Source organism: Apis florea, unplaced genomic scaffold (genome assembly GCF_048593485.1).
Source record: "Apis florea isolate Af1SG1 unplaced genomic scaffold, ASM4859348v1 contig_24_pilon, whole genome shotgun sequence".
Classification (NCBI taxonomy): Eukaryota; Metazoa; Arthropoda; class Insecta; order Hymenoptera; family Apidae; genus Apis; species Apis florea.
Window position 1 is genome coordinate 186,275 of NW_028256597.1, and position 144,179 is coordinate 330,453.

Sequence of the window (144,179 nt, forward strand, 5' to 3'; positions counted from 1 at the left end):
GGGGTAAAATGAAAATTTTTAAGGAGATTATTAATTTTGTATCGATCGAACGGATTAATTGCATCAAGGAAGAAGGTTAGAATCTCGTATTTCGAGAATCCAGTAATGATGGAAACTTTGCTCGAATCGAAAGATCAATCCCGTTAGTTTTTCGATAAGTGGGTGTTGCAAAAAGAACGTAAACTCGACGCTGCTCGACTTCGGCTCCCATATTTATCGATACACATCCATGCTGCGAGTGAGTGTTCCGTTCGAATGGAACGCTCATATTATAACGCTCGATATTCGATTCGTCCGAACCGACGATTCACATTCATCTCGAAACGGAGGCATCGAATCTTACGGAATGAGTAACTGTTGCTCGTTAGTCGCTCCTCCCCGAGTTATCGACGTTTCGTCGAAATCGCATTATCCGAACACAACAACCGGACGAGCATTCTTAACCGTGCACGTATCATCCCCGTCATCCCTTCGTTAATTGCTCGATCGAGATTCGCTCTCTCCACCAATTTCTCCTCCGCCTTCTCTTTCGTCGTCCACGAATTATCGACAATCGGGCATGTTTTTAAATTGACGCGCGACCAATCGCCATTTTTTTGCTCGTGTTTCGTTCCAAGGGAATTACTTTGAACGTCTGCCCCCCTCCCCCCTTTTCTCCACGCCAATCACGCCAAATTGTTCCCCTTTCCTTTATTCTTCTCCCCTCTTCTTCCTCTTCCTCTTCTTCTTCTTTTTTTTTCGACGATGATTCAACTTTGTGCAATTTTTTAACGGGATCGATTTTATTTCTTACGAACGAAATTTCGAATCTGGAAATTTATACGTCTTCCATTTTAAGGAAGGTATAAAGAATCGTCTGGAAGAATATATATATATTAAGAGAGGAATAAGAAACGTATTATATACAGCACAAGGAATATCGTTATACGGAAGAGATTACGCGGGTAACAGGTACTATAATATATCACGCTTATATGGTAAAGCAAGTGGGTACGGTTTAAAAGCTTCTTCCCAGAAGCACGGTGAACTTGAAACACAAGCTACGACATAGAGTGGGTAGGTAAGTAAAAGCAATGGGTCACGTTCTCCGAAAGATAATCCCTGGTTTTAGTTAACTACTTTGTCTACGCTTCGATAATACATCACGAAATCGTTTCGCAAAAATCAATCATCGTCGAACAAGCAAGGCTTCGAGCAACTCTTATCTACATCCTCGATATTCGATCCCTTTCTCTACACTTGTAGATTTCAATCGTACCCTAATTTTCGACAAGGCTTCGATTTCCGTTTTACGAAAAGTGATCGGCCATTGCAAACCATTCGAATCATCCCATTCTGGCCACGCATTTCTCACACCAATAACAAAACACTCGATCTCCGTAAAATCATCTCTTCGAAACGTCTCGAGGGCAAGGCAAAAGCTGGACCGTTGCCGAGATGCCAGACTTCCCCTGCCCCTCCCATTTTGCCCACCAATGAAATTCAAAATCTCCGGTCCCATTTGGATTACAACTGGCCTGAGATAAGGCTACTTTATTGGAGCTGGCAATGCTCCTCTCTAGCCGGTAGGCAGATGGCAGGCCCGGCCAAAAGATGCCGCGGACGGTGACGTAATTGTGAAAACCCCTCTCCCGCTATCCGATCCTTCCCCCCCCACCCTTAATTACGACGCTTGTGTGTGCATTGTTGACCCGGTAAAAGCCACCGTTTCCCCGCCGCGATGGAAGGAGGAAGGGACAAGGCGGAGGAAGAGATGCGGCAATTTTCAGAAAGGACGAGCAAGGAGGAGGGGGGGGGGGGAGGTGAAGGAATTTTTACGAGGGCGAGATTACGAGGGGTATTTGTGAAAGGACCAGGAGGACGAGGGGAAAGTATTAATTTTTGGGAAAATGAGACTGCGGGGAGGAAGGTTGGATTTTTCTTATATGTATGTATGGGAGGAAGAATATTTCGAATGGTAGAAGAAAATGGTACGAGGAGATAAAATATCTATTATTTAAAAAAAAAAGGAAAAAAAGAGATGCTTTGATCACGGTGAAAATCCTAGCCAGATTGCTGTTAATACGTTAACTTTATAGAAGGAGAAAATTAGCGAGAGATTCGGCAACTCTAGCGATTCTAAAATTAAATGGAGGGAGGAAGAATTTTTCGAATGGTAGGAGAAAATGGTACGAGCGAGTGGAGATAAAATATCTTTAAAAAGAAATGAAAGTTTGAAATCATATTTATAAGAAATGCTTTAATTACATGCTGAAAATCCTAGATAGATTGCTGTTAATACCGCAAGATTCGACAAGTAGACAAATGATTCTAAAGTTAAATGGGAGGAAGAATTTTTCGAACAAAGGTAGAAGAAAAGTATAAGCGAGTGGAGATAAAATATTTAAAAAAAAAAAAAAAAAAATGGCAGTTCGAATTTATCTCTAAGAAATGCTTTAATTATGCACTGAAAATTCTAGATAGATCGCTGTTAACACCGGAAGACATTAACTCTCGAATAGGTGGAGAAAATTAACGGAAGATTCGACAACTTCGACAAGTGATTCTAAAGTTTTAGCTGGTAGTAAACGTGCTCGAGCGCGCGCGCGCGTATGTGTACGTGTATAAGTCGAAGCTACTTATGCATAGAAGACGTTTTAATGGAGCCTTGATTCCCCCCGTAAGAGAACAGAGTTATTCAACTTTCCAACCGGAAGAAAACCACCCGCTGTTTACATATATATTTGTACACGCATCAAACGAATCTCTTTGTCTCTCTCTCTCTCTCTCTCTCTCTCTCTCTCTCTGTTAATTTCGATAAATTATTTGTTATTCGGTTTGTGCGGAGGAAAAGATCGGCTTTGAAAAAGAAGGAAAAGCTTGGTGGAAGGATAAGCGGTTGCAAGGAAGAAGCGTTTAAAACCGAAAAGCTTGGGTGGATGTGGCTCGCCCCGAGCGGGTCACGTTAAAACGAAACGCGACGTTTCGCCCCGCTGCACGATCTCGTATTGCACCCATGAGTTCTTTAATGACCCCGGGACTACGTGTGCAATCGTTATTTTTACGAGCAACCCCCCGGATCTCCCAGACCCTTTCCTCGGTTTCCACGGCTAATCGAGATCGCTGATCGATCGCTGATCTCGAGGATGGTTATCTCCTGCGTGTCTCCAGACGAGGATTCACCTCGATGGAAAATAATAATTTCTTACTCGAACCTTTTTACGAGAAAATTTGTCGTTCGTCCCCTCCTTTTTTTTTTTTTTTTTTTACGATTCGATTTTCGATATTTTTTTCTTTTCTTTTTGGGAGAATTTTCCTCAAAGTTTTATGCACATTAAAGATGAATTTTTAAATGTGCGTAATTAATACGCCGCGTGGCCGGGTCAAATATACATTTTTAAGGGAGAAAGCTATCCTGGCCGGCCAACCAAATGGTTAATACTACTTACTTTAATAGACTCGACGTTATATATTATTAAACCGAATATCAAAATACGCGATCGAAATATCTTTAGCAGACGAATATGTTGAATCTTCGAGCGTCCACGATGATTAATCAACACGATGCGTTTTGCCAAATTTGTGGAGGAAAGCTTGTAGACAAAAGACAATTTAAAGCATTAACATATTTTAACAACGTGAAAAACAATTAGCCCAAGTTCGAGAGAACTTGTGCAATAAATTTTCGAATATCCACGGATACAGCAATCGTAACAGAGCGTATTTAACAACGTGAAAAATTGAATCAAAGTTCGAGGGATTGTATAACGGAATGGAAAAGATCGATCAAACGACTCGAGCAAGCGTTGCTCGAAATCGATTCGTGATCTCGAAGGAGAACGAGTGGCAATCGAGAGAGTTGCGGTTGGAAGCTCGTCAAGGCGTGGAAGCGACACCCTAAGGTTTCCTCGATGGAGCGCCTGCATGGCGAGCGTGCATAGGGGAACAAACGCGAAACGGAAGCCAGCGCCTTGCGGTCTCGACAATTTTGGCAGCTTCTGCACGGACAGCGCAGTTGGACGCACCTGCCGCTGCAACTTGACTTGCAGGCGCCGGATGTAGAATTCGTTCGATATTATATCGCGTCCTTCTCTATCGAGTTGTTATTAGTCGAGCCTAAACCTTTCCCTATTTCGCCTTTCGACGATTCATCGAAATTTCAACGTTTCTTTATCTTAATCTTCCTTTGCATCAACGATTCGAGACGATTTTGTTGTACGTTCGATGAATTTCTTAACTATCCGGCTAACTCAAAATGATTTCGATTATTGTATATTCTAAAGAAGTAAAGAAGAAAATTTGTCGAGTAATGTTAAACTTTATATCGTGATATTTTTTATAAAGCATCCTCAGCGTTGTAGTAAAAGAGCAAACCTTATAATCCTTTTTAACTCCTGTTAACGTGCACTCACATTCACTCATTATTCCTATTTTTCGCCTTTTTACTTCATCCCTTTATCTCCATCACTTTTTCCTTTCCTCCTCTCTATCGTCAATTCCTTTGCGAATAAAAATAATTTCAAAATCAAGATTGTCCAACTGCGATCGAATTTGAGATAAAAAAAATCTATTCGACGATATATGTTATTCTATACATTTCCCAAGATTACACGTAATAAGAACTTAAGAAATCCATTCACGAAGCGAATTTCCTGATATTCTAAAAAAGGATCAAACATAAATAAATATCGTCGCTCTGTCCAAATAACGGTTGAGAGTAAAACAAAAAATTTAAAAAATCTTTCCGAAATTTCCGATATTTTCGTTTCTCGAAATTATATACCCGATTTCTTTGGACAAGATATTAATTAGAACGGGCGAACCGAGAGAGAGAAAGAGAGAGAAAGAGAGAGAGGGAGGGAGCAGTCCTTTTCGTTTTAATTAGGGAATTTAGTTAACTGGGGGAGTTAACAAGAGTGGCAAAGCGGTACACGTGGAAAATCGCATTCATTCGACGTAAACTCGAATGACGAATACGGGAGGAGGGGGTGGGGAGGGAGAGGGGACAATGATGGACCCGTAACGAGCTTAGCGGCTTTCGCGGCTCGCACATTAAGTCCCCAAGTTCTTCGCTATGTTTACACAGCTATGTATAACCGAATTACGTTAGGCAACTTGTCGACCTGTTATTACAGAAGTTGGCGGACCGAATCGAATAGCGAAAGCGGGGCGGTACAAAGCTCTCCGGAGATGGCTCAACTATCGCCTCGGTTAAAGTAACTAATGCAACAAGCCGCATTTACAATCGCTAATTATCAATCGACTAATCCCTCTCGGTACGTGCATTGTCGGCAATGGAAATGGAAAACTCTTCGACAATCGTAATTTATCGATAATTTATCTTACTTACGTATCATGATTTATTATCATATTATGTTCGAAATATTTTCAATGCTCCTCGAGCAGGAAAGAAAGATTCTTCTGGGGAAGAGTCTAACTACGGACTTTAATTTAATCTTTCCTTTTTCTTAAAAGTACTCAAAGCTGCATATCCATCTTACTGTATATAATATTCCATCTACGATTTTGAAATATTCGTTAAGGGAAAGCAAAGATATAATTTTTCATCTAAAGCTTTTCCCTATGAAGAAATATCGTTTAACGTCATACAATTAAAATTTCCAATATACTTTTCGTATACGTGATATGAAGTGTAAAAAAGAAATTCCTTCTCGTCTGTCAATTAAATACAACAATTTTGAATATTGAATACAGAATCTTAACAATTGAAGGAAAGCAAAGATATAATTTTTCATCTAAAGCCTTTCCCTATGAAGAAATATCGTTTAAAATATCGTCATAAAATTAAAATTTCCAATATACTTTTCGTATACGTGATATGAAGTGTAAAAATAAATTCCTTCTCGTCTATCAATTAAATACAACAATTTTGAATATTGAATACAGAATCTTAACAATTGAAGTAAAGCAAAGATATAATTTTTTACCTTAAAGTAACGCTAAAGTAACGAAGAAATATCATAATCAAAATTAAAATTTCCTTCCATCCAATATACCTTTCGTATACGTGATATGAAGTGTAAAAAAATTCATACTCCTCATATCAACAATTTTCAAATATAGATCACTTCGTTAAGGGAAAGCAAAGATATAACTTTCGCTCGTCCAACTTTTCGTATCGTCGTCGTCTGTCAACAATAGAGATTCAAATATAGAGAATCACTTAAGGGAAAAAGAAAAATAATTTTCTATCTTAAAATAAGGCTTTTCCCTGTATCTAATCGAAATTAAACTTTCGCTGCATACTTTTCGTATGAAGTGTAAAAAAAATTCGTCGTCATCTATCATCATCGTCTCATCGTCGCGGTAAGCACGGAAGGGAGGGGGACAAAGGCGAGCCTCTCCCCTCCCTGGAAACGATATTACGAATAAACGAATAAAACTCGAAGAAACTGCGCGCGATTTGAAGCCGGCTAATCCGCGAATTCGTTCATCGCATCGTTGCGATCGAACTTGGAAAAGGAGTCGGATTCGACGATCAAAGCCCTCGAAACGCGGGTGAGCGAACGGCGGGTGAAATTTAATTTTGAAAAAGAAGAAAAGAGAAAGAAAAAGGGAGGGAGAAAGATATACAGCCACGTCCAATCTCACGGTGTAGCTCATACATCAGCAAATCGTTGAAATAGCCGAAACAATAGGGATAATCCGCTGTGTGTAAGCGACTTTTTACGGGCGAGAAAGATTAGAGCGGGCGAAAAAGAAGGGCAGGGAAGGAACTGTGACTCGGACAGAGAATGAGCGTGTCACCGATGCTATCTCAAAAGAATCATCACTTTTGCAATATTTAATATACCTTGCCTTGTACATTTCGAAGTGATCTCACGAGCCGCTCACAGAGAGAACTATGTTAATTATCACTGTGTTATTTTCTTTCATCCTGATCTCCTCTTTCTCCCTCATCTCCCCTCCCTCCCCCTCGCCCGTGCAAAAGGGAAATCATACGATCTCCAAGCGCTTTCTTTGTAACGCTTTCCCTCTCTCTCTCTCTCTCTCGCTCTTGCTCTCTCTTTCGTTCCTGAGGCTCGTGTTGTTTACGTAGAAAACTGAATCGGGAATGGAGGGATCGATCGAAAAAATGGAGGCGCGCGGATTCCGCACGCAAATTGTCCAAATTGTATGACACCACGGTTTCCAAGGACTGCAAACTCCTCTTCGCTCCATCGTTTCCATGATTCGTTGCGTTTACATTACGGCGTCACAAACTCGGTTTACACGATTTACGATTGATATTACGAACGACCGATCGATCGATCGTTATAATTGGGACCAGCCACTTTTAGCTTATTGTCCAGTCGCGTTGTTGTTTTTCAACGTGTGTATATAAAAGAGACCACGACGATCGATATGGGATATTTGGAGCAATCGAAATAGCCGAGACTCGATCCTATTCGACTCGATACGATAGAGGACGCGAAAAAAACGAGAGCAACTGCGTGCTAATAAGAATGAAAAACACGGATGGATATAAATATAATGATATTTATTCATGGGAAGCATTGTCGAAAATATGATATATCGTTGATTAAAACACACTGGTTGCAAGATGTCGAGAGTTAAATTAAGCAAAATGATTTTTTCGCTGGATGGTGGTCGTATCAGCGGTGGTCGTTGAACGAGGGGTATGGTTACGGCCGAGCTCGCATTTTCCCGGGAAAACTCTCAAAGCACGCGAAATTATACTAAAAGAATTTTATTGTTACGCGAGGGGAGGCAAAGAGAGGCGGGCAAAGTGTCTATCTAAATGGAAAGAACACGTGTAACGTACACAATTAAACCCGGAGAATAATTCTTTTTTTCTTTTCCACCCTCCGAGGATGGGCTTGCATCCCTCGTAACCCGATGAAACCGGCGACCGGCCATCCTCCACGTTTAATTAACTCCAAGAAACATCTTTTAATTATAAAACTATTTCGGCCAAATATACACCGTTCACGTTCCAACGTTATAATTGCTCGCGAAAATTTACATTTTCTCTCCTTTCGTTCCCTTTTTCCATTCTTCTTCGCGAGAAGGAGAAGAAGGAAAAAATCGAGTATCGTATAATCTCGATATATCGAGTCGTATTAGCGAAAATTTTCCCCACCCACTCACTCAACAGAGGGAAAAATTCCGTCCAGATCCTTGAAAGGATCTTCTGGATAACGTGATAATGAAACGATAATTCGAACTGAGAATCAACTCTTAAAAGCGATCCAATTCCTTCCCCTCCGACGGTTTCACGTACGCCTCGTTCTACGTATAGAAATTAGTTCGTTTATTCTTTCGATGGTCGCGACTCGATTAACGTGACGCGTTTTGTTGAGATACAATGGAATTAAAAGCACTTAACGAGTGAAAAAGGAACGAAAAAATGAAAAAAAAAAAGGAGAGGAAGAGAACGAGAAACAATTTAACGCTTCCACTCTGTTAAAGGGAAGAAGAAGAAGAAAAAGAAGAAGAAAGAGGGTAAGGGAGGGGGAAAAAAATAAAAAAAAAAAAAAAAAAGAAAAGGAAACGAAAGGAAGAAGTCTATTACAATCGTTCTCTCGCCTCCCTCGCCTCCTTTCCTCCTCCTAAAGCTTTCGCCTTGTTACAATTTTCTGGCTGCTATGACACTGCTTATTCCCTTACCCCCTCCTCTTTTTTTTCTTTCACCGTTGTGCAATAAACACGTAAAAAAAGACCGTTCGCCTTTATGCACCGACTAACAAGCTTGCGCGACGAGCGCCGACGACGAGCGTTTCCCCTTTATGGAAAATTTAAAAATTTAAAGAATCTCTCCCTCCCTCCACACCCGCCTATATTTTCTTTTCAATTATGTCACTTGCCCGACTTGCCATAATAGGTCAGCCCCCCCCCCCCCTCCCATTCATGCGTCCGAATTAAACGAAAAAATTTCCTTCTCCTTTTCCTTTCGTTTTCCTTTTCCTTTTCCTTTTTTTTTTCTTCTTGTCATCCTCGCTTTATGAAATTAATTCTGTCAGTTCTGCGGAATTCTATAGAAGAAAATAAAGATCGTTAAAGTTTAATTTCTTTTTAATTTGTTTCCCTTCCCTCTGTCCACACTTTCAATCTGGATCTTTATTTTCGCAAGAAAATCCCCGAGCTTTTCCTTTTTTGCCTGGAATGAAAACTCGAATGTAATAGGATGTAACGAGTTTTCTTCTTCTTTTTTTTTTTTTTTTTTGCACCCCCTGCTAACAGTCCCCGGGATGAAATAAAATTTTTATAATACACTCGTGGTGGTGTCTTTTCCATCCGAAAAGATTTTCCACCCGAAGGGGAGGAATATCGATCTCTGCTTTTTCTTAAAGATAAAAGAAAGAAAGAAAAAAAAAATATCCCTTTCTCTGCTCAAGGGGAGAAGGAAATACCGTATCGTTACATTTTGGGAAACAAGCACGTCGCTCGATTCCCTCGAATAAATGGTATAACGGAAGTAACGGAAGCGCATTCCGTTATATTCATAGCCGAATTTCCTTCCTTATACGCGTGTGTGCGGCACACAATATGGTGGAATATCGTCGGAAACCTATGAAAGTCTCGATGACAAATTTCATGCTCCGACGATTGCCAGTTCTAGCGAATTTCACGGTTCATCGAAACTGCCGTTCCCATCGAAAAGTTCGCTTGCTCTATTTAATAGAGAATTAAGTTTGACAGATGTACATACATCGTTCGTAGATCTGGTTAAATTTTCCGGGGAAAAATTCCGCGTCTCGCGGAAATTCTATATATACGTATTTTCTTCCTCCCCCCCCCCTCCCCTCCCCTTTCTAATTACTATCCGTCGTCGACAAATGGGGGGAGGGAACGAACGTCGAATATAATTTTTCCAATATAATTCCTCGGGGAGAGATTTTACCGATTTTATCGCGGACCGTGAATTATACGATCGAATCGAAATATGCCGAGCTACGCAATTTGCGAGATTATAATACGCACGGCTGCTATACGTGGATTCAGCGTACCACGTGGCGGGCGCTAATTGCCGGCCACGCACGTGCGGACCCGGTCGGTAAGGATGCGTTAAAAGACCCTCGCCGTTTAACGAGCAGCACGCGTGCAGCGTGCCTCGTCTTCGAGTCACAATTGCGGCACACATCTGGCGCACATGCGCCCCTTCGTTAAAAAATTATTATTATTATTACTCTTCCGATCAAATTGTCGAATCGGCACAAATTGACCGGGCAAATAACAATTAATCTCGAGCTACGACTTAAGTAAACGAAGATACGATTATTGTATCGGGTGACAATCATTCGATTATCATTGATCGATGATTCTACGAAAAAAAAAAAATAAATAAATAAGGTTTCCCCTAAAATCGTGATTGAAAAAGCGATTGATAAAAATCGTATAATAAGGGGTACAGAGAATTGTTAAATTACTATTGCAAGCCCGTTGGATGATAAATTTAAAACACACGCCTCGTTAAGACGATGCGAAAACATGCTACGTCAAAATCGAGAAAGGAAGATGCCCATGGAATATCGAGATAAAACTCGAAGGATCGAATAAACGTAACGGTAATCTCGCCTAAATACAGAGAGAGAGAGAGAGAGAGAGAGAGGTAGACGAAGCGGGAACAGAAATCTCTCTCGTAACAGCCGGTTACCGAAATACCAGTTCAATATTTCGATGCACGGTAACCGTTGCGAGTCCTAGGGTGGGGGAAGAGGAGGGGGGGGGGCAACGGGGTATCGGTGTGCACGGTTGACATAGTGTACGTGACTGGTCGGAGCTGGTAGCAGGGGAAGGGGGAGGAGGAGGCGAAGGAAGGGCGCAAGAAGTGGAACGCGAGAATGCAGTCGGTGTATGCATAGCGCAATGTACACAGGGTACACATTACCTTTCCAAAGTCGACATTACGGCTTTATACCACGCGAGAATTCGGGAATGCAGAGCGGGGAGGTCGGTTGGGGAGGCCGTGGTCGGGCGCTTAAATCGAGCCAACCGTCGATCTGCTGGAAATTAGTGGCCGATTCTCGGCTACCTCGAAAAATTAAACTCCATTTTTCCACGCGCGCCAATTTACCACCCCTCGCCAACCTTTTTACTCCGGCGAGCACTGAGCAGGAGGGAGGAGGAGGAGGACGAAAACGATATCGCTCGTTGAATGAAAATACTCGTTGGTCGAGCTTCGTCTTAAAAAAAAAAAAAAAAAAAAGGACTATCGAATGGACGAGATCGTATAGGGATAATGTGGAAAATTGTATTCGAATTTTTGTCTTTTTTTCTCTCTCTTCTTATGTTTGTTTCGAATATTTTTTCTATCGAGATAGAAATTAGAATTTTCAGGGGAATCTTTTTGCGCGGAATTTCTCTATCTCTGATCTTTATCTTTAAAAAAAAAAAGAAAGCGTAAAAAATTCAAAACTTATTTAGAGAATTATTTTTTAATTGTACACGTTGTGGATATTTTTGGTTAATACGATAATTCGATAATTCTTTTCTATCCGATAAAAATATTTTTTAAAAAAGTCGAAATCTCGTCGAATTTAGAATTTCAGAACTGTACGGATTGTTTCGATCGTGTTGATTCGATGAATAAATTCGAGGCGTACGTAATAATAATAATAATAATAATAATAATAATCGCGCGATAAAACGATCGATAACATTGAAAATACATCGAAATCTGGTGTTCTTCGTTTCGTAATTAGTTAGCGGGCATTAGTTATCTAGATTCGCCTGATAAAGAGAAGTTTGAAATACAAATGGAAATGTTGCAGGACGTGACTGCAGATATGCAAATGAATATATACGGTTTGTGTAATTCCACACGCAAATATATTCATTCAATTACATCTTGTTACGTATTTCCATTCATCTTTTCCCCACTTTTCACCCTGCACACCTCATTTTTCCCCTCATTTTTGAACGACAGATACGATATTTTCAAAGATCCCTAATAAATGTAAATCGTCGCAGGGGGGAAAAAAAAAAGAAAAGAAAAGAAAAGAAAAAGAAAAAAAGAACGTGTTGTTATTCATCATTTATCCTTAATTTATCTTACAATTTATAACACAAGTTTCGATAACGTTTTAAAATTATTATACCGATTTTATTGTAACGATGTTGAAATATGATAATGTTAATAATATTTCATTCGATTACCAACGTTTGAACACTCCCCTCTTCCTCTCCTTTGTAATTTATTTTCCTTACAAATTGAATATCAGACGATTGACAATTGTATCGATAATCGAGCCTTCGTTAAAGATAAAAAATATTGACGAACATTTGCAGGATAAACTCTCTCTTTCCACGATAATACCTTTACAAAATCTGTGACGAGCGAAGCGACGTAATTTTTTATAAAATATTTCTAAAGACTATATTATAAAGATTAGATATAGAAAAGGTTCCTTTGCTCCTCTCCTTCTTATATCTCTTTCTTATATACGAATACAAGTCTGACAACTTGTTTCCTTCGAACGAAATTATAAAAACTTATCTTAAAATTATTCGCGCGACGACGATTTAAAATCTGTATGAAATCTTGGTTGAAAATTATTGATCCAAGTTGAAAAAAAAAAAAAAAATATTAAGTTTGTTCGACCAAACGCTCTCAAAATTTTCTACTTCTCCCTCGATTAACGTTTACGATTTTTACATTATTTCTCTTCGAAATATTGTCTGGAAAAAAAGGAATTAAAAAATTAATCCTTTTAAACGATATAAAGTTATTTCACCGATGTGCTTTATTTAATAATGCAACACACTTTAGATAATTAATTCAAACACAAATTAAATTAAATTTCAGACAGAAACTGTCCACTTAATCTTTTGTACTTTTGCTGATTTAATTACACGAATTACTCCACTCACGAATATTAAAGGGGGCGCAAATAATCATAAATTGGACTCTTAACTCGAGCCGGAAAATTCTTTCGGTGTATTCTTACATTTACATAATACCGTTATAACAATATCACTCTAATTTCCAATTTCTGTCGAAAAATATTCCATTTATATAAAATCCATCCATAAATTATCACTTCACTGCCGAGATGTATATTCCGTATATTTAAATAAATTTACTCGTTCTAATTCTCATCGAAAAAACATTCCACCCATATTACGAAAAAAAAGAAAAAAAGAAAAAAAAAAAGGAGAAAAACTATTTCAAATCCATCAAACTATCTCCATTGAACCGCAATATTTTACTCTAATAGGGAACAAAAAATGGGAGGAGGGGAGGGGAAAAGGTGAAAAAAAAAAAAAATTGGTAAAAAAAAGAAATTTTTTTTTTTTTTTTTTTAACAAATACCAAACCTATTAACGAGAATATTTTTTACAGAATCGGCCCTTCACGTGAAAAGAATTAACCTACTGACGTTGAAAAATTGAAAATGACTAAAAACCAATCTCCCCTTCCCTCCACCCCCATTCACAATTCAACGCCAATGCCATTCAAGCACAAATCAACCGATGCGCGTATATGCGCGGGTACACGTGCGCATAAATATATATACACACACGTTTTTTGGAAATTTTTGAATCGAGTGTAACTCGCCTTCGTGTTGATTGAAAACGGTAAATTCGTGGCCGCGGCCGGGCATTTATAATATTACGCGAGTATCGAGGCGAGGTATGGGCGTTTATTTTCATTCCATCTTTTCATAATGTATTCTTGTCGTATAATCGACGGTTCAAATGTCAATTATCGTGTTGCCGGGACACGCGCGTGGTGAAATTATTTTCCGAATTGCTAACCTCCGCTCGCAAAAGCGATATCGGGAACGAAGGATGGGGTGTGCAGAGGGCAAAAGTGATGGTGGTGGAATGATTTATCGATTCATCTTCGGCTCCCTCGCGCAAATCAAATAAAACTGTGGATAACAATTATGCCATAATTGTGTAAATAGTCGATCCAATTGGAAATCAATCCCTCCCCCCACCGGGCAACGAGATAAGGATAAAATTGATGTTAGCTTTTTCCATCGGATTTCCTGGCTACCTTTAATAATTTGCTTTGCGGAAATTTCGGCCGCGGACGAATATTTAACGCAAACCTCGACGTTCGAATGTTATTTAAATAGGGTTAATCGTCGATTGTTAATTCACAGCGGATAGATCATATATCACTGTTTGTTTTTAGTTCGGAAAGAAGGAAGGAAGGAAGGAAGGAAGGAGGATTGATTGTACGTGATGATAATTTGGAATATAATTTGAGAAATTTTTGAAAAGGTGAGTGAATTTTACTCTTGAACTAACTCAAAGCGATTGGAATTACGGTTTATAAATACTTTGAATAAATCATACTCGTATTCGATAAATAATATCGGTTTGGTTAAATACTTTTATCTTTTCGAATATTTCATTCACTGGGTTTTTATTTATTGAAAAAGTGATCTTTTTAATTTTCATATCGAATAAAACGATTCAACGATAAAAATAACCAAATATGTTGAAAAGTTCACTTTTTTCTTCTTTTTTTTTTTTTTTTTTTTTTTCCAATTGAATCTTTCATATGACGATCATATATCAATTTCGTTTCTTTTGCAACAAGGATCGATAAAATATTTCTAAAAAAAAAAAGAAAAAAAACCCACTCTACTGAAATACCATTAATAATAAAAAAAAAAAAAGGAAAAAAAGAAAAAAAGAAATCGACTAACGAGGAGAAAAAGATAAAATTTCGAAAATAAATATCATTCAACTAATTATATCCGAATCTGAATCGAATTTAAGAAAATAATTCAAACTTTCAGCGGCGGGGTATAAAAAATACAGAGAGAAAGAGAAGGAGGAATAATTTTTTCCATATCGTTTTCTTTCATCTTCGCCCCCGTGGAAGAGGAAGAATTGCGATTTGTCGCGCGCCATTTGTCAAAATCGTCCCGCGGACGATTGGGCATCCTGGTACGCACACCATTAATATTTACCACGGAGATTAATGTCGCGTGTTTCGATGTCGACGTGTTTCTCCAATTCCGCGTATATTAACGTACTAATTGAATTCGATTCCGGGGAGTCGACGAGTGAAAAGATTTTCTCCCCGTGAGAAAAATCCGCGACAATAGTTTTCAGCCAGGTGAACATCAGTCCGGGCTTTAAAACCCGCAAATCTGACGTTCTCGCGTCGCGACTATTTTTTTTTTTTTTTTCTTCCTCTCCTCTTCCTCTTCTTCTTTTTCCCTAGCAAACTAGTTATTTTTCTTTCCACTTTTTCCTTGCTCTCCTCCTTTATTTATATTCCCTTCTTTTCATCCGTGGTGCCTCCTTGGAATTATGATACACGTACACCTCTGGCAAGGACTTAAGCCACCGCCACGGTGGTGGTTAAAAATTTCCAGGTTAATGGCCCTTCTTCGCCCCGCGAGGGGAATCGGCGAGGGGAGGAAATTTTTCGAGGTTACGATTTGTCGAGCCAACTCTTAAGATGCGCACACGCACTACGAGTGACGCACGACGTTTATTACACTTGTTTTAATACGTTTTAATGGGACAAAAGGTTAACACAGCGGTGCAATTAATTTCGTTGCGTGTTTTAAATAATCTATACTGTGGCGGTTGTGCAAGTAGGTTGTACAGTAAATAAGTACGGTATTGTTAGATTTGCATACAGGTTGTGAGCGAAAATACGTGGAAAATTGTCGAGTTGCGGAAAACTGTTTTTACTCGTGATTTTCTTATTATTCCTTTCTCCTCTCCTTCTCTCTATTTCCTTTATCCCGTTGAAAGTGAATATATGGAATCTTCTTCAAATTTTATTTGCCTAGCTCGTTAACAATTCAATTCGGTTTCTGACCTGAAACCGAAGGGAAAGATTGGAATCGTTCACCGCTTGAATCTTTTATCGTTCTTCGCGTCTATTTGTAACTAAGGGTGGTGCAAGTTTATTCGAAAAGTAAGTGAAAAGTAATTTCCCAATTTGGATAATCGAATAATGATCCAAACGCCGGATCAATTATTTCGAAAACGCGGAGGTAAACGGAAAGGAAAGGAAGAAATGAAATAACAATGTGTCCGGACCGAAACGTGTCACGATAACGAAAATCGAGTAATAGAGATTATATTTTATAATTCAGCAAGCGATTCATCGTAACATATAACTTTTTAACAGTAATAGTAAAAATTCGCACACCGATATAAATCTTTCCAACGGAATATTATTCTCATCGTCGTATCGAGCGACTACCTCCCAGAAAACTTCAAAATGGCAGCCGAGCCACGGCTCTCCACCACTCTCATTGATTTTGATTACTTACTGTCTGTTAGCTTGACATTGATGCCCACAAGAGTGGCTCGAGTATCACCAACAATCGATGGTATTCAATAATTTCTATTCCGGTTTCGGTGAACAATATCTAAAACACACCGAGTCACGGTATTTTCCGGGAATGAAAGAGCTATGGGGGCTGGGGGGGAGGAAGATCTGGGGAAATAATATCGCTGATGGAAGCGAATCCGTGCAGTCCAATCGAGATTGGACAAAGCAAACGAGCAAAATTGAATGAAAGACTACTCTAACATTTTCGTGGTTTCGAGTACTTATTGTGTTCGTTCATCCTTGTCCCCTCTCTTTCACCGCACATACATATTCAACGCGTATTTTGCAAATTGAATAAAACATCGAGTTAAATAAACTTCGGTTGTAAACCATCCATTCAACCTTTCAATATCGACCTCCTTTTAAACCTCTTCAACTTTCAAGCGTGTTTCCTTTTTTTCTTCTTTTTTTTTTTTTTTTTCGTTTTTTCCTTTCTCTTTCCATCCATCTTGGTCAATAAAAGGAAACATAATCTAATAACTCGAGGAGAGGGTGAGAGAGAGAGAGAGAGGGTGAGGGAGAAAAAAAATGAAAGATTAAGTTTAAACAAGAGAAAGAGAGAGAGAGAGAAAAAGAAGAAAGTTAATACACTCGAGAAGTTTTATTTTCAAAGAATTTTTTTTTTTTTTTCCTTTTTTTTTTCTCAACTACTCCCTTCGACGTGCGCTCATTTTAGCAAAGAGATAGAGAAGAATGAATATTCCGGCGGAACTTGACAATGTCCCTGTGACCACGAATTTCCCTGGCTGGAACTTTTCGAAAACACGATTCGTCATTACTACTGATTAAGACAAACTAAAAGAAGAAGAAGAAGAAGAAGAAGATGAAGAAGAACGAGATACAAGTATTGGGCAACTTCTCGATCGTTGAAATTGAATCTGACGAAGAAGATAGCCGGAAGAGAATCCATCCTTAGGTATATCCCTAGGGGCTATTTCGAATCTAAAATACCGGAGTGAATCATCCGTGAGTAACGAAGGGAAAATAAGAAAAGAAGGAAACAGCCTCTCCTCCCTGACGATACGAGTCGAATACGTATATGAAATGATTTAATAAACGAAACGAAAGTGAAAAGAAGAGAGGAGAGACGTTTAAACGTGCAAATCGATCTCCGCGTTCTCTCTCTCTCTCTCTCTTGCGAGAAAAAAGAATGGAATGGAAGAAACGTTGGAGGATCAGAACATTTTGTTTATCCCAGGAGAGTTCGTAAAAACTGGATCCAATCGTCCAGCCTCGCGATATATCCAGCGGGTAAAGCGAAGAGATGAACTAGCTGCGAATCTTTTCTGACCTCCTCCTTGTACACGGATCAACAGATACACGGCTCTGTATATGTATATATATACATACTTCACCCCTCGAAGGAGATAACCCACGAAATCACCGTGGAGGAGAGTTTCCAGCCGCAAGTTTCCGCCATATGCAAATTCGCGCGGTCACCACTGGCCTCCTCCCTCTGGCGGACTCTTGCGTGATATTTAACCGACGTGCGGGCGGATAATAAATAATCGTCCATCTTTATTAAATTCACGACACTTTTTCTTCCTCTTCGACGTCTCGCGTGCGCGTCCATCAAAAATTGGAGGAAGGGGGAGGGGAAATTAATTCGCGATTTCTTGTTAGGGAATAAATTGGTGGAAAAGGGAACGAAATAAATTGTGTAAATGTACATGCGCGATTGTTGCAATTCTTCTTCACAGGATCCTCGCTGATATATTTAACGCTAATAAACGGATGGGGAGGAGCAACGGCTCCTCTCCCATTTATCATCCTTTGATCGAATTCTTGGAAAATTTATTTAGTAACAAACAGCCTGGTAACGCTCGGTTTATTATTTGTAATTAATAAACGGCGGGCAAAAATGCAATACGTGATGTATATATTATCCGATAAAGGCGATATATCTATCTGTCATTTCCAATTTTAATGAAAATATTCCATGCAATATGGATTCCATGAAGTTTTTTCCATGATATTGTTGAATTCCGCTCCCCTATCTCATTATTTCATTAATCAGTTTTCAACTGTCGTGCGATCCAGATTCGGCCGGTTAATCGATATTTCCCGAACCGTGACGAGAAACCTATCGTCTCGCGATTTTTAAACAAAATTTTTTTCAGAAAGATCGCAGCGATAAAAAAAAAAATTATCTTCAATTTCATTTTTCAAACGAGTTCCGACGTTCTGTCAAAAATGTCAAAGGGAAGCTTGAACATTCCATTTCCAGTTTTAAATGGAAAAAAGAAAAAGAAGAAGCAAAGAGGAAGGAATTGGGCTTCGTATCATCGAAGTGGTATCATCGCCTGTTCATCGTTCGTTTTCATCGGGGACGAAACCTCCGCCCTTGCATAGACATGAGCCGCAATCTCTCTGATTCGCGAGCAGAGAGTATCGTTTAAGAGCGGGGAAGAGTCGCGAAGAAAGGCAGTAATAAAACTAGAAGGAAGCGTTCGTTCGCCCTTTGAAAGGTGCATCTCATTTTGGTAGGAGAGCAAACATAATCAAGCCACTTTCACCCGGGCTTTGCCAGCCACAATAAATGATACAAGATTATATTTATCACGAGATATGAAGGATTCACGACGACGAGGTCTCTCTTTCTCTCTCTGTCTCGAGTCCCTCCCCGTTTCACAGTAAGCAACGTCTCGACTCCACCGGCTTCAAACTTAAGTATTTATACTGTCGTATAACCGACGGTGCACCGACGCCGACGTACCAATTTTCAAAACAGCTTCTTCATTAACTTGTTCCTTGTTTATTGTCGCAGCGAGACACGACTTTGTCGCAAACTAATCAAAAGCGTTCTCGTTCCATGCTGCCAAAAGGGAACATGATATTGTTTGCCACTGCTATTAATCGTAATTATTATCGTGGAAATATTTCTCTTCGATTAAATTTCCCTCCTCTTTCTTTCTTTTTTTTTTTTTTTTTTTTTTAGAAAAGCAGAAGCAAGATATCGTTCGAATTTAATATAGAAATCTCTTTTCAATTAATCCTCGTTAGGCAGGACAAATTGGGGGAAATTGATTTTTCTCGGATTTGGAACGATATCAAATCTCGTATAATTGATGCTATCAATTAAATTCGATCGTTCTATAATTTTAATTGGAATTATTTAATTTTATCGTGGTTTATTCTTCCTGCCTATTCCACGAATTTATACATACATATATATATATAAAATTTCACGCTCGATAAATCTATTAGAACCGCGGTGAGAAGATGGAGGCGTGGAAAGAAAAATAATTCCGCGAGATGGCGACACAAGCTGGCATAATCCCCATAGAATAATCCCTAGGGACTTTGAAGACGTTCCAGCCCGGTTGGTAATCTTTTTAAAGCTCAAAAAAATTATCGCTCCAAGGAAAATGATTAGAGGCGGTGGTTACGTGATTGCTCCACCTTCCAGTTATGTTATCAGAGCGGACAGTATAGATTAGCGGAATCGCTTAGTCGATGCCGCCGCTGCTCGTTGTATTAGCAGATGCGGTTTGGCACGATTACCTCCCTTAGCTCCTGCCCCCGCAACTTCTATCACGGTATGCCTCCTTCGCTATCGGAACGGGGCTCGAAAGCAGAAACTGCAAAAGTTCGTTAATGGAGGGGGGCGAAACGCTCGCTATCGAGTTGGATTTCTTGTTCTAACGTTCGATCGTCAGAGAGCGATGAACGACAAGATTAAGGTGTATAAAATATTTTGCAACTTGTCGATCGTTTCGATCGAGTAAAGTATTTTTTTTTTTTAATTTCTTCTTTATAGACTTTGATCCTTCGCCAAAAATTGCAAATATTAAAGTATGAAAGAGTTCTTTTTCAACTCGTTTTCAACACTTTAATGCTTATTCCATTCCAGGGTTTTTATACAGCTCTTTTTTTTATTTCTTTATCATTTGTAAAATTTTGTAAAAACGACGAACAAATTTCACTTGGGACAGGATTATAACGAGTGCACCAATACGCGGGATCGTCTTAGCCCCCCTCTACCCGTTCTTATTCGCCGTTATCAAAGTTGCTAAGCAGAATGCATGAAACTTTGTAAGCGAAAAGTAAAACAATAGCCGTGGAAGTTGTAACTTGTAGAAATTCGGGATTGCCACCGAGAAGCGATTTTCTAAACTCGAATTCCGGAATGCGCGCCACTTCATTTTGGGGACATTTTTGTCACGGATTTTGTCATTGTTGTTTCGCGCGCAAAATTTTTCCCCATTTTTCCTTTTCAACGCAGCGCCTGTCTCGTTACGTAAACGTTAATCTCGCGAAAATTACGGAATAAAGTGGATTTAATTTTTTTTTTTTTTTTTTTCCTTTTTTTTTAGTCGAGTATCGAAAAGAAAAATTTCATTGCCAAACGATGTTCGAGGAATTAATTATTACTGGAGGAGGAAGTTCAGTTGCAGCCAACTTTTCGATCAAACAATTCCTCCATCCCCTAAAAGTTAAAGATCAATTAACCGACGATATATTACGAGATGATAGTACGAAAGATTTACAGAAATAAAGCTCGGATAAAAACGAGAGATTTTGAAAATATTCCTGGGTATATCCTTCTTTCTCCTCGTTCAATTACGAGGTGGATCCCGAAGTAAATCAAAATTTTTCTGAAAAGTTCATAAAAATTTATCGTTAAGACGTTCCAGCCCAGGTTGGACTCGGCCTCCTCATGCAAATTCACCGACAAATTTATGCTCATCTTGTTTTATCGCGCATAGAATATCACTTTATCCAGCGTAAGTTTTTCATCTCGGATACTTTCTTTCTTTTCTTTTCCCCCAGCTCTGTGGCAATTTCTTGCCACACCACATCGTTTAGAGCCTCCTGAGAAACTTGTTCGAGGAAAATTTCATGAAAAATATTACTTTTGACAAGTCAGCTTTACCCAAACCGACCAACCACGCGGAGCGATTTTTGATCTAACAAAGATTTAACCCTTTGCACTTCTTCCAAATATTGTGCTTGCCACAAGAACGATGAAAACTTTCGAAGCCACGCGTTGTGCAGAAATATAAACGTTATTTACCACTTTATTCCACTTAAAACCTCGATATCTCGTGAATAAAAACAAAAGTATCGCGAAACAAAATAATTTGGAAAAATAATTTTACAATTTTTGTAAAAAAGAAAACCTTATCGACGAACCTTTGTTCCAAATTTTCTGTATAAAAATCACTTAGCTTTACACATCGCTTCTGAAACGCAGCAAAAGATTAAAAGTAAAATAAAATAAAATAAAATAAAATATAAAAACGAGAAGCCAAAGAATTATTGCTCTGATAAGAATTACCATAATTCATCGTATCCTAGAGCAGATCCGCCTCGATTCGACGTCCCCACGATTATATACGAGATAAAGATTTCTCCAAACAATCTGTCACCCACCGATCCAAAGGAATTGTCCGTCATCTGTCGTCTGTTTAGCAGCACAATAAAATTTTATACTTCTTCCTACTTCCCTTCCTTTCCTCTCTCCCTTTCTTTCCTCGTCCCGATCGAACCCCACAACAGTATACTTCGTGTCGTGTAAACCCGCCACGTATACGTCATACGACGAGGAAAGGCCACGCGTGTTTCACGCGTATGAATTATTCCCTCGTTGAAATCACTCGACTACGCGAATTACACCCTCGTTTCTTCCATTCTCCTTTCTCTCACACGTGTCATTACGGCGAAACATCCATCTCGGATATATAAAGCGGAATGTCGATAATACCCCCCGATTTATCCCCTATTATTCATCGACTCTTTTCACCGCTTCTTCTTTCCCCGAGGGAAACGATTATTATCTTCGATTAATCGTGAATTGTAGACAATTTAGAAAAAGGACGAAGGGGAGGAAATTCGAAAATTCCAAGATTCTCTCACACTTTAACGAAAAATTTGAAACACGTAAGATATATATATTTACACGCGTTCTTCTTCCCTCGTTCGTTGAATAATATTTCCTGCGGGTGTCAAGTGGCGCGTTTATAATATTTACGCGATAATAAAACGCACGAACGAATGAAAATTCTGATGAGCGCGCGAATAAAATATCGAGGAAGAGAGGGAGAGGAACCGGAAGCGGTCGCTTCCCTTCCGCGAGATATAATTAACTCGATCAGGCGGGAAAAATGCGATAAACCGTCCCGCGCCGATAAGAATGATTAATTCTCCGTTTTCTGCATATCCACATTCGATTCTATCGATGCTTTCGAAGGATCAACAATAACCAAACGTCATTAATTATAATTGACGCGCCTTGTTTTAATTCGCTTTTGTATCTCGTATTCGAATTTCGTTTTAATTTCCACTCTCTCTCTCTCTCTCTCTCTCTCTTTCTCTTTCTCTCTGCGAATGAAAATGAAGTTTGAAACAGCCGTGAAATACAAACGTACGATTCGCTCGTGTCAAAATTTCATCGGGCAAACGAGAGAGAGAGAGAGAGAGAGAGAGAGAGAGAGAGAGAGAGAGAGGAAGAGGGAGAGAGGGAGAGCAAGTTTAAAATATTTCGAATATTCGATCCGAGAAGAAGAGGGAAAAAAGGAGGGAAAAAGAAAATGAAAATTGAAGAACAACGCGAAGAATTTAATTAATGGAATATCTCTTACTCGAGTACGCGTAAATGCCGATCCGATATTTGGTTGAAAGTTAAAATGTTTCGAATAAAGGCAAAACTTGTAAGCCGGAATTTCTACTTTGACGAGTTGCATTCGAACTTGAATACACCCCTCCTCCCCTCCCTACGCCAACGTCAACCCACTTGTGATTTATATCTCGTCTCGTTTCTATTGCCCGCGTTTCTTCGTATCATCGTCCTATCCGTTAAAACTATTTTCCCCGGATGTGTTCTATATTTCTGGACAGACGCGGGCAAATATCTTTCTCTCTTCGAGAATTAATTTATTCTTATTTCGAATAATAAACATTCTAATTCGATCGAGTACACTCGTCGGGTGTACTCGCGTGTTATAACAGGTGTAATTTTAATTTGTTTTTCTTTTTTTTTTTTTTTTTCAATTTAAATCCTTTCTCTGCTCGGAAAAAAACAAGAGAATTCATCTCCTCGCCTCGTATCACGTAGCGAGCCCCCCTTACGTGGGATCACGCGCCGGTTTTAACATTTCCTAACGTTTTAAACTAACGCGCGAATAAAACTATAAATCCTCTCTCCCTCTCTCTCAGAGCACAGGTAAATTATAACACACGCGACAGCTTGTTTAATTTTAATATAGGCACGCGTTTCAACCTTCTCGGCTCCCGCCACTTCACCCAGAGAATTGCGTTGAAGTTAGCGAAATAATTTCAACCGAGTTAAAAAAAAAAAAAAAAAAAAAAAAAAAAAGAATTAAACCGCCGCGATGAAAATTCCCGTAAAATTCGTCTCGTTTCGATGCTAATTAATGCTCTTTTCTCCCTCCCTCCCCCTCCCCCCTCCTCCTCCCCTCCCCTCCCGCCTTTCGAATATTATAATTGCGCGATTACACGCGGTGAATCGATGCAATCGATCGCGAAAATATGCGCGCGGACATCGTACGGTGGACAGACGCTTAACTTTGTCCGACCCAACTGTTGATAATCGTCTGAAATTTCAGAAGTGACGTCTTTCTCCTGCTGACATACTTCTGAATATCGACAGCAGCCAAATGCCAAGCACAAACAGGTGTTTATTAAAATATTTCGAAACGTTTGTTTAACGTTTGTAAAACGATAAAAAAAAAAGTCTCGAGTTAGTTTTAGCTAAAAACCCGAAATTTCTAGAAAGAGATAATTATGCACGCGGTATTAATTCATCGCGTGCAATTTAATACAATAAATATTTATATTTGAAATTTAATGACGAAATTCAGTTTGCCCGTTCGATTTACGTTGAACTTCGATAAATGATTAAATCTCGTAAATTGGTATTTTCGCTTCTCCCTCCCCTCCCCCTGGAAAAATAGAAATGGACACTTTTCCTCGAGAAAAAGAGTGCTTTTTCGCAAGCACTCTACCACTTTCGGATGTTTTTATTTATTTTTCCTTTTTTTCCCCTCCCTAGATTTTTTTTAAGAGGTAAACGAAGCGAATAGACCTCTGTCCTGCACAAAGTCACCAGGCATCGATTTTCAGGTCACTCATCTTGGTAGAAATTATACGGCGAACCGGAAGGAAACGCGATGCGCGTAATGGGGAGGGGGGAAGGAAAAAAAAAAGAAAAAAAAGAAGGGAAATAACGCGTGGAAAAATTTTCACGACGAAACGAAAAAAGGAAGAGAAAAAAAATCCGCACGTTTCATTACCCGCGCTTAAACGGATTCTTGGAAAGTAATTCGAATACCTACTCAACGTTTATTTCGCGAGAGTTTATTAACGCGATCTTGTTTACTCTGTTTATATGGATAGTTTCTGGGAAACGCACGAATACAAAGAGAGGCGAGCTCGTATCTATCATCGCAGGTGTGCATCATGCGATCCAACGTTCCGGAACGAAAAATAAGTTGCAATAAAACAAATGACGAAGCAATGAAGTTCTATTATCATTTTCGAATCACGTGGATGCATTTCGACGCAACTACATGCAGCCAAAGGAAACTATTCCTTTGGAGGAAGGATAATTATCCATCGTGTCATGGATTAATCAACGCGTAAATCCAAGTGAAGATGAAACGCGAAATAAATAACAATTTCGAGGAAAACTGCCCAGTCATCCAATATGACTCCGCGATATGTTTGACTTTCACGTTAATTTACAATTTGAATGAATTATAGCGGGCACAAATTGATAGAAGGAAGAGAGACGGAGGGAGGGAGAGCGGGTTTGACAGCGAATCGCGTTACAGAATTCGATCGCGTGCACAACGGGTCTCTTAACCTCGGGATCGATATCACTGCCGGTTACTGCGAACTTGCGGATATTCAGATCTTACGGGGCCATAGCTCCCCGTATTATCCCTCGCGAAATTGCAATCAGGCCACTGAGTCCAAGTGCATAACAATTCGCGGAGTAACACGAGTAATTAATGTCTCGTATTAATTGCGAAAGAATGGAAAATTAAAATAAAATTTTTTCTTGTCGCGAGAGAAATTTGAAAACTTTTCCAAGTATATAAATTCGTAACGCGATTGATCGTTTTAAAGACGATCGATCGAATTGAAATAAGGAATTATTTTGAAACTGATCTTTCTAATTCTAAGAAAAATTATTCCATTTGATGAGATCATTGATCCAATCGACGATTAATTGAATTTCAACGAGTCGAGGTATTGATAAGATTAAAAAAATGTTAAATGTTTACACCGACGAACGTTATGATAAATTGAATTTCTTAACTCACTTTACATTCGATAATAAACCAGTGATCAGAGATGAACAAGTCATTGAAGTAATACTGTTCCTATTGATGAAACACGATGGAAATGGCCAACAACGTATCACGAAGAATAATATCGTGAATAGTAAAATGAAACAGAAATATTTAAATTTAACCCTTTGCACTGCTTTTTCGCTCGGACGAACCAACAACTTCACACGATTTCCCGTTCCCATTTTCGGTTCCCATCTCTCACCTAACCTGAAATGATTTCACACACAAATTAACGTATAAAACTTTTATACTTTGATATTTTTTATCTATCTTTACATACAAACGAAGATAAGGATTATTGAATATTACGTTGTGTGATATTTTAATAATAAAGTAATTACTGAGAAGTATCGTAACCTTGCAATAACATTTTCATCTTTTTTTCTATTATAATCTCAATTTTTATCATTTATTTTCCTTCACTCAGAAATAATTTCATTATTTAATTAAAACTCATCTCATGAACTGTCTATTATTTTTATTTTCCATCTTTTTATCACTATTATCGCCAATTTCTTAACGAATAGAAATAATTTCGTTATTCCATAACGAAACTCGTCTCTAATTGAACTAATTTCAGAAACTTTGAAAATAATATTTCTATCCACGGATCAAATCTCGGAATAATATATAATTTCACGTAAAAAAGAATCTAACCATTTGATAGTATGTTATTCTACACGCTTTACGATTATTTATATTTAAAGGGTTCAAGAATCTATTCACGATATTTTAAAAAAGTCAAGCATAAATAAATATTGTCGCAGTTCGAATTGCTGCACGAATCCAAGCGATGCCTGAGACTCGCCTCTCGAGTTATCGCTTTACTCCGAGTGATAAGTCACTATTGGAGCGCAAAGGATTAATTTTGCTCCATGATAGGCAGCCAATCATGCGAAAACTCCTTTAATTCCCGTTGGGAACAGCAATAATTATCGTTATCTAAAATGAAATAAGCTCGCGTATCGACGTCCAAATAATCCAAATATACACGAATGAATAAATGGGCAGATCACTTGGAAACAACTTTCCAACTAATGGGATTGCCGGTGATAGGCGTAGGTCGGGGATAAACGCTCGAAGGGCGACCGTGTTGCCGCAGTTTCGATGGAAATCTTGATAAATCGTTTTTACAACCCCCCGCTTTTTCCTTTAAATCACTTTTCCCCGGCGAGCGAAACAATACCGTCGAATTTAATGTGTTCGGCGGAGTCTTCGATCCGACCAGACCCATTTAACTTGCGTTGCTCAATCAAAAACGCGCCGAGTAGAACGCCTCGACGAGAGAACGCCTTCGATGAGTTCGTTCAAGGGAAAAATAAAGTCGATTCGGTAATTAACGAAGAGAAGAAAATTTGTTTTCGAGGATAAAAAGGAGCGAGAGAAGAGGCAAATATTTGATAAATTAATTTTGATTTCATTATCGATCGATCCTCGGGATATTCGTGAAAGAAAATTGACAGGTTTTTCAAAGTAATGGAATGATTAACACGGGGGGATAAAATAATTAACATAGAGATTGAGGTATCGTTTAATAATTTATCCGGTTTATTGTCGGTCAAAAACCCACAATTACGGGACTTCGTTATCCGACCAATTGCGCGTTAATATCGCCTTTCTTCCCCCGAATATCCACGAATATATCCCGACATCTTTCTCAACAACAAAGATAATACAATTCACCACCATGGAATATTCCCTCTACGATCTCGATTCCCTTTCGCGCCCGATTCCAGAGTGCGTCCATTTTTTATTTATTTATGTATCTGCTCTTCTCCCATCCCTCTCCCCCCCCCCCTTCGTGCAAATGAGATGAATTCGTAACACGTGACATTTTTACACGGCGGATCGAATATTCTCCGCGTTGCAACGCGCGTGCAATTTTCGAAAAAAAACATCTCTCCAAAAACGGAAACGATCGACAGAAGATCTCTTTTTAATTTAACTTTGCTTCTCGAGAATGGAATAAGATTAACGAAAAAAAAAAAAAAAAGAGAGATCTTTTATTCGATCTCGAAGGAGGTTAATGTCACGACCGTGTTACTCCCTCCGTGGTTAATGAAAACAAGGTGGAACAAAGCGGCGCTGTGTTTATACGTGAAAAGAAAAGACGCCGCGATGAGAGGCACGCGAAATCGGGAGGAGGGGAGGCGGGTTAAAGGCGAGCGAGTTGAAAGGATGAGGAATGGTGGAGGAAGGAAGAGAGACAAGAGGAGACAAGAAAGCGGGAAAAAATGGGGTGCGAGAAGGAAGGCGGGACGTTTTCCTCCTCGTCGCCCTCCTCCCTGGAATTCAATCACACCGTGTTTACAGCTCAGTACACTTAATCCTCTTTATTGGATTCAAACCGTTTGCCGGTGTGTCTCAGAATTTGATCAATTTTATGGGCAAAGGGTCTCGATGATACTTGCGGCCCATCCGTCTATTGACCCTCGATGAAATTATACCGTCATCGCGAGGTGGCCAGTTATTAACTGCGACCCTTGCTTCTTGACCTATCCCCGGTTTAATCCCGAAATAGCTGAAAGGCTTGTTCACTTCTCACACCGACATGTTTTAACCGAATGGACTTTTAATTGAGCCAGGTTCGAGATCGAGAAGGTATATTTGGACAGTGGGATAATTAATTGAACTTCTTTCCGATTTTTAACATTTCTTTTCTTGGTAACGGAACTCGGTAGAAAATTGGGTGGGACTCGACGATAAAAGGGAAAAATAAAAGGAAAAAGTCGTTTATCGAGTGATTATTTTTTCTTTCTTTCTTTCTTTCTTTCTTTCTCTCTTTTTCCTTTTATTCCTTTCCACCTGTTCCTGTCGAAACATTTATTATTCGATTCGTATCGATTCTTTTTCTTTTTTTTTTTTTTTTTTTTTCTTTTTCGAAACGTACATATACATTTCGAAAAAATTCTCCGTATAGAATTTAATTGAGTAGAGTGAATTTTATGAACAGCTCGATAAAAAAAAATGTTTGAAATATGTCGGCATATCGTTCCCAACTTTTCTCTTTCTCTCTCGTGGAAATCCGACTTGAGACCCGATACAAAAGTGAAGCCTGTACGATAAATATTCGACGAAACGGGATTTGGCGCGTCGTCCATTTCTGTGTAATTAAAATTTGCAAAGGGTGAAGGGTAAAATCGTAAACAAGATTACGCGATTGTCCAAACATTTGAACAAATGATGTTTATCGTCACTTTTGCACTTTTGGCCGAATTTGCTCTGTGTCCCCACCGCCCACATGTAGGCTTTATACGATAATTCTATTCTATTCACCAATTATGCGGCCAGTTTTCCACGAGTAAAGAGTAAAAAAAAACTGGATGGAAAATTTACAGGTGCATAATATAAAATCGAAAAAAAATTTTTTTTAAGACCTCGATATTTTCGATATTTCGCGTCACATCCCCCTCGATATATTGAATTCGCGAAATTACGAATATTTTACCATCCTATATAATTCCGTTTTAAAATAATGTTATTCGGGATAAATATTGTTGTTGAAATATTAAAATATTTGATTTACACGAATGTAATGATTGAAAGTGATCGAACGAACGTTGGCGCGTTGATACATTTACATTAGAAGCGGAGACGAGATGATTGAAAAGCGGAAAATACAATGATAAAAAAAATAAACGGGGGAAAAAAAAAAAAAGAGCGAGCGCGATCGCGCGCAAATTTACATTATGGAAATTTATAATTTTTTCCGATAATATTCGCGAATTATCGCGAGAACGATCGTCCTTGCTTTAACTTCGCATAATCGCGCTGATAATAAAAAAAAAAAAGAAAATGTCTAATTAAAAAATTCTCCTCTTCTATCCCTCCCTGTATTATACACTTCGTATTTCTGTCATACAAAAATTTACAGAATCTTCGCGTATTCTAACAACTTTCTTCAATTACAATTGAAACTAAAAATTGCATCGTTTCTTGCGATATCGCATTCTATTCACCCCTGTCGCGCGGATATATAGATTCCACCATCACAGAAATAAATGTCTTTAAAATATGCACCGACTTTAAACATCTTCTCATTCCTATAACGTATTCACGATTCATAGCGAAGATTTTTATCCCGAATTATCGACATCCTCCAATCTAATAAAGTTAAGGTTGACACGCTTTGTGTCTATCTTTAAACATCGGAAATATTTAATCCAGGGAATCCATTATTAGTATCTTTAAAAATTCTAATTTATCTTTCTCTTTACCAACAGATATTTCATTTTAAAAAAAACTTTGCTCTAAGTTTACTTTTAACAGTCGAGCGACGTAATTTTTTTTTTTTTTAATATTTAAAAATAAACGAAATCCTTCGTATCCCGTTATTCTATTCTATTCACGCGTGTGTATTTATATATATATACATATAATATAATTTAAATATATTTAAAATTCAAATTCCTTTCCCGCTCGCATCATAGGAATTAGAAAATTAAAAAAAAAAAAAGAAAGAAAAAAGATAGAATCGGATCAAAAATTCGAATTGTTATCCATTGTTCGAAAAAAAAAATAAATAAATAAAAATCGTAAAGCATTTCACGCTTTTTCGAATTAATTCTAAAGAGTCTTTGAGAGAGATTGTATTTGAGATGAGCACCGGCCCTTAACCATAGATAGTAATTAATCCAGCTGGTAATTATAAAAGGCCATGTGTTTCGTCCGCGTAATAAATGTGTGTTCGATCAAACACTGATCCTGAACAAACAAATTGGTTTTCCGACCTCGCTTCGAGCCCATTCGCATCAAGTAATTTTCAATCGTACGAAACAAATCCGCGCCGCCGCTAAATCGCGAAAATTCATTTCCGAATTCTCTCCTTCCCCCTCTCCGCTCCCTAATTTTCACTTTTCGTCCTTTTTTCCTCGACCACTTTAACCGCATCAATTTTTAATCAAAAATTGTTCAAGAAGAAGAATCGTATAAAATTATCATTCCGATTTTCTCGAGTTAGAATTTTTCATCGAAAATATTCTTTTCCTTTTGGCGGAGAGTTGGGGATCGATAGAATTACGGCAACGATTATCACGTGAAATCCGAAAACAAAATGGAGAGAAGAAAAGTATACTCGCGAGAGTATATCGTCTTTTTTTAAACGTTAAAGAAATAAACGAGACGATTTCGAAAGGAAGCGGCGACACGATGACGACACTTTATCTTTATCTCGCCAATAATTTTTACAAATTCGGTTGAAGCGGTTTTGTCGACGGAAACGCGACACGTACAAATTGACCTGCTCGATATTTCGACATTATACCGCCACGTGGTTTCGTATTTTATCCGATGTAACCGAACCGAGTATCTCTACGTGACACGGCAATATTTGCGAAATCGCGACTTTACCTGTATGCAAACGTATCTGTCAAACTTTCCAATGTATTGTGCGCGGGGAGGAGCCGGAACGATGGACGTCGTGAACCGTATAAAATTTCAAACGAATCCAAGTTTTACGGTTTATACCAGAGTTTCCCACAGTCGTTCCTCGTCGAGGAAAGGAGATCGTTCACGATCGATAAAATAAAAATCAGCGATACGCGCCGTTCTTCTTATTGCCTCCTCGTCTCTCTTTTCCCTTCTCCTCTTTTTTTTATTTTTTCGCCCGATTCGTACGTGTTACATATACACGCACGCTCGCTTTTCTATTCGTCTTCTCTTACGAGTTTAAAATAATATCGAAGAGAGAGAGAGAGAGAGAGAGAGAGAGAGAAAGGTCTCTCCTTCTTCTCTCTCTCTCTCTCTCTCTCTTTTTATCTCGTTAAAATAAAACTGCGATACGAGCGAATATTGAAATGTCGGAATTTTGATTCGTATCTGGTGACGTTACGAAGTTAAGATTCAATTTTGTAGATAATTGAGAAATACGCGAGACGCATCATCGAGATTGAAACGCGTGTCTCTATCGCGAGAAGGGGAGAAAAATTGGAGTATAATTTTTACATTGGGGAGAGAGAAAGAGAGAGGAGAGAGACACACACGGGAAAACGAATTTATGGAAGGATTTTTTTGCCCCCCTCTTTTATCCCGCCTATTTGCCAAGCAATTTCTGTTCTCGGAACTCAGATTTCCGGATAATGTTTGTTTTGTTTTGAAACGATGGTCGGAGAAAACTATAAACGATATTAATCCATTAAACGTTGATTAGACGCGCAATATACGCGCCCGTGGTAAATAAAGTTACGAGGAAAGAAATGTAAACAAATGTATTTGCGTTGGAATCGTAAATGCGAAATGTTTTCAAAAAATTTCTAAATGAAGGAGGATACGAGAATCGAAAAAGAATCTCGTATTTTCTACTTTTCGCGGAATAATAATCTAAAGTGGGAAAAACTATAGAATAAGAATTACATATTCTTTTTATATATTTTTGAATGGAAAAATTTATACCTATCTTTGGATCCGTTTCGCGATTCAAATTGTTCGAAAGTTTTCACTAAAATTGTCGAAAAGTTGTCCCGTTTTTCCTCTGTTCTCGTTGTTTTTAAAAAAAAGAGCGCTAATGCCGCCGTAAATATAACGCGAAATGTATCGAACTTGCAATTAAAAAGTAACGCGTATACACTATTTAAAAAAAAAAGAAAGCAAAATTGGAAACAAAAATCACCGACAGAAACAAGCGCACGTTTATCACGATCGTTTTCACCTCAACGATACAACGGTTTATTAAGCGACGAGTCACACGATTTCGAGCGCAATTAATCATATTTCGATCAATCCGCGACGCTCGATGATGTACATTCCTATCTTTATAACAAAATCAAAAAATTAAAATCTACCTATCTCAAAAGATCATTTACTTACCCGTTCAAATATTTACCCTTCCGCCGATTTTATCGCGATATATTAACTTGTACTCACCGACTAATTCCGGCCGCACGCCAACTAACAACGTAGTCACTACCAGAAGAGGCACCTGTCGTTTACCCGTGCACATACCACGTTTCTCACACATGATACACTTACGCGGGATATAAACACGCGCGAACGAACGCGCCGCTTGTCGCGTACAGACTGAACTTCCGAGTTCGCGGAACGCTCTGTATATCGTAAGCGCACGAGGATCCCCCACTCCTCGGCCGCCGCTCCAGCCGGAGTCGAGCGAGACGAGGGGCGACGCGCATCCCCACTCCAATCGCTCACTCGCGATTCCTTTTCCGCCCAAGAAACCGCTGTCAATCGGCCCTTTGTTTACACGTCGCTTTTTGCAAATCACGCTTTTTTTTAATTGCTTTACGCCCATTGAACCGAGGTGCGGAAGTACGACCGATTTTTACGCATTTTTTGGAAATTTTAATCTTAATTCAAGCGAAGAAATTTTCGTGTGAATTATTATTATTATTTTTTTTTTTCTTGGAGAAAATAATTGTACGAAATAAGCGTAATAACTTTAGAACGAATTTTTAGAAATTTTGTTCAACGTATAATTGTTAATTTGTGTAAATTATTGATTATAGAAATTTGTTTTTTTTTTTTTTTTTTTGATATACGAAATTTATAATATTTTTATATTAATTTGAACGGTAAAAATGTTTGATTATTATTACAACATTTGATGAATCTATTCGTTTCTCTGTTGTACTCGTGTAACAAAGAAGAATCGTTATTATTATTATTATTATTATGGTTTAAATGTAGACAGTAATTAAAATGTTATCGGATTAGTGCGTCATTATTAGTATTTTGATGATACTAACAATACATAATGAGCGCCAAATAATAATATACATATTATTTGGAATGACTATGCGTTATTAAGCAAAAGCTAATTAAAATTTCTATATAACTGTATTCATTTACACGTAATTCTACGCAATAGAACGTATTGTTATTGCACTATAATAAATTACAACAACGAATATGTTGTGTTTCGTAAAACTTATTAACCGTGTAATTTATTTGATATCTGTTTTGAAATTTTAGATTTTCTACAAAACTGAAGTATATAGAAAAAGTGACTGACAAATGTGGAACGATTATTTAACTGCAAAAACAATTAAATTTAATACAACTTTGACATAACTAAAGAACTTATTTCAGACTTTCTCACTGAAAGTATAATGCTAATCCAAAAATCGCAATCTCCAATTAGATCTTTTTAAATAATTTTCCAATTACATCATTCTTGTGAATCCAATTGTAGAAGGAAATTGAAATAATTTACACGATTCATGCCTGGTTCGTGATACTTTAAAGAAGTTGAAAATAAAATAAAACGTAAATAATATATAAAATGTTTCGTAAGATTCGTTTCTTAATCGACGAGGTATTATTACACTTTGTATTCCAATCATTATTTTTCCTTTAAAAGAATTACAGTGTATAACAGTGTCTTGTTGTTGAAATTAGAAATTTGAAACGCGATAACGTAACATCAACTATATTAGCAACAATCAACGCACGTAATAATGTGCACTTAAAACTTTACATTACATTTCACCGACACTACTAATATTAACTTAATTAAATCGTATTCGTTAACTAAAATTTTCTTTTAGCCACACAATGATCAATGGTTTGATCGAAAATTAAATTATTTTCATAGATGTTAGAAATTGTGTAATTAATTCGATTGAAATTTCGATCAATTTAAAATTCAAGGTCGATCGAGAAAGTGCGCAAGTTGTTGGCAGATATTGAAAATCTATCGAAAAATTAAATTAAAAGAGCAAATAATGATTTCCAGTTCCTTTCTTTGTTTTGCTGCCCTATTCATTCGGGATTTCATTTGAAATTTAATAAATATCGCATTATATTTGCCCGTAACTTTTCGCGTTACATTTTTGCTATAAAAGTTGCTCGAAACGTGCGGACAGCAGACAAAAGCATAATATTTTATTCGAAAAATTGATCAAACAGTATCGACCGTATTGCAAATAACGCGTCAAATATTACAATTACAATAAAAAAAAAAATAACCTTTATGCAACTAATATATATTTTACTACGAAATCGATTGGATTTCATCCAATAATCTTTCCTTTTTAATCGATAAGAAAAATTATATATCATTTAAACAAGTGTCAAATGATTGAATAATTTCGAAATTTCTCCTTTTTGAAAATTTTGACAATTTATTTGAATGTTCCCGTTTCCACATAACACCTATAATTTTAAAAGGGGTGAGATGTCAGTTCCAACCAATTTTTCAAGTAGAAATTTCAGATAGATCATGCATGAGGTATCAAAATTTGATATTACACGTAGTAATTAAATAGAAAGTACAAGTTGCTTGACCTCATTACTTAACATTTTATCCCTCTTTGACGGATCCAACATTGATAGAGAGAATCCTGGCAACGAGCCCATTCACCACGCCGCTAACCACGCATACACGCAAACCTCTACTTTCAGATTATTCTCTGATACAACGTGCGATGTACAACGCGCGCGCAGTTGGCATCTCTGCACTTAAAATTAATAAAATTGCACGCCCCCTACACGCGAATAATTTCAATATTTAATATCGCGAATTCATCGATATTTTTCCACCGGAAACAATTAATCCTAATCCTAATCTAACGATTTCAAATTAATTTGGAAGAATAATGGTCTCTAAAATAATTTCGCGTTCGATTTCAATTAAGAAAGAGTAAGACTCGACTCGAGCAATCGAGCGTGCCAATTAAAATCGTATTATTAAAAAGTAGAAATTAAAAATCGATCGTCATTAACCCACTTTGTTACACAATTATTATTCTTCGTGAGATTCTTTTCCTTTTCCCTCCCTCTCTCTCTCTCTCTCTCTCTCTCTCTCTCTCGTGTAAAACAATAATATACACCCAACCACCATTGAAACGGAAACGATATACGTGAAAATTGGGAAGGAGGAAAAAAAAAAATAAAGAAGAGGCGACACAAAAGACCCAGTAACCTGAATTTATGCGAGGCTTAATTCAAATTAAGGAAACGGCGACCCTCGTCGAAATAATTGTGACGGAAAGTACGAGCTGCTAATCTTCTCCAAGAGACGACGCACATCCCCCTTTGACGTTGCAACACTATGATCAAAGGGAGTTCCATACACACGTGCACGGATTATACCCGACCACGCAGTTTCCGATTCGCCTCGGCGTTTTCTATAACAGGGGAGGGGGAGTAAGTGCGTAGCCTCGTTATATTTACTCGATATTTCGATTATTAAACGAACAACAAGCACAAATGTATCGTAATTTGGAAATCGCAACGAATTATGTTTTGTTTAAAAATTAGAATTTGAGTTATTCGAAAAGGAGGGAAGAAAAAGGGGGGGGGGCGCGATATAGCTTGAAACAATTCAAACAGAAAATTCCAATGGTGCACGAGCGTTCTACATACGGGACGTTAAAAAAAAAAAAAGAAGAAAAAAAGTATAGCCAGATGCAACGAGGCGATAAATTAAGCGAAATGCATCTGTTTCCAGTGGTGGTGGTGTACATACTCTTTCCCTTGAATATGCACACACATATCAATGAAGAGATTGTTGTCAATTGTCACACGTCGCATGCAATTGTGGTTAACCACGCACGTCCCCCGGTTTGCCGGTGATTAGCTTCGACCAAGTTAGGTGAGAATTTAACTTGGCCGGCAGTGGCGAAGAAGATTTTCACTTGACATGCGACACCCAACTATATTTCTATTCATCGTGGAAAATGGCCGCAGATATAATAAAACGTCAAAATACGAACGAATAAATAATGAAACGTACGCAATTGTTGTACGCAAAGTATCCGCGAAATAAAACAGGCGCGAATTGAGTGAATTTCGTTTCGAGCGAAACCTTTCAAATTTCGTTCGTCCTTTCTTTCTTTTTTTCTTTTTTCTTATTCGCTTATTGATAATCAAATATCGATCTCGACGATATTTCTCGACGAGTCGTCACGCGGTGAAAAAAACACCAAGTGTTTGACTTGACGGAGTGGCCCAGGCGAAGGTTTATCGCGGAAAATTGGAGTGCCGCGAAATAATTGGTCGATTAGGAACGATCGAAATTCTTGATAAAGGAACCGAACGATAGCGCCACGCGATAGAAATCGTTCAAAGGTTATTGCGTGCCACCCTGAACCACTGTTATATATATATATATGTTATGTGAGAGTAAAAGAACTCACGAAACTACAACCGAGCTAATGATTTCAATACCATTGCGGCTCACGTGTTTTATCCCACTTTCCGCTCGGAGGGAAGGAAAGGAGGAGGGAAAGATGGGAAATTAGCGGAGCAAAAATTGCATACCGTGCGTACGTGTTCAACGTGTTAATCATCGATGGATGTATTTTTCAAAAGATCTACGAAATCGAGCAAGCGAAGGAATATATCACGACTCGTACAACTTTCTTCTCGATCTCTCGACGAGAAAATATATTCACGCGTATATCTATTGTTCGAATGGATGGATATACTAAACAGAAGCAAAACTACGATCAAACTTGCCCCTCCTTCCCGTTAGGAACAAGTAGCATTAAGTAGACTTAAGATCGGTCGTACAAGACTAATACACTTTCGTTTAATCTCGAAACTAAGCCGTTCCGTGCACAACAGATATATATATATAACAATCAAGTATTGTTCATCCTCGAACTTTCCAAGTGGTACAAACACGCTGGAAATAAAACACAAATTAACGAAACCTATGCGTTTCACGAAGAAATCCTTCGAGCGTTTAATTTCGAAAATTATTCAAGAAAATGGCTAATGGAGGGAGGACAAGAAAGAATTTAGAAATTAATTTCACAGGAATTATAAATTAACACGGCGATATCTGGTAAATCCGCAAGATTGAATTACGGCGTGTAAAGGCGTCGCGAGATCTGAGAGCGGAGATCAAACTTTTAATGACTCGACGAGGTCCTCGACGCTACCGATGATTTATCACGTTTATGAAGGGGATGTATCGTGAAATTGTTTCCTTTCTACCGCCCTCTTCGACCTTGCTATTGGCCGCCACCTTTAAATGGCCAAAGAAAGGTGTAAAACGAGACATTCGTAATGATTCGTTGATTTCCGGGGGGGGGGATTATTTTCCATCGAAGAAACGATTCTTTTTTCCACAATTATGTGTAACAAGTCGGTGGAAATACGCACGCAATATCAAAGTTCTACTACCACCACTTCTGTCCATATGTATATATACATTCTTCTCATAGGTCTAACTATCGTGCTACGAGCCGCTATGTCAATCAGTCCTACCTTTCCAGGAGGATATTGGAGTTATTTGGGTTCATGGAATACGAACATTACCCTTGGAACTTATCATGGCAATTGGCAATCATGATTCGTTCAGATCGTTGCGTCTTTATTGCCTCTGATTGCATAACTGGAGTATAACCGGAGAAAAGAGCCAAGGAGAGTAAAATAATAAGAGCTTTCTTGATTCTGTAGATATATATATATATATATACATGATCAACATTTTGAACTGCATATCATTATTATTATTATTATTAATGTTATTATTACAAATTGCACGAGTAGTTGTGCATTATAGGATATTTTTTATGATTCGATAAAAGCGTGGGAGGATCGACGTATTTCTAAACCTTTCGTAAATTTTACATATTGAAAAAAGTAACCTAGATTTTCCAGATTTTGTCGCATCGCGCCATGAGCAGGAAATTCAAGTAAGAGAATTCAAAAGAGTACCGAGTGAAAAAGAAAATGCTCTAAAATTCGATGCTGCCCGTTATTATATAGAAATTTCATTCGGATAAGCGGCGTTAGAGGGGAGGGGAGGGGAGGGGGGGAAAGAGAGGAACAGCTCGGTGTTTAACCTTCTTTGAATTTACTACGCGCTATTATTCCTCTATTGGGAGGGGAGGGGAAGGGGGGAATCGTCGTACAAAAATGGATAGGCCGCGTATAAAAATTTTATAGAATTTTTTTTTTCCCTCTTCGTTTTTAATCGTTATTTATAGACACTTCGATGCGAGCCGTATCATTCTTTCCGCTAGCGAAATTGTCCTCTATATCCGGATCAAGCTTACACGAGCTATTGTCCCCGTAACTATTGAAATTTCAAATAAATGTTCCAGATTCGTGCATGCCATATTTAACACGTTCGTGTCGCTTTCTTCTTCGAGAAAAATAAGATTTTTAACCATTTACCATTTGTATTTACGCTTAAGAAGATTATCGATCAACAGCCCTCTAGAATGTTATATTACATTATAAAATATATCCTATATAAAATATAGGATAGCGATTATACGGCGACAATGAATGCAAAGGGTTAAAGCGGAATATTAAGAGAAAAATTTAATAATAGAGGATACGTTCGAATGATAAAAAAAAAGAAAGAAAGAAGAGAGAAATTTAAAAAATTTGCCCCTCCCCCCCTCTTGCTATCTCGAGTAGAGTGAGACACGAGATGTCGCGAAATCACGCGTTCGAGCGATCCGTCTCTCGAGCAATCCTCCCATAATGGTCGGAGGGTAAACCAACGACAGTGGAGACGGAGGTGTTATCGGAACAATGGTGGGGAAAAACGGTTGAGTGATCATTGGGCATCAGTCAGAAACGATTCCGCCGCGGAGTTTCTGTTAGTTAGTCGGCGGGCAAGCCAGACAAATGGCGGCTCACCCCTTTCGCGAAAATGTGACGTGTGGTAAGGGGAGTAAGAAGAAGCGAAGCCAGCCAAGTATAATTTGGCCGCGAACCCATTTCGAAACTCTCGCGAATAGAAACAAGGATGGAAAGGAGAAGTGGATTAAAGATTCGAAGGGAAGAAATGAAATTAAGAGAGGAAACGAGAACGATTTTAATTTGATTTTCATACCATGTGTGTACACCTTTACAGTTGCTTTCGGAAGGAAAATCATCAGAGCGCGTGGTATCGTTTCGTGTGTGGAAAAATTATAATTCGGAAAATTGGTAGACTTCAACCTTTGACTCGTGTTCAACAATTGTTTCGAGACAGAGATGTCACTCTAACGGGTTACGTGAGCCAGGAGTTTAACTTGTTTTTCGCGCCTCGTTCACCGATAACGCGGTGAAAACAGCCGTCGAATAATCGAATCGATAACGATCGCCGTGCGAAACGACCACTTGAAACCCACGGAATTACAATTTCGTAACCCTCGAAACACGAGTGGAAACACGGCTACCTTTCACACGTCCCTGGTTTTTGATCGTGGCCTCCGCGGCACGAGTTGTGCCGCTACTCGAGGCCTCGATAGACCAAAAAACGGGTCACTGTTTTTTTTTTTTTAACCTGTATATTTTCACGATCCTCGTTATAATCCCGCGTCGATGGCGTGGTACCAAGCCAGAGAAATATTATTCGACGAGCTGGTGTGATTAGTTGCGTCGCGTTTGAAAAATAACCACTGGTAAATTCGCGCACTTGTTTCGCCCGTCGAGATTCGACTCGATCGATGGTTACCCGATATTTTTTAATCAAAACGATCAGGGATGCGTTTTCAAGAATGTGTACACACGCTCCACATCGTATACGAGACTCATTAATTGGATCATTCTCGTTGATACTTGTTTATAAAAGAGAAAAAAGACAAATTACAGGAATTATAGGAACGATAATGGTATATTGTATTTCCCCGTTGCATTATTCGTTTTAGAAGGCTATTGAACAAATGATGTGTACGTACGATAGACCGCGAGCCACGCATTCCATTTATCAATCGAAGATATTTCAAAGATCCGCTCGATAATACCGCTCGAAACCTATACAATACGTACGGACAATGCCGTAAGATTATTCGAGATGAAAATGAAGAAAAAGTTTGTTGAGAAAAAGGTAAAAAGAAAAAAAGAAAAGGTAGCTTACTTACGTTTCTGTTAACGATAAGTATTTATTAACTACGTAATATTGAACACGAGGCGCGCGTTAAACGACAGTTTGTGAATAAACGCGATAAGCCCTATTGAAATAAGCCGAAACAGCAAGGCCCTGTTTACACTCGTATGAAAGACACGGGGGAAGTGTAGCAGACACGTATGCAAATACATAAGTACGCCTGTATATTCCGCGATACGTTCCGCTCGATGCTTTTTCGTTCCTTCGAGCGGCACACGGCCGTCTTTCTTTCTTGATTTCTCAAAGGCAGCGATCAACTATGGAAATTTTGTAACTAGTACTCGAACCCGGCCAGAGAGCAGACATCCGTGTAATTCAAAAGTACGGATTTTATTGGATCCCGTTTTCTGCACAGTTTTATTGGCGTGCCCCGTATGAAGCGATCGGTGACATCCCCCTTTGAAGTTATTTACATATTTATAAGTATACTATGCGCACGACTGTACGGTATATAACCGGTACGCCTGTGCAGACGATGCATAAAACGTATGTACCAATGTTAATTCGGTGTAAATATTATCAGATGCAAACGATCGTTTTCATCAATTCGATCAATTGTATTTAATTAGTTCCTGTTTAATATTAATCAGAATTATAGATAAGTCGTAGTTTATTCAATTAATATCGTGGTATAATTTAAAAAGAAGATTTTAGAAATGGTACTAAAATTTTGACAATTTTGTCCGATTTGTTCTGTCGTTTGTGATACAACTACGATTGTATCTTTTTTTTTTTAAATACGATAAAATAATACGATGTTTGTATTAATTCTATATGCTTTTTTATTCCTCGAATCATTTTTTTAAAAAAATCATTTGGAATATATATCGTATCGAGATGTTCTGTTCGTGTCGTAAGAGATGTTCGTCTATCCCTGTTGAATTCTAGAAATGCTACCTTCCAATTTTTGTTTTTAATCTCTGAGATTAATTAACCGATAGCTCCCGAACAATCAACGTCAGCAACAATTAAAAGATTAGCCATTTGAATCGATAAACGATGCATGTTCTCGATCCTTAAATCATCGATCAAAAAAAAAAAAAATTTCATGTACCGAAATTAAATTCAAATATAATTCAAATTTCGATTGAAATTCTAATTCAAACTACGCAAACATTCAACTTTCGACAACACTATTCCGTGAAAACAGTATTATATTTATTTTACTATATATATACGGTACGAAGGGGGAAACGGATCGCAAATACGGAGGGGAAGAACGATCTTGCATCGAAATTCTACGGTTTTGAACGAAAGGAGAAAGTGGAATCTATGACGAAGAAAAAAAATGCAGCAATATCGATTGAATATTAGAATCTGAGTGCATGCAAAATCAACGAGCACACATTAACTCCTTTGACTTGCTAAATAGGTTAATTTGAATGTTTAAATTCCGGGCCCGTTCAACTCAATTTGCGAGGACTCTGCGTCTGTTTAATTCCTTTCCTTCCACTATCCAGACAGTACTTGCATCAACTACCACTAAGCCAGGCCAGCTGGCCTGTTAACTTCCAACACGTTTCGAGCGGCCGACATACGGAAACGTCCGACAGCCCCTCACACGGATGCTTAAACGGGCCATGTGCTTCCTATATCGTTTAACTAGAGACTGCCACCTGTGCTTTAACACTGTAATTTTGTAACATTTCGTACCTCCCTTCTAATTATCTTACTAAAAAAGATGACAAGTCTAAATATACTTGTCACTGGTTGCAATATTGCAACTTAATTATAAGCGGCGGTATGATGATCACATATTGCAATTACGATTCGTATAAAAGATGAAAAGAAAGAGATCCGTATGATAATAAAAAGTTGTATCAAAATATATTCCTAGCAATTCAATATAATCTATAATTATTACTACGATACTTTAATGAAATTTAGTAGGGAAATATATTCTATACGAGTGATAATCATTACCTTTAGATGATGAATTGACCGGGAGAGCGCGAACGCAGTCCCGACTAACAAAAATTGTACGTCCGAGATACCCACATTAGGGGTATTCGCAGAGGTCAGCCCAACCGTAGTGCAATGGAAGAGCCTCACCCTGGAGGAACCGCCTTCATGATCACGGTAACCTCTACGCCAGGTAAGTATGCTTTTGTCCCATGCTTCCAGTGACTTAAGCCCCTAGAATACAACTGTAACTGCGAGAAAACATGTACACCTAGCACTACATAACGGGAATTTTTGGAACTAACGACAATCGATCGAATTTTAACCCCCTCTATCCTAGTGTTAATTCATATTTCTAATTTATATATTTTAAATAATTACAGATAAAATAACTTCTTTAGTAAAATCTATTTTAAAAAAATTAGAAAATCGAACAATTAAAAACATTAAAATTAATTTTAATTTGTTTCGATCGCATGTAATATTATAAGTTATAATTTGAATTTCTTAGAAATTAGTCTACTGTGTATAATTTGGCTGACTATTATCGCCGGCACAAATACGTGAATTAACATTGAGACTGTTCATTTGAATACGGAATCATTATTAGGCGTATGTACGTGCTTAGACGTTATATACGAAAAACGACACACAAAGGTAATATTTAATCACTTTATACATATAATGGTGTAGTTAATTACAGAATATTATTACTTTGATAAGTAATAATAAGTTGAATGAGATAATGATTGCAAAACATGAAATATACAATGCTAAAAACCATAAATGAAATATTTGATATCAAAAGAAGTAGATCTAGATAATTTTTTTTACATCTAATATAATATAAAATGTGTGTACAAATACACAGAACTTATGAAATAATAAACAAAATTTGTTTATAAAATAATAGCTTTTTATCAATGTAGAGATAAATAATATTACTTTAACTTTTAATAGGAAAATAATAAAATTGGACAATATTATAAAATAAGAGAAATAATGTTGTTAAGCACGAATACATAATATTATAAAGTACGAAAAAGTAATTTTTTTGAAATATCGTTTATATGAGAAAAGTATCTTTATCATATTGAGATATATTTATGAAAATAAATATTAGTAAAAAACACAATATTTCTTTTTGATTATGAATTATCCGGGATAGCGCGAACGCAGTCCCGACTACCAAAAATTGTACGTCCGAGATATCCACATTAGGGATATTCGCAGAGGTCAGCTCAACCGTAGTGCAATGGAAGAGCCTCACCCTGGAGGAACCGCCTTCATGATCACGGTAACCTCTACGCCAGGTAAGTATGCTTTCCTCTGCTTCTTTGACTTACTTAAGCCCATAGCGTATAATTCTAGCAGCGAGAAACTGAGTATAGATAGCGCTACGTAACGGCGACTTTAGGAACTAACTACGTTTTATCAACCTGACCCCATTTATAATTCCTATTTTAATTTCAAAATCCGATTATTTAATGACAAATATAAAATAAAATTTAATTTTTTTTTAATAATAATAAATTCTACTAATATTCTTTTAATAAATAATAATAAATATAATTTGAATACAATATAAAATTTTTTCATTCTTATGATTGTTTTATATTATAATATAATATAAGCGATTCTTGCAACATAATTTATTGAATGAATGTTAAAACATAAATAAAATTAAAATAAATTAATTAGTACGTAATAATAAGTTGCATTAACTATTAATAATATAATTATAACCTGCATAATAAATCTCACCGGTGAATATTTCAACTTAAAATGTGCATTTCAAAATATTTTAATAACATTTATAAATATTAATTTTTAATGAAGACATATTCCTGTTATGACTTTTTTTATAAGATAACAAGAAATATAAATAACCAATAGAAAAATTACTATGAAAATTATACATCCTATTTTTCACTATTGCAAAATTGCTTATTTTTCTTATTAAATTAAACGGGATAGCGTGAACGCTATTTTCCCGACTATCAAAAATTATTCTAGACACCGAGACACGTTGGAGATATTCGCAGATGTCAATTCAACCACAGTGCAATGGAAAAATTTCACCCTGGAAAAACCGCCTTCGTGATCACGGTAATCTCTGATCGACAGGTAGTATGTAGTAACTTCTGTGTTCCATAATATTTTTATTGTATTTATCTAATATTTTCGAAAACGAGAAATCAAAAGTCAACTGAAACGCATCGTAGCAACTACTTTAAGAACTAAATAATTATTATGTAAATATATCCCTTTTTCAAATCTAAGGATGCAAGATTTCAAGGACATTTTTTTGATTGATGTCATGTAATGTATACGTTCAAATATGTCTCGTTAATACATAATAATTTTTAATTTTTAACATCGTACAAAATTGGCATAACATATATTAACACTATTGTATATGAATATCCATAGAAAATGTTACATTTCTATTTGTATCAATCTCAATTATTTAATATCTCGATCATATGAAATTTCTATAATTTTTCGTAATACAAATAATACATATTTCGATGTAGATATATTTATTTTCCATTTATAAAATATTCGCGTTCAAATTATTCATGTAGAACATACATGTCTATTATCGACGTACCAAATTGCAAATGATTCACTAACCTCGTCGTACCCCCTAACAGCAAACAAGATGAGGCCACACAGACGAATTTACGAAGACGGAAAAACCCCTTCAACATTCTCCATCCCGTAGTTTGTAGTAATCTGAAAATAGGTGAAACGTTTCGATAGAATCACGCTTATTTAACGATTCATCGTTATTACTTACTGTTTCTAAACGCTCTCGCGACATGTTTGATCGTGTCATTCACCGTGACAGTCGAAATTCGTAGTATCAAACAGCGATTGTAACACAACATATGACAAACGCTTGGAAAGGTACGATCATTGAATTCGCGATCTCGAGCGCAAATAGTGCGATTGCCATCACCATCGCTATCTTCTTTGTGCAATAATTGCAACGTCGATACGTTTCTATTTCCTTTAGATTCATCAACGTTTACACTGTTATTGCAATGATTGCAATCGCAAGGAGGATCATCTTTGGGAGGTGCGTACGTTTCCACCGTGACAACTATAAATACTGAATATCATATTTTCCCGTGAATTCTATGCGCTGTAACTCGATGCGTCTATGTTTCGAAAGCGGAGGTAATTTTATAAATGACCGATTTTATAACGAGTGAGTATTAATCTCTATTTTCAGCTTATTTATTTTAAATGAGACTTCGAAAGCGAAAGTAAAAGCTTAAGCATGAATGATAGTAGTGTTAACTGTTAATTGGAATGTTAATAGTTTACGTGTGTTTGTTATATTACACGGACTTGTTACGTGTTTGTATAGCATGAAATTCGTGTATTTGATACGTAAACCTACATATTATAATTACTTTACACGACGACGACGACTGCATGGCACGAGACCGAGAAAAAAAAAACAGGAAACTGCAGAAAAACGAAGTTACAAAATCAATGAACAAGCTCGCAGACGTTACCAGCGGAAACTGAAACTAACCGATGAATATACGATGTTGTATTTAGCTTATTGCAGTGCCGTGTCATAGATTAATTTTCATCATATTTATCGAAACTTTATTTCACATTCAAAAAATTTTTTCTAGATAATTTCAATTACTCGACAGAATAAATTCGACGATAAAAAATTATTTCCTATTTTTCATTGCATATAATATATTTTGCCAATAAAATAAAATTTATCGAGGTAAAAATATTTAAATTAGAAGGTGTAAAAAATTAAAATTTCTCATCGCAGAGAACGTAAATAAAATATATATGAAATTATTTGATCGAATACGTGTACGAGTTCCGTTAATGTTTATTTACAAAAATGAAAGATAGTCGAAAAGTTGTAGATACGAGTTACGTTACTGTTTTATTGTGTGTCAAAGATATCGTCATAGTGGCCTTTGGCATCGGCACACTGACATTTGATATCAACACAACAAAAAAATTCAATACATATCGGAGATATAGTAGCAGACATTTGATCATGAATAAAATATCGTTAATCTTTTTTCCACTCTTTGTTTTATTTTTTACGAAGCAAAACTATCTATGTAATGAAAAGCAAATGTATCGTCTACGAAAATATACCATGAATTTTCTAAAAAATATTTTCCAAAAACTCAGTATCACTGAATCGAATGTTACGACGATTAATCAAAAATGCATTTAAATTTATTTTTATTTATAGAAAAATATTTCTCTTTCCATTTTTCTTTCTCCGCGAATATCATCTTTATGCTAATTCTTTGCGCGTTCTAAATGATATAGTTGTCGGTCTATGGAGACAGAAACAATAACACTGAACTCTCGTTTCCACCTTGACCCGAAAGAGAAAAGAAAAATAACGAACGTTAAAGTTTATTTCCATGAATTAACTGGTGAATCGTCGGGATCCCGTATATGCGTGTTTAAATAATATCTCCTTAATGAATACTAGAATAATTTGCCGGAAGTTTTCAGCAATCGAAACGTGAATGTAAAGCGACGAATAAAAAAAAAAAAAACCACATTACTGACTTTTTCTTAAATTATTATTATTATTCGTTAAAATTAATACCTGTATAAGTGAGTGAGTAAAACATTGTTAAATTGAAAACAATGTTTCGATTCTTTCTTCGCGTAAACGAAAACGGCCACGAGTTATTTAGAAGAACATTTTTAAGAATATTTAATAACTCGAGGGTAATATGCCGTGACGTATGATAAAACGAAATTCTTTCGTTTAGGCCATTAAGTTTATGAGAGTAATAAGGTTGCTTCACGGACGAGGTAATTCAATAACAACTTCAACATACAGCCACGATTATTGTAGTAAATTAAACATCCCCACCACCATCTACGCGAGTTGAGAAATGTCGATAAAAGTCGAAAGCCGTTTCGACCTGTAACTTAACGCCCGAATCTTTGAAGTTTATTGGCATAACAATAGGTATTTCGTGGCAGCTGACAATTGCATAATGTTGTGACTTATGAACTAATTTACATCTTAATCCGAGAGGGCCATTGTTCAACTCTATTGTTGCTCAAGAGCTCACTTGTGTCTAGGGTGGCAAACTTCGAAGGGCTGTAAAAACACGTCGTATTTACACTCGTTGATTCTCAGTTCCGTCAATGGTGGAGAATACGAGACACGTACATTGTATAAAACATCTCTGTTTTATATGGTATGAAAAACGAAAGGTAAAATAAAATTTCATCATTTTTATCAAAAATAAAATTTCCCCGAAATAAATCGTTCATAATAAAAAGATTATATTCGTTTGAAGAAAGGAATAATTAAGTTTCAACTTAATGACCGATCGTTCCCTTCTTTCGATTCAATTTAATTTTTTATATTTCAAGAACCGATCGATTTATATCGTACAATAAAAATATACGCCATCGTTAATTAATTTCGTCATATTTAATCTTCTCTTCGAAATATGGAACGTTCAATTGTACACCAATCTCTAAACGAATAGTAAGCGAGGTTGCCATCGAGCAAACGAATATTCCAATTTTCAGATGACATAGCTCGTCTTTTTCTTTTTTATTCGTCCTTTCTCGTCCTCCACTTGACTCCATTAAGCCGCTTCCAGACCCTGTCGTTCTGCCTTTACATTTTCATTTTCCATAAATTCGTTATAAAGGAGCTCAAACGCAATCAATATTAGCCATCTTATAAATATTCTTCTACTTACAACATTTTATACCGATTGTTCCCGACTGATACTTCTTATATCGAAAATAACTCCTGCTCCACTTTGCGTGGAAGTGGATACTCCATTGATAATTTGATCAGAAATAATTAAATTAAAAAAAAAAAAAAAAAAAAAAAATATTTATAAATAAAAATTTTCGAAAGTGTAAAAAAGTATAAACGTATCTCCTTAAAATTTTTAACAAACGTATCTCCTCGGTATTTATTTTAAATCGAAACCCATTCGATTCGATTATTTTCAGGTGTTTATTTTCCACGAAATAAAAATATAAAAATATATACATTATACAATTGGAGAGAGATCGAAGGATCATCTGTTTCTGATCAATTTATTTATTGCTTTTCATTTACCGTATCGGCTTTTTAAAACATTCCATCCATTTTTACCGTAAGTAATTCCCTTAACTGTTTTCTCCGCGCTAGTTTCGTTTATTCGATTAATATCGATTCGAACGAACTTGTACAATCCTGATTAATTCGTACACACAACGTATATGTAATCGTATATGCAACAATATATTGGCGTATATTCGTAATGATCGGTATGAACGCGGCTTTATATGCAACAGAAACGAAACGTGATTTCAAAAGAGGGGTATTGAAGTGATGGATAGTGCGAGGGTTGGCTATGGTAGAAAAAGGGTATTGGAGGGTGAAGAGGCCATGGAAAATTGTCAATCAGTACGAACCATCTAGACTTGATTACAACCCCCAGCAGCATTGGACTTGCAGTTTGTTTCGATGTTTCAGAGATAGCTAGTTGAATTTTTATGCTGAGATAGTGGGGCCCGGCCACTTTTATGTATCCGTGTATCACTGCGGTTCACCGGCTCTCTACCAGATTCCTTTTACCATTTTTCCTCTCGTTCGTGATAATTTTCAAGGCTGACGTGACATTATTTATATACTTAGATTGTAAACAAAATAGTGATAGGTTGCAAGATAGAAAAGATGCATCAAAGGAAAAAAATACCGTATCGAATAAATAAACCCTTTGTAAACAAATCACCCAAGAAAATTAAAGAAAGTTCATTTCGTATTACACGGAGATGTGAAAATTTATATTTAACGTTACGTTTTAATTTAAAATTTAAATAATTTAAAACGTTGAGAAAATAAATACTGGAAAAAAAAAAAAAAAAATATCGAAGAATACTTTCTATTATTGGAATGAAATTTTTCTTCGTAGTTTCTATCTACGTATACATTCGCATACACGTACACACACACGTTTCTAGACAATTCTAATTCTTGATTCCAATCGACTCTCCGACTTTCAATTTCTTTTTCAGTTTATTTTACCATCTCCATTGTTATACGATCAAATCAATTTCAATCAACGTATTCAATGCTGGAAAAATTCGAAAACGATTAAACTTACTATATCGATTCGATGGTATCTCTCTTTAAATGTCTAGCATCTTTCTCTTTCGAGAAAGAAACTGTCGAAAATTTTCTCTCTCAAATATACGAAAATCATTTCCGCGACAAACTTTCTTCTTTCCTTTCTCTGGCCAGAAAGTCACAAGTCGGAAACAGTCGGACGTAATGCGAAGAATAGAACGCAACGAGGAGAATCGATTGATGAAAAGCATACGCGTCGCTCGCAGACACGTGACCGGGCCACGTCCCATCCCCATTTGTCAATCCCTATTCACTCACGATCACTGTATTCTCGTGTCAATAATAACGATCAGTCGATGCAAACGTCTAGTCCCACAGTTGCTACAACCAGCGTGCGTCTCCCTGCGTGGAGCACGTGCTCGTGTGATTACGCCGTGTGGGGATAAGAGTTCACACGGGAGAGGATGCATGAACGGATGCGACACGTATAAGCGTCAAATATCCATCCCTAAGTAAGTTTGGACCGAGCGAAAGTAAGATGGCTCCTCATTGAGTGTGTACGAAGGCTTAGAAAGGAGTTAAGAAAATCTTCTGGAGGAAGAGGAAGATCAGATGGGCGGGCGATATCGGTCTATCCAGCTCGAGGAAAGTTTGCGATTCATACAGTTCATGCGGAAATTCATTGTATCCGATTAATCCCCTCTCCTCCGTCGTTTATCTTCCACCGAAGTTATCTTTAAATCTAGATCGGAGGATAAATTTTGTTTCGAGCGTTATCCGAGGAGTAAAAATTACTCCTTCGATACACGGAAGAAAATTTTTGAATAAATTTTTTTTAAATATTTGAGAGATATTTTTCATTTTGCGTTTGCATTTTTTTTTTTTTCTTTTGAAAAATTCGAAGCAAGAAGGAAGGAAGTAAGGGGAATTTGTGAATTTGTTGTAGATTTTTCATTTCGACCGTGTAATTTTATTTCTCGAGGAAGCGAGGAAATCGTTCTGATTTGTGAGCAATTTGAAAGCACGTGGCCACGATCACCGGAAGCAATTCCTGAAAGAAATTTTCAGATAATACAATTTATCCAGCAGCCGTTGCACACGTGCAATGTGTCAAATAAGAGATTACGGCACGTGCTCGACATTATCCCGTACAAAAGATTACGTAAACTTGGAAACGATTTTATTCACGCGATATAACGTTGCGTGCCCTCTTTATATCTTTATATCTCTCATCGTGAATCACTTTCCTCCGATAATCCTCTCGACTCTCCTCTTTTTGTTGTAATTCGAATGTGAGCGAATATAATAGGAAATCAACTACGAGAAAGACTTTTTCAACTTTTCTTTTTTCGCAGGAAAAGTTTGAAAAGTTTTTGAAACAAATTAGAATTACTCGACTCATGTATCGCGATTCATAATAAATTCGATATGGTCGATACGGATACGATACAAGTGAAACAGTGGAATGCAAAGAAATTTTATTGGCTTCGATTCGTTAATGGCGGCGGTCTGCCAGGTAGAGAGAAAAGAATGATGAAAAAATTTAATTAACTGGTGGCGCAAAGGGGAAGGTAATTTTGTCGCACTTCCAAGGAATCGCAAAGGAAGTCTGGGAGGGATGGTGACATTGGACATTTTCCCAAGCATACAAGATCTAAGAAATGAATGGCAGGGTCTGCTCTCCCTTAAAATCTACGATTAAAACAGTACACCGGTATGGCTATGGCATTAATAGATTGAGTTTTCTAATTTGCAGAAGTACCTTCTATTAATAAATTATCAAACTACCTAAGTGCGCGGACTAATTTCCAATAAAGCGATAAGTCTAATTGATGAATACGATATTAGGGAATTTTATTTCAGAGATGTATCGAGTTTATTAATATAGATTTTGAATTGATATTAAATAATAGATTATCGTATTTAAACGATAATAAAAAAAGTATGTATCTTTTCAATATATTATGAGACAAATTTGTAACAAATGTTTAACACAAGTATCTAGAGTATAAAAGTACAATTTTCCTTCCCCTAGTAAAATCTATCAATCCCTAGCAAAATTACCATCTCGCGTAATATTATCAAGAGTGCAAACGAAGCGCGTTTCACTCTTGAAATATTAAAAATATTATCTAAACATAAATGTAAATGGTGTAAGAGTACAACGTACAGGTTGAAAATAAAAAGAAAGAGAAAAAAATCCATAATTCATTCACATCTATTGTCCTAAGCTTACAGGAAATTGTAGTTTTCACAAGGACAATCGATTGTTTTACCACTATAAATGATACGATGTACGCATTTTACCAGATCCTAGGAGTCATCGTTAACCGAGTGTTTCAATTGATGTCCGCTATTAATCAAAAATTCGTTATGCTTCTCCTTCGTACGCTTTCATTAATCTTTGATACGCGCGCAAAAAAAAAAAAAAAAAAAAGTGCATCGTATTATCGCGGCAGGTCGATAAAACGTCGTGGAAAAAAAAATCTCACCTATCTGGCGCACACAGCATACCGTGGAAATTAGTATTCAAAGGGACCGATAATATCGCGTTAACGGGCTTTTCGTATTAGGAAACTTACTGGGGAGTATTGATTTTACCAAACCTTTAAGGTAAACTGCGTCGAGCATACGAGTTTCGTTTGATTGACGAATTAACCGTTCGCGAACTTTTCCTCTCCGTCTCGTTCAATCCTGCTCGTTTCGTCCCGACCGACCAATCGAATTACGCAATATAATTTGACGAGAAGATTTTCAAGCTTCGATTGTATTTAAAATATTTAATTCTACCCTTTACACGGATCATCCGTATATATATCATTGGAACAGGAAAAGAGATTAATTCTTTCGATTGATCGAACAAATCGCAAAATCTCAAGACGTTGATTTCACGAATTTTCAAGGATCAGAATCATTTATGATTTAAGAGTTAACGACGCGTTAACGAGGCGTGGAAAGCACGTCGGTTGAAAGCATTGTGGCGTGAAAGGTGAGGCACAAACGAGGACAGATAATGAAATAAGCAAGGGAGATGAAACGAGATACCCCACGTTGTTGTAACTTCGCTTTCCGGACCAAGCGTGCGGGCTACAGCGATGACTAGCCAGGCGGTTCATCAGTTCAGCCTGTGGCAAATGCGAGGCTACTTCCATCCTCCTCCCTTTCGTACATCCGTACTTTCGCCATCAAACTCCATCCCACCCCCTCTCCCTGATCTGCGGAGGAGGATCCCTATTCCTCGCTCTTCCTATTCCCCAACACACCCTCCCCTCGCCCTTATCCACGCGAGGAGCGGACAAGGCTGACCTTTACTCGTTTGACCAAAGAGGTGAGAGATCCGCTTACGCCGGCCACGAATTTGAGATTCCGTAAATCCGGCAAAAGTTTGAGACCTACGTCACTGGCTTTCCACTTATCTGGCAAACATACAAGGTAACGTGGGAAACAGACGAGGCTACGTTAGTTTCCGACACGATGGACAGAAATTGCGACGTAACGTCGAAAGGAAATCCATGTAAATTCTAGTTTCCTTTTCCTGGGAATCGGGATTCGGGCTATCTACCATTACTGTCCGCCCGGCGAAATATTAGCGGGATATTCGATTCCTGCGGGACACGTAATGGATTTGGCCCAACAACGCGTATTCATAACGCTATGGATCCGACAAATCGGCGAATTTGAAACTAATACAGATGGAATGGGAAAATTTAGAGTAGTAAGTAATTAATTTCTCGATTTGGAATGTATGCATGTATGTATGTATGTATGTATGGGAAGCGTGTTGAAATATGAGCGGTGATTTTAATCAGATTTTCATTATCGCAGTTTTATTTATATCTCGCCTCGAAGACATCTCGGAAATATTTAATTCGATTAAATATCGGAATATGACGAATGATTATTCGATAGATTTGACTTTTAGTTGAAATATGTAGATAACGCTTATAATCAGATTCTGGCGTATTCAAATTTCATTTGCACGTGTGCCGTTGTATATCGATAAATCTTTATTTGTGTTGTACAAACAACGCTCGCTTCAATTATGTATCGAAAGCATTAATCGGCATGATTGAACTCATAAGCTGTAGTATACTAAACTCAAGATGGATAAATTGGAATTACAATTGTGTTTTATTTAAACGAAAATTTAACTCGTTTGATTATTAATGAACGAATAAATGAATGAATAATCTGTTATAACAATACTTTAACAATCGTGGTTGAAGTATTGATTTCAAAAAATATATATCTACCTCGACCGCATTCACCACACAGGAACTATTCAAACATTTTATCGGGAATCTTAATTGTTAACGAAAATAACGAAATCGGAATGGGTATAACGAGATATAAAAGAAGAGAAAATGCACTATCTCGTTCGCTTTTGTTCGCGATATATATATACAGGAGCCAGTATACACTTGATTCAACAAAGCAAATCAGACTTCGACACGCGAAGTCGGTATGAAGCATCACGCGAGCTGTGTGGCCTCCCCTTGGCCAATCTTTTTCCTCGCTTCTTAGCCTTGCCCATGCTTCCTTGTGAAATTAGTGTCAAGCTAATTTCATGGCTGAATTTAGAAAACTTCTTTTGATCGTGTGTCTTAATGTTGCCCAACTAACTCTCTACGATCACCCTCCCCCTCCCTTCCTCCCTTCACCACCCTCTCTTCCATTTCTCTTTCCTCCTGATACAATACCATTTCCATGAAATAACAATTGCTTTTTAACGTGAAGTGCATTATGAAACTTTTTATCGAAACAACTTTTGAACTTTCACGCGTTTACGAAAGAGTATCAACATGCGATTGTTAAATATTGCGATAATAACTTCCAGTAATATCGAATTTGAACTAATATAGCTAATATAATGTGGCAATGCAATTTAGTTTTTGTATTTGACTATATTTTATTCGCGCCATGCGCCTGCGCAGTTCCTATCTGTAAGTATCTACGCATACGTTTATCCCACATATGTATGAGTATATATATATATGTGTATAATTCAACTTTTCTTCAAAAGAAGAATATCATATGTATACCATTTATTTTTTCCTTACGAATAATATTTATCCATGTACGATAAATGATTAATGATAATAAGCTAAAGTATAGTAATAAATTGAAACATGATTTCGAAGATCATAAAAATTTCATTGGCTTGTCCACGGCGTCTCTTAAAATGTAGATTCAACGAAAGAAATAGTGTATGTACTTACAATCATTTATGTTGATTAGTTTCCTTGAGGATATCGGAATCTGGCACACACTAATTAACGTTATATTACAACACTTATACAACACTTATATACGATATAAAACTAATTAAATCAGGACGATACGATCACTGCTCTAAATAGCGCACCAAGTTCAAATTGAACTTTCAAATACTTTAGTTCCATTACTGTCGCAAGAGTGCGTAAGAATCTCAAGTGCCAACCTAAAGAAAATAAAATTGAATATTTATTTAAATTGCAAATTTTTCAAATAAATAATATTTGTATTATATATCAGATCCTCAAGATGCATGAAAACAATGATAAAATTATACAAAATTTTATAAAACATAATATTTCACAAGATTTGTTCTAAAGTCTCTAATTTATTTTTAAATTTTAATTTATTTAAAAATCATTTTTCTTACGAATTTTAAAGCTTTGAATTTTTTAAAAAATTTTTTAAAAGACAAATTATTTAAAAATATATATATTTTTATATATTTTAATATTTATTTTCTCTTATTTCACATTACATATAGTAATTTACCGCCATCTAGTGCCTGAATTTATAAACTACGTATATAGCATACAAGAAATTGTGTAGTAGTGAATATTCCGTTAGTACGAGGTATTGATACTGTGGTGCTGTTGTTGCGATGTAAAAGGTTTGCATGTCGGGCGGGTCGAATAGATGATGTAGAAATCGAAACTGCGACAATTTTTAGCATTTATACTTGAAAATACGTTACACGACAAAAGGTGAAGGTTTTGTGTGTTTTTTCATTGAAAACGAAATATTTTTAAATAATTCATTGTGTAAATATTATCATATGACAGATGGGTATTCCTCGTTGAAGTCAGTGCTAAACGTTCTAACTTGAATATTAATTAATGTTATTTCTTTATATGCAATATTTCCCATCGATCAAATCGTTTATTCTTTTTCAATTAAAAAAATTTTTTATTTGAATATATATTTATTTATTGTGGAATAAAAATTGATCTGGACCTGACGTCATAGAACAGAAATCAATAATCTCACTAAACGCAGTTGAAGTTCCGTTAATAACTTTTACGAAATTTGTCAAGAATTTTAGATTCCAACAATGTGATCGAAATTATTTCATACATTTTCATATTCTTTTGTTAATAAAGTGTTTATGAATATTGTTTAGGTATTAAGAAAGTAGCACAATGATGTCTGACAGAAAAGCAGAACTTGAAAGGAAGAAAGCCAAGCTTCAAGCTATTAGAGAAGAAAAAGAAAGGCGTAGAAGAGAAAAAGAACAAAAAGATGTAAAAATATGATTTTTAATAAAATTTTATATTCAAAATTTTCTTGCATCGTTTGTTTATCTTTTATATTTTTATATTACAGGTTGAAGAAGCTACAGTTCGTGCTGCAGGAGCAGATAAAGATCATCGCAAAGAATTGGATGCTATGCTTTCATCTTTGGGTGTAGCACCAGTATCAGGTAAACAATTATATTTTGATTTTATAATTTATCTGATTTCATATATATTTTATTTTATTCACAGATGTATTATCCAGTTTATCTAGTATGAATTCCTTAACTCCAGAACAAAGTGCTAATGCTACTCCTGATGCTAGTTTACAACCGTCTAGTATAAATTCTGCTCAGAGGTATTTTTATTATTTTAAATAGTTTCTAATTATTATATACGAATATATATATATATATTATTTAACTTACATTTTTCTTTATAGCATTAATGCTAGGAAGAAGAATAGAGAATTAACAATTGTTTCTGTGGCACATACTAATATTCCACCAAAAGAACCAGTGGTATATACTAAACAAACACAAACTATTCAGACATCACACACATCTCACGACGGTGAGTCACTATATTCAATTTTTAAATTGTTGCACTTTGTGTTATTTTTAAGTGTGAATTTAAAATTATATATAGCTATATATATAAAAAAATTTTAGTGTTTGTATAATATATTTATAATATATTTAAATTAAATTAAAGTATAGTATTGACATAAGAAAATAGAATGTTTGACACTTATAATGAAGTATATGTTACTATATATTATTTATCTAATTGAATACATTAATCTTTAATCCTTTGCATTCCAATTACTTTTTGATTAAACTTATTCAAATCTTTCTATAGTAAATTAGATAAATTTCTTAAATGATTAATACGATGATTTTTCACTTGTTGCTTGTATTTTTAAAAATTTCTTTTATAAAAATATAAAAAGGGAAAAAAAAATAAGGTTTATTTTAAATATAAGAAGACGATAAAAATAGTATATTTCATATTTTTCAATTTATAACAACAATTTTTTTACTGTTAATTAAAATTTTTATGTTAATTTATCTTATTTTTTTTACACATTATCAAATATTGAAAATTATATTATTACAAATTATTAATTATAAAAAAAGAGCAAATATATCTATTTCTTCTCTTAAATGATTTAAATAAGAATACAGAGGATTAAAATTTAACATTTTTTTAGTATTTCAAAAAATGCTATCACTTTCACATATGCCTAAACATAGTTGAATATGGTAAAGTGGGTGGTGTATATAAGAATTTATATATTTTTAAAACATATATGCCATTAATGATGTCATTAATAAATATTTCTTAATAGTTTTTAATTTTTAAAAGTTAATAATATTTTGTAATATTTTAATCAATATATTTATTGATTGTATTATACAATTAGTCACGCCAATATAACTTGTTTATAATATTGATTTTATTGTGTTAACAATGAAAATTATTTCTCTTATTTATATTATGTTGTATGATTAATTTATGATTAACTAATGAGGAAACTTACATATTCTTAAAATATGTTTATAAGTAATATGTTACATATGTGTAGTGATTGACATTTTATTTCTCTCTTTTTTTTTTTTTTGTGTGCGCTAGTTTTTATTTTTATATTTTCAATTGAGTTTTCAATAGTTTTCAGCACTTTTTGAATAGACAAAATATTTATCTTAAAGGTGGTATCTATTTACTTTTACATTTATTAAATTATGATATTTCTAGATGTGTGAAAAAAATAATTATGTTCTTAAATATAAAATATTTTTTTGTGTGAACAGTTTTTAAACATATTAAAAAGTGGATTCACTTCTCTTTTATAATAATTTTTTTCAGTACTAATAAGAATAATAACAAATTAATTTTGCTCCTAATATTTTAAATTTAATGTTACTAAATATTAATAGTATTGTGATACATAAATATTGTGTTCAAGTACAGAAAAATATTATTACAATTCGTATTTTGTTTTAATAATACTGAGTCTTGTTATAACTGTAATAAAATCTTTTCTAAGGGTATTCTAACAATTAAATAGCAAACATTATAATATTTTTGTTTGTAAATTTTTACGTATTATAAAGGGAAAGTATTAAGTAGAAATGGATAACACCTAATACAAAATCAGGTTGTGGAAACAAATATTATCTCTTGGTGGTGGAAATTACTTTTTTAAGAAAATGTTTTTCCATTTTATTAAACCGCAATTTCAGTTAGTTCTAATTTTCAATATTTTATTAATTTCCTAATTTTGTTTTTTAAACAATTATTAAATAATCATAAAAAACAATAAAAAATTTTTATTTCATTTTTCATACCACCTACTTTACTATTTTGTGATTAGTATTTATATTTTAATATGAATTTTGGAAATATATTCTAAATATATATTATTCATGAAATAAAATTCAATATGTTTAGCAAAACATATTAATGTTTATAATGATTATTAATTTAAAAAAAAAAGGGTTCAATAAATATGGGATATGTTACGTGTTACATGCGTGTCCCGATACCTAACTGATTTTGCGGCATTATTAAATATACGCGTATTCCATTGTCTTGCGATACAAATGGTCAAATCAACTGGTGTTGGACATAAGGACTGTCCGCATCTTCTTCTGCATACACCATCTACTCCTCCTGTTCAACAACAACACCAACTCACTCTTACTCCGCAGGCTACTTTGAGACTGACTGGTGGCGTCCCAGGAAAGGTGGGTCTGCACCAAACTACCTATGTATGTTCTGTCTTCTTTTTATTACCTTTCCTATTATTGTTGTACAACAGTATATAATAGAGGTAGATACATGGCTATCTATATTTATAAAAGAGAAATGTAGAATCAAATCTGAAAATATTTTGATTTGTATTAATTTTTATTAATTTTTATATTTATATTTTTATTTATTGTTAAATATTATTAAAAATAAATCAAATTATGATTAAATTTTATGATTCTACAGTTCTAGTTAATTTATAAATATTGTACATGGAAATAGATAGATATTGAAATATAAAAATTTAAAAAATTTTTTTATATGAATTTCTTTAAATGTAAAAAAAATTAAGAATTAAATAAATTAAAGTATTAGGATATTTTTAAAATATTTTAAAAATTATAAGAAAAATTTTAAAGAATATTATATATTATTCAATTATTTAGTTATAATGGTAATATTTTATCTATTACTTCCATATACATCATCTATTTGTTTGCATAAATAAGCTTCTAACGTGCTTTACATAATTTAATTTAATATACTAACATTTTATTAAAGTTATATATACAACATTAACATTAGGCGTCCTGTTTGTTGGGAAAATTTAAAGAACATTAAATAAAAAGTCAGTATACCTTGACTCATGTGTGCTAGCAAATTTATTAAACAAATTAATAATTATTGATATTTTGGATATGAATATTTAGTAGACAGCAGCATTGTCTTAATTGTAGTAATTATTGTAATAAGTTAGCAATCCAATTTTTTAGTATTTCATTCAATATTCAAAAAGAAATATGTACAATATTTAAAGATGTTATGTAATGTCCATTATTTTTTATGTATTATAGTGTGCAAAATGTAGCGCATTATGAATTTGTTTAATCCTTTAATGAAATTTTTATTTTCAATTCATAGTAAAGTTTATTTCTGAGACACTTAGGGGGGTGAAAATAAGTGTGACAAGGGATGTAAGTGAGATATTGAATTTTACTTGTGAATAAGCATCCATTGGTAGTCACATTAGATAACAAATATTTTATTATTTTATATTAAATAATCAGTATAAAATTTAAAAGGTGTTAAGTTATGACAAAGATTGAAATTATATTAATTGAATTGTGCTTCAATAATGTAAGAAGAATTGAATATGTATGTTTCCTCTTACATATATACATATAGGAATTACAGCACTGCATAATATAAAAATTTACAAATATGTATCCACCTAACTACATTCAGCGTATAAAAATTTATTGATTAAAATTTCAATTCTCTTTTATCATTAACAAATGATTATAAGAAATTGATTTTTATAAAGATAAATATATTTGTAGCAAGCTGTATAAATGCAATATAAAAATGTGCTTTGAAACAAGTTAGTAAGAAAATATTAGAAACATTGCTTAGAGTTTTTAATTATAATATATTCTTTTTTTACTTATTTTTCTTAAATATTTTATTTATAAAATCATTTTTCTTAAAATGCTTATAGTCTGAGTGTAGAGAGGTGCTATTAGTGTAGTGCATTCTTAAAAGATTGTAACTAAGTGCAATTTTTTTCCCTCCTCTTCTCAGCTCATGCATTCGACTATTACGGTAAGTTATGATTTCTCTTGGTTTTCAACAAGTTTTAGGTTCAGATTTAGGTTTAGATATATTCCGTTTATTCTCTTAGGATTGATAGTATATAAAGTATACGAATATATAAACGAAATATATAAAGATTTAAAATTATTAGAACGATATGAATATTTAATAGTTAAATTTTATGCAAATCTCTAAATTTTACATTAATATAAATTTTGTAAGGTAAGAGAATCATGAAATGGATTACCTTTCATTAAAAATTAGTAAGCTAGAAAATGCACACTCTCTCCTCTCTTTTTCTCTCTTTCTCTTTAGCTCAAATATTCACGTAAAAGTTCAATAGCAAAATAAGCTAAATTTGAATTAAATTTTATCAGTATTGTAGATCATAAAAATGGCTCTCCACCCAGAATCTAAAATATCTTTGCTATCTTGTATCTTGCTTTGGACTTTTTGGCTCTTTTACTTGTTATGTTAATCTTTTTTTTATTGGTGTATTTATCTTTAGTTTCTTTATTTATTATTTTTTTAAGTATTTATCTGACATCCCGATTCTCAAACGGAAATATTTTAACATTTACACAATTATAAAAGCATGCACTGTAGATACATCAATGAAAAGAAATGAACACATAAATTTGTATAAATTTTTATTCTACAATTTGAAGTGTAATTCTAAATGCTTGTTAAAAGTTAGATTTACCAATTTATACTTAAAGCACAATGTAAAAAATATTTAACAAAAAGTTATTTTTAAACAAAAATTAAATTGCAAAATGTAGTTCCATGTTTTGTATATATTTCAATAAATATTCTTAAAATATCTTTTAAACGATATTCAACTCAAAACACAACTCAATTCGTTATTAAATAAATATATTTCATGAATTTACAGACTACCTTTGGAATACTTAAGCCATTCATTTACAATTTAGTTAAATAAAAAATTCTAAATAATATAAAAAAATCATATTTTTATTTTTATTTATTCATGATTCCATGGTAATTAATGATAATACTTCTTTTTTATTGATCAAGTATAAAGAAAGAAATATCGTTAAATAATAAAATCATGTTTATTCGATAAAAATTTATAATAGAATTTTATATTTGTAAAAAATTGAAGTAATACATCAAATCATTCGATATTGTGTTTGAAACTGGGATTGTCTGAAACAAAAAATATTTTATTCTGCGAATATCCATTGGCAAATCTTGTCACAACTTAACGCACCTTCCAGAGTTCTCGGCGTGTTCTCACGGTTATAATTTTCGTAATTTTTGGGTTACTATAGTGTACTAACATGGGAAAGGATGTTATGGTGTTGGAGCCGGTAAATATTGTGTATAAGTAAAGTTTTATTAAAATAGAAGAAAAGAACACAGCAATGAGTTGACTGTGGCTTGAGCTTTTAGTGTCGCAAAAGTTCGATTTGCAAATATTGCTTTTTAACAGCACGGTTTCGTTTTTTGTGAAAATGATATAGCAAGAAAATTCATTGAATATAACGAAAAAGTTTTTTAAAAGATTATTTGTTCACATAGAAATACATTTTGTGAGAATAATACAATATATATACAATTTTATTAATATATTTTATTTTTTCCAATTAATTTGTCTCTCTGTATGTTATATAATATTCTATGATGCAATTTTATTTTGAAAAACAATTTACATAATTTTATTTCGTATATTTAAAATAAATCTATAAGGAAAAAGATAGACTTATATTAATATAAATTAGATGTAGTAGATGTCGGAGATGTCAGTCTATTATGTTAAAATATTTAAATTTTTCGAATTCTTCCTCGAATTCTTCATTTTTTTTTTTTTTTTTTGTTATTCTAAAAACTTGTTTCTCACACTTTTTAATGTTATTTTTCATAATTTTAATTTATTGTAACATTAATATTCCCTTAAAAATTTTAAATTACCGTTAAATTATAGCTTATTCGACAATATAAAAAATATAATATAATACATTCATGATGATTTTTAACTGAAGTTTATTCAAAAAGCCTAAAGGGATTGTAATTTCTTAAAAATATATTACATATATTATTATAATATTAATTGAATTGAAATTGTATAAAAATTTTGAAATCGATACAATTACGATATATCGATCCCTTTGGAGCTTATATCTTATTTAATGAATATAAATATACAGGATATATTATACATAATATATTATGCATGTTTATAGATATATTTATAATTAATATTATCATCTCCGATCCAATATTATCATTTCAATCTTTCTAGCTAATTGTTGATGTATCTTGCATGACGAAGGAGAAACATTAACGAATAGATCTTGTCTCGTGATTTTATTGAATTCTGAATTCTAATTTAACAATCATATTATATCGTAATATATATATATATATTTTTTTTTACGAACTAGTTTTTGAAGTAAAATTAATTAATTTTATTGGTACGTCAAGGAGAAAAGAATATATATTTCCATGGTATACATCAATAATTCTCTACGAGAGACATGAAATCAGAAACAAAACACAAACTAACATAATGAAACACGTGATTGATTGACATTTTCTTTTCCCTCCTTCAAGACGAGTACAATCTAAATCCTGGTTTAGAATGGGAGGACGAATTTACAGGTAGGTAATCCTCTCTAAAGACGGTTCACTCTACCATAATTAATATCACCAGTTACAAGAATTATTATATATTCATTTTCACAAAATTGCATTTGACAAATAATACTTTTCGTTCAAGTTTTTTTTTCTTCTATTCAGTTATTGTATTTATATGCACTGAAAGGAGGGAACTTGTACTATCGATTTACACTCGAAGTTGCTTGATAAATCATCAGATTGTTAAGTAGTTTTCTTTATGGTTTTGTTTCGTATAACTGTAATATAAATCTTTGCTTCACTTGTTCATGCATGCGTAGATATATTCTTTATTATACACGTACTTACAGTTTTCACTTAGAATTATCCATTATCTCTCACTACGCATGATCGAGATACATCATTAATAAATCATTATATCATTCTCATTTCATTTTACATCTAGGGAATATTTTGTTTTCAAAGCTTTTAGATTTAGATTAAAATTCATTTCCTTTCTTTATAACGTATATTTTTTTTTTTCATTTTGTATATTTTCTTTTTTTTTTTTTTTTTTTTTTTATATTACATTCATATTAAATTATACATATTCTCTAGAGCTGCTGCATGAGACTTGGGAAGTTGCGTTAATATACCTCCACTCGATTTTTCTATCTTAATTTTTTTAATTAATTAATGTGCAATCTTCAATGTTCCAAAATTCGTGATAAGAATGTAGCTCTATTCGTTAATGGATACTTATGTCGAGAATATTTATATCAAATGATGTTTTTATATATATATATATACATTATAACGCAACGTATACTTCACTTAAAAAATCATCGATCAGTCTTTCACTTTCCTCGACTCATTCTTTCATTTCATTTGCGTTTATTCTAAAATCAAGGGTGGAGAGATGATTCGTTTCGAATGATTTTCATATCAATCTAAGGTCTCAGATGAAAATGATTAAAGTTTTTATTTGTATGATCCACCAACAAGCAGTCCACCTTCTTTACGTAATTAAATGTCATTGCATGAGATTTTATTTAATTGTTTATCCCAGTGATTGTTCGCCTTTAAATCAGTTATTATTCTTATTATTATTATTATTACTTTTTTTCTTTTTTTTTTTTTTTTAATAAATTTTTTTTATCTTTTCTTTTCTTTTTTTTTTTTTTTTTTTTTTTTTTATATATATATATATACTTCTACTAAAAGCTTTTGTAAGAAAGAGAGTTGCATCCCTTCAATTTTACGCTTTCAAATTTGTTCATTTGGCAAAAAGTTTTATTTTATCTTTTATGATATTACTACATTATTACACGATTACGCTAATATATTCCAAATTGACAATTAACCAAAGATTTACACAAATTTGCACAGATATGTGCATGCATCGCGTTTTCGCTCTCTTTTTATACTTTTCTTATTGTTTCGTGCATATTTTTACGCAATAGGTCTTTGCAATTATTATTTTACATAGAATATCTCGTTAGGAGGTACCAATAAGAATACGTTCTATTATCACGTAGTGTTCACGAGATGTTATAGTCATTTTCTTTTTCCTTTTTTTTTTTTTTTTTTTTTTTTTTATCTTCTCTTTTCTCTTAAACGTAGCGCACTCGAATCTTAAAAAAGTAGGGCAGTTTTGCCAGAGGTAGATAGATATATCGAAATTAGGGTATTCGTGGCGGAACCAGCTTATTCACCACAGTTTTGACATTTGATGATGGCCAAGCCGAAGACGAAGAGAACAGTTTGCCGCATATGGACGGTTTCCAAAGCAAGCTTCCACCTGGTATTCTTCCCCACGGTTTGCCACAAGTTAAGGAAGTGCAGCCAGCGGTTACACAAGTGGAGCAAGAGAAGGAAAAAGAAAAACCTAAAGAAGGTAATTTCACGCTTACTATTACTATATCGATACTAATCGCAATTATTATCTATAAATTTTAATTTATCCACACAGTACAAGAGCTGAGCGAGGAGGAGAAACAAATGATCATACTCTCGGAAGATTTCCAACGATTCCTCGATCGTACTAGTAGAATTGTAGAAAGGGCGTTAGGAGAATCGGTTAATATTTATAGCGATTATACTGGCACTATGGATGGCGAGGATGGGATGTGAGTATAAGATAAATATCGTCTGACAATCTATATTCCTTATACTCATCCCCCAGGGACGAAAAGAATCATCAACGTTTATGGTTGAATCGATGGTTCTTCTGTGATCGATGGTCCCGCAATCGATGCGTGACCTCTATGGACTGGTCGCCTCAGTTTCCGGAACTGCTCGCAGCCTCCTACAACAATAACGATGATACCCCGAACGATCCCGATGGGGTGTGTTTGGTTTGGAACACAAAGTTCAAGAAAACGACGCCAGAGTTCATTTTTCATTGCCAATCCCCCGTCATGTCGACCACCTTTGCACGATTTCATCCTAATTTAATCTTAGGGGGTACTTATTCCGGACAGATCGTACTCTGGGATAATAGAGTACAGAAGAGAACCCCTATTCAACGTACTCCGTTATCAGCAAGCGCACATACCGTGAGTTGTCCGACAATCATTCAAGTACGTTTTTTTTAACGGTATAATATTAATCGTATTAAGAATGAAAACATTTCTCTCTAGCACCCTGTGTACTGTTTAAACGTTGTTGGGGCACAAAACGCGCACAATTTAATAAGTATATCGACCGATGGAAAATTGTGCTCCTGGAGTTTAGACATGTTGTCGCAACCGCAAGAAACGTTAGATCTTCACACTAAACAATCGAAAGCAATTGCAGCCACTTGTTTAGCATTCCCCCACGGTGATGTTAACAATTTCGTTGTAGGCAGTGAGGAAGGAACCGTATACTCTGGTAAATAATCATTTTTAAATCAAATTAAACGCATACATGATATATCTTTTTATATATTAAAATTATTATCATCATCGTTCTTTAATAGCGTGCCGTCACGGTACAAAAGCAGGTGTATTGGAGACTTACGAAGGTCATCAAGGACCAGTTACAGGAATTAGCGCGCACGCTGTACAAGGTGGAATAGATTTCTCGCATCTATTCTTAACGTCGTCTATCGATTGGACGATCAAACTGTGGAGCCTTAAGGAAAGCAAACCTTTGTACTCTTTCGAACATAATGGCGATTATGTTTATGACGTTGCGTGGTCGCCTACCCATCCGGCTCTATTCGCTGCCGTAGATGACTCGGGACGATTAGACTTGTGGAATCTTAATCAAGATACCGAAGTACCTACGGCTAGTATTGTAATTAATGGATGTCCGGCTCTGAACAGAGTTTCATGGACACCGAGTGGTTTACACGTAACTGTTGGTGATGATTCTGGAAAAATTTGGGTGTACGATGTTGCCGAGGTAAGATCATCTTGTATCGATCTTTATCTTATTAATTATTTTAATTCAATCAAGTATTTAGCGAATAACAACGAGTTGAATATTGAATATTTACGTCTTTTTTGAACGTGTAGCATTTGGCACATCCAAGAATTGATGAATGGAATAAATTTTTGTACACTCAGCAAGAATTGAAGCATAACAAAGCCGATGAAGAACTGCATAAACTTAATTTAAGGGAGCCTACTTCTTTAACTTCCATACCCCCGCTGTTAACGACATGCCCTCTCAGATAAAGGTATAATATTTTTTTTTTTTTTTTTAAATTATTGCTAAAGTCGGCTTGAATACTTTAAATATAAAAATCAAATGAATTAAAGATACGAATAATCATAAAAAAAGATCGTAACAGAAATGAAAAAAAAAAAAAAGTGTATTCTACTAACTAACAATTTATAGGTGTATTCTTAATTAAAACACACCTTTGTTCTGTATAAAATTATTAAACAGCAAGAGCAGCATATTAGTAGTTTGTTTACGAGCAATTGCTGTGCATTCGAATGGCTATAAATTCCACATGTCCAATAGAAGTAATATATATCTTGACCGAAAAACTTTATCTCATTAGATTATTAAGGATGTGTACAACATATCTGTGCATGTAAATAATAAATGCTGTGAAGCACGATTTAAATCGATATATTGCAAGAAACTAATTAGAAGAAATTTGACAGTATCGGATAATAAATTATAACATGCATCAGATAAATTGTAATATAATATTTTATTATTTTGAATTTTTTTAAATATATTTATATTTTAGTTTCAGAATTAATTTTCAAAAATTCATATTCATTTCGTGCTAATATTTCTCAACTAATGTATTAAAAATAACACCAATAGGATATTTAACTATTGAAACTGATCTAACTTAGTACAATAATTTTTAAATGATTTTAGTATTATTTATATTCTCATAGAAACTTTAACATAATTTAAATTTCACATTTTTTTTTTTTTTTATAATGTATAGCTCATAGCTCATAGAAAAAAAAAAATAGTAAAATTTATCGAATACATATTGTCTATTAAAAATGTAAATATATCATTATTTTTGCGTTATTATAAATTGCTGGGCTTTATCTAAAATGTGATACTGTTATATAGTGCTATGTCCAAATATGTACTTCTGCTCAAGTCAAGCATATTTTAAAGCATAATTTTTTTTTTATAAAAAAAAAAATCATTTAATTTACAATTTATTACACATTCGATAATATTCTGAATGCAATCATATATAACTTTATTAATGTTTTTTTGTATAATGCGAATTTTTTAAATTTAAGTTACGATAAATAATTGTCTAGATGAGTTAATCATATTTCTTCAATGCTATAAATAAAATTTTATTTAAAAGATTCTTACGTGTTAAATTTATCTAAGAAAAATAGTAAAATTATTTTACTAACACGAGCGTATGAATTGTGTGTATAATTGATACATAAATTTTCTATTAAATACTTCGTAATTACATTTCAGGTATCATAAATTACAAAATATATATATATATATGTAGCATATTAGTACCAATTTATGATAAATTTTATTGACAATAACAATAATTTACAGTAGTTTAAAAATACAGTAAAAGATATAATTTCATTTCGTTAGAAACAATTAAAATTATAGAAATTTTGATCATTATTTAATAAGTAGCTTTCAAGTATATTTAAAATTTTATAAAATTATATTTTATGAGTATATAAATTTTATTAGTCACAAGTTATAAAATATAACGCATTACGTATATTATTATATGCTTTTCACACATTATTTTAATCATTCGAAGTAACGAATATATATCTTCAAAATTTTTACAATTTTTTTTTAAATTTTATTTCTAGAAATATTAAAATCCTAAAAGATAAAAAATTAAAGAACGTATTCTAACTAATGCTTCCTCTGAGTTTTGGTAATTAATATCTAAGATACAATACTCGTAATATTGCACCGAATTTCGATCGTGCATGAACCAAGTTCCAATAAATTCGTATATCGAACAGCCCATATCGAATATTAATCGAAATAAATTCATTCACTTGCTTCTCGTTCTTTTATTGTTTCGTTATCCATTTTCGTTCGTCCAAGCACGATCTGTTTCGTACACATCATTATAAATAAAACAGATGAAATCACAGATGTAGACAAAGAAAACAAAACAAAAAAAAAAAAACATACAGGTAATCGTTGAACATTTGCCAAACTCTATTGGAATCGATATATATATATATATATATATATATATATATATATATATATATATATATATATATATATATATCGATGTTTTCTTCAGGTAATTAGAAAAAAAACTTTGGTCTATAGTATCAAACGATTACAAATCCTACATTACAAGACGATTCTTAGATTACACTTTGTAATATACATCTATTTAAAAGGAAAAAAAAGAAAAAAAAAAGAAGAAGAAGAAGAAGAAGAAGAAAATTTATGCTACTAACTAACTAGATCTCTATTATCCCTGATTTCTCGTCATTATCCTCCTTGTCTGTGAGCAAAACATACTGTTCTCGAGTCATTAATAATTTGTGCTGTCCATTCATTAACAACGTGGAACCTCTTCTTATGGTTCGTTTGCCTAATTCGATCGCTTCGTGCGTGAGCACCACGTTGTTGTAAGCCTTCATGAACACGACGAATATGATTACTAAACCGACTAGAATTAATCCATACGAGGTACAAGGCGCAGCAACATCGCCAAATGTTGTTGCAAGATAAACCCATCTACGGATAGAGGGTGTCAACTCTTCGATACCCTCTTCCAGCCACATGATAGGAAACACTATGTCGGGAAAATTCGACACAACGCTGATCAACGGCTGATGCTCGATCTTTAAGTTCAATTGTACCCGAACCTTCCCCTCCAAAGGCACGCCAATTTTCTGTAATGCAAAACGAGTCGCAAATGATTCCCAACAACAATCCATTTTTATCTATTTCAAATCGCTTACCGGTTGAATTTTAAAATAAGTCTCGTGCATTTCTCGGTTTGGATTTAACCCTTGAACCGCATCTAATAAATTAGGATCCGCTTTGTAGAAGTGTGGGAAGGAAAGATAAACCGGTGCGCCTGGAATTGGACGAATAATTTTTAAAAGTAATTTTCTTTTTTTTTTTTTTTTTTTTTTTTTTTACGAGAATTGTTAAAAAGTAAATCGAATAAATTTAGGAGGGTATTGTACTCACTATACTGGCAAGGACTGATATTTTGCAATCCGTTCGAAGGACAGGTGGACATGTCATCCGGACAAAAACATTCGTTTTCTGGAGCACTTTCGTTGGGACGTCCAAACACGGCGTCAGGTGGTATATATAAATCCGCCTTGATCCCTGATTTCTCAGTTGAGCCGTGATATTTTAAAGGCAGGGTTCGACAAAGATCTTTGTCCCAAATGTGCACGATATCGGCGCCAGTTTTGTCACGGGGTGGAAAAAACGATCCTACGAGATAGAGATATGGTAATAATAGATCTTTCTTTGAAAATGTAAAGAAATATTTAATATCCAATTGTATCAACCCTCTGAAGCGCGAATAGAATTGCAAGGCGCGTTTGACCAATATGGTAGACGATCCATCCCGTTTAAACGATTTATTAATCCAAACTCCCTCATGTCCGTGTGTCCCGTGAAAATAGTGGACACCTCTTCCAACGTGCCATTCCTCTGCAATTAAAATTCACTCAAATAATCAAAACGTATATCCACTTATTATAAAAATGATGATGTTAAAATCCTTTGATTGTTTTTATAAATTTCTCCACGAGTTACAATAATTTTTATCTATTTATTTATTTATTTGTTTTTCCCCCGTGTATTACCCCAAGAAGAAGTCCCATTTGACTCATGGGACGTCTCGTTTTCGGAAAGAATCGATGCGCGATGCTAACTAATGGATCGTCGTATCCAAAAACGAGTTCTTGAGCAGTTACTGGAACGAACGATTTCATGTGCATCCCGCTCAAAAACATAGATAATCCTAAAGTGATAAATCGAGGTAGACTCTTGCTTTGTGTCGACAGTGTCTGGAAAGAATGTAAGAAAGGTTGACAAATTTCAACGCAAATTTCGCGCAATCCACGATCTTTTTCGTGAATCTAACGATGGAGAATATTTTTGGAAAATACTTACCAATAAAGGAATGTTTGGTACTATTACTTTGAGATCTTTATCCTTTGACATCTCTGGTACAAAGTTTAATATTTTCTTGTGTTGATAACTTACGGTACCATTGTTATGGAAAACGATATTCACTTTTTCCATATCCTCTCTGTTACGCGTATTACGTGTTAATTAAAAATATGTAATAATTTATATTGGTCCAATATTGGATACTCACTTATACACGAACGGACCGATTTCTTGTAATTTTGGCTTTTCGTTGTATTGCAAGAAGTTTTCTACGTTGGTCACATTAAATATGTAAACTTTGGTCAATCTAACTACTCCTGGTTTCTGCCAGTATTGAAAAGAAAGAGACCCATTCCACAATCGAAGTTGCTGAGGAGAAAAATATTATATAAGAAAAATTAAAAATTGTATTTATTTTATTTTGAATATAAACTTATTGCAAGCTACGTAAAACGATTGAATAAAAAGAATGTTTAATAATTTGAAACACGTGCCTCCATATAATTGTTAACCATTTGTAGGAAGTGATAAAAATGAAAGTAAATTTTGATGGTTAAGCGAAAAAGAAAAGAAAAATAATCTTGGTTTTAAAATTTATCGTTCATGATCGAACATTGATGTAGGATAACAAAGTGCAAGACGGAAAATAAGTGAAGATAGTTTTCGATTTTTTAAATTAATTAATTAATTAATATATTCGCTTCAATTATATTATTAGAGATTAGAGAAATTAATTCGAGGAAGATGGTCATCGTTTCGACGATTGATCAAGTTTATTTTATTTATCAATGATGCTTATATAATGATATTGTTGCTCACTGTATTGTAAAAAAAGAAATTAATGATGAAGAATTAGTGTGATTTTATACATTGAGCTGTACTATCAAATCAGGAAAGAAAAAAAGAAAAAAAAAAAAAAATTGAAAAGTCGTTTTCAAAAAAATATCGCAATATCAAAAAATATTGCTTATTATACAATATTATTAAATAATTTTATTTGAAATAAACTTGAAATTTAATATTATTGAAGAATATGTTGAATGATTTAGATTCTAAGTCCTGACATTATCGTTACATGAATAAAACATATTAATAATAATCCCGGTTTATTATCAATATAAATATTAATGAATATTAAACCATGCATTTAATTGAATAAGCTAAAAATGCTTGTGTATTGTTAATTCCATCCATCAGTTAGTCGATGGAATATAATTAAGTTTGATAAATAGTTGCCAGTTTTATATAATAAATATATTCTCTTGTTAATATGCAGAATTGATTTACATATAAATATTATAATATAAATCATAATTTGATTTATGATAATTTAAATTTTAGAGATAATTCCTATTCGGTTAACTATTATTTGGAATCAAAATGATAAGAATAATTCTAATTTTACAAAAATTAATTTAAATAAATTTTACATACCTTCAATATAATGTAATCCACCCAAGGTATACTGCTTAAAATAATGCCGATCACGAGCGTCAGAATTCCTATGAAAATTGCTGACACTCTACCTATAAACCATAGATACGATAAATGATAATCGATAATCTTTGTTATTATATTTATTATTCCAATCCAAACATGGGATTTTATTTTTCCATTCGTATATATCATTTTCCAGCCAAAATTATTCGACTATTATTGAAAAAAATAAGGCCAATTTCCAAGGAATTTCAATGACATAACGTTCTCTGAATCATCATAAGTATCCCATCAACGTTATGTACTATGTGAGATAATCGTATTTGATTAATATACATTGAAAGTTTTATGTCATAATATTTCAGATGAAGAAAATTAAATAATTATTATTTAATAATACATTACCAAGTATTTTATATATATATATATATTTTTTTTTCTTGAACAAAGTAGTCAATATTTTGACATGTTTAGACATGAATTATGTATTCGAAGAAATGAAAGGAAGATGTCAAGTTTTCACAAGTTACATTATGTCACTTATCTCATCTTCAATACACAGATCTATTGATAATTATTTCGTTCCCTCGTGGTTTTTATAAGGCTTACGATTACGCCTAATAAAGCATTAAAATATCGTTAACAACGTCGAAACGATGTTGAAATCGCGAACAAATTGTTCGAAAAAAAAAAAAAAAAAAAAAGTAAAACGCGTTTTTTATGAGTAATAATTTCGTAAATTTTACAGCTGCAATTAAAAATTGCGTATTTTCAATGATTGATTGTTATTTCGTGCTACCGATTTCTTGCTTTTTTATTCATTTATTTTTTTTCTTATTCCAAATATAAAATCAAGCCAATTTCTGATATTTAATAGTAGTATGGTATTATTGTAAAAATGATTGTAAAATTGTTGCTTTCATATTTTCAACACTTTATAGTGGCAATCCTTGGCCAATTATTATGAAATTACTAAAATCGAAAAAAAAAGGGCTTGCCTCATATCTTCTCGAAAGTTCTTCGAAACGATCATCGTGTATTGCACTTAAAAACCTTGATGACGGGATTTAAGATTATTCATATCTTACTTTTTAGAAATTTTTAGTCACGTTTTTCACGAAACGCATTACCCTTCACCTTTTCCCACCATTAAATATACCACTCTAAATATATCATATATATATATTAAAATTCATGGTTAATTCTTTTAGCCTTGAGAAAATCCTACCATTTGATATTTGATTCATCTTGACCTATATATATTCGTTCGTAGTCTTCTTTTTTTTTTTTTTTTTAAATAAAATTAATCTCATTTATATAATATTTGATAATTATTGATGATCAAAACAAAATTGTATAATTCAAAGTTCATTACTCGGTATAAATATAAATTTCTCTTATTTTCGTTTCAACAATTAAATATATAAATAAATATTTGTGGAGCGGAAGCTCTCTCTCTCTCTACAACATCCTGATTTCTAATAGGAAGATTATATAAATAACTGATTTATAATAAAATATCGAATAATGCTTCACGGTTGAACCTTGGGTTATCTAAGGGGAAAGCTGTAATATTTCTGGTTAAGGTGAAAGGTTAAATGAGAGCTAGGAAACAAAATATTTCCCTCTGGTGGTTTAAAATTGATGTGCATCATTAGAAAAGTAGGATAGTAAAAGCTTGTAATCAATTTCTTTCAATATTTTCTCGGCCTACTGTGCTCGTTTATAATTTTAAAAAATAAAATGGATTTGAATTGATTGATTCGTAAATAAATAATTGCTCTTGACATTGAATCCTCTGAATCTCTACACGTCGTTAATAAATAATTAATAAAAATTATATTATACAACAAAATAAGAAAGCATCCATCCAATATTATTTTAATGATTATCCAGAGATAATTGAAATTCATTTATATGTAAGATACATTTTTAATATGCAGTTAAATCTCTATGAATAATTAAAAATTACATTTTACATTTTTAGACGTTAGTTCTAAATATAGAAGTGTCTGCGACGTTTCTACAGTCACGAAACACGGTTCGAGATTACGTGATTTCGTCTTGGGATGCTGGCTTCGAAAAATTTCACTCTCAAGGACGACAGAGGGTAACAGAATTCCATAAAAACTGGTCAATCACGTGATACATTTTTTGCGATTTTTTTCGCTTCGTTCTTTCAATCTATCTCATCCTTTATTTAATAATACAATGTTGTTTCATAATCATTCGAATTATGATGATCGGAAGCATCATAGATTAGTACACCATCGAGATGTGACAATGTTCGAATGTTCGTTTGAAAATTTTTTAATCCAACGGGTTAATTCGTTTGGAAATATTCAACGCGGATGAATAAATTCCATGTTAAAAAAGAAAAAAAGAAAAAGACACGTTTTAATAAACGAGCTCAAAACGTTTGACGATCGAAGAGGCACAGCAGGTGTAAATTGATCCTCTTGCTCACTGTTGATAGAGAATGCAAAGTAACCTGGCTGTTGAGGAGGTTCGTGAAACGTTCGTTAACCATGAGCAGTATAAATTACCAAAGTCATTGCATAATTTTACGATCTCTCCTTTCTCGAGAACTCCGTTGTCGATCGCCTCCGTTAAAGTTCGCTTTCTTCACGTGTCCTCGAAAAGATGGAAAATGAAAATCCATTGAACGGTTGTGAGCACCTCGAGGCAGACGTGTTTCTTGTCCACGTCTGCCTCCATCCATCTTGCTTAATCGGTTGTTCGAATCGTGCGTAATATTTGTCGAACGAAGATTTGATTTTAAATCTATTGATCGAGCTGTGACCTTCTTCTCCGCTCTTTGTTCGTGATCAAACTAGTCGTTTATTATGTTAATCTTCTTATTTTTTTTTTTTTTTTTTTATAATATATTTCTTATCTTTTTTTTTTCCAATCTTTCTTTCTTTCTTTTTTTTTTTTTTTAATTTACATATACATATCCTTGCGTTGTCGAATCAGTCGTTTGCGAAAGAAATTTTCTGATCTCGTCGAATTTATTGATCGTATATATTTTTTGCAAAGATGGTCATAATTATCATAGTTGAGTAACGTTTTTTTTTTTTTTTTTGAGAATAGTTTTTTTTTTTCTTCTTCTTTTTAGAAACTTAATCACAGAATGACTTGAAGACGATCCTTAAGTCGAATATAATCATGGTCCCGTGGAAAAATTACGTGCTTTCTTGTGGGGATCGTGGGGAACGGAAACTATTTTAACAGCTACATTTCTTGCTGCTACATTTTAAGTGCAACGATCTCTCAGGAATGAAATTTACGGTCATTCATTCATGCTTCTCTACGATTCGATTTAACTATTCTCGTGATGATTAAAATAACAATTTTTTTTTTCTTTTTGAAATTAATTATTCTAATTAGCGTCATTATATGAGATTAACTTAATTAAAGTAATTCGTAAAGTAATTCGCGTTATTGCGAATTATCACGCTCAATAAAAAATGAACGGCGCTAAGTGAAATCTGTGTAAAATAAAGTGTACAAAAGATGCGTAAAAATTTTTCTAATTAATTTTGATAATGAATGTTTTCACTCTTTATTATTATTATTATTATCTTGATCTCAATCGTCTTCCGGTAGAGCTAGAACCACTTTTCTAGGTTGCGCAAGGTTTCGAAAGAAACGAAAAAAAAAAAAAAGAAAAAGAAAAAAGGTTTAACCGTAGGATATATCGTGCAAAGACGAAGGTCTCGAGTTTATTTTACGTTGAATGTTGCGACAATTAATTATTAGGAAACTGTGTGAAAGGATTTTAGAACGTAATTGGTTAGCGTAATTGGCAAAATGGCTAATGGACATACGGGTGCCATTTTTTTTTTTTTTTTTTTAATTTTCTTTTTTTCAAGTCAACGAATATGGAACAATCGTTTCTTTGAAACAAAGAATTTCAATTTACTTTTCCTTATCCTTGATATATATTATAAACTGTTTCAATTTTTCGATTCAAACGTTGATACGCGTATTAAAAGAAAAATCGATTGCTCTCGATTATCTTCTCGATATGAAATATCGATAAAAGAAAACTTGACTGTTTTCTCGCTCGAGCCTTTTATGTCTATTTTACGTGTTGCACGTCCCATTCAAATAAAAGAGATCACCAGTTAACGCTTTGTTACTAAAAGTTAAAGACGTTCAATTTACTATTCAGAATGACTTGCCAATGCAAGACTATTGATCGTAAACTTTAATGATAATTCGCCTCTCTTTTATTCCCATAATATTGCCAAGAATTGATGAAATAAAGGAATAAATATAGAAAAGTTTATTAACGAATATATCCAGTTTTTGCCATTTTGTAACAATTATTGCCGTCATAAATCGTCACACGTTGCAAAAAATAAACGTATTTTACGTATGAATGATTTATAATTTATGGGGTTCAGAGATCGAAATAATTATAGCTGATGCTACGTTTATTTTTTTTTTTTTTTTCTCTCTAATTCACGTAAAACGGAGCAAAATAATGACACGATATTATTCTCCTCAATTAATTTTTTATCTAATCAATTCAAGGAAATTACAGGTATTTCGACCTTTAATGACGTCAACTATTTTATTTGTTATTATTAATTTTAATTTACCAGGTAAATATCGTGAATGAAACGGGGATATAAAACGGAAATTTACAGAAGGATACGGAGGATCAACAGGGTAATCATACATTAATAATACTTTGACATTTTGTTGTCAACTTTGATATTTGATATTAGGATATTTCCATAAAAATAAATTTAATGGGGAATATCCTCGATATATATGACTGTGTGTCACTTCCTGTTCATCATTGTAAGTACAAGTACAGTTACACACCAAGTATAGCTTTGAAGGGGAACACGATCGTAAAATTAGTCACGCGGAAATTATTACAATGTGCATGTTTCTTGGATGGAGAAATTTTGGAAAAATGTTTTTTTTTTTTTTTTTTGTTTTATTTAATTTTGTTTCGTTTCGTATATAAGATTAAGGGGAAATCTTGCAACGGACATTCGACTCGATTTTATACGAGAAATTAATCCGATACTCCAAATATAATGTATATGCTCAAATTAATTATTAATTAATTAATTAATTAGCGGAGAAATTTTCGTATGACTCAGCGGCGAAGCACACTTAACTTCTTCTTCTATATTCACTTACTATTCTTATTTATAAGAATTAAGTGATTTACCGCAAAAAAAAAAAAAAAAAAAAAAAAAAAGATTGAGAAACTAACAAGCGTAGAAAGTGTAGGAATAACGAGTTCAAGTAACGAATTCTTCCATAGTAAATTCACTCGTATTTCTTTTATTATGCACACTAAATCCATTCTAAATCGTTTTACATTTCCTCCGCTGTAAATCTAAACGACATTCTCTTGCGAAATATCTTAACCATAATAGAAGATGGATTTAACGCGTTGAATTTTAAAATGTTGGAACTGGCATTAAGTGTTTGAATAGAAATAAACGTGGTAAACGTGGTAATCTCAATCTTATTTCGCCGATATAATCGTTTTACGTTACGTTCCTTTCGACGATCGATCGAAACGATACGATCTTTATTTCAAAAATCGAATGGAAGAAAACAGGCGCAAGGATGGATAGAGGAACAACGTGAAGTGAGAGAAGTGAAAAGTTATTTTCACATCCGTGGAAGGAAGTGAAAATGTTAACGATCTCGCAGGAAAAGGAAACGTTATGTTAACGTTCTTATCGAATCGAAAATAAAAAGTTTTGCTTCGAATCGGCTGAATTGAGAAAGTGAATATAAGTGCGATCAACAAACTTGAAATAAAAAAAAAAAAGAATACTATCAGGATACAATTAACCACTTTCATATATCAACGAAATATAAATTTACCGATTTGGCCATTCGTATATATATATATACGAATAATAATTAAAACGATAAAATTAGAAATTAAATTTTGTAATTTAGTTACTTTAGTAACATTCGACCAGTTTCGTCGTCAATCCTGTGCACAGGCATAGCAATTTTTTAACAGGCCTGCTGGCTGTGCAAATGGCCATCGACTCTGTGTTATCTCATCAGGTTACACGAGTTACTTAATGGCCATTGAAACACGTAATATCGAAGACGGGGCAGGGATCTCTACACCGGGGACTAAAAATATCTGTTCGTTACACTGGACCCCTTCCTTTTCCAAAGTTTCTCTGAACACACGAGAGTGAAAGTGATCTCAAAATCGGCGAGCGTACGAGCACCTCTTGCTTTACATCTCCCCCCGCTCCGACTCGTGCCTTTATTAAACGCACCGTTGGACCCCGCGTTGTCCACCATTTTGCAATCCGCTCGAAAATATAAAAATATTTGGGCGATTTTGTAATCCTAACTGCATTCCACATTCTGGATCTTAATTTTAAGAGAATGAGAAAGCGAGCCGGTTGCTCTATGTCACTGCATTTTTTCAGTAGGGGAAAAAAGAAAAATAATTAACCACCATTCATAGATACGTTTCGATACGATAGCAGTCTTGCCATAGCGGCGTCGAGGAATATTCTTCGCGTGATCGGTCACTGGTTACGAGATTTTCGTTATTTGCATACGTTTGTGCGAAACATGAACGTGTTGTTGTTTTTTTTTTTTTTTTTTTTTAGATGAGATGAGCGTATCGGTTCGTAATTTGTGATTCGTTAAAAAATTATGTTATAAATTGATTCGAAATATTTATACTTGGTAGTACTAATTTTTAATTGTCGAAAGTTTAAGTAACAAAAAGGAAGCGATTCTTAAAATTTTGTAATTAACAATGTGATATCTGTTAATAAAGAGAGGCTTGTATAATATAATTTTAATTAATTCTATTTTTTATAAATCGAGAAAGATACAGACCGTATCGATGGCCGACTTATTCGGATACATCCACCTTTGAGAGAATTTAATTATCGAAGCAGCATTTTCAAGCAACATTACAGAATTGTTCAACGAGTGTGAACTATGTTGTTTAACCCATTTGGTTATTAACAAGTATTAAATAATTAAAAGTATAATAAGTATATAGGAAGCATATAGATAACAGATCGAATCGCGGTGGATAAATTTATTAAAGCAAAAAAATGTATGAGTTAAACAATGCGGGATATAATTTTGTATAAAGTATTTTGCAAGTTGCTTAATTTAATAACATTCTTACACGAGTTATAATCGATTAAAGTTTTTAATCACATGCATATTCGTGTTTCACATTCCAATTTTACAAGTGTGTTCAATTTTTAGTTTCACAACTAACGAATGGAAAGGAGCGTGAACGTTTCTTTTTCCTAAGACTTAAAAAAGAAGAAGAAGGAAAAAAAAAGCATTAAGGAACGATTGATCCAAATTAAGCGAGGATTTAACGCGGTTAAACTACTTTCTTAAAGGAACACGGAATCGTTTCTCCTCAAATGATTTACCTTGATACTTTCGAATAAACTTCGCCTGACCAGTAAGTCAAGATCATTGAAGGAAGTACAAGTTTTACGGGTGGATTCGATCTAAATTGGAATGATCTCCAATAATAAGATTAAAAAGTTTTAATTTTTAATAAAAGGAAAAAAATAAAAGAAGAATGTTACAATATACGTACGCTTAAATTGCTCAAATCGATGATCTCGTCTTTGAAAAAGAAAGAAAGAAAGAAAGAAAAAAAAATGAAGAAAAATAAGCGAGATCGAATAACAGGAATCGAATATCCTCCCAGATACGAAAAGTTTGATCTATAAAAAAAAAAAAAAAAAAAAAAAAAAAATAAAATTTCCAAATATCCAAAGAAAGAAATCGTGTATCGATACTTTATCATCTTTTCAAAACTTATCCTCGAAATCAAGGACCATCAACATCAAGATCAAGATCTTATATTCAACTTCAAACCGTAAAGGTCAGAATGAGGCGAGAAACAACTTGCAACAAGAGGACTCCTTTCACGTTGCCGGAGTGGTAAAACAGGAAACACGATCTCGATGAAAGGCCCGCATCTTCTAGGAAACGTTACACCAGTTTGAAAGCGGGGTTCGAATCTCGTAAGAGGTTCGAGATCAAGATTCGCATTCCAGATAATTTGCAGGAAAAGAAAGGGGGGTGGCGTTCCTTTTTCTTCCGTTTCTCGAGAGGGAGAGGAAAATATTTGTGTTGAGAGAGAGAGAGAGAGAAAGAGAGAGAAATATCGAATAACGGGTGCAAGTAGGCCAAATAACGCGCAGATCGACGAAAGGAATTGGCTGCCTGCCCCACTATCGCGTATCATTCTGATTATGTTTGATCATCGTCAACACACTTTGCAGGTAACAGGTCTACGAGCGTTGGTTGCAACGGTCGTACTATTCGGCCGGTGCCGCTCACCTCGAACTTTTCAATCGAAACGGGAGAAACTCGCCGCGATAGCCGTGACCGATCGTATGGAATGTATGAAAAATTAGAAAAATTCAACTGAACTTGAAGAGATTGTTTTATATCGATTTTTTTCTTTTTCTTTTTTTTTTTTTCTTTTTTTTTTTTTTTTTTTCTTTTGCGCGCACGCATCGATGCACGTCTCTTAATGTTCTTTTTCCAACGCGGAGGGTCTTATTGAATTAACCGCGTTTGTTAATCGCGACTCGAGGGATATCGCGAGGGATATCGTGATTTTTAACGTGTAGGAATTCTTTTTTAGATTAGATTATATAAAATGTTAATTTTCAAGTTCGTGCAATCTAATGCATCGTTCGAAATCCGGTATGAGGATTAGAAATTGTTTTTATTATAGAGTGAAATGGTAGTTCTTTTTCTTTTTTTTTTCTTTTTTTTTTTTTTTTTTCAAGTTCATTGAAACAGTTGTTATGCAGCCGAATCATTGGCTGGATCGAAATTGAGTTGAAATCAGGTAGTGAACGCATTCCTGACGGAATGGAGAAAACGAAAACCTCTTATGATAATTCAAGTTTCTCTGAAGTGAAGAATTTCTTCCTGATTCAAGGTGGAAGCAGGGGAAAACTCTCTATTTTCTTACGCATCTTTCGAAGTACGAATGCAATTTTTCACGGTTCACTTTACAGAAAATTTTTCGATCCTATGTACGATTTTGGAAACGTAGAAAAAAAAGAAAAAAAAAATCCCCCGTCAAGATTAAACATTAGGCGGATAAATATTCAAATTTCAAGTGATTCGAAACGATTATGAAATACGCAGCAATCTTTGATATTCGTTCCATTATTTATTAAATATTGCAATTCCTCGGATATCATTTTTATTATATAGTTCGCAAATAACGAAACTTGAAAACTTCAATATCGTTTAAATCGTTATTAATTAAATTTATTCCTTGTTGTTATTAATCGAGATCTCCAATTATTCTCTTTAATTAATTTCAACAAAAACTACCTGAGCGTTTTTTTTATCTCGCGGAATTGAAATTCTAATTAATTACTTTCGCGGTAGAGCACACACCGCTTAGCTCGCGTTAATCTCATTATTTCGTCACAACGGCACGTGCAACTTAAATCAACGTAAATCGTATGAAATAATACCGGCTTACCGTGTTTCAGTTTTCCATTCTTAGAAACGAGGAAGGACAAAGGTCTGGGGACCTTGTCCGTGCAGAGGCCGTCGTGTTGACTCGTCCTTACACCGAACAGGGCGTTCCTCCCCACCTTCATGTACTCCTTGCCCATCTTTTTGGGCGAGCTGATCCCCAACAACGATCCTATGAATTTCATCGTGTCACAATTCCGCGAATCACAACGATCTTTCAAACTTTATCCCAGCCTGTTGTCCACTTTTAATTTCGTAATCACTTGTGGTCAACTTGTAAACGTGACTTCTTTTTTTTCTTTCTTTCTTTTTTCTTTCTTCTTCTTCTTCTTCTCTCTCTCTCTCTCTCTCTCCCTCCCTCCCTCCCTCTCTCTCTCTCTCTCTTTCTCTCCTCCCCTCAAGATTTCTCAACACGCGTGTATATGTTTAATCAGAGGTACAGGTATGTTATGAGCAAATGTTGGAGATCATAAAAGAGATAACGCATGTTGCTGAAATCGGTTCTCCTGTGTTTCACTGTTAAAATTCACGTCAATTAAGATAATTGGATAATTCGTGCTCTGTTTATCCGCCACTTAGAAATCTTTGTTACAGTTAATCTACGATGTGTGCTACGATGTGTCTTATGAAAAATATCTTGTTTCACGTCACTTGGCCGAACATCGTTCTCGAGGATGTACACGATTCGTTCTTAGAGCATAGTTAACAAACATCGTTTCCTTTCCTTTCCTTTCTTTTCTTTTCTTTTCTTTTTTCCCCCCCTCCCCCCCCTCCTCCTCTCTACTCCTCCTGCAGTCGAGATCGATTCCTCCTTTCTCGATCTATATATATATATATATATATTTTTTTCTCTCGTTAATCGTTTCCTTTTATTTTCCACGCGATGGAAATTATTAACTTTCTCGATCGCTTAAGGCCGATTAGATCGGGATTTCGTTCTCGATGATCTTCCACTCCGATGAGTTTCGCTCATTTACGTCGCACGATTTTTATTTGCCGACAATATTAATTCGTCCTCTGAAAAATGGAAAAAAATAACATTTCGATATTAGAGCCGATCTCTCGTGTTGAATTATTTTTATTAAAAAAGTTTTTTCTAACGTATGTATATATATATATATGTATATATGATTTACTTTTTTTTTTTTTTTTTTTACTTGAAAGATAAAATCCGAGCTTCGGATTTTATAAATTAGAAGCTCGTCTATTTCGTCTAACAACGATATTTTGTCCGCCATTGAGCTGTTAGAAAAAAGTGATAATTGGTGGTTAAAAGCGCTAACCACAACAATACCGCAATTATTTATGAGCGTTATGACTTACGTCCACGCATCGTGAAAAATTCTATCCTTTATTTTGCGTAATTATCTTTGCGATCCATCGATTCCCTATTTTGTTATACGTCTTCATCATCATCATCATCATCATCATCATCATCGTGAGAAGTTATCCAACGAATCAATTTTCGCGATATAACCTCGAATAAGAATCGACAAAAGAGAAAAAGAAAATTGTCCATGCGTGTGAAATACAATTCAATTCTATTTTGCGTAAGTATTTTATGAGATGGATTTTGAACGTTGAATGAGTGTTGTTGTGTAGTTACAATGTAGAAATTAAACAACGTGGAAAATTATTTAACGAAACGTGAAAATTAGCTCGTTTACTTATATAATATAACAGGATCAAACGAAACGAAAGAGAGAAACGAAATTTCAAACAATGCGGAGAATCTAAAACGGGGATTAAAAAAAAAAGAAAAAAGAAAAAGAAGAAAAAAAGCACGAAATCTCTCTAGTAGCACTTACACTTTCACCGGTCATTAGCGCAAATACTTAGTATTTACTCATGTGTTATATACAATGGTTATATATGATGGTTGAGAAAGTAAATAGTAATGGATATTTCACTCATTATAATATAACGTCCAATTATGTTACGTAAATTAAATTACGTTTTGGGGAAAATAGCGTAAAATTGGTCGAAAAAAAGAAGAAAGAAAAAGTTATATTTTGTCGCAATATGCATTTCGTTGATAATGGATATGATTATTTTTAATGCGAAAAATAAAAAAGTATTGATTGAAAAGAATGATCTGTCAATCTCTGTTCAACATACTTTTAATGAATTCCGTGATATTCATTGTATTTCTATTGTAAATTTGTATTATATCTGTTCAATAATTTGCATTATACCAACTTGCTATTTATATATTTTCTTTTCATCTGCATATCACGGATATTTAATTTATCGATTTTATTCAGTTTCATTTGCATTCGTAACACGAATCTATCGTAATATTATGCAATTTAATGCAGCGGACAATTATACGAAATAAAAGTGAATACGATTACGTTGAAATATGGCAAATTAAAAAATTGCATGGCTTACATTTTATTCTAATCGAATAAAATTTCTCTTAAAATTGATGATATTAAAATGATGAACAGATCGTTGAAAAGGTGTTTAATTTGTTGGTTGGATAAGTTATTCGGGTCAACGACAATTTAAAATAACGTAAAATATCTTGGACCGAGGATAAATAAAAAAAGGAACTGTCCGGAATGTCAAATAACTGGAATCGTTATGCATGACGAGAAGAGGAACTATTCTATTGTACGAGACATGCAATAGTACCGTTACATCCCCGAACAGACAAGATAATTCCATGAGAAACGTGAATTTTCTTGACTAGACAAGACATTTAGCAAATCATTCGGATCGATAATTAAACTTAATTAACTTGCAAAATTTTTTATCTCGTACACCTTTTTTTCTTATCCTTCTAAACTCTAAATACTTTTTCTTATAATAAAATTGTCCGAGCGACAATCGATATTTATTTTTTTCAACGTTAAAAATAAATTACTCTTAATTGCACACGAATTAGTTTTTTCTTTCTCAGTTTTAAATATACATCATATTTCTTGTTCTTGTTCATTATTTAAATGAATTTCGAAATATTTTTATATATAAACGATAGAATATTTCAATTATTTATAAATTTTCGATCTAGAAATAATCGGGCGTAAAAACTGTACACTGAACTTTTTGAAAAGAATCATATTTCGTGATTCGATGACGGATGTGAAAATTATTTCAAACTTTCAATTTGATTAATTAACTTGGAAAACCAAGGGAGGAGAAATGAAAATTACGTACGTTGGAAGACTCGTTCCCTATATAATTTCGAGATTATAGAATATAAGTACGAACAAAGTTATCGAAAAATTTTATCCATTAAACATAATCTGATCGATCGTTGCGTAAAAAAAATTTAAAAAAAATTTGAAATAGATAATAAATTTAATTGCTATGATACATGTAATCATGAATATTTAAATTTTTGGATTACTTATCTTGATAAATAATAAAGATTTATTAAACGGATGAATCTATCTTGATTATAAAAAATTTATGTCGTTTAAAAAAATATGATATGCAAATATATCTAAAAAAAAAATATTTAATTATTTATAAAGGAAAATTATCGCATAACACAATTTTCCATCATTTTCCACGGAAATTTCCACGGAATAAAAGAAATAACCTTGCTCCTTTATGTATGGTAATTATACACGAACAATTTATATTTAATAATGAATAGATAGAAATATAATTAACAAGCGGTCGTGATTTCATTTATATCAAGGACTTATTGTGATTTAATGGTCAAGCAAAATCTGTCAAGAATATTCTTTCATAACATTTTTCTCAAATATCTTCCCCGTTTAACATAATATTTTTTCATTAAACTATGATATCTCATTGCCTCTCATCCAGTTAAATGAAAATTTATGCAAGACATATTTACGATCGCGTTGCATCTTGGAACGGCACAATTTAAAGGAAAAAAAAAAAAAAAAAAAAAGAATCAAGCTCAAATAGATACTTGGAAAATATAATTATCATTTGTTGATCTACTTTAATGCATCTTGAGAGTGTCTTGAAATTGTCAAGCCTCGAATGTCTCTAATTTGTATCTAACGCGTAATACGCGTATTATTAAAATGTGTTTACAAATTACCTCTAACAAGAAGATAAATAATGAACAAGAATAATAGAAAATAAACCAAGGAAATTAAGCGTTTTTTAATTGACGCGTTTAAATTCTACAATTCTATGTATGTCAAATATTCAAGAATTAAATCGCAGAAAAAGAAAAAAAAATCATTCGATTATACTTTTTCTATTCGTTTCCATATTGCGTGGAAATCAAAAATCAATGTTTTCGTATCTTCGTAAGAAAAAGAAGAAGAAGAAAAATCGCAAGAATATCCCGCAGCACAATTCCAACCGAGGTTGTAGTAAACACAAACGTTACACTGCAAAAGTTATTGCGGCGAAGTTTGCAAAACTCGATAAATTAAGGGAGAGTTACGTTAGATTGCTCCAAGGCCTTTAGAAATGTTTAATGGCCACGAATCTACGCGCGTACATGTGCATATGTCCGTTTCAAATACGGATCTGTTATGCGCGTGCGAGTATACACGCACTCGAAATTTTCAATCCTTGTATCGCAATCGAGTTGTGCATTGCCTTTTACTATCATTCTTACTCTCTTCTTTCATACTTTGATCGATCGATGATGAAAAACCATCCTTTCCTTTCTTTCTTCCTTTCTTTAGAAGAAACATTATTTTCTAGAAATAGAATTTTTCCACAGTTTAAAATTAATGGTAATAATATTTAATATCAGAATTAGAATGTATTCGAGGTCAGGTATGACAAGTGCAATTGATATTAACCCGATCAGCTACATAGCTCGACAGTTTAGAGAAAGCGGTTAATGCATGGTCGCGTTTGATTTCTGATATGGTTCTTTTTTTTTTTTTTTTTTTTCTTCTTCACGTATCTAGAGCGTATCTGAAATTTGGTAATATATGATTTTGTAGATACCTGTATATGTAGATGTGATTTTAAGTCACGTTTATTACGCGAGAGATTTACTTTCAATTCATTAAAAAAGGAAAAGGAAAACAGGATTGTATAGAAAGATTTAATCTACGCACATTTGGTCTTGAATTATCATCCGATGTTAGATAAAATGATTATAGAAGAGATGTTTATGGGGAAACAAGTTCTATCCCATGACAGGAGAATAACTTTTTCAAAGATATATCTATTTCAAATTATCTGTTTAGATTTATTATATATAGCAATACGAGTAAATAAAAGTAAAAGTTATTCAAAATTAACTGATTTTGTTATATCATTGTGATACGTAGTATGAAAGATATTAAATATATATATATATTAACAGATATATCTTTAATAATATATATTTCTTTAAATACAGGAAAGTAATAAAAAATGATTAGTTTGATAGATTAATTGTTAATATATTAGTCGCGAATTTGCCAGCATTGAGTAAATATTTTCTATTTAATTTGTCAAGAGAATTTCAAGCTTGTACAATTAATCAATTTTTTCTTTCCCCTGACAGTTTCTTGCGACGTTGTCAATAATAACGTTAGAAATATGGGATATTTTCTCTGAAATATTCATAGAAAAAGGATTATTAAAAAAATCCAATTTCTCTGTAAATGTAAAATTAAAATTTCGAAAGAATCCGTAAGAGAAATCGTAATATAAATCATGAACGAATCGATATCGACTACTCGAATCCTATTTACGTATATACGTTCAATTATGCGGAAGTGTGTATAATGCGTGCAAGGACGAACGAAGTGCCGCTTAAAACAAAGTTCATATGCCGTCTATTCACGAAGAGAGAACCCAGTATATTCCAGACTTTCCATTTGCGTCCACGGGGAGGGATAGAAACAAGCATGACGCACATTTTCTACAGTTCTATTGCACCGAGAACTTAAACCAGATCGAGCTTTCACAACCTTTCGACATTCCCAAAACGAGCAAAAATATTGCCAAGATTTTATCTCTTTCTCCAGACAATTTTTTTTTTTTTTTTGGTTAACTTTATCACGAATAATCACGCCCAATTTCGGCTCATCTATCCTTTCTCTTCAAATATTTGAGCGAACGGGAAATTTTCAAAAGAAATCACAATTTTCACGGTTTTTCCAAAATTTCAAACCACCGTGCTTTCTTTATCCACGTATCTCTGAATTACGATTGAAGATTACAGTTTTCCTCTTCGAATATCAAAAATAGGAAATTCGTATCGTATATCGGCTATTATCTTTTTTACGATTAAATCGTAAATTACGTTGCAGTAATCTGATGCAAATAAAAAAAAAAAAATCTTGAATTAAGGCTCGTATTAAGTTAAAATAAAAAAAAAAAAAAAAAAAATTGGAAATTGGTATCGATAACAAGACATTTGAGAGAGAGTGTTAGAATCGTGATAAATATTCATTTGCAATATATATATTGATTATTTCTAACAATTATCGAACCTTGATAATAATAATTTTTCGATTAATCGATTTAACAAAATTTCATTTGCTGTACTTAGAAAGATTGTGATTAATCGGATATTTTTTTTCGCGCGACTAAATTCTTCACTCGATTATGGAAGATCGATGATAGTTTCAAAAATGAAAGTTTAACAACGCTGTTTTTTTTTTTCTTTCTTTTATTACGAATTCAATATTGTGAAATTTTAATATCATTACGGACAAATTGCAAAATGGATTGGAACCAAATTGGGGAGATATCGGATGAAGAAATTTTTGAATTTATCGAAAATTTTTGAAAGTTTTTTCGAATCGAATCGAAGTGTAATGAATTCGATTTCGAAAAGTAAGAAATAAGAAATAAGGACAATTTTTATATATATAAAATGTCTTTGTTGCTCATCTCAGGAAGCAAGGAGATAAAAATTTTGAGGCAAGCATTCCAGACAATGCCAGCGGATGAAGAAGGATGAATACAGGAAGTATTTATCCTGGGCTTGTGGTTTTGATACAAAACCGCATTCGCAATAATTTTACATTATTATGCATAAACGAGATACTATAACCATTCGTGCCATACTAACATTGTATGTCTCGTCCATGTCTTCCATCGAATTTCAACACGTACATCTTTTTTCCTATATTTCTATATAATATTATTTTAATCTTAAGAACGAGAAGAATTTCCCCTTTTTTCCCCTCTCATCTTGCTTTTACTTTATACTTATATCATGCTTTGCACTCGCTCAAAAGATGTTAGAAATTTACCACGACTGCTCCAACTACCCGAGATTATATACGGATACTCGATCATCTTGCAACATTTATTTAAAGAATAAAAAGAAAAAGATGTGATCGAAACGTTATTATATATCAAGTTGCATTTTACACCTGCAGCATATGTTGGACAATTAAAAAAGAGAAGAAAAACGTGGTTTTATCGAACGATTATTATTTTAATTTTTTATGTATTATGCAAAGGATTACACAACAACTGCAAAAAAAATTTCGAGATTGGCTGATATCGGAATCGTCGATATGCCGTTAATATTCAAAATATTCAAGTTCACTAATCTCTCGTTTCAAAATCTGCAAAATCATCACACGAATCATCACTTGTTATTCGTGTTTCTTGATAATAAATTTTAATAATAATAAGAATAAATTACCAAAGAGGTTAATTAGAAATTTATCTGAAAACCGATCCGTTATACGGATCAAAAATCATCTTCTCTTCGAATTTCGTTATCAGTGAAATCGAATCGTATTATTATTTAAATAAAATTATCATTCTACGTAAGTTCTATTTTTATTTAAGAAAAACGAAAAAAAAAAAATATTGCAAACAATTTCATTTAAACGATCTCCATTATATCATAACTATGACTTGTAAGATTGGAGCAAAAACTATCATGAGGGGGGAGGGAGGACGCGATAGATTCGAAGATTCATCGTCTGGTTTTATAAATTAAATTTTCCTCGTGAAAAATCTTCACATTTATTATTGACTTGTTGTGTTCGTCATGTCGTCATTATACATACGTTAATACGATATTGTAAATAATTTTTTTTTTTTTTAATCCAATTTGAATTTTATCTCTCTTGATAATGGACATTATCAAATTATTAATATTTTAAATATTAGTTAGGTCAAGGTTCTTTTTCTTTTTTTTTTATATATATATATATAATTAATAATCGGTTAATTAAGTAGGATTAAATAATGTGATAATTAAATAAATAAACTTGTTCATTAAATTTTAATTATCCAATTTTCATTAATTAACGACGCGATTTTATTTTATATTATTAAAAGATCGTTCGACACGTGTTTTGACGAAAAAAAAAAAAAAAAAAAAAAATGATATCATCGAAAGAATAAAGAGAAAATCGAATTTACTTTGTTACTAACGTTAAATCAACAGGGAAAGGATTTTTTGATTTATTGATTTATTAAAATATAAAATCGCTTCGACATTAAACATTTAGAAATCTCTTGTGTTAATATTATCACATATTAACTGTTATTTGAACAAGTGATCAAAGGTTCGCCTCTCCGAGCGATTTGCCGTTATAATTTTGGCAAAGCCGAAAAAGTAACGTGTTAAAAAAAAAAGAAAGAAAAAAAGCAAATTGGCAAAATTCTGAGACTCTGAATATATTTATAACGGTGAAAAAAAAGTTCGAGTTCATAAAGAGAAAGCGAATACTTTTGCGAAACACTGTTCAGAGCTAGCCACGTAATTACATTTATTGCATTCAAATTTGCACTTTTGTATTTATAGATATAGATATTGATAGAAATAATTCAAATGAAACGATTCTTTCCAAACCCTTTATCGGATATCTTTTCTCTTTCGTCGATTATACGTATAATACGATAAAGTGATATTTGAAATATAGAAAAAAGAAATACGTTTAAAAAAAAAATTATATAACGTCCTTACATATTTTACGTGCGTAAGGCATTTGAGAAGAAGTCAAGGCTAATGTCTTAATGTCAATGACTGTACTGCATGTTTATAATGAAGTTTAAACGTTTTGACAGTGACTGATCAACGTTGCGAGACAAGTGAACTTGTCCTAAATATTAAATAATAAGTTTCCAGTAGTTCAAGTCAACGTACCGTGTAATAATGGAGCAAAACACTCGGCTGAGTGAAACAATGGTAAGAAAAGTTCCACGTTGACGGATTTACGTAAACTTGATCGTCGAGATTATCGTCGTGCGAAAACGATTCGAAATTTACAAAAAAAAAAAAAAAAAAAAAAAAAGATTTTACAAGATATAATATAAATTTTTAATTTATATCTTATAACCAATTGATCGATCTTCCAACGAAGTAGTCTAACTTAAATAATCTAACTAAATAACGATTCGAATAATAAGAACAATTAATTTCAAACCGATTTAATTGGAAGCAAACTGAAGAAATTCCCGAAGAGTCGTCAATTGGAAGTTGGAACATTTCCATCGCAATAACGCTTTATCGCCATTAAACGAAAAATTAAACGAAACGCTTGTCGAAGCCGAGAAAGAAATTTTGTCCGAACGGTGTCCCTTTTTCTATAACCATACAACTACGTATCCCATACGCACGAACTATTTTAAACCAACAAATCGTGACCGCAATCAATTACACCAATTAATCTTAAAAATTGGAAATAAGTTAGTCTCGAGCTCGTTTCCCCATATACGAATTTTCACGATTGTATTTATTCCCAATCACCATGATCCATTGGAAGTGATGAATTTTCAAGAATGGCTAAAGCTAACCCGTTCGAAAAGATTCGGGAAAAGTTAGAAATAAAAGATGTTGCTCCATTTCCTTACAAAGATATTCACAAATATCGCCAGACAGAGAAAACGCAACTTGAATTGAATCGAAGAAAGGATGGAACGGCCCCGGTAAGATTAAAAATTTATTCGTATATTTACTACTTACGTAAAGTCAACGACGGATGTTCCCTATACGAACGCGCGCACAGCCGGGTTCATTAACTGTCGGCCGGTTAAAATGCCCCTTTATGTAAGAACGTAGAACGGATGGAAGGAAGAAAAAGCATTGACGACAGGTTTTCTCTCCGTAAATGTGCCACACGCGCTCTATCCGCCACTATCCTGGATCTCCTTCGCCCGCGATATCCACTCCCCTGAGCTTCCTCTTCCTTTTCGCCTACTTTTCACCTCGCGACCGGCCTTATCACCTCACCGCCGTCCGGTTGTTGCTCGTCCACGATCGCACGCCCCCGTCATCGAGCTCTCCACCATTCCATTCGTATTCTTCTATGGACGATGAGTTTCTTCTTTTTAAAGGGAGAGAAAGAGAGAGAAAGATTTTTAAAAAAACGAACGATTTCGACGAGAGGAATGATGAAATGTTACAAACGATGTGTATATATATATATATAAGAGAGAGAGAGAATTATACTCTTTATATCTTTGAATATCGAATATACTCGAATCCCAACATCCCTCTCTTTCTTTTCGTTCCCGATCGCACTTTCTCGATTCACGCGGGAGGATGATCAGGCGATCGAAGTCTCGGCTCCCGTTTCCATCACTTTCGCGAAATAAATGGAGAGAAAAGGAGACAGGCAAGGCTTGTTCGCGACAACGAAAGGATGAGACGATTCGTGGAGACGATTCTCGAGGCGAAGAAGGATGTGTCGGGCAGGTAAGCGCGTGTTCCTCTGTCGAATCGCGAAGTGAATGAGGAGATAGTGGAACAGTAGTGCAGCGTGGACCACGGTAACGAGAACGCGATGCCCACTTGGTGGGCAAAGAAAGTGGTAGGGACACACAGAGTGGTACGTGGAAACGGGCTCCTCTCTTTCTCTCTCTCTCTCTCTCTCTCTCCCGCCTCCTCTGTCGCGAATTGAATGATCCGGCTCTTTCGTTCGACTCCGGTGACTAAGTATACTTTGACCGACGCCGAGTGAAAATCCCTGTTTATCGCGCCTCCATCCGATCGCTTTACTCTCCTCGCCGTTCCCAAACCGTTCTCCTCCCTTCGAAGCCCCGCACCCTTCCTCCCCCTCTTCCGCGAAGGATTCGTGTGCACGAGGAGAGCAGAAATTTTTCCGGGGGAGGAAAGTAATGCGGATATCGAGCGTTTATCCACGGATCGTGTCTTCTTTTCCCTTTGAAATCTCGTGTTACGAGGAAAACGGGATCCACCATCGAGGAGAGAGAGAGAGGGAGGGATATTTATTATTTTGCGAAAAATAATTAATATTCACGTCTCGAATTGCTAGAATTTCTTTCATATTCTTCTTTATTGCTTATTTAGAATTGTGGAAAGTTATTCGCCATACCACACGGAACTGAATGTTTTAAGGTTCGAATAACTGTAAAGCTTCGTCCGTGCATTTTTTCAGATTAGAACCTTAGAAAGTTGCGAGACAAGGTTATGAAAGATGTATAAAGAACAGTATCCGACTGTCGGTGAAATTTTTATTTCGCTACACCAATGTGTTCTATGCAGTTGTATACGTGTATATTTATATACAATTTATATACGATTTGTTCGGAAATGAAATTAGAGCGATAGGGATAAATAATAAGATCGGACGGAAATCGAACGACGGAAGGAGCGGAAAGTTTTGTTGTTTATTGTTGTTGTTAAAATATACGCAAAAGAAGATTGTGCAACGTGTTAACGATTAATTTAATATGTTTACCACGAGAGGTGATGATCTGAAAAAAAATCTCGGTCGGGCAATAATTATTACGTGCGACGAATCATTTGTCAAATTGTTTGTTCAAACACCCGTCAAATATAATTACAATTCCAAAAGAAATTAATTGTTCCCCCCCCGTTTTATTATTATTATTCTCTTTACATAATTCGGAATTATTCCATTTTCAATTCCCTCGACACAATTGAAATCTTTCCTCCTCCGGTTTTTGCCCATTTCCCATCTTTTGTAACTGAATTTCTAACTGTTTCGAGAATAACAATCGTAAAACCAAATCCTCTAATAAATTTTCCGGAATTATTATAATTTACAATGCATTCAAACATTGCCACGTTCTTCCACGAATTAACGGTTTACTTTATTATAGTTAATTTTATTGCTTTACTGCTCATCATTGTTGTTCCAATCTGAAGGACGACAGGTAGACGAGTGGGGTGGCCTGTTATTACCAGGAAGGCCCATTTACCCTTAATCACCTTATCTTTCCTCGACCAATCGTCCGCTTCCTCCTGGCCAACTCCTCTCCAATCAGAAATTTTCACAATTTTACCGTTGCCCTTAACCCTGGCCATCCCCATCCCCTAAACTCCGCTCGTTCTTCATTCGAATTTTGCATGCGCGTGCAGTCGGTGGTCAAAGTCAGTACTCGGTGAATTCTTGACAAGTGTTGAACTCTCTCCTGTGAATTCCTTTGCAACTTCCTGAGTGAATCGGAAGCCGTTGAAGAACTTGGAACAACGTTGCCGCAACAGATTGTTCACCGATTATTAATCGTCGTCGAGGAGGATATTGAGTGAGTAATAATAATATTCGAATATTTTTCGTTAACGATTAAAAAATAAATTGGGCACAGAGGAAAGTATATTTTCCAATGTATATGATTCGAATTCTGTCGCGATATTCGTTATTTGATTCGTGAAATATGGAGAAAAAAAAGTTAAGGGTGGTGGGTGTAAAATATTCGTTTATCCCAAAATTGAAATATTTCTATTTCTTCAATCGAGTCTTCGTTACGAGTCTGCGTTATATATAAAATTTTTCTTGTCCCAATTTTTCGACAAAATGTCGAATGTCGATTATTCACAAAATTGGAATAATATTGAATATTTATAATTTTCTTCCAAGAATTCCAAAAAGAAAAAAAAATACATATATATATATATATATACTGTAAACTTATTTAAATCGAAGACATATTATCTGGTCAATAATAAATGTTATATGTCAAAGGTGCCCGATTAAGGAAAGATTATCAACTCTTTCGTAAAAAAAAAAAAAAGGAAAAAAAAAAATAAAACCTAAAAATCGATGTCGCCGATGCGATACTTTTTTTCGCGATAACGTCAACAGGAAATTAAATGAATTATTGAGATCATTAGAATAATGTTGGAAATAAACATGAACTTATTAGATTAAACGACATATATATGTGTATATATAATAATTACTTATCGAGAATAAATTTTAACTATTATTATTATGTGTATATTTTTGCACGTATGAAAATGCAATTTAAATATTTTTTCAAGTTCTTTTTTTTTTTTTTTTTTTACGTTAAATCCGTTAAATTTTCTCTAATAAAATTATATTTAAGAATGATAAATGAGAAAATTTTATAAATATTGCTTCAAATAAATGTGAAACAATGCAAAATTGTGAAACAGACGATATTTTTCAAGCAGCAGAAACAACAAATTGGTTAACCCTGTGACTTTCTCGTTTCGCACGCTTCACATTAAGTAACCAATTAAACCTAAGGCCTTACTTAAATTTACTTGCGCGATTTCTTTTCGTAAAAAAAAAAAAAAAAAAAAAAAATGTACTCGAAAGAGAAATCTTGTACTCGAAAGAGAATTGTTCTTATTCAAAATTTATTTCGTATCTCGCTATTTTGTTGAAAACTATTAATATTCGATCTATCTAACAAAGTATTAATTCGTGAATCCTGTTTCGTGTTCTCGATATTAAAATGTAATATCGCTATAATTAGAAAGATGTGATAAGAAATATACGTTGTTGTATATCCTGTAATTAAGTCGGCTGATAGTTTTTACTTATGTTTTTTTTTAAATAATATAAAAAAAAATTCTCTCTAAATTCTTGATATTTCCATAAATTGAATGTAAAACTCGCAAATTGCTGCATAATTAAAATCACAAATATTCGAAGAATGAATGATAAAAATATTTGAATAATGCAAAATATTTTAAATATTTTTTTTTTATTTTATATATACATATTTTATATATTACATATACATATATATATATATATATATACATATCAGTAATAATTTATGTAATAATTTCATGACTTATAATAATTTATAATACTCATCGATATGTAAAAAAAATAGTGCATCAAAAATTAATTGTTACGATTGTAAATAAAAAAATTTTATTTACATTATTTACATTTATAATATATATATATTATAATTATTATAATTAACGAACGATAAGATTAAGCATATGAATGAATAATGACTTGTACTAGATCTTCGTATTTTAAATGATCTTTGATATTATTAATAAACTTATCGTAAATCCTTGAACTGATATATTTTCAAACCAATATTTTGATTTAAATTCAATAGAAAAATGCTTGTTATATATCGCAGACGAGAATCTCATTGGTCAATTCATTTTTTATCTCTTAGAGGAATTAGGACATTCTTACAATTTTATTAATTCGATTTTAAAATAAGATAGCAATGTTATTAATGGTCGAAGTTGAAATTAAATTTCAATATAAATAAAAATAAGAAATAGAATAAAATAAAAAATAGAATTCTTATAAACGTAAATGAATTTATACGCACGATTATATTTGTATATAAAATATAATTATCGTAAAACGAGTAACTGAAATGATAGTTTCACATTTCGTTTTATTTTCAATATATTATAAAACCGGAAATGTAATATTCAGATTATAATATTATAAAAATTATAATTTTGAAAGGAAAATGAAACGACGATCTGTCCAATTCAAATACGTTTCGTATTTCGTTATGGTTTCGTGTCAAGCAAATATAAACAAGGAAAGGAAATAGCGAGAGAAGGACAAAGATACGATAAAAATATTGAAATCAGCGCCATCTCTAGAGTGCCGCAAATGAAACTCGTAAAGGAAGGACAGAAAATAGTGAGAGAAGGATAGAGATAGGGCGAGAAATGATCACTAGTGCCATCTCTTGAATATGGGCAATATCTTCTTAAAACAGGATAAGGTAGAGTAAGATTTGAAATCCAGCGACATCTTGTGATATATTTAGATATATGTTTCAGAGAATACTCAAAAGATGGCGCTGAATGTCAATTTTTATCCTATCTCTATCTTTCTTCCTCTATTTTTTGTCCTTTTTTTATGAGTTTCATTTGCGGCACTCTGAAGATGGCGCTGATTTCAATATTTTTATTCTATCTCTATCTTTATCCTATTATTTTTTCTCTTTATCTATATTTGCTTTACGTTATCCATGTGTTCGTGATACGGCGCCAATTTTTGATTAACTTTATTATCTATTCTTCTCAAATCTACTGATTATTCCATGGAATTATCTCATATAAATATATACTTGATAATTTTTTATTTCTATATATCGTGCATATATATAAATTTATTTTTTATATGTGGACAGGAAGTGACACGAGAAATTTTTCCACAATTTTAGAACTAGAAATATCTATTATTTCGATTTTATAAATTTAGGAAAATATAATTTAAAAATAGATTTTATATATTTATATGGATACTTACATATTTTATTTGCATATTTATCTTTTAGAATAAGAATAATTTGTTTTTATAAATTTATTCTTTCATATTGTATCATTTGTAAAGATATATATTTATCGTTACAGCTCGATATTCTTCATAGAAAACGATATTAAGCTATGAAAACAAAAAAAATTTTACCTTAGATTACCTTTTTATTAATCAAATATCTTTTAAATTAAATAGTTTTTTATTATAAGTGATTTAATAATTTTTATTCTATTCTATTTATTTCTTTTATTATAATATCCATAAAAATCTATAAAATTCATAATAAATGATTCACATCGTATTACAAATCTTACCATATTCTATACATACATATATTTTCATTAAGTTTAAAGCATTGCGAATTGTCATGTCATACATATGAAGTAATTAAAATTTTTGCAATCTAATTTTATATTATATATGTTTCTTATATTCTTTATCATCATTATCGAGCTTTTTTACTTATAAAATACAATTTTCAAGTTCGAGCTATTAATTTTTATTTATACTTTTATGTATCCTATTCAATTGTATAAAAATGAACTTCATATATATCCTCTTTAATTTACATTATATACAATAGCATTTTCTAAATAAATGTGAATCTATAAATGTAATTTAGTCAATGAAATTTACTGCGTGGCTAATAAAACTAATATTCTATTGAAAGTAACTTTTTCCATCGTTTGTGTCCATCTGTTCATAAATTCGGGACAAACAGCAGTTAGCAGCTGGCAGCTACAATAATGTATGTAGTGGATAAAATTAAGCATTATCAGCGAAATATTGAAAAATGTGATGACAATGAAGATAAAGTATGTATTGTTGCACTAATTTTAGTATTCTACAAAATTTTAGCAACGTATACAATGGTGCAGTTTTATTAATATAGTTGGGATATAACCTTATAATGAAATTTAAATACAATTATGACAATATTTAAATTCTATAAATATTTATAAACACTATATAAATATAATATATATATTATAAAAATATATATATATATATGAATATATATATATATATAAATATATATATTTATATATTCATTCTTAAATGAAAATTTTTATAACATTTATTCTATTGTATTTTTATTTTGCTTTTTTCCTCATATAAAATCATCCTTTTAAAAAATATATAATTTTTGCATATTATTTTTACTTCTATAAATTTTATCTATAACATTTATACATTAGTTAGCTTTATATTTTATTATTCATTCTTAAAATAAAAATTATATCTTTTGTATTATAATCGTATTGCTTTTTTATTTTGATATTTTTTTTTTTAATTATTTGATATATATATATATAATTTGATTTATATAATTAATGTATTAACTAATATATATTATTTTAAATATTACAGGTTATTTATTGTATTTCAAAACTATCTAATTTGCCAGTAACAGTGAAACATCTTCAAGATACTGGTGTAGGACGTACTGTAAATGGTTTAAGAAAATATGATGGTGGTGTAGGAAATGCTGCTAAAGCACTCGTAGCAAAATGGAAAGCAATGGTTGCTAGTGAAGAAACTAGCGAAGGTGAAGTTGAATACGAAGACGATACATGTGTTCCTGATGCACCTGACAGCTATAATATAAATAATCGTGAATCCCCAAAATCTGAAGAAAATTCTATAAGGTATAATGACATTTTATATATAATTATTATATATTTATAATATATTTATTAATTTAATGCAGAATTATTATATTTATTATAATAATATTTTGTTTCTTTTAATAAATAAATATTTATATATATATGTATTTGTTATATATATATAAAATAGATAGATAAAATAGATAGATAAATATAAATGATTTTTCAGACATAAAAGTGAAGAAAATCAAAAAAATATGTATAAACATAAGTCAGAAAAATCTGAAATGTCACATACATCACATAGTAATAAATATTCTTCAAAATATGAATCTAAATTAAAAATTAATGAATCTCAACCGAGAATAAATAATGATGTTGCTAAAAATTCAAATAATAATTTAGAAAAACAAAAGAAATATGACAAATCTAAACATAATCATAAACATGAGTCAAAAAATGACAAAAAATCTTCGAAAGATAAAAGTGCCTATAAAAAAGATGAAATTCAAAGTTCTAAACATCATAATCACAATAAATCTGATAATACAGAAAAACATTCTAACAAATCTTTGGATAACAATAGCTTATCTAAAATTAATGAAGAAAATCATAAAAAACGAAAAAATTATGATTCAAATATACTTAAAAAAGAAAATAAACGAAGAAAATATTCAGATAGTGAAAATGATGAAGTTAAATTTCAAGAATCTTCTAGTTTTGAAAAGCATAATAATAGTATCACATTAAATACAATTAAAATAAAAGAAGAACCCAAGGATAAAGATATATTAACTAAAAATGAAATTAAATATGAAAAAAAAGATGCTCATGAAAAATCAAAAAGCAGTTCTAGCAAATATCGAACTGATTCATCTAATAGCAAATTAAAAGATATTAATAGTGAGAAACATAAACATAAAATTGAAACACATACAAATCATAATAAAGATGAAACTAGACGAAGTAATCATTCTAAGGAATCTTCAGAATTAAAACATCACAATAGTTCCTCTAGTGATAAGCATCATGATAAAAGTAAAGATAGGACTAAGAAAAAGGATCATAAGGGAGAAAAAAATAGACATGAAAATAAAAGTAATAAAGATTCAAAACATGTGAAACATGGATCAAAAGAATCTAAGGATTTGATAAAAATAAAACAAGAAATTAATGGAGATGAAGGAATTGATTGCCACTCTGGTTAGTTATATTTATAAATATAATTGTGTTTGTATTTCATACATGATCAAAATAGATATGCAGTATTTGTTTTCTTTTCTTTATTAAGAATACTGAATAAATTATATTTTTTTATAACATTATTATGTGCATCTATTAAATTATTTAATATATTCTATGTTGTATGAATTTGGTTTTGTATTTATTATACTTGATTTATTTTTTATGATCAAAATGTAAATTAAAATAGAAAGCATAATTATACTTTAATATCAAAATATATTTTATAGTTTTAAATTATTTTTTATGAAATATTACCTTTAAAATATTACCTTTATATTCAATAATTAAATTTCAATGAATTTTATTATTTTTATTAATTTAAAAAATTATGAATATTGTTTATTTGTCTATAGGTGCTAGCTTTGCAGAAGCATTAGGTATGTGTACAATGACACAAGTATCAAAAAAACGTAATAATAATTCTCCAAATACAAGCGCATCTAAAGTGATGAAAGCAGAACAATCAGCTGCTATAAATAATAAGAAAGTTACAGTGAAAATTGAACCAACAAATGATAATTTACGAGTAATTTATATTATTAATTATTTTATTTATATTATTAATTATTTAAAGAACTTTTTATCATTAAAAAACAATTATTAATAAAAAAATTTTCTTTTTTTTTTTGTAGACTCCATCGCTTTTAACATCAAATATAAAATTAGAGCCATTAAATGTAGATTTAGCATCTACATTACCTGAAATTAGTCCAAATTATAAGCCACTGCCATATATTAATCCAGTTCAGCGTAAGGAAGAAGATAAACTTCTTACAGATGTAATCTATGTTAAAAATCAAAGGTATATACTGTAAATATATATATATGATAACAATGTGTGTTGATGTGTAATTATAATTGTAATTTTAATTTTAGGACAAAAGTATATTCAGGAAATAAATCTGGTTATACGAGTGTACCAACTTTATTTGAGTTATGTACAAGGGTATTGATAGAAAATATTGATGGTAAGTTATCTATAAATTATATAATTATATTTTTAAGAAGTTTTGTGAATATATATATATATATATTTTTTTATTTTTTGTAAATAGCACTTGAATTTACGGGTGGTGTGCCTTTTGATATAATAAAACCTGTTCTTGAGCGCGCAACTGCAGATCAACTTTTTATGTTAGAACATTACAATCCTTATTTAGTTGAAGATACGGATGAATTATGGCAATATCATTGTAACCGTGAATTTAGAAATAAGCAAAGAGAAGAAATGGAAACATGGCGTGAGACATATATGGTAAGTCAATGGATTTGTATTATTTAAATTATTTTTTTATTTTATCTTATTTCATATTGATTATTTTGTACTTTTTATTCATCAACAGCGATGTTTAGATGAAAGAGAAGCCAAATTAAAAACACTTACAGCTAATATAAAACAATCGATAGATAAATCTGTTCCTGTAAGATCTACTAAACTTGCATATGTAGACAATGTTGTTAAACCTCCAAGAAATATTCTTAAAAAACAAGCTAAATATGGTACTGCTAATTCTTTACCTACCACTGCATCTAATTTAAAGAAGAAATTAATCAGCGGCGGAGGACCTACAGCTGCTACAAATATATCTGTCCCGCCACCACCTATATCTCGTAACACAAAAACATGTATGTATTTTTATATACGATATAAAATATTGGCTTAACTTAGAATACTTTAATATATTAACATAAATTTTTTGTTTTCATTGCTGGCTGATATAGTGAAGAAAACAAAAGCACCACTCATGGCAAAAGCATTACAATTAATAAAAGGACGTTATAAACGGTAGTTTATACAAAATATATTAATGTATTCAATAATTTAGGTAAGTCATATTATTTTGTTACGAATGTTAAGCATAATATATATATATATATAAATATTTTATAAGAATTTATATATACTTTCGATTGTGTTACATATTGACGAAGTAATGTATGTTGAACAGAAATATATTCGTGTGAAGTTTGCATGCTGCTTCAGGCATTCCGAGATTTACCAAATTGATCATACCAAAATAATCAGTGCTTTTATATCTACTGTAAAAATTATAATTAATTTCATTAATTATACAGTAGAAGGGCACAAGTATTTAGATTTTTCGATAAAAATGAAAATTCAAAATATTTCATTATATAAAAGTTATAATGACTTCATACAAATTCAACCAGCATAAATTGATATTTTTTAAATATCATGATATTTATTACTCTGATATTTTAATTATTTAATACAATAATGAATTTAAAAATCTTACATATAAATTTAATTTCGTTCAGTATATTTTACTTTACAATGACATCGTGTTATTTAATTATATCTGTCCATAAAAAAAATATAGAAAACTTATTCATATAGAAATACAAAACTATATACATAATAAATATGTCCCATTTGTTGCTGTGATTCATTAATTTTTTTAGATTACAAATGTAAATATTTTTTGTGATTTAGAGTGATATATACCAGATTAGATAAATATCTAAAAAAAAAAAAAAAAGAAAATAAAATAAAATAAAATAAAAAATTAAAATGATCATTAGTACTAAGAATATGAAGAGTAGAGCATTCTTCTATAAGTCATAATAAATTTGAAATATTTGTGACCGTTGTCGTAGATTTATATAGTATAACATTGAAATATTTATAAAATAGTTAATGCATTATAAACTAATTTCATTATTGTAACAAAAGATGAATAGAATTAATTATACATATATGTTTAATGAATTATGATATTGAATTATTTTAATGATCAGAAATAATTAGTTTATATTTATATTTAAAGAATCTTTAATGCATATTATAAACGCTTAAAAATTTGAAATCACAAAATAATAACTAAAAGTATAGTTAATTCGATATAGTTAAGCAGTAAATGTTGCACGTTAATATTTTTGTAAATCTTTATTTGAACAACAAATAATAATTAAACGTTCTATACGAATAATTATTTTATTTAATATGCGTGTGCGTTTAAACATTGTAATTCATTCATATAAATATATATTAAGTATAAGATAATTTTTTTATGATTCTTATATTAATGTTATATGATATATTTATATCATATATGAATTTAAATTTTTTTAAGAATATGATTATCTGAACAAATCGTAATATTTTTGAACAAATTTTAAATTTCCTTAACATTAAATTATATTAGATATATTATCATATTATTTTATACTTATTATATTGAAATGGTGTTTTTGAAACATTTGTATTTTACATATATTTTATTTAGTATTATTAAAATTATAAATAATAAAATAATGAAGTTAATTTAAACAGATTAGAATAAGTTTAAAATTAATCTTCTTTCAAAAACACCATTTTTATATATATTTAATTAATCTATATTTTCTAGAAATACATATATATATATATATACATATACATAATATATTTTAGGTTTTAAAATTATATTTCCTGGATTAATGAAATTAATGAATTTTAAAATTTTTTAAATTTAATATTCATAAAAGTGAAATTTTCACTTGTAAAATAATCGAAATAGCAAGAAAGAATGCCACAAACAGTTTTATATATACTATATATAATTAAAAAACGAAAGAAGAAGAATATATTATAAAAATGTTATACGTCCACTGTATTGGAAAAGGAAAATATTTAAAAAAAAAAAAACAAATAATTAATTTAACATTATTATCAGTATATATAATTATTAATGAAATTAAATCTATTTGATCTTTTAAATTTAAGTTATTGCGTAAGAAATATTATATTTAATTAGTATAACAATATTGTAAGTATATTATGTAAGGATAAATAATAATCATGTATGTAATTCATTTCATATATGTAGTCATATTTAAGGTAATGTATTTATGTTTTATTTATGATATATTAGCGATTATGTAAAATATTTTAATTTTGATAGTAAACATAATTTTAAGAATCAACAGATGAATTTGAGGAACTTCAAAACTCGAAAAACCTAAAAATTCCATATCATTTGAGTAAAATTTAAATTAATTAATTATTCAATTTAAATCAATTAAGTATTTATGCATTAATTTTTATACATTCATCCCATTTTTATAATTATTTTATTTTCCTATATAATGTAGAACGATATTCATAAATGAAGTATTTTACGTTCTACGTTTACCTTCAACAGATTACATTCTAAAACTCAAAATTTTTGTACATAAATTCTTTATTGTTTGTAATTTTTTTTCCCTTTTTTTTTTACATTTTTACCTCGCTTGAGCAATATATCAAAAAATAAAAATAGTACCTTACGAAAAAGATTAACAATTTGATAATGTTAATCAATCGTTTTGGTATTTACAAAATATAGTTAAAATATATGCGTCAAAGTATGATACTTCTTTTATGAATTTCTTATTTATATTTATATAGAACAAAAATTGAAGAATGATGAGAACATAGTTTATTATAATCTACTTAATTATTAATTATGTTTATTTAGAATAAATTAATTTAATTTTATAGGAAGTCATTCGTTATGTAATTTTTGTAATTTATTAGATTTTCATCCTTCAAATCTAATAAATTTAAATTTCTATATGCATAAAAGAACAATAAAATAAATAGTCAAAATGAAAATCATAAATCATACATGGATGATGGATAATATATGTATACATTTGTATTGATTATTAATTAGTCTGATTAATTTATATAGCGAGGTTGTGAACACTTTCCCTTTTATAAATCGATTGAATTAAAGGAAATTATATAAGATTAAAAATATGATATTTTCATATAGGAAAAATAATGAAAAAATTGATGTTATCGTTTGAAATGATTAAAAGTAAAAATAATAAGTAGATTATGGTTAAATATGAAATACTGTATTCATAAATATTTACATAATTTATTTTTCAATTTAGTGTAACGAATTAATATCAATAAACATTTTCTCATAAAAGTTTTAAAATATTTTATTCAATAATACGATTGATTATTAAATTATACAATAATGTAGAATATTTATTTAATTTGATTTATACAATTAAGATTGATTTCAATTAAAATAAATATAACGAATAAAACTTAACATTAATACAATTCTTATTAATTAGAGGAATTGGAATTATATGAAAAATTCATATAATGAGATTATTAAAACAATTTATCGAGCGAAGTAAATCTATATAGTGTTACATGCGTTACATTGCAATGTAATATTAATCAAAAATATTAGAAAAGAATCCAAACAGACAAATTTGATTCGAATAATTTTTATATATTTTTTTCCGATTTTATTTTTATTTTATTTTTTTAAGAATGTTTAAACATAGGTCGTTATAATTACATTATCCGTTCCAATGGAAAATGACGTGAGCGATCATTAAGTACATGGTTATTGTCATAGCACTTGTCAGCATAATTGGAAAGCCCACTCTGAAACGAACGCATTGAAAATTATTTGTCGAATTAATTAAATTATTATTACGCGAAGAATGAATTAGCGACAAACTCTTGTGAAAATAAGCTTAATTTATTCGCGATTTATTATTCGATTTGAATTCGAAATTTCACTCGATGAAATACCGAGCTATTCGATACAATATTAGATTAGTTAGAAGTTATTTCATATAATCATACAGGTTTATTATTGCCTCGCTATTAAATGAAAATACATACAAAGTTTTAAGTGGAAATCGATTGCAAAATTTTTGGAAATTATTTGAATAACGATATGCTACGATTTTATTTATTCAATAAAATGAATTAATTTTAATTAATTAATTAATAGATGTATAAATACAAACGATAATTTCAAAAAATGTATCTCTTATTTATATCAATTATATCAATTATTAATTTATTATTTTGTATATGCCCTGAATAAAAGATACAGAACTTATAATTTGTACGAAAAAACTTTGTAATCTGCGGCCTTCCTCGATCATTCCTTAAAAATAATTACTTACTTGAAAAATTGAATAAAAGAGAATTTGTACCCATGCTGTTCTGCAACTCCTGCGCAAACTACATTAGCAGTAGCTCCAATCAAAGTTCCATTTCCTGCAAATATTCCTATCCATTCAACTAAATAAATCACATTAAAATTGGTCTTTATCAAACCCTCAGCCTTTGCACAAGAGAATATATATATCATACTTTACTTTCAGATAAATATTTCAAATATTCGAACTTTCATTACCTCCCATACAAGCGCCAAAAGCTAATGCCCACACCAACGGTTGTAGGGGTAATTTTAATTCATTATTTTGCGCCAAAGTAGTGACGATCCTTATCATCATAGTTGAAAGAGGCACGTTGTCCACGAACGAGCTTGCGAATGCTGACACCCAAAGCAATAGCAGTATAGCTACTGCCAATCGTGATTCCTCGTTCACAGATAAAATTATCTTCTCCGTTTGCTTTCCTATCCAAGCGATCAAACCCAATCGTGATAAAGCCTAAAATCACGTTAATTAATCGAGATTTTATTCATTTATTTATTTATCGCGTTTATCTTTCTACCTCCATAAGAACGAATAAAGACGCGAAGAATAATAAAGTGCTCCATTCCACGCGCGCCATCAGACCATCCAAATCTTCGCTATCCGCTACAATCAACAATAAGAGAACACCTAACAAAGCGGTCCAACCTAATGATAAATGCAAATTTGGCACACTGTGCACGAAGAATAACGTGATCACGAAGATCAAGGTAAATCCGGATTTTACCAACAACCATTTGTCCCGAATAGGATACTGTAATAAAATAAAAATCCGAATATGAAGATATTAATGAATATATATATATATATATCGATTTAATATTTTACCTTTTCTTGAAGTTCCTCAAGCGTAGTTTTATACCTCTCAAGTGTCCCGCTGCCTGTCATTAGCTTCTTTTTTAACTGGGAGAGCAATCGTTGAACTTTTTTCAACAAAGTTTCTCTCACTAAATTTTCATCTTTACTATAACTCGACAAACTTGCCGCGGCCCTTTGCCAAATGGCAATTTCATGCCTTAATTCCTGAAACGAAAGGTTTAAGCAATTTTTGTCCTTTTCAACTCGTTTGTTTGTCGAAATAAACGATTAGAAGGAATATTTATATATACCTGTACATCTGGGGGTTCGGCGAATTTAAGAGCGGCCATATCTCGAAAGACGAATCGTAGTTGAGCGTATACTACGATCACTACCAATATTACACCTATGCTCATGTGTATTGTGAACGTGCTGAAATCGATGCCCTGAATAACGATGAACAATAATGATAAATATTACGTAATGAATAAGATATGTATTAATATTTTATTAAGGAATGTTAATATCGTGATTAAACATTTTTATTTTAACGGTAATGCGTTATACTGATTTAATTTAATCCTTAATGAAATATTTGTAGAAATCAATACTCGAAGTAGTCCCTTACATTATTGATAACATCGCGATTCGATGTAATAATTACGTTGGGCGGATCGCCTATTGGCGTCATAGCACCCCCGATATTAGAATAAACCACCATCGCTGTCAATATTGGCACCGGATTTATTTCCATTACTTCGCATAATCTGATGGTCACCGGTGTCATTAACAATACTGTCGTAACATTATCTAGGAATGATGAAATTAACGTTGTAAAGAAACATAGTGTACCTACGAGCGGCCATAACTTTCCTCCAGTAATCTAAAGAAAATTGGACGAGTGAATAGATGTATTCTGTTTTAGTAATATATATATATATTTTTTGTTTGATTTATATATCATTTCAATTTAATTTTTACAATTATTAAAATTGTAAAAGTTTCACTTGATAATATATTTAGTTTTCTGCGTAACAAAAAAATTTTTGTACAATTTAAAAATTTGTACCCAAGTGCAACTATAATTATTATTTAACGATTTGTAAACGTTTATTTAGAAATTAAATTACCTTGTAAGCGTAAACTGCCAACCAGTCGAATATACCCGTTTCAGCGATCACGGCAACAAGTATCATCATCGAGAATAATAATAGCAATGTGTCGACGTCTATCCAAGATATTAATTCATTCATAGTTGGCCTCTGGAAAATGATTTTAATTTGATAATTTAAAATCAGTCGACAAATTTCATGGATCCTTTTCAAGAAGATTTTTACCTCATTTAAAGTTGCCAATATCGCGATAGACATGGTCGAAGCTAGCATGGCTGCTAAAGTTCTATGTACAATCTATATAATAATGAGTTAAAATTATTAAAAGATGAAAGATCTTCTACTCGAAATATTACTCGTAAATTATTCGAATTACCTCGAATATTATAAGTACATATAATCCCAATAAAATTAATGCAGCATAAACTATCCCATCGTCTTTGTCTATAGGTGATAAATCATAACTGATGGAAATAGCAAAACTGGATTCTAGATTAGTTTTCAATTTGATCGATATCTCTCCGTGCTCTAACGTACTGTAAAATAAAATGACAATACAATTTTTCGAAGAAGGATATATTTTGAAAATTCGATCGTTAAACATTTTTGCGCCTACTTCTTATCCATATTTCTTAAATTAAATATCTTCTGATGCCTTTGTCCAGGAAAAATGTCCATTAGATTTTCAGGAAGTATCGGCAAAACCCATATATCACTCACGTTCTACATTAACGGATTAATGGATTAATTTATAAATATTAGTCCAAGACGAAAATCTCTTCTTAAGATGTTACACAGTTGTTACCTTAATTTCTTCATATCCGTTGAAAAATTGATTAGTCTTATTATCTTCGAAGAATTCCAGCCATATCATTAAATACCTATCCGATATATTTGCGTATTCTATTGGTTTCACCGGAGGAAGCAACGATCCTTCCAGCATTATACTGATATATTTCCTAGGAATTTCACCGTACATTTTATAACCTAAAAAATTAATTCAACCGCAACAATTTATTAAATTATTCTTATAATTAAGTGATATCGAAACGTTGAAGCGTACTTTTTATTTGTCCACTGGGTATTGAGATTTGATGCAACGATTCGATCTTCTCGCTTTTAATTACCAATATTAACTGAAACGAAGGAATACAATGAATACAATTTAACACGATAATTCAACGGAGAATAAACTTACGCTGAATATTAACCAACAGAGACATAATAAAGTCAGCTTGGCGTATCGGTAAAAAGGCTTCTGTTTCGTTTCTTGTGTCTCTTGTATATTCAGATCCTCGTCGTTTTCCTTATTTTTCAATCTATTATGTAGTTATAAAACATTTTATTAACTTAATTTAAATATCAACGGAAAAAGAAAAACATCTCCGTGCCACTTACCTCAATGGCAATGGTTTCTCGAGGGACATATTTACTACCAGACAGTCTTTCTTTGCTCCATCCGTGGATCTGTTAAAAATTATTCGAAATAATTGCGACACGACGTACAAGAATAAGTATTACTGCGCGATTCCATTTTATTGTAAACGTGTATTATCGACGTGAAATTTTTGCATTATACTAACATATATACTGTTATATACTGTTTACAGAGAAGACATTAAGAAGTACGGACCTTCCTCCCACGGTGTGATGGACCCGATCGTATTCTCTTTGAAAAACTGCCAAACTAGGATCCAAACGTATCGCCTCTGGTAGTTGACTCCAAACACGGAGTACCTCTTCTGGGATTTGGCCGAGTATTATTGAACTCGTGATAGATGATGGAGTTACTATATCGTATCGAATAAATGTCAAGCAAAAGAGTCATAAAGTGTATTATTGGCCATGAACTCGTGAAAATTAAATTATATACACGGTGACTCGAAAACAGAGAAGAAGAAGAAAAAAAAAACAAAAGAAAAACAAAGATTTGATCAAATATATTACATTATTATATATATATATATATTTTTTAATAATTAACGATGCTAAAGGTGAAGGCTCCTTTTTCTTTTCAATCGAGAAAGAAAGAAGAATAATACACAAGTCAATAATCGATACCAATGTAATTACCTGAATCACGACTGCATCGTGATCCTTTCCTCAGCACTATTGGCGTCTGCAATCCCGTTTCATCCTCGCTCGTGTCATCGAACATTCTCGATTGTAATATATACTGTTCTAATTACTAAATAGATCAGGATAGATTAGTTCGTTTTTCACACGTTTTACACAATTAATAAATATATCCGAAATACCGTACGTTGTACGTTTGAATCGGAGATGTTAACGGAAGGAGGAAGAGCTGTGGAACTGTTTGATATCTACCGATTCTAGCTATCTATATTTTCTCGTTAGGGGTCACATTTAACGTTTATATATTTATAACATATATATATATATACGTGTGTTTCTGTTTAGTCAAGCGCTTGTCAAAATTGTCTATCTCTATATGGGATTTCTCATAGCTAAATTTTCGAATTGTAAACGAATTTTTTAATATCGTAAAAAAATAATTCTTGAAATCGATGCGTCCGTGGAACTTTTATTGTTAAATTTAAAAATCTCTCTCTTACAACTTAATATTAATGAACTTTGTTGTGTATTTCAGTCGTAAGCCACTCTTAAAAATGATAAGAAAATAGCAACGTGAAGTATTATCCCAAGATATTGTACGGTGTATATTTTCCAGGAATAGGTCCGATGTCTTGTTATTGTTTTTATGTTAATCATCTCACTAAAAAAAAAGAAAGAAAGAAAAAAAAAAAAGAAAAAAGGAAAAAAATTAAAAAAACAGAGAAACGGAATTTTTTTAATCTGGTAATTTAATTTGTTAATCGTTACTTGTACAAATCTAGAGTATTTACCCTAGAGTAGTCATATCACGGAAAGAAAGTACTTGCGGCCTAATTCGCAATAAAACCTCGAAAGCTGTTCTTTCACCCGCTTGGATCGCACCGTCTATCGTGCCGGGCCAATTCTTAGCGTATTCGCTCGAAGTAAATAAAATCCTTTCGGCAAGGAATAATCTCGTTAAATAAACAATGCAGCGCGAATAATTTAATAATTTTCACGCTCACCTGTCGTAAGATTCCTCTTTGTGCAGGTGATCGTCGAACGAGGTGGGTCTCAGCGTGCTCATCGGACAACCGAACGTCACTTGATCGTTTACCAACGAAGGATCGTATTCTTTGTATCGTAAATAATTGGAAGCGTTGGTGGAATTGTAACAATCGTCCAACGTGGTGAACAGGCATTTCTTGCGCGTCTGCGTGAAATGAGATTCAGCGAGGAATCCAGTTAGAACAACTTTATTGTTGTGCTCGTGCGACGTGTCGTAGACGAAGTTTAAATTATTGCCAAAATCCCACGTGGTTAGGATATCCTTTATGGAATTGTCGGTCCAAAACGGTTTCTTGTACGTTACATTGAAAAATACATTGTCAGCCGGCGCGTACAACGTTTTCGTGTATATCGATGGCTCGATAGTGATACGGTCCATCATCGATGGAGGTATTGCAATAACTGCTAATTCGCATCTGCAAACAATTTTTTCTATCGTAAGTTTCACGTGTATATACACATATTCTATACATTTAGTTTTCTTTATCAACGAAAAGATGTATATAACAATACCTGAAATAATTTTTTTCCGTGAACACGTAAGCTCGAACATCGTTGAACATGATCTTGCTAACTGGTTCAACGTATTTTATTTCACCTTCTTCTTGTAAAATACGTTTTAACAGCGTATGCGTAACTTTAGACATGCCACCCTGTTGCAATACAACGATATAACGCAATCAATAATTTTTTTTTTTTTTTTTACCGTGAATTCTTCGCGCGACTATACTTGTACGAAATATTGATTATTGTCGCCTATCATGATCTTCAATCGATTGGAGAAACCCGATGCACCGTACAACATGACGAAGAACCAAAGTGCCGAGATATCATTGAGATTTCGCATAGCTGTTTAAAACAATTTTACAGGAGGAAATGTTTCACGATATTTTTTCACGGTTACGCGAAAGAAAAATCAATAAAAAAGATTTTTATCGATAAAAATTAGATTACCGCAGGTAGTGCATATATACGCCCGGCACAGTGATCGCACGTAGGGAAAGAGAACGATTTGACGGAGCAATTGTTCAACGCTTGTCACGGCGAGATTCTCTGCTTCTTCGGTTTTGAAGTAATTACTAAATCTTATGTTTGATGAATTTTCTTCGATCTGAAAGGATGAACGGAAATAATAATTGCGATACTAGGATAAAATACTTTTAATCGATTTTATCATTTGATAAAAATGCAGACGCGTGTGCCAATGAATATCGAATGTTTAAATTTCTTGATCGCGATAAATATTTATCGAAATATACTCCTTTTTCAAAATGGCGCGAAATTATTCGTCATAAATATGCCAATTTACATTACATACCCTTTGGAAAAAATTGTGAACCTCGGCTCCAAAAAATTTAGGTAAAATTTTATAAGGTTTTCCTCTCGTGTACAATATTCGATCCTTTCTCTCCTTATGCGATCTTTCCATAATTTTTATGTGCAACGTGTTCAATAAATTGGTAATATGTTTTTGCGAGGAATTAGCATGATAAGAAGTGCAAAATTTTTTCGATAAAATTCGACCTCCTACGTCACCTATGATTTTGGATATAAATCGTATAAAAAAAGAAAGATATTCATTCAGAGAAATTTTAATTCGAATATAGTCTAAAAATTTCATCATCATAATATAATTTTCTCCTATTTTTGGAAAAGTATTTACCATTCGCTTCGATGATTAATATATCTAACCCAACTTTACTCAGAATAGTGTACGCGCATGTAAGACCAGCTAAACCTCCTCCTATAATTATAATATCGTAGTCGTTCGTATCCTCTTTAACGAATTCCTCATCGGCAAAATCGGCAGCCATATATATTACATTTATATTATCCTTTAGTGTTTACTATTTACATCACGACAAAAATATCTGTCGAATAATTTTCACTCGAAGTTGGCAATTTAAAAAGCACAATTAATAATAAAAAAAAAAAAGAACAAACGTTTCAAAATTCACGAAATCGACTCGAGACATTTTACAACTTTAAACTATTTCCGTGATCGTCTATATTTAGCTTTCTATATATTATAAAAATCGATAAATTTTCATCGACTAATATTCAATTAGAATGATTATTATCGAATCGTTGAGTAACAATGATTTTGGTAATGCGAAAGAATACAATTAATTCGAAATGAACGGAGATTACAAATTCCATTACGATTAATTTCGAATACGAGACGAGTACGAAAGGCCGCCTGATTGAAGGGTCGTTGCACGAGTCGAAATTTTATCATCGATACGCGTAATTATTCGATAGAAGAATGATAAAAAGTTGGAAAAGTTTGTACCATCATCCATCGAAACGGAAATAATGGATATCGGATTTTTCTCCATCCGACAATTTCATCAGCGTGGCCAAAATGGCGCGAGCTTTCACGTGCAAATTCCGATACGCAACAGCTCAAAAATAACGGTCGGCATCGTCTCGAACCAGTATGTCCCTTGATAATTCAAGCAACTTTTTAACTGCAACCTTTATAACTCCCGCGATGGCCACCTTCCCTCCCCACCCCTTTACCTCCCCCTTCCTTCCGGTTCGTCCTAGAAGCGTTACTTTCTTCCGCCCCCTTTACGACTGGTCTACTCTCTCTTTACGGAGCTGTACATCTTAAATAATTGATCTTAACGTAGTTGCCCGTGTTTTTATAACTGTTTTACCGCCCGATCTTGCCGCTGTGATATACATTATTTAACCCTCCGTTTTTAAACTCGAGTCCCCAGGCATGAAGGTGTGAAAACAGGCGAACAACTATCGAAGCGACTCCCCCATCCCTTTTGATAAAAAGTAAATAGACGATTCACGGCCTCTCGTTAGAGTCCACCGTTAAGTTTTCTTCCGATAAACGGCCAATTATATCTCGTCCTCCTCTTATTTAAAGGAAACTACTTTTATCCTACTTTCCCTCCCCACGAACTCCCGATGCCGGCCACAATCTTCTCTCGCAGATATATTAATTTCAAGGCGGAAAGTTTGATCCCTTCGTCGCGAATATTTCTTCCATTCTAACTTTCGAGAGGAGAGTTGTTACTTCGCACCGGACCGGCGGAGGAAGGGATAAGAAGAGGAAACGGGAATGAAAAGCTCTCACCGAAATTGTTCTTTCTTAAGCTCGACAACTTTTGACAATTCACCTCTGATCTCTCCCCTTGTTTGTTCGTCCCACCCCGTACTTCGAAGAGATCGAACAGGCTCCGTCCTCGCATCCGGGGGGGAGGATGCAACTGTGTTTGGGCCGCCACTTCCGGCAAGAATGAACTTTGCCGAATGCAACATCGGCTCTCTTCTGGAAAGCACTTTGACAGAGCCCCACGGGTACATTACCAGGATTGCCGCCACCAATTGAACTCCCCCGACTCGCGCGCCGTTCAACCCCGGGGCTCCCTTATGTCTGCAAACAGAGCCGCCCGAGGCGACACACCGCCTCCTCCGCCCCGGCCGCTTCCGTCTCTCCGCCGTTCAAACAGCCAATCGCTCTCGATTCTCCTCCACGATCGACCAACTTGCCGATTCCCCATTGTTAACCGTATTTGACTTATTCGTTGGCCGAGCGCTGATCTGCATAATAGGCATTAAACCCGCAAGGATTCCCAACTTGTGCATCCGGGATAAGTTTTCGAGGGAGGGGGAGAGAGACCGGCCTGATTAAGTCTTCTCCCCTCCTCGAAACTTTGGGACGCGCTCGTTGTTACTTAAGCCATCAGGAAAGAAACTGATTACCCATTCTCGCCGAAACTTTGCCTCCCCCCTTCCTCGCGACGATACACGCGGCTTCCAAGTTTCTTGACAGCGGTCGGATTGACGATTTTCCTCTTCGATCGAAATTTTTCGTCGAATTTGATCTAATCAGAATTATTGAAATAATCGAGTAAAACGAAGAAGAGAGAGAAAGAGAGAAAGAAAAGGTGTAGAGATTTCGTTCGTCCTAAGGATAAAATCGCAAAAACTTTTCTATCTGGACGGGGATGTGTTTCGATTCCCGTGGCCGTTAATACACACACACACACACACACACACCGGCTGCTCCATAGTCCCACTTTATACGACCGAAATTCCCGTAGTAAGATGCAAGAGGACGCGGGCAGCGGCGAGAGGTATAGGGAGGCAAAGGTGAGGGGCGGCCGTTCTCAGAGGAGGGAGGGAGGGAGGGAGGAATTCGTAATATAGAGGGCCGCTCTACGACCCCGTTGGGAGGAATTCCGGGGTACGTTTTAAATTGCTGCATCCCCAACCTCCTTGTTTATGTATGCTACCGTGTTTCTTATTCTTGTGCGGCAGCGAAGGAGAGCGCGCGCCGCCCTAACTTTATGTGCACAGTGCCGGCATAAGTATGCAATCTATGCGTCGGTGTGGGCCTCCCCTCCCTCCCCCCGTGTCCCGGGATCGTGCACACGTACACGTGAAAGCGGGGGAGGGATGCACACGTGCGCGTGGGGCGGCCGAGGATGTATGGGTTTCCTTCGCTATCCACGCGATCGCGCCCCTCTTGTATTGTACGTGGTCCTACGTTTCCTCGCGCCGTGCAGCCACGCCGTTCTCCCCCCTCCCCTCCCCCTCCCCGATTCTTTTCGTCTTCTCCCCCTCCCTCCATCGTCTTCCTTCCACCCTCGCCGTTATCCTTCTCTTCCTTTTCCACCCTCCCTTCCATCCACCCACTCCTATCTTCCGGCCTCAATTGCTGTAATCTATGGCCTATGCCGGTGGATTTAACCGTGGAATTGAGCCACGGTGATTTGTACGGCTTGTTAATATTGCAACGGTCGTCGGGCGGATGGAACTTGGCCATGGGTTTTCATAGATTTTCAACGGGGCAGGCCCAACCACTGGGAGGTGGATGATGATTGTACACGCGCGCGTGGAACGATGCGATATGATATATCCGGCTATGGATATATCGAGTGATGACCGCCGCGATCCCGGCCAAACCTGTAAACCAATTTTCCGGCGGGGACGTTCTTCTGTACCTCCGCTCGTCCAGACCTACTGTTCGTCACGCGGAATATTGATGGGGTTTGATAGATGCGCAGATCGAGTTTGGGCTTTTTTTTCCCCCTCTTTTTCACAGACAAGTATATTCTCTACGATTTGCTTTTTATGCAAATCGTAGAGAATCAAACGATATTGTTATCGCTCGTTTGCTCGATCGTTCGCAGGCTTTTATTTGTGCGTGACGACTTTTTTTTTTTTTTTGTTTTTTTTTTCTTTTTTTATCTCGTTGGAAAGGAGATTTGTCGTATAGACTTCTTCTCCGCAGCCAATTGTAGCCTTGCCAAATCATTTATCGGGAATGAGCACGCCGACCTCTTTAAGCGTCTTCATAAAAGTTCCGGAGGATTTAGGTCAGGAAATTTAGAAAGTTGCACCGATCGATCGTTCTCGATTGTTTTTCTTTTCTTTTCGAGGGGTTAAAGTTCGAGGTTCAGCTTCTTTGACAGGGGTTTTGGTAAAATTGATTCCTTACAAATGTCATCGGTCGTAATTATGAAAAGCGAAGGGGGGGGGGGGGAATAATAATCGATAGAATCGCGTATCGTCGATCCATCGACTAAATATTTATCGATGTTCCATATAGATATTGTATTCTCTTGGGATTAGACTCATTTATTTCACTCGTGCTTCGTGCCGCTGAGAAATAGTTTATTGCGTTGCGGTTCCATTGACCAGAAATCACACTTGAAATTAATAAGATCGTGGCTCGTATGCATCGTTTAATTAACAAATTTTCGGAAATTAAATTATTCCGAGGGCCGATTATGAATGGTTAAACTTCGAAGGAAATATTTTGCGTTAAAAGTCGATTTTGCGTTAGAAATCGAAACTTTTTCTCATCTCTTAAAAAACTAAACTTTTAAAATCCGATTCCAGGCCGGAAGGGGACAAAGTCTTCTAATGGACAAATCTTAGGACTTTGATCAGTTTTGAACTTGCGAACGAAGTTGCCGCGACGAAACTTGGCAAGAATATCGGTCCATTAAAGTGTTGCATTATAATGGCGCAGTTCCACGGGTGATTATTTCTTCCCGAAGAAGAGATGTATCGGGAGTGAATGTATGTATCCTTTTCCTCGAATCGTCGACACACACACACACACACACACACACACAATATTCATAGAAAAAAATATTTTAAATATTTAAAAGAGTGGTCGACGAACTGTTAAAATCGAATCGAGCGACGTTGTAATCGTTTTATAGACGTTTTACGTCGACTCCTCTTCTTATTGTGGGCGGTAAAGAGTAGAGATTTGCGCGGTGAATGTAATCTGTCGTTGACGAAAATGGCGGGGAACTCTTTACTCGAGTTTTTTATTCACGAGCAGGTGAATGAACGACGCTTGAATAAATGAGAAATCGAGTGAGCGGGAGCGAGAGGGGATGCGCCGTGTGCGTGAAAGGACCGTGTGTGGAAAAATGACAGTCGCGCGAGCCATCGTCAGGTTTAAATCGAAAACGGATCTAACGCTGTTGCGATAACAGAACATTTTATGTACGAATTTTATTTCAAATTTTTTCCCTTGCTAAATTCCTATTTTTTTTTTTTTTTTTTTTTTACTTTTTCCCTTTTTTTTTTTTTTTTTTTTAATTCCACGCTCCACCATTTAACGGTCACGCTTTTTGCGCCGTCCAATTTTTGCAACTTTACCAATTTTTCCCGATTCGCGAGTAAAAAATTCCAAAAACCCTGTTTATCTTCAATAAATAATATTTTCAACTGATCGTGCGGGTCGACAGAAATGAAAAATTCGACGTGAAACGATTATAATTCTTCCGAGTACGATGGAATAATCGCGGAGGATGTTTCAGTATCGCATCGACGGTTTCGATTAGAATGGTAAATTTCAGTGAGAATCAAGTATGCCGGCGTACAGGCATTTTGTATATTGTGCGGAACCGGTACTTGTACGTTCATATTTCCGTCATACACTTATTCCTTGAAATATTCAAGGACCGGCGAGCATCATGCAGAGAATTTTGAAACAGCCCTACCCGTTTTTGTTATACTTTTCTTTCTTTCGAATTGCATGCATGAATTCATAAGGACCACCACCACCACCACCACCACCACCACTACTACTACTACTACTACTACTACTACTACTAGCAATTTTATGCCCGGGGAATTCGGTAACGGTATGCCTGTTTTTAGAATTACCCGTTTTTAGAACTAAACCGATGAAAATAATTTCCATCCTCCTGAGTTATTTAATATTTTCCCCCACGTAAATAGTATGAATTTTCTCGAGTACCGGCAAAATATCGTAAATCATTGATTTCGCTTTTTGTAATTTAAGAGAGCAACATAGTCGATTTCAAATTCTTTTTTTTAAACTCGTCCTCGCTTTTCCCTCCCTGGATTAAACGATTTTAGAAGAATACGCGGACAGAAGCGGAGGGTACGCGGTTGCGTGAACCGATCCGAGGTTTCAACCCTTGTGCGTAGCGTGCATCCGGTCGTCAAATATACGTTATTACGTTAATTAAAGAAATAACATATCACGATCACGTAATTCCAGGTTAACTTTCATTTACCCCATTTTCGAGCAACCCCGCCCACCACTCTAATTATTACCCTCCCTTCAGACGCGTCTATCGAATGCAACCGACACAACCGTACCAATTCCATTCATTCCTTTTTTCCATCCAGATAGAATCCTCGATAAAACCACGCTATGATAAAAAAGAAAATCCTATTCTTCTCCTTCCGTAAAACTGGTAAAAAATCTCAAGTCTCTCTTCCTCTCTCTTCAGAATCAATTTGTCGAAGGAGGAACGTAGAAACGTTCTCTCTCTCTCTCTCTCTCGGCCGGTGGAAACGGGCGAGGTGCAAGGATCGCGGCGGTAAACCTACTAGGCGTAGGTTTTGATGGCAGACAGCGGTGGTGACCCGTGGATGGAGAGGAGGGATCTCTGTCGGTCGGAGGGAAGGTTTGGATACCTTGTCGAGGATAGGCTGCCGGTGCAAGTAGGTTTAATATTTGATACCGCGGGCTGGTCATCCTGCCGAGGCGATAACACAGGCCCCGCGGGAACCTTCCGCCCAACATCCCTTGGAAAACGACTGCCGCCAAACTCGCAACCCTCCTCCTCCTCCTCCTCCACCTTTCCTCCCCCTTTCCGACCGCGCCTCCTCTGCACCGCGTTCTCCGTCTTCTCCCTTTTCCTTCCTTTTCCTCCCCTCCCACGTGGAAACCGCCGCCGCTCTTCCTATTACCGCCTCTTCCCTCCCTTTTTTTCTCTTCCGACCTGCGAAATGAACGATTGTCCGTCGACCGACAAACGAGCACTACTTCCTCGAGGCGTATTCTCCTCCTCGACGAGGAGGTGCTCCCTCGAACGGCGAGGATATCGGTTAAGAGTAAGTCTTTCTCTTTGCTTGGTCATCGATTCGAAATTTGGGAGTCAAAGGATAGCGCGAAACGTGGCTTTGTTCGTTTATTGGATCGACGAAAGTCCCCTGGCCTTGTGGGAGTAAAGGTGGGGATCTGGGTTACGAAGGGTCCATGACACTTTAAAAATTCATTATGAAATAGCTCACACAAATCTGCACTTACTAAGGGAAGGCGAGACGAGGGAAGGCCGGTCAAACGGCACAGCTGATCGATTAAAATACTTTCGATTCGCTTCTGATTGTATTCTCGAGTAATACACGCGAGATGCCGTATATCGATGCACGAACTTCAAGGCTGGAAAAACTCTACTGTTCGCCGGTTTTGAATAAGGAAAGAAAATTGATTCGACGAGTTACGTAAATTTTACTATCGTATATCGATCAATTGTGATGATCATGGATTTTTAAAACAGGAGCACATTCTCATACATGTGTGTGATACAAGTGTACACGCGATTGTATTTTAACTCGTTGATAAAAATTGAAACGTTCAAGGAAGATTTATTATTACCGTCGGAGGCAAAAATACGTTTCACCGGCATTATTTATGCGCAATGTAAAAGACCGCTTTAAATAATAATCATTTCAAACGACACAGGTTAACCACAATCGAATACGTTACACAAGCAAATCGATTATTCCTTCGAATAATGTATGCGATGCTTTTTTTTTTTTAAATGCAACAGCGCGAAGAAGAAAACAAAGGCTTTCGTTTCGGCGAAATTATTCACACTATTTTCTTCGTTACACCCTTGTTTTCAATGGAGCTAATATATAAGTATACCACCACTTCCATTACTACTTCGGTATATAATAATACTTAAACAACAGGGAAATGAAGAAGAGAGAGAAAGAAGAGGGACGAATATAACCGGAATACGAGTACCGAAGTATGTTCGAATATTATCGTGGAAAAAGGATATCGTGACAAACGGCGATGAATTAAAACACCTCCCCGTAAGAAAATAATCAAACTTAAAAATCTGTACGAGCGCGAAGCGACGGGCAGCGATATCTGTGGCCAAAGCAGACCGACACGAAAGGGAATCCTGCGATACCACTCTCCCTCGTTCGAAGCTATAATTCGTATAGAAGAAGATCTAAAGAAAACTATCCGCGATACGGGGTTGGGCCACAATTTCCAGGGCATGGAAGATAAACGACGGGCGGCGAGAAGACTCGTGGAGAGAGGAAGATAACGGTGGTGGTGGTGGTGGTGGTGGTGGTGGTGGTGAGCGACCTTGGGTGGTAAAGGGTGACTGAGGCCGAGCGGCCGGTTTACGACGTGGCTGGTAATCCAACGGCAGTGGCGGCGACAGCCTCTAGCCGGAGAGAGATTTCGCGGTGGTCGAACAAAAGCACGGACGAGGGAAGGAAAAGTAGGTAGACGACACGGCGAGGCGTCTTCGGCACGGAGACAAGGTTGAAGCGGAGGGTTGGGTGAGGGGTTGGGAAGGGCGTGTAACGTGTCGGGGGTGGCGCGGGAGGGAGGCGGAGGATGGAAGGGACAGGGAGAGGGTGAGCGGTTAGCGACACCCATGCGGAGCAAGGGCAAAGATGGCCGACCGGGAGGACCGCGGGGGCGCAAGCGCAGACTCCGCCTATGCACGACTTCCACCCCCTCCGTTCCGCTCACCCCGTCGCCGCAACGGCGAGCAACCCCTGCGAGCACGCGCCACTCGGCGAATCTGCTGCCGGATCGGGCCGGCCACCCCACCCCCGCGTCGTTGTTTCTTCCTCCCTCTTCCTCCTCCCCCATCCCCCGTGGAACAGTTCATCCACGGAGCAATCTTGGCCGGCCAGTCAGCGCCAAAAAGTGCACAGCTTCAGGACGACACGACGACCGTTTTCCCACATACGGTTCCCCGTATATGCGTTTCCCGCACTGTGCGCGTTGTTTAAACGAGGCGACGAGCTCGCGGTTTTTCTCCCTCCTCCTCCCTCCCTCCCCCAACCTCCCCCGTCTCGAATCTTCGCGAATGCCCCCCCCGGTGACGGCGACGGCGACGGTGACGGTAAAGGTGACGGACCGACCTCGCGGAGGAAACGGATATTTCCTCCTCTTTGTCCGCGACGCGCTGTGACGTTTGTTTGTGCTCGATAGGGAAATATACGCTCGTTCGTATTGCATTCTCGGAGGAGGGATTCGATAATCGCGGCGATCGAATACGTTGAAGTGTAGTGCGAAAGGAAGGAACGGTCGAACGAAGGATTCGTTCGTTCGACCGTCGCCATGCTCGAGACGTAGAGGGACACTTGAACCAGTGTGCGCGAGCCAGTACATACATGCAATCGTGTTGTCGTGAAGCGTCGCGATCGTGTGCATCATGCGAAGGGATCCACGACCCCTTCGACGAGCGAGCGTAGGTAATAATAATAAATCGGTGACGGCTCCGACTAGGATGAGTGGTGGTAGTAGCTCGTAGAGAAGAGGGAGTGTTGGCTAGAAGGAAGCTCGAGTTAGATACTGTATAAGAAAAAAAAAAAAAAAAAAGAAAGAAAGGAAAAGAAAAATCGGGATCGGATTTCGGTTTCTTGAAAGTGAAAGTGAAAGTGAAGAAGAAAGAAAGAAAGGAGGAAGACACGGACGGGAAGAGAGAGAGAGAGAGAGAGAGAGAGAGAGAGAAAGAGGTGCAGACAGAGGAGGGGGAGGAGATAATTCTCGCGCACACAGATGCGAACCGCGGACACTGATGTGAAGCAGAGTCGTTCCGTTTGAGGGTACCGGTTCTCGACTGGTTTAGGTCTAAGCTCAGACAGCTTAGACTTGGCTGGCAGCAGGATGATGTACTCACCGGACAAGATGATGGGGAGCAAGGGGCTCCACGGGGCACCGATCACGGCCCCTGGCTGTTTCCCTTCGGGAAGGTATTCGCCGCCTCCTTATCGCGCCGCACCGGACCCCATGCCGCCACCGCCGCGACGCTGTATGCCCAATCCTACAGTGAGTAATCATTCACCCCCTTTTTATCGTTCGTCCCCGTGCCGTGTCTTTTATTTTCGCCTTCTTCCGCTTGCTTTCTTCTTCGTGCCAAGGGAGGGAGAAGGTAGGGGCAGAGGGAGGGACATCGATGCCCGATAATAAAAGACCTCTTTGACGAGAACGAGATTTACGGTTGGATATTGCCGGTTGATGTAAAGAGATTTAAGGTTTCTTTCAACAAGAGTCGGATTCTTCCCTTTTAATCTTAACCGGTATAATAAGATGATATATATATATATATATATATATTTTTCTTTTCCCCCCTAATTTTTCAATATCGAATTAATTTTCAATATAATTGAGAACGATGTCTTAAACGATTTAAACGATTATTCGTATTCGATGATCGATTAATCTGATTGAACAACGCGCGAATTAAACTTTCACCGCGTAAATCGGATTATTATTTTATCGGGACGAGGAGAAGAGGAGATGAAGTTCGAGGTGGTGACATAAATCAGAATATATCGCGATTAAAGAATCGCGGGAAAGAGCGATACATTATACATGAAGATCGGTGGTTGAAAGAAACAACGGTCTTGATACGGTTTGGAATGTAGGAGCGCGATAAAAAGAGACATCGAAAGTTCGTATCATCCATTTTCATTGGCCGCTCAACTTTCCCCTGTCACATGTATCACACATTCCGTCGTTTATCTTGCCGACGCTTAACCTTCGCGAATACTTGTACTTCCGATTTCGAACCCATCTGATCGATGGAATTTTCTTTTCTTTTTTTTTTTTTTTTTTTCTATTATTTTTATCGATCCAAAAATTGGCAATATAAAATCTTTCGATCGTCGTTAAAGGAAATGGGTATTGAATATCTCTTCATAAACCTTGTAATTTATTAACAAGCATTGTATACTGTTGAATTATAGCGAACAATTATCACTATATTTAATAAGGCATATATTATTCATTTATATATATATAATATTCGATATTGCCTCGCAAACTTGATTTCACACACAACACCGACACTTCGCCCGAAATATCTATCTTTCAAATTAGAATAAATATTTGATCAATTTTTCTTTTCTTTATCAAACTCCTATAATCTCCTCGATATAACAAAATACACATCAAGGATTATCTCCCTCCAACCTTCAAATTCAAAATGAACGGATCCAAAGCTATTTCTATCAAACATCCTCTCCTTTCACGTATCGCCAATTGATCTAAACGGAATCAATCGCACTCAAGCTCCGTTTCCGCCTGCTTCTTCTTCTTCCTCTTCCTCTTTTTTTTTCCCTATCTGACAGCTCTCGTCGAACCATCCGCACACGGACGAGCATCCCTCTCCGCGCGGGGATGATTCGAGCGGAAAGAGCACGTCTCGAGCCCCAAACCCGCGATCTCTCCGACGTGTCGCGGACTCCATGGGTCTTTAGTTTATTCATGTGACGTAATAGGATAAAAAGCGTCGCTGCGAGCCGAGTGGCTGGATGAGATTACAGCCGTACTGTTACCGGCCAGGTAGCGCCAGGGATCCGATGTAATCGTTTCTTCCTCGGCTCTCTCTCTCTTTCTCTCTCTCTCTTTCTCCGCGCTGCGCACCCTCGTCGATCCAATTCTCCAAGCCAGGCGAACTCGTCACGACTATAGTGGAAATATTTAACGAGTAGAACAAGTTTCTTCTTCTCGACGCGTGGCTCGAGAGCCCGCCACGTTTAATGCAAAGTTCGAAGCGGGACGTGTTTTAGGATGTGTTTTCAAGGGCAGGCGCGAAGCGAAGCTTGGTTCGATCGATGCGATATTTTTTTCTTCTTCTTTCTTTTTTTTTTCTTCCTCTCGATTATAAAAAGAGGAGCGGAATTAATTTTGACAACGTAGTATTTTCGAGGTTGCTTTTCCTTTTTTCTTTTTTACAAAGTTTCGAGAAGGCAAACCGGGCTAATGCCGTTAATTGTTCGTAAACATAGAGCGTGTTCACGGTGTTTAATTATCTATGATAATTAATACAGCTTTCATTACGTATTCATCGTACCGCTGGTAATTATTCACGTTTCGATGACCATCGTTTCGCGCGTTTTCCGCTACGTATCTTCTGCTTGGCTGGAATATTGATGAGGACGGTTTAATAATTAGAACCCCTTTCTAGATCACCGGTTTCTCGAATTTCCAATGTGTTTCCCAACCCCGCTCACGCGATGGTTGTTACATTTTAACGAGGATGATAATTTTGCGAGGATGAAAAAAAAAAGAGAAAGAAAGAAATTTATCTTTAATTCGTTACACACGATACACACTATGTTATACAGAAATAGAAAGAAAAATCCAAATCGAGCAAAATTAAAGTAATTCTTAATCTTTCTCTCTCTCTCTCTCTCTCTCTTGAATTTAATATTAACGAAGAAAGAAAAAATCGGCTCTCAAGAGAAAGAATGAGAATATGATCGGAAGAGATATGGAGTAACCGTAACGATTGTTGAGGGACTGGACGGCGGCGATTATCGATTGGTCGGTGCTACATTCACCGCGCGTCATCAGCCATTAACCATTGAAAGTAAACGCTCTCTTTCCGATAGCCAAGACCGCAAAACAACGTCAACGGAAATCGGGAGAATTTCATGCTTCGACGACACCGTGGCTGATGCCGCATCAAGAATTGAATGACAATTACGTTCAGGGATCATGCGATAATGCGATCGATGTATTCTCGATGATGAAACGTTAATCAGCGTGAGAATTGGTCCGCGTGATGAAGTTTGTCTTGTTGGTGAAAGGAGAGCAACGATTAAGAAGCGTAATATAATAACGTGGTGGCGAAGAATTGTCGAGGAAAGAGTAAGGGCGGTTTATTTGGAAATTCCGGTCGAAATTATAGATTGGAAACGAACGAGAGAATTTCGTTGTTCGCGTTTTTCGAGCTTCGCTCGAAATTGTTAATATTTAGTATACGCTTTAGTAAATTATTCATAGACGTGCGAAAATTAATTTTCAATTGGTCTTAATAATACACAGGTGTCAACAGTTTCGAGAAAACAACCGTTCGATAAAATACTGAAAGTTTGATTAATTCTACATATTGTTTCAATTTAACGATTGTTAAATTATATTACGTCGCATTGTTATGTTATCGCGCGTTTCCCTTCCTCTCCCCGCCCTCCCCCCCCCCTCTCCAATATTTCGGAGGGGGGGGATATGCATTTTATTCATCGTATTATATGGTAAAATCGTAACCAAATTATCGAAGATTTTAATTAATGTTACACTCCGAATATTCCGTCTCTCGAATCGCTCTTTGTATTCGTACAAAAAGAAAAAAAGCACTCAATGACATGGTTAATTATATTTTCGAGAAATTATTCGTATACAAATTTCTCGATTAAAAAGTTAACGCTTTAAATATTCCAATAATTTCTGAGAGAGGGAGAGAGAGAGAGAGAGAGAGAAAATATTGGATTCGAGAAGAGTCACGTACATCCGCTAAAATAATTCAAGCAACAACTGGAACGAGTCGCGACCTCGATACCTCGGTTTAAAATTTTCTTTGCTTCGTTACATGATTGAAGTGTTCGTTACGATGTTCGGGTGGAAAGATCGCGGAGTCTATTGTGAGCGACAAAGATGAGCAAATCAAACCGCGTAGAACCAACTTCGTCAATGGTCGGAGTTTGAACAGCGCTCCTCTTGTGTAATAACGAGGAGCTTTTCCACGGAACGATACCATTCTACGGGAGCCATGTAACCTGTGGCCCGATTTTCTCCAGAATTTTCCGCGGAATTCAATATTTGACCAAGTCGTACATTTCTACCCTAGTGCTAACGGAGAATCTTTGCAACCGAGTACACGGTGTGACGTCAACTTGTACCCTACAGTTCTCTTCTCTTCCTCCTCTCTCCCCCCTCAACTGTGCAAGCGAGCTGTATGCACACGGCGCATACGTACGTACGTCAGATTTGTAAAATCTACAGGCTGTGCAACCCTTTTTCAAAAATTTCCTATTTACCAACGAGTTTCAATAGCTGGAGCTTTCTCCACGATATTATTACCAGGCGCGCCAAGTAATTGACGCTTTTTCCACTTTTTAAGTTTTACGAAAGTATTAGACGGATTATCGCGTGTACAATGCTCGAATCTACATATTTTATGTAAATTGTCGATAAAATTACGAGGGATGTGAAAAGTGTTTACGCGCGATTAGATTTTATGTTTACAAAATTATCGTAATAACTGGAATTAAGAAAAAAAAGAGAGAGAGAGAGAGACGAAACGAAAAGACAAACGAAAGGAAAAACCGGTTAATCGCGAAATCTTCGTTCAAACAACGCCAAGCCAAACCCAATTATTCCCCACGCGAGCAATATTTCCACATGTCCTCGAGCGTCGTATCAGACAGACACGTAACACACTGATCACTCGATAAAGATCAACCTGTACATCACCAGCCGTTATTTCCACCCTCTATTCCTTCTCGAATCGAGGAAATTCACGGTGGAAGGAGGGAAAAAAAAAAAAAAAGGAAAGGAAAGGAAAGAAGAAAATTGGAAAAGATAGTAGCGGAGGATGGTATATATAAATACAGGGAAATCTGAAAAGTGGCATATGCGTCAAGTGGATGGCATGGTGGTTTAGCGGTGGCGGTAGTAAGGCGATAATTAACGTCATGTCTGTTTGACAGACCGGCCTCGAGCCGGTTTGCACGTATTGGGCGGGAGGGGGTTGGTTATACGGAAGGGATGGATATACGCGCGTCCGTATGGGGTTGCAGCCCATGAGATTGCATAATCGATATCTTGCTTACACCTGTGCCACTCACAAGTGCGCACCTGTGCACCACACTCGGCCGAGGTGAACGCGTTTGAAAAAGGTCATCCGTGGATGCTTATCATCCGCCATATTCGTCTACCTACCCCTTTTACTCTGGGCTACTGTGAGAATTGATGATTCTACTTTCGACCTCCTTTTTTTCTTCTCTCTGCCTCTCCGTCGATTTTCCGAAATCATTCACGGAACTTTTACTTTCGGAACAAGGCTTCTTCTTTTGGATTTGTCTTTTTCGTAAATGTATTGCGGCGTAGAGGAATGAAAACTTTTACGTTTTAAACATGAAATTTATATTACGGGAACTAATCACATAGGGAAATTGAGCTTTTACTTTCGAAACGGGATATTCTTTTGGATTTTCGGTGGACGCGAATATACGAAGTATACGAATTTGTCTCTTTTTTTAAACGTGGAAACGCACAACGTTTGATGGTAGATAGAACGTACACGCAAATATATATCGCGATATACGAATAGAGGAGCTAATCGTAAGCGTTGATTGATTCATACGCATTTCGTTATTCCGTGATGATAGAAAATTAGGTTCCGTAAATGGAATTTTCAATGTGACCCCGTTTAACAAACTTCGAAATCTCCCACGTGTTTTGTTCCAGAATCGAATAGAATTTTCCCATTCGTTCTTCTATCCGTCCATCGATGCGCCTCAATTTTACCGCAATATAATTAATCCCAAACCTATCTAAAAATCTCATTTTCCTTTCTTTCTTTCTTTCTATTTTTTTCTTTTCTTCATCTCAACGCTTCTTCGCTCCAACGGACAAATTCCCCCCCAACAAAACTCGAGACCATCCTAAACTAAACAGGTATTAAAAGACAGAAGACGACGATTTACGGGCCGCGAAAAGAACGAGAAAGAAAATAATATATCGCGGTGGTCGCATCCCTCCCCTACGCAAGAAGCAAATATCGACGAGCGGAGCGTCGAGGTAAACGGGGTTGTACAGCAACCGTTGGTCCCTTTCGATGGTGAAAGTGTATACGTACGATAGAGTGCATCGTCTCGACGAGCTACTCGTCGTCGTTTCTCTCACCTACCCTGCCCTCCCGCGTGCGTACGTGCACGCACACACCCATGCACAGCCATAGAAGTGGGCCGCGGACGATCCCACACACGGGGCACTGGGGACACATAACGCTCCCCACTTACATCCAATCACTCCTGATTTATATTTACTACTCGCTTGCCCCCTTATTTATCGTGTTTCGTGGAGAGAGACGCGAGAGGAGAACGGGAGAAACGTTAATTTGCTCAAATTGAAAATTATGGAGCGCGACCATGCGAGTGGAGGGGAGGAATCGTCGAATGCTCGGACGAAGAGACCACCTTTCTCGTCTTCGTCTTAATTAACCCGCTTTTTATCCGCTTCCCTCCGTTATTGGAGGAATTTAACGATGACGGAAAGAAAGATAAGAAAGTCAGGGGAAAGTAGAAGAAGAAGCGTAAGCTAGGATGGAGATGAGGATTAGGATAAGGAATAAATGGCGGCGAGCGAGAAACGAAGTGGTGGCCGCTTGAAGTGGTACTTGATAATGGCAGGTGCAAAGAGGAGGGGGGCTTAGTCACGCACATACGTTTCCAACGATACTTGGCTAATGGGAACTTTATACCGACGCACACCTTTATGGGACGACACACGATTGAATTTAGACACGCAACGCGTCCGTATGTACACCACTTCTCCTCGTTATTGGGTATCTCGATCGTTATACGCGTTTGAAAATACGATAATCGTGGAAAATTTTCTCCCATCCTGTTCTAATACATTGATTGAAGGGGAGAGGAGGGGGGGAGGGAAAGAAAAGGAAAGAAATTTAACAGCGATCTTAAACGGATATATTATAATATCTGATAATCAACTCATCAACACACGTACACTCACTTTCGGATTGTTGTTTTCGGTTCCCGTTCGGGATAAAGGTTTGCGCACACATCGTCATCCCTTCGTTGGAGGACCGTCGAGGAGGACCAAGAACGGAAAGGGCGAAACATTACTTCCGCTCGGTCCTCCGCGGTTTAACGCTCTTATTATTATTTTTATTAGGGAACCGCGGTGTATAATGCTATCAGCCCCTTCGGGGCGGGCACGCAGGAAATAAACCTAAGTGTATAATTACAATAATACTTACCGAGATCCCTTCGTGGGTTTCTCTCCCCTTCCTCGATCCCTTTGGCTCCTCGGCCACCCCTCCTCCATCTCTGTCCCTCTATGACTAATCGCGCGTCTTTTTCCCTCCTCTCCTTCCTCTCGTCTCTTCCTCTTTTCCCCCCGTTTCCAATTCTTCGCTGCGGTTTATTACTCTTCCAAGATACGCCAAGCATGTAAGTTCGTACAGGTGTATACAAGTGTGGGTATATATTAGGGGGTCGAAACGAAAGGCACGTCGATTTGTGTTCGTAACAGGTCAACGTGTTAAAATTAAACACGATTTAATCCAAGCGATTACACAATTGCGTAGCCAATAAATTTTAAAGTTCGACTAGAAAGCAGCTCTATGTTGGACAAGCAACAATTTTCTTTATAACATTCCGATTAATCTAATTGGAATCTGCATCGTTGCATACGTATCGTACCATTGTTTTATATATAATTCCGTTCTCCTTTCGTTCCCTATGCCTCAAAGAAAATTCTAGAAGCGTTCTATTCTTTCCTCGATACGCGCTCATTGTGTTTCACTATTGAACACAACTCGTCGATTACTTGTCTCGTGGCCTAAGTCTCCGTTATTTGACGAATAAAGGGCATCGTGCATGAATAATATCCCAAGAAAGCAAGACTGACGATGGATGATCGATACGAAGGTAACGAGAAAAGTTGATAAGATCTATGTCTTTGAAACGTACTATACGCTTTCTTTCTTTTTTTTTTTTTTTTCATTTATGAGGACGTACGCTATATATATATATATACACTCGAGGCGAGATATCGAGTTAACAATAAAAATAACGAGTCTCGTAAATGATTAATATCGATCGATACTTGCGATAAATTATACCTTGCCAACGCATAAATCATCTTGAACGGCCATTCAAAATTCGCTTTCAAATAAAGCGTTCCTCAAACGACAGCAAAGTCAAATATTGTATATATATATATATCGACTACGGAGTCCAACACACTCCAATACCCTTCGCGAGAGTATTGTAAAACACCGCGTTGCCTCGATTAAAACTCTCGATACGCTCGCGCGAAAATATTTTTATTCCCCTTCTCCTCCCCTTACCCTATCCGTGTAATCGTCCAGAGATCCACTGCCTGTTACGAAACACAAGCAATTCGCTGGTGTGTGTGTGTGTGTGTGTGTGGGTGGGTGCGAGCGAAGTGTGTACGTGATCGAACTCTTAAAAGCAGGAATCGGCGAGCTCGGATGGGGATGGTCTCTGCCCCTAAACCGAGTGCCATACACGTACGTGTCCCATCTCTGTACGTAGGTACAACGAGATACATACGGGTCACACGTGTGCCGGTTCTCGGATAAGGACGTACTCTCTTCTCTTCAACATATATATTTTATATCGTGCGAAGCATAACAGACTCGCCTCCCTTCTTCTTCTTCTTTCCTTTTTCTTTCCACAGTTTTTTTTTTCTTTTTTTTTTTTTTCTTTTCCTCGAAATCTATCTTCCTCGCGCGACGACGTTGCGTCCACGACAACGTTTTGTACGCGTTTAGAGGAGAGGCGCGGACAATCACGGAGCGGACACCCGTGGAAAAGGGGGGGGGGGAGAGGCACCCCTCTTGTCGAAAATCAAGAGTCTATTATTACGGCCATATGTTTATGCCACGATTGTATCTTGAAGGGGAGGGTGGTGGTCGAGGGTGGGCGTACACCTGCTCGAAAGCTACGACGACTACGAGGCTGAGAGGGTGTTGTACGCGTGGGCAGAGCAAACAGCCACGTCGGATATGTGTCACTCTGCAAACAAAAGCAGCGTACGTACCGGATCTTCTACCAGAAATAATTATTTGTTTGGGAAAGAGTTTTTTTCCTTTTTCTGGGGGGGGGGGAGAGGGGCTCGTTCAATTTGTCAAAGTTAGTACAAAATTAGCAGGAAATCAGAAATTTTCGAATATGAAATTTAATTTGTATACACGTTTTCTACATTTCACCCTGTGTACAGTTGTTATATACGGTATTATGTATTATGTATAATATTATTTCTTCATTAATAAATGCACGTGTGGGAAGTGCTTTAATAGTTTAATAGCTTGAATCCACATGCTACTGGAATATTAAAGTTGAAACTTTGTACTTGGAATACAGTAAGAATAATAATTCCGTTTTCATTATTAAATTTCCTGTGATCAACTTGTGAAATTTAATATCTTCGAAAGTTATCTCTTACAAGAAAAAAAGAAAAAAAAAAAAAAAAAAGAAAGAGAAAAAAGGAAGGGAGGGGGAGCGTGGAAGGGGAGAGGAATAAAATATTCAATAGAATTGTAGTAACCACAAACTTGAGAACTTAATGGGATACATCCACATACTTTTTATGGAAGAAATTATATTTCTTTAAATTATAGGTTTGCCATTACTCTATACTTCCGTGTGTACTCTATACTTATAGACGGAACAAACCGGTTGGCCTTGCGTACACGATGAAAAGCGTTCAATTCTCAAAAGATAAACCCTCCTCCCTTATTCCTCCTTACCTTATCCCTCCACTTCTTTAGTTATAATATTAATCGCTCGACACGATATATAAATTTCACATTCGTCGCGCAATTATCACGCAATTATCCAACTTATCCTCGTCCAATTTATTTTCCTCCATATTCTCCAGAGTCCTCGCTTCTATTTCCCCCGCGTCACCCTATCGCGTTTCCCTTCGATTCATCTGACGATTACGCGTTTAACGCGAGCGAACGAGTCCAATTACTTTCAATTACGCGTCTCGTCTTAACCGTCGATAACTTAATTTAAAAAAAAAAAAAAAAAAAAAAATAAAAAGAAAGAAAAAGAAAAGAAAAATTCTACGCACGTTCGCAAGCAATCGCTCGCAACACAGCTACTTGTAAGTTGGTAAGGCGAGAGAGAAGAAGCCGCGGTATCAATCAGATCCCGATCTCATAAATCACGATCCTACCTAACTCTTAAAGGCAATGAGAAAGCGGGCCGGTATGACGCTTTATATAAATGGAAGTCTCTTCTCTTCCCCCTCGAGAAGAAGACGGGGAAAGGAGATCAAGGGAAGAGGATCTTCTGGAAGCCTACGTCCGTTGAAATTAGCATCATCCCTTGTTAAAGCGATATCGACCGCGCTGTGTCTTTCCACGCGGCGGTATCGCTTCCACGGAGGAGGAAGAGCGGCGGGCTTCCACCTCCCTTCCATCTTGGGTCTTAATGAAATTATCGTCAGGCCGAGTTTCGAGGACAAATCGACGTTTCAATTTTCTTAATGCGCTCATCTCCCCGGGGTGGGATATCGGCCCTTCCCCTCTCTCTTTCCCCGGCGCCTCCTCCGGATTCCTCTCTTCTCGTCGCGAGAAAAAAGTTTCTCGGCCGAGGAGGGCACACGCACGAGCCACAGTTGGCTGTCGCCGCCACGTGTCGTCGCGTGCCACGCGAGCCACGTGACCCGCTCTTCTTTCCGCCTCTCCCATCCGCCGCCTTCCCTAAGTGGATCACCATTTACTCGAAATTATAATTTATAATACGAATTATTTTTCAGCCTCGTTGGAGATCGAACGATTCGTCTCCTTCCATTCCTTTGGAGTGCGTTTTTATTTTTATTTAAAGTGGGAACGGATCTAAGTTTGCACTTTGCTTTTTTATTAAATCCAGGTGGTTTGGTTCGGACTGTTCTCTGAGAAAATGAGTAGCGAAAAGGAGAGAGAAGGGGTGGTTTCCACGTCTTTGAAAACGGTATTACTCGATAAAGCGTGGAGCCGGTAACAGGCTCGTAGCCTGTAACGAGCGGAACGTCTGCAAAAGTGATGAACTATTGATGAGCAGGCCGGCAGCCAATTTGATTTTGCTTATTATTCGGTACGTGGCTAGCGCGTATAAACCGTGAAATATTCAACCTCTCCATCGTTAGCATATATTTGACGTGTACACCGACCGCGCTCGGGTGTCACGAGCCCGCTTTAAGATCGGTCATTGGTTGACGCACGATCGACCAAGAGCAGGGTTAAAAGCTAATTTTAAATATTTATTCGACCGTGGAAATACAGGTAATAAGAAGATGTGAATTAAAATTTTTTTTGCAAAAATTCTGAAAACAGGATCAACAGGATTGAATTTTTCCATTATTGTATTTCGTTCCATTAATTCGTTCCAATAACAAATTCCTTAAAACTCGTTAATTCTTTTCCTTTCTATCGAGAATATTTTAATGTCTCTCTCTCTTTTTTTTTTTTTTGCTCCTCCCTTTTGCTCTTTTGTTATTATTATTATTATTATTATTATTATTATTATTTTAAAAAAGCAATGAAAAAAATCAGCAAACGTTAAGCATTATTAAATCAACGAAACAAATAGAGTCGGTACGCTTAAAAAGCTTTATCGAGAACAGTTTCGTGTTTTTTCCGCGAAATGACATTATAGGTTGGGAGGGGGGAGGAGGGTTCGACAATAGAATCTTTAAATTCCGGGCGGGTGAATGGTTAAATCACTTTTTTTTCTCGTTCATTTCGCCAACAAAGATTCTTTTCAACAATGCGAAAGAACAATGCGAATGTTTGATACGCGTAAAGTTTAAAAACCGCGTTTTCAAAACCGATGCCGGTGGGGAGAACCTCTTTCTTTTTTTTTTTTTTTTTTTTTTTTTTTACAACGCGCGATACGCGAAAAAATCCGATAATACGCGTATATTTCCTGTATAAGTTATTCAAAAAACGACACGGGTCAATGCGATTTTCCCGGTGAAACGAACGCGCCCCACAAGTTCTCCGGGCGATAGCTAAAGTCGATAAAATGACTATCGAGTCGAGCTGACACATATGCATAAAAAGTTTCCATCTTCTCGAGTCGAGTGTGCTTGAAAAAACCACACACACACACACACACACACACACGCAAGATTTAGATTTCTTCAACCTCGATATTTTTTCTAATTTTCGAAATTTCATTCCTCCCTCCTCTTTAATCTACAAAGCTTCGAGGCTGAGAAAGAAGAAAGGAAAAAAAAAAAGAATAGAATCGAATTAAAACGCGACGTGACAATCAGAGCTTTCCAATTTATCTTAGCAACGAAGTGAAGAGCACGCCGCGGCCGGAAGATTCTATTTTAATAATTGGCCCCGGCCACGGCGGCCAGCCCCGGGAAAATAGTTTGCCGGCGTGGCAGGTGTGGCGGGCGTCGTCGGGGAAACGCGAGTGAAAATGGAAAACGCGACATTCCGGCCAACTGAAATGACGTGTAACGTCGAGAGAGGAGGAAGAGGATTCGTGACGGAAGTGGTGCCACTCGGCCAACTTGAAAGGGATAAGGACGAGGCGAGACAAATGACGAACGGCTCTGGCTGGCCCGACTCGAGATAGAGGATGTTGATATCTTTTGAGCGGCTAGAGGATACGAGAGAGAGAGAGAGAGAAAATCCATCATTTAAGGATAGACGAGACGAATTATTTCATCCATTTCTTCTCTTCTAATTAGAAGGAATTCCTCCTTCAATTTAAAATATCGAATTAAAACCGCGTCCACCGTTAATGGATCGATTGCGTATCTTTAAAAAATCCAATCCGAGTAGAAGAGATAGCAAGAACTTTCGTTTAATACCGTCAGGAAACTCGAAAAGAGGAAACAGAAAAAAACGCAGGAGGGAGAAGAAGAAGAAGAAGAAAAGAAAAAAAAAAGGAGGGAGGAGAGTAATACTGGAGAAGAGGAAGAGAGCGCGGAGGAGGGAGGAGAAAGGGTGGAACAAAAACCGAGGGGGTTAAATAAAGATAGGGAAGAGAGAAGGGAGGGAGAGGGAGAGAGAGAGAGAGAGGGTGGAAAGCGCGCGCGGAGGAAGAGAGGATGGAGGAGGAGGGTGCGGTGAATGGCGAATCGAAGGAGGAGAGGACAGGGATGGGGGAGAGAGAGAGAGAGAGAGGGCGAATTTAGTCGCGAGAGGGTGGTGGCGTAGATAGGGTTGCGCGGATAGGTGCGCGGGGTTTGAGAGTAGGTAGAAGCGGACCTCCATTAGAGGAGCTCTGCCATCGCCATATACGGTCGTTACTGCGGCCGCGGTAATGACGAGGCTGCGTGTTAACTAGATAGAACTAACGTAGATAATCACTTTTGATGATTAGTCGGGATTCTTGTCGCGTATTCCTTTAAATCCATCCCATCTTTTATTCTGATCTCGTTTACTTCCCCAGTTTTGTTAATTATTTCCCATCCGGATATTTAGATACTTTTCCCCAAGTACGAGTGCCACGCAATTTGTATTGTAGAATAGATTATCCGCTCGAGATTATTACACTCTAATCCACGAGAGGCTACTGCGTTATGCGCGTTAAAAAGTTGTTAATTATTTTTGGCCTTTGGATCGATCTTTGTTAAACTTTGGAGAGGGGCCTAATTAATCATCGTTCGTTCGTTAATGAATGGCGTAAGAATGCTGTTCCATTATGAATAATTGAGTAACGTTCGATTGAATAATGGCAATAAGTCGTGTGTAATAATCTGTGTTTTTTTTTTTTTTTTTTTGTAATAAAGTTACGAATCGAATCGACGTCGAAAGGGAATGGAGGGGAAGATCGAGAGAAAATTTATTTATCCTTTCGTCTGGAAAGGAAATCTACACCCGCCCCTTGTCGAGTGTCCATGATGGATGAGAAACGATTACGCGAGAATATCGTTCCGTCATACTTGAGAACAATTCATCGCGGTTGTCTCGAAACGATGCGGGAAACGGTTCAAACGACGGTCTCGAACGTCGAGAATTCGATCGACCATTTACGAAAACATTTACGAAAAACATTTATAATAAACGTTGGTAATTTATTTCGATGCCAAACCATTTAATTATGATTGAATTGCAACTCGATGCCCCAAGTTTTAAATCGTATATCATTCAGGGTTTAGGTATCCGCATTGAAATTTTAATCGAGAATGAATAATAGATTTTATTGCACGTAAAATAATTTCATTACGCGAAACGTATGATATAAATCTTCACGGTTGTTTCAAATTTATAATTAAGGTAATGTATAATTTATGATTTCTCTTAATGAATTTTACCGATTTTATACTAATAATTTATTTAACGCCGCTCATTCGCGATATTCTAATTTTATATTGTACAAGCGAAAATGTGAAATTCTTAGTTATTTTTGCTTTCTGAGGGAGGGAGGGGGGAAGGGGGAGGGGGATGAGGAGGGAAGAGGGGAGGGAATGGGGGAGGGGAAGGAAGGTCATTCATGGCAAACTTTCTTCGACAATCATTAATAATTGCCGTGCAAAACGAGTTCAATTTTAACGCAAGCAGCAATAATTAAGCAACGTGGTGCATCATCGAAATCTTTTAACTAACTTTTCGAATTAATAATTTAACCGACTATTAAAACGAATATTTAACACTTTAACCAACTTTTGAAACTACTTTCAACGGGGGGCCGATCGAGTAGTACAGGTCAACGATTCCTGCCCATTCTGTTGATCACATCTTTCCCCTTACATCTTACGAGAGTAAAAAAAGTAAAGAAAACTTTCCTCCGACAAATACAAATAGCTACGACGTTTGTATTCTCACCCCTTGCCTCAATTACAATCGAAACAATTATTATAATATCCTCGAATTAATTCGGCCTTCGATCGAATTCGATCGGAAAAATCCAACCAGCCAAACCCAACGGAGGATCTCTTTCTCCAGACGATCACCTCGAACGAAATTTCCATCCTTCGTCAACAAGACTTGTCTCGTGACGTGTGACAAGAGAACAGAATCCCCTGCAACCGATCGACGATTTGCACGATGCGATAGAGTTTTGTTTCGCCGAGTCTTAGCCCGGATCTGTATACGGTGGAGGAAGGATAGGGGAATGGGCAAGTTGAGCATGGCGGCTCGAGTATAGTGTAGATGGTCTGGATCGATGAGAGAGAGCGGCTGGTCTGATTGGCGGGGCCGCGGGGGCGGAACAGCACGTAGCCAATGAGCGTGTCTATCCCTCGATACATAGTGGTAACGAAATCACTGATTTTTACGCTTGGCAACCGGCAATTTTGGCTTAACTGTAAATACCATAAAGCGAATCATCCATGATTTACGGATCATGCCGCCGAGCACCCCCTCCAATAAGAATTTTTCCACGTCTCGCGTATATTCTCGCCCCGATTGTATCTTAATTTTCATCTTCATCTTGGTGGGATGGAAGTCGATTGGAAGTTGTCGATCGAAATTTTATACGAATTCCACGGGGTATTCACGCTGTTCGTTATTCGAAAATATTCTTTGGAATACTCGAAATTTCTTCTGGCGCGTCTACCGTTGATCGACAACGAGATTTTCGATGATCGAGCCGTCTGTATTTCGCGATGTTTGTAACAAGATAAAACGAGGAGCCGGCCGGGTTGTAGAAATGCAACGATTCCCCGTTACGTTAGATTTCGTGCGTCACGTGATGGATAACAATTACGATATTGCAACAACAACACTGGTCTCTCTTCTTTTTTCTTTATATCGATTCGAACGATAATCCCGGTATACACTTGCGCTATTATTGACCATCGAATTAGCGAACGGTTATTATTAAATCATGCACGGGGGAAAGGAAAAGATAAACCGTTTCAATGACAAATCGTGGGAAAGGTGAACTCGATCCGCCTTCACCCTTTCGAACAGGAAAGGAAAATCGATCCTTCGAGATTTAGTTTTATTTAGAAGATGTACAATACGAGGGAGATATAGATCGAGGGTAACTACGATTCTATACTTACTTTCGTGGAATATTTACGCACAATTTTCAATGATATTTTCCTTCTTCCCCCTCTTTTATTCTTCTCCCATATTTTGCAAGATCGTACTATCGATAGAAGATCAAGAAGAGACGATGAGACGGCGTCGCTGATGGAAATTCTCGGAATTAGAGCGATGCGTTTTCCAAGGAGGGAAACGATGTTTCTCTGATAACTTAATCGTATTCCGAATTAAAAGCAAAAAATCGGCTAAGGTAAAGAGTTGACTCGGCTGAGCGAGGAGAGAAGCTCGTCTACGAATCGGAATACTGCATTACGAAATTTCATAAATTCTCTTTAGACGGCCCTTTAGACGGTGTTTCTTCGCGCTCCCCTTCCCCCCCGTCAAGATCTCCGTGTTTTTCGCTTGAAATAATAATCATTCGCGTGAACGTAAACTCTCACGGCTATCGTCTCTCGCGATTCCGTCTCGATTCTCGACCCGTGTCTTCTCGATCATCGAGTCGAGGGATCCGTAACGTGACGGATTCAAGAAACGAAGGAACGAAGGTATCGAGGAAGCGGAGGGGGAAAAAAAAAGTAACATCCGAGCGAATGTTTAGAACGGTTCAAACGAATCCGTTGAATAATAGAAAATGGTAGACGGTAACTGTAAGGGAGCAAGTGTCCCCGATTATAACAAAAGTGAAGGGGCGAAGCTCGGCTCATTTGTTATTAACCAACGGTAGCGGAGCGTCGAAGTGCGGAAAGACTTGGAACACGACTTCACACTTTGACTCGCAACCCTTGGTAAATTTAGTTAATTATCAGTCAAACTTTCGCGAAGAAGAAGAAGAAGAAGAAGAAGAAGAAGAACCAGCTCTCTTCTCCTCCTCCTCCTCCTCCTTCGGATGAAAAACTTTATCGTTCTCCTCTTCCCTCTCCCCTCAACTCTTCCATCCAGCGGAAAAATTATTTTTTCGACGAGTTATCCCAATTTCAAAATTATCTCGTCCCAGTCCACCGCAACCCCCCATTCCCATCTCGACCTCTCATTTACCCGATTAATTTCATTCTCGAATCCTCCACGAATCCCCCCGCCTATCCATAATCCAACGAGCACCGCCAATCTCCCGTAAATCCCCAAGATCGAGCGATCGATCGATCGTCCATCCTTCGATTTTGCGCTCGATCCTTCTGGCGCATCCTGGATAATCAAACCGGGTGTATTCTATCCAATGGGTAGATCGGTCGATGCTCGATCACACGCTTGTCTCCTCCATCGCGGAGGAGGAGGGTGCACGCAGCGGGTTGCGTGGACGCCGAATCGAGGATGCCAAGGAAAATCAATTAGCCGGGCAAACTGTTTCGACTGCGGCTGTTTGCCCGCGCCAGAGAGTCGTCCAATGTGTTTCGTGTATCTCGGATGCATATACATGCATACATATGCGTGTATATATACCCCCCTGTTTTCACGTGGCGCGCCCGCGCACACTGGCCCCCCTCTTCCCTGCTTTATGTTTGCGACCGGCGCAGCCCGCTGCACAGACACAGACGCGTCCTTGTAACCTATGTACATACGGGAACGAGAATTCGAAATTCTACGGGAGATTGAAATACTCGTAATAACGAGTACGTGGATAAACGATGGATGAAAAGTTTTTCCTTTCTCCTTCTCCTCCCCTCTTCGCCCCTCGTATGTAAGTTTTCCATAGAAGAGCGGGTGAAAAGAGTTTCCTGTTTTTGTATATATATATATATATAGGTTGGACGAGGAGAAATTCAGCTTCTTTTTTCGAAAGATTCCAAGAGGAGTTCGGATCGAACGAATCGATCGATACGAACGAGAAATACGCGTGCAGGTATTGCGTGTCATCGGTGTTGTCCGAGCTTGGTATTTGCGCTGTGGCACAGCTCGAAGCGAAGCATACGAGATGCGCGCACAATGCACGCCGCGTTGATTGATGACGTATAACAACCGTCCCCCGCGAAGGGACGGTTGTTGTACAGAGAGACACGCGAATTCACGCGTGGCGCGAGTTTGCACAACCGAGTTTCCCTCGAAAATTTTCCCGCGAATTTTTTCCCCTCCCTCGACCGCAACAGCTTCGTTGTAAACATCTAACGACGGCGTCCATTGTTCCTCCCCCTCCGAACCGTTGAATAATTCGCCGCAATTTTCCATTCCGAAATACAACCGAATGTATTAAACAATGTTTCGGATATAAACCGTGGAATAATGAACGAACGTATGATTATTCCATAGGAACGTGGCACGAGTAGTAAACCGGGCTTCTTTGATCCTCCCGTTAATCCGTGAATAACGCATTGTGCTCGCGTTGCGTCGTAAACAAAAGAAGAGCAAAGGAAGATAGTTCTGAATCGGTCTCATCGATTCTTGAAACTGGAAAACTCGCGATGCCAGCGATCGATCGATACGAAGATTTCAAAACCGCGTGCACGTTTGATTTCGAGGGACGATAAGCTCGGCAATAAGATGGGGGTGGAATATTAAACGCAGACGATTATTACGGGGGAATGTGTGAGAGGATAAGGAAAAGTAAAGTCGGTACGGGATGGAGTCGTGAAGTATTCATACCGGTCGCGACTTCTAATAATGACGCGAATCATTGTCATCGGCCCTATCGATCGAGCTTTCAAAATTGGCCGACGGTTTAATGAGAACGATATTGAATTACCTAATTCTGCACCGTTCCTAAAATGACTCGTTTAATTTGTGACGCCGGCGTCGCGACGCCGGCATGCCCCGATTCTGTCAATCTTAGTGCCGCCCGCTTTAAATATACATGTTACGCGATTGCCAGGAATAAAATATGCAGGCCAGATGAATATTAACCCCCGCTGACAGGTAAACCGCGTCGATATGCACGAATTTCTCTGTCAGGCCGGGAGAAATATTTCGCCGACGCCCTCGTCGGTTATCAACGGGGGTGGGAGGAGGCCAATGGCGAGAAAAATATTCTTTCCAAATATTTTTTCCTTTAATCAACCCGAATATTCGTTGATAATTTCGTGTGTCGGTAAGGATCGACGGTTAAAATTTGCCATCGTTTGTCCCCTTTTTAGAAAAAGAAAAAGACGAGTCTTGAAACTTTAAGGGGGAGAAAGAAGAAACGAACGGAAGAGGAAAGTATTTACATCGATCGATATATATTGTTCTTCCAGTTACGGAAGGCGAAATTGTGTTTCGGGGATATTTTTGTCGCGGAGGAGGGGTTTGTCGCGACAAAATTTTTTCGATAATTCAGCGATATATCTTTATTAGAAACGAAATACGACGGTGAAAGATCTCTGTGAATATAAAAGTTCCCTTCCGAAAGTATTTAATATTTAAAAGTGTCTAGTCTAGACAGACTATTGGGGTCAAAGCGTCACGTTGTAAAATCTTTCCAGTTTTCCATTCTCGGCTGGATTTCTAAGCGGTCGACACCTATTTCTAGGAGTCAATGACATTTGGATCGCGAGGATCCACGAATACGTTTAAATATATATATATATCTCTTCTTGAATCCTATATATATATATATATTTCATAGATACATTAATCGCACACATTTGATAATTATCGTAACAATTACTTTTAATACGAAAGATTTATAGAAGAAGAAGGAAACAAAAATATTATATATATATATGTTTCGAAAATGGAACGTTTAAAAATCGACACTTCTTTTTCGTTTTCCAGAGTCGTATATTGGAAGACGCCTCCATTATGTGCAATTCCTGGTCACCGAGGCATAACGTGAGTATAACACCCACTTGAATCGTTCTTATCCAAATCGTGTCCAACTCCACGCTCTCGTCGAAAAACGCGAGGTGTTCGCGCTCGAGGTGCAATTAAAGAGAAGAAACAAAGTTGGGAGCGAAGGGAAAGAGAGTATAACTCGGTTGCCTTTATACGAAATGCTCCGTAATATTTATGGTTCGCGCAGTTACGGTGGCTTGGCTGACGTAAACTCGCTAACTCGTGGTTACGATTATGGCCAGTGGTAAATTGATTATTTAGATGTACGATGAGGTGGCGCCGGGATAGTTTGAGCGCCGTAAAAAGAGCCACGCGTCGCTTACGTTGTTCCCGCAAATGTAGCATATAGCATCGAGCAAGCAGGTGACAAAACGCTTTCGAGTCGTCGAGCGACATTCGTTTCGCGAATCCGCGTTTCGTTCGCGGAAATTCTACGATTAAAAAATCTCCGACCGATTCAAACAGTATCCTATACTGTTCCACTGCTCGAAAACAAGCCACTGGAAGTTGAAATATTTAAATGAAATTATATATCTGTGATGACGTCTGGATTATTCGTATACGTTCAATTATTATCTTAACCATACATGGAGTACAACAATTATAAATTGCTGTTATTATAATTAGCCTATACATATTACGAGAAATAAACAAATTTTAGAATACTCTGAATTCTATGCCTAATGCATAGATACTGATCGAACAAATTTTTAGTAATTCGAATAATACACTACTATTGCTGAAAAGAAGCACAAGAAGGGTGTTGGATGGACGGTTTGTTGACATTAGATAGCAGTGGAAGAGCTAATTTTGAATATTGAAAATCGTAAAAATTATATAGTTACTGGAAGTTGAAATATTTAAATGAAATTATATATCTATGATGATGTCTGGATTATTTGTATATAAACAATTTTAGAATACTTTGAATTCTATGCCTAATAGATACTGATTAAATTTCGAGTAATTCGAGTAATTCATTACTACCGTTTTTAAAAGAAGCACAACAAGGATACTTTATTGATATTGGATAATCTTTGTGGAAGAGCTAATTTTGAATATTGAAAATCGTAAAAATTATAAAGTTACTGAAATATTTAAATGAACCTGTATCTATGATGAATGATTATTCGTATGCATACAATTATTATTATCTCAACGAATACAAATTACATTATTGTTACGAATTATAGATTATAAATTAATGTAAATGTACAAATATAAATATTTCTAATTCTGTTCACTGTTGTTAAATAAGCGCAAGAAGGATTCTTCTCTAGGACCGTCACTTTACACGCTTTGTTGAGTTTGTAGAAGAATTATAATCTGAATTTTTTGAAAATTTTTGTAAAAATTACTTTCATTTATAAAGTATACGTTAAGATTTCCACACTACTACAGTAATAGAAAAGCTATAATTTGAATCATATTCAAAATTATTTTCATTTATGAAGTTACGTTAGGATAATCTAGCTTATTCACATAGAAGTTACATTTATAAATTAAATTATCGAGTTACGAGAAATAAAGAAAATTTTAAAACACTCTGAATTCTCTATCTAACCCATCGAAGTGTTCAACTAATCGTCATTCAATACCTGAATGGTTCCTTTCCACCAGTGAACAGTACAGAGATCCAAACTTGAAATAATATCCATCCTTCCTTCCTTCCTTCAAGAAGAAAGGGGGAAAAATTACGGCGAAACGAAAAGCAATTGGACAATTTCGTCTAGCCGTAGCCCGTTAACCCTATCTCCACGTAACACGAACGCATCCATCCCCATCCATTTACACGCACGCATGCATATTAACGTAGACCCCCATGGGCGCATACACACCCGATCGAAGTTGGAAGCGCGGCTACTTTCCACCGCAATCTCGCGTGTCGCAATATTTCATGTCGCAATCTCGAAGCATTTATCGAATGGTAATTTACAATACAGAGCGACGGGCCGCGTTTCGCTCGGCCGCTTCCATCAATAATACACCGTTAATTGCGTTATCCAATGAACGGCATCAATTATTACCGAGCGAATAAAGCTGCGGATCCGGCAGACATCCTGCAGGATAAATATCGAGCCGAGTTACAAATTTGGATTCGTTTCTAAATCGATAAGGATGGAACGTCGCGGTGAAACCGAATTTAATCGGAATGTCGACAAGGAGAGAGGAAGGAGGAGGTTGTAATGTGCTCTTCCTTCCTTCCAGAACCAGTGGTTCTGGTTCTTTCCCAAGAATCTTGGCAAAAATCGTCGATCAAATCGAAGAGAAATTGGAACGATCGAGGAACGTTATTCAGAGATTAAAATTCTGGCTCTCCTCATGTCGAGGCTCGCTTTATCGATACAAGGATGGATCGTGGTAAACGGAGTCAATTTTGGGGACAAGAATTGGGGATCGAGTCTCAAATTTGCGCTGAAATTTGCAAGGGAATTTTATCGTTTTTCGACGGTGGGTTGGTTAAGAACCACTGCCCTAGACAGACGGGTACTCCGCCATGCAAGTGTTAATTCGTACGGTCTGCTGGTTTTCGTGCGAGACATTCCAGATTTTCTGCAAGAATTTATTTATTCATGCGTCAGACTGCTCCGCGATGTGGGTTATCGAACGGGAATAAACGTAATTGTCCCATTTCGCGATATCCGTTGGTCCGGCGGTCCGAGGCACTGCATTTAGAATCGAATAAACCGTTTAATCGAGTCGAGCGAGTATCGATCGATACCCGCTTTTCGTCCCGCGAATCAATCGTAGTAAACAATCGAGCGCTCTTTTTTTTTTTTTTTCGAAACTTTCGAAGAAAATCGTTGGAGAAGTAGTTTGGAGAATAGAATAGCAATTTTGATTGCCTCGATTGTTATTTTACATTCTTTTTTTTTTTT

General features: G+C 35.2%; 8 protein-coding genes and 3 non-coding genes across 52 annotated transcripts in view; 3 read left to right on the plus strand and 8 right to left on the minus strand.

The window, feature by feature from the left end:
• LOC100870530 (neurotrimin) overlaps positions 1-32,596 on the minus strand; it is a 191,639-nt gene extending 159,043 nt beyond the window's left edge. For both annotated transcript variants that reach the window (XM_086907089.1, XM_086907087.1), the window contains exon 1: positions 32,443-32,596. In XM_086907089.1, the coding sequence (XP_086763215.1) occupies positions 32,443-32,536 (94 nt within the window). In that variant the 5' untranslated portion in view covers positions 32,537-32,596. The remainder of the gene's footprint in view (positions 1-32,442) is intronic.
• Positions 32,597-42,312: 9,716 nt separating this feature from the next.
• LOC116414712 (U1 spliceosomal RNA) lies at positions 42,313-42,475 on the minus strand. The gene has a single exon (XR_004225280.2). It is a non-coding gene; the product is annotated as a U1 spliceosomal RNA (small nuclear RNA).
• A 958-nt stretch (positions 42,476-43,433) lies between these two features.
• LOC116414716 (U1 spliceosomal RNA) lies at positions 43,434-43,595 on the minus strand. The gene has a single exon (XR_004225284.1). It is a non-coding gene; the product is annotated as a U1 spliceosomal RNA (small nuclear RNA).
• A 647-nt stretch (positions 43,596-44,242) lies between these two features.
• On the minus strand, positions 44,243-44,408 carry LOC116414717 (U1 spliceosomal RNA). The gene has a single exon (XR_004225285.2). It is a non-coding gene; the product is annotated as a U1 spliceosomal RNA (small nuclear RNA).
• Positions 44,409-44,618: 210 nt separating this feature from the next.
• LOC105735818 (uncharacterized) lies at positions 44,619-45,856 on the minus strand. The gene is made up of 3 exons (XM_086907091.1): positions 45,687-45,856; positions 45,078-45,392; positions 44,619-45,013 (listed from the first exon to the last, which is right to left on the minus strand). Exons 1-3 carry the CDS (start codon positions 45,721-45,723, stop codon positions 44,982-44,984), a joined length of 384 nt encoding a protein of 127 aa, XP_086763217.1. The 5' UTR covers positions 45,724-45,856; the 3' UTR covers positions 44,619-44,981.
• A 9,342-nt stretch (positions 45,857-55,198) lies between these two features.
• On the plus strand, positions 55,199-67,601 carry sw (cytoplasmic dynein 1 intermediate chain short wing). 34 transcript variants are annotated; one of them, XM_012488431.3, is made up of 14 exons: positions 55,201-55,357; positions 55,774-55,894; positions 55,977-56,073; positions 56,138-56,243; positions 56,328-56,458; positions 58,600-58,659; positions 60,221-60,241; positions 62,810-62,857; positions 64,533-64,709; positions 64,785-64,941; positions 64,998-65,370; positions 65,455-65,686; positions 65,775-66,202; positions 66,316-67,601. In XM_012488431.3, the coding sequence occupies exons 2-14, from the start codon at positions 55,793-55,795 to the stop codon at positions 66,475-66,477; spliced, it is 2,094 nt and encodes a 697-aa protein (XP_012343885.2). In that variant the 5' UTR covers positions 55,201-55,357; positions 55,774-55,792; the 3' UTR covers positions 66,478-67,601. The 34 variants fall into 34 exon arrangements, with proteins under 34 accessions (XP_012343944.2, XP_012343974.2, XP_012343998.2 ...); XM_012488453.3 differs by having other exon boundaries at positions 64,557-64,709; XM_012488381.3 differs by having other exon boundaries at positions 55,214-55,357; positions 58,522-58,659.
• Positions 67,602-67,750: 149 nt separating this feature from the next.
• dsb (scavenger receptor class B member debris buster) lies at positions 67,751-82,088 on the minus strand. Its single transcript, XM_003690090.4, has 9 exons — positions 81,342-82,088; positions 71,822-71,913; positions 70,596-70,756; positions 70,388-70,526; positions 70,078-70,281; positions 69,778-69,922; positions 69,446-69,700; positions 69,211-69,329; positions 67,751-69,141 (listed from the first exon to the last, which is right to left on the minus strand). Exons 1-9 carry the CDS (start codon positions 81,520-81,522, stop codon positions 68,704-68,706), a joined length of 1,734 nt encoding a protein of 577 aa, XP_003690138.2. The 5' UTR covers positions 81,523-82,088; the 3' UTR covers positions 67,751-68,703.
• Positions 82,089-93,291: 11,203 nt separating this feature from the next.
• EloA (transcription elongation factor elongin A) lies at positions 93,292-109,330 on the plus strand. Of its 5 annotated transcripts, none has more exons than XM_086907096.1 (10): positions 93,292-93,712; positions 98,062-98,339; positions 98,530-99,503; positions 99,899-100,071; positions 100,178-100,347; positions 100,422-100,513; positions 100,601-100,800; positions 100,889-101,171; positions 101,268-101,371; positions 102,961-105,412. In XM_086907096.1, exons 2-9 carry the CDS (start codon positions 98,212-98,214, stop codon positions 101,333-101,335), a joined length of 2,088 nt encoding a protein of 695 aa, XP_086763222.1. In that variant the 5' UTR covers positions 93,292-93,712; positions 98,062-98,211; the 3' UTR covers positions 101,336-101,371; positions 102,961-105,412. The 5 variants fall into 5 exon arrangements, with proteins under 5 accessions (XP_086763222.1, XP_086763221.1, XP_012344225.3 ...); XM_086907095.1 differs by lacking the exons at positions 93,292-93,712; positions 102,961-105,412 and adding exons at positions 96,984-97,505; positions 109,033-109,330; XM_012488771.3 differs by lacking the exon at positions 93,292-93,712 and adding an exon at positions 96,984-97,505.
• Positions 104,504-109,605, minus strand: LOC100870769 (P protein). Of its 2 annotated transcripts, none has more exons than XM_086907098.1 (17): positions 109,496-109,605; positions 109,056-109,212; positions 108,821-108,889; positions 108,621-108,741; positions 108,486-108,558; positions 108,228-108,409; positions 108,039-108,145; positions 107,799-107,958; positions 107,648-107,719; positions 107,441-107,572; positions 106,939-107,193; positions 106,622-106,756; positions 106,341-106,535; positions 106,033-106,266; positions 105,710-105,968; positions 105,477-105,570; positions 104,504-104,943 (listed from the first exon to the last, which is right to left on the minus strand). In XM_086907098.1, exons 1-17 carry the CDS (start codon positions 109,578-109,580, stop codon positions 104,856-104,858), a joined length of 2,418 nt encoding a protein of 805 aa, XP_086763224.1. In that variant the 5' UTR covers positions 109,581-109,605; the 3' UTR covers positions 104,504-104,855. The 2 variants fall into 2 exon arrangements, with proteins under 2 accessions (XP_086763224.1, XP_086763225.1); XM_086907099.1 differs by having other exon boundaries at positions 104,846-104,943; positions 105,477-105,594.
• A 342-nt stretch (positions 109,606-109,947) lies between these two features.
• On the minus strand, positions 109,948-112,469 carry LOC147657811 (putative flavin-containing monoamine oxidase A). The gene is made up of 8 exons (XM_086907086.1): positions 112,209-112,469; positions 111,864-112,081; positions 111,500-111,656; positions 111,276-111,394; positions 111,059-111,198; positions 110,503-110,961; positions 110,290-110,433; positions 109,948-110,159 (listed from the first exon to the last, which is right to left on the minus strand). Exons 1-8 carry the CDS (start codon positions 112,357-112,359, stop codon positions 110,030-110,032), a joined length of 1,518 nt encoding a protein of 505 aa, XP_086763212.1. The 5' UTR covers positions 112,360-112,469; the 3' UTR covers positions 109,948-110,029.
• An 8,275-nt stretch (positions 112,470-120,744) lies between these two features.
• Positions 120,745-144,179, plus strand: part of acj6 (abnormal chemosensory protein 6) — a 37,579-nt gene continuing 14,144 nt past the window's right edge. For all 3 annotated transcript variants that reach the window (XM_031917465.2, XM_086907101.1, XM_086907102.1), the window contains exons 1-2: positions 120,745-121,880; positions 141,241-141,297. In XM_031917465.2, coding sequence (XP_031773325.2) covers positions 121,719-121,880; positions 141,241-141,297 — 219 coding nt within the window. In that variant the 5' untranslated portion in view covers positions 120,745-121,718. The remainder of the gene's footprint in view (positions 121,881-141,240; positions 141,298-144,179) is intronic.

Bases quoted from the DNA above. Each gene is read 5' to 3' on its own strand.
- dsb (XM_003690090.4), bottom strand. From the start codon at position 81,522: ATGAAATTCATAGGATCGTTGTTGGGGATCAGCTCGCCCAAAAAGATG. The intron at 70,282-70,387 runs GTAAGTATTTTC...CATTCTTTCCAG, and splicing joins TACCAAACATTCCTTTATTG to ACACTGTCGACACAAAGCAA. The intron at 69,923-70,077 runs GTAATACACGGG...TTTTAATTGCAG, and splicing joins AAATGGGACTTCTTCTTGGG to AGGAATGGCACGTTGGAAGA.
- LOC100870769 (XM_086907099.1), bottom strand. From the start codon at position 109,580: ATGTTCGATGACACGAGCGAGGATGAAACGGGATTGCAGACGCCAATA. The intron at 108,559-108,620 runs GTAAGTTTATTC...CCTTCGTTTCAG, and splicing joins TCTGTTGGTTAATATTCAGC to TTAATATTGGTAATTAAAAG. The intron at 105,595-105,709 runs GTAATGAAAGTT...TGATTTATTTAG, and splicing joins TTTTGGCGCTTGTATGGGAG to TTGAATGGATAGGAATATTT.
- LOC147657811 (XM_086907086.1), bottom strand. From the start codon at position 112,359: ATGGCTGCCGATTTTGCCGATGAGGAATTCGTTAAAGAGGATACGAAC. The intron at 112,082-112,208 runs GTAAATACTTTT...CCAAAATCATAG, and splicing joins ATTAATCATCGAAGCGAATG to GTGACGTAGGAGGTCGAATT. The intron at 110,434-110,502 runs GTGAGCGTGAAA...CCTTGCCGAAAG, and splicing joins AAAGAGGAATCTTACGACAG to GATTTTATTTACTTCGAGCG.
- sw (XM_012488381.3), top strand. From the start codon at position 55,793: ATGATGTCTGACAGAAAAGCAGAACTTGAAAGGAAGAAAGCCAAGCTT. The intron at 62,858-64,532 runs GTAGGTAATCCT...TATTCACCACAG, and splicing joins ATGGGAGGACGAATTTACAG to TTTTGACATTTGATGATGGC. The intron at 64,710-64,784 runs GTAATTTCACGC...TTATCCACACAG, and splicing joins AAAAGAAAAACCTAAAGAAG to TACAAGAGCTGAGCGAGGAG.
- LOC105735818 (XM_086907091.1), bottom strand. From the start codon at position 45,723: ATGCAGTCGTCGTCGTCGTGTAAAGTAATTATAATAT. The intron at 45,393-45,686 runs GTAGGTTTACGT...TATGATATTCAG, and splicing joins GTGTAAAGTAATTATAATAT to TATTTATAGTTGTCACGGTG. The intron at 45,014-45,077 runs GTAAGTAATAAC...ACCTATTTTCAG, and splicing joins CGCGAGAGCGTTTAGAAACA to ATTACTACAAACTACGGGAT.
- EloA (XM_086907095.1), top strand. From the start codon at position 97,437: ATGTATGTAGTGGATAAAATTAAGCATTATCAGCGAAATATTGAAAAA. The intron at 97,506-98,061 runs GTATGTATTGTT...TAAATATTACAG, and splicing joins GTGATGACAATGAAGATAAA to GTTATTTATTGTATTTCAAA. The intron at 100,348-100,421 runs GTATATACTGTA...TTTTAATTTTAG, and splicing joins ATCTATGTTAAAAATCAAAG to GACAAAAGTATATTCAGGAA.